Below are 144179 nucleotides of genomic sequence, written 5' to 3' on the forward strand. Positions count from 1 at the left end.
TCGGTCCCGGGGCCCGGCCGCGCTCCGGGGATAGGAGCCGCGAGGCTGGGGCTCAGGCTGCGGGGGCCCTGGGGCCGGGGACGCGCCAGGTGGGAACCGGGGCGCAGACACAAGCCTCCAGACCGCGCCCGCCCGCTGCTCCTCGACTGGCCGCCCCGCTCTCCGCGAGCCCGGCCTCTGCTTTGCGGGGAAGCGGGCAGGTGCGGGGTCGGTTGTGTGTTTGAACCGTTCCGCAGAAATTGTGGTTCGGTTCGAGGTTTAATAAACTTCGTGGGCGCTCGCGTTTCCAACAACACGGGGCAAACTTTCTTGCTGTCCCCGATGCGGGTGGAGCCCGGGTGAAGCTCAAGCAGCCTTCTTAAAAAAAAAAAAAAAAAAAGCTCCTGGGACTCTGGGGCGTAAAACGCGACGGTTAATTTCTAAGTAACTGTTCGGGGATCAGGGAGCGAGCTTTCGTTCCGCCACCAAGTTCGGCTCCCCTTCCACCCTCTCCAAGAAAAGTGACTTGATCACGCTCTCCCGTCCCTTAGGCTCCTCCTTATGTCGCCTGCGCGGGCCCTGCCGCGGAAAGGGGTGCGTCTCCCAGACCCGGAACACGCAGCAGCGAGACCTTCCTTTGTGCCTACACTTGGCTGTGAACTTTCCCGCGCGGTGGGTTCTCCTTTAAGAAAGTAGCGATCTCTATGAATATTTAATGCCAGGCACGGGCCGGCGGGGCGGACGCGAGCCCCGCGCCCGGGTCCCCGCAGCCGCGACGGGGACCGGGGGCCGGTGGGCCGGGGGCGAGAGACGGGCTGGGGCGCGCGGCCCGTCGCGTTCATTTCCTTAAGAAAGCGGGCGGCGCGGTCGGAAGGACGATTTTGGCCCCGGCCGCCTTCCCCCCCCCCCCACCCCGCCCCGTACCCGGTTTTCTGCTAGAAGCGGGCTCGGGAGCTCTGAGCCCCAAGTGTACGCTCTTGTCTTTGATGGTATCGACCAAGTGCGGTTTCAAATTCAGTTGCCCCGACTGAGGCCGGTTTCCTGTCTGTGTGCGCGGTGGATGGAAGGATCGCGCCGGGTGAGTCCAGAGCGCGGGGAGCGGGCAGCCGGCCCGGCGGCGGAGGGGGAGGGCCGCCTGGCAGAGGCAGGCCTCCGGCTGGCTGGGTTCTGAACTGGGGAGCCAGGTGGAAACGGAGACCCCGGCAGAGAGGAGCGTGGGTGGGTGGGGGGATGGGGAGGTGATAAGGGACGAGGGGTCGCGAAGCCTGGAGCCCAGGCGGCAGCTGGTGGGAAGGTCTGGCGCGCCTCGCAGCCGTGTCCCTCTGCAAAGACCCGGGGCAACTTTCCCTCGCCGCCGCTGACCCTCTTCCTGCGAAGGAATAAAGTGAACTTGCTCAGCTACTCGATTCCGCTGGCGGTTCAGTTCTTTCTGCTTTGGTATTGAGTTTCTTTTCCACCTTTCAGTGTGAACAGCCTTTGTGTCCTTAACTCTAAGGTGTGCGTTTATGTATACATATATTCTGTAGTGTGTATATATATGAAATATATATGAAATAGTGTGTATATATATTCTATAGTGTGAGTGTGTGTATATATACATATATATATACACACATATCTATGAAATCTCCTAGGTACTTTATGATCCCATCTGGATAAATTAAAACCCAGATCTGTAATGTTTATTCTTAGTTTACAAAAGGCAGGGAAAAAAATGTGTGAGACACATGTCTGCAAGTATATCAAAAGTACTTTCCCTTCTGCTGGAAAAAGTTGCCTGCAAATGGCTTCCCTTCACTGATCCTGGACCACCTCTACTTCTCCAGGAAACTAAATCGGGTCATAACTAAAGCACCCATCAGACCAAGCAATTAAGTGCCAATAATGACTATTAATGACTATTAATGACTGTATTACTAATGATTGGAGTTGAGGACTCCAAACCACGCTGTTTCAAATTTCTGCCACCCCAGATTTTTATAGCATTCCACCCCCGTAAAGGAGGTAAGAAGACGGATGAAGTTCTCAAAGAGCTCTCCAGTAGGTATCCCATGGTCAAGGTTGAATTTCTTTCTTTCAGTAAAGTTGATTTCTACTTCTGGTAAATAACGGAGTCTTCACTTCTGGCTGCGTCAAGTTATGCGAAGTGTAATTGATGGTGGTGGTTATTTGGTTTGGATACAGAATTTGGTCGTGGGGGGATTGGAAGGGAGGGTGCGTTCTCTCTCCAGTTACTCTGGTAATACTGAGAGCCCTGGAAGATTTTAAGAAACAAGTGTTTTAAATCTTCAGCTGGACTCATGGATATCGGGAAGGCTGGGAACTGGGGAAGTGAGGGCTGGTGAACTCAGGGAGCAAAGGAGAAATAAGGAACTTGGTCTGAAAAAAGATTTTCTTTTTGCTCATGGGTTCACATGGTTTTAGCCTGTCACAGGCTGAGTGACTGTTCAAAAGAAAAGGTTAGTGAGACTCATCTGTTGGTGTAAAGGCTACTGAGGCTGAAGATGGTTCACCAGCCCCCCTTGCCTCTTTCTTGACACCGCTTCTCACCCCAAACGGAAATCCAGGCTCAGTTCTGGGATGGGAGGAGGTGGCAGGGAGGGAGGGAGGGAATACATCGCCACTGGGAGTCCACAGTGAGAAGGGAGGGCAGCTTGCAGGGGCCCTGGCCAGCCACCATGACGCAGGCAGGCTCAGCCACGGGGCAGTCGGAGGTGTCGGGTCACCTCTGCTCGTTCCCCAGCGTTCAGCCCTTCCTGCCAGCCTGTCAGGACACTGGGTGAGCTGAGGCAGTGAATGTGTTCAGGACATCTCCCCAGCACCTCGCTGGCTCCTGGTGGAAGCCAGAGCAGCAGCGCACATCTGGTTCTGATGTATTTACCAGGCTGGTATGGAAATGCCCAGGCTGCACGGCAGAAACCTGAGCTGCTTCCGACCAGTAGAGTCCTCTGCTGAAGGAGCGTGAATGGTTGGATGGTTTCAGAGTGCTGGGTGGCCCCCCGCTCTCCAGGTGAAGCACTTGACCCTACCCCGTTCTGTTTTGTTAGAGTTAATTGCCCTGCAGTGAGGGTACCTCACACCTCAGCCCAGGAGGACAGCAGGGAAGGGGTCCTCCACAGGTAACTGGATGGTGCGGGCTCCTCTTGGACACCTGACAAGTCCCCAAACCTCACCTGAATGAAGTGGGCCTGGGGTGTGCTCTTGCCAGTGGCTCCTTTTGCCTGGCTCAGGCTGTCAGCAGTCCACATAAGACCCTGTGGTCCTGAGAGTCCTGCTACAGCTCCTTGGAGAGGGCGGCCGACCCCAGAGGCTTAACACGACGGCTCCATACTCAACAGCAAATTCCCTGCTGACCCTGAGAATCCCAGGGAAGAGGGGGCTAGAGGCCGGCACGCAGCTCCCGTAACGCGGGGCAGTCTGGGCCCTGCCCACCACTGAGTCTGGTGGCAGGGAGAGGGCCAGGGCTCTGAAATTCTGCTGTTCCGCTTCCTTGGGTCAGCTGCAGACCAGCCTGAGACTGCAAATACCTGTGAACAGGGGAAGGCGTGGAGGCTGGAGCTGGCCCTGTGTCCTACCAGGGTTCTAGGGCCCTGGGAGCCCTCCGAGGTGGCTGGGGGCAGAATACCAGAGGCCATTTGGTCCCTCGCCTTACCTTACAGAAGGCCCACATCATCAAGGTCTGAGAGGACTTGCTTTCCCAGGAAACGCGGGGTGGGGCGGATCTGGTGAGAATTGGAGGCGTTTCCTCAATTTACTTACACCTGGTTTGGAAATTGACATACAGAGGACAGCAAACGCTTTACCCAGATAGGACCTCTGTGGTGTCAGCAAACTTCTCCCCACCTCCCCTGTAGATCCCACTCACCCCCATTAAGTAGCCCAGACGCACTGTTCAAGATGTCAGGTTAGCTGGGGGAAGGAGTTTGATCCGTCCCCTCCACCCAAGTAAGTACAAATGAATTTTGTTCTCAAAAAGAAAACTTAGAGCTTGACACTTTCCCCAGCCAGATGCACCTAAGTTTCACCCAGGTCTCTAGTCAGCGACCGCAACACACCCCCACCTCTTTTTCCTTTCTTTGTGCCTTAAAGTTGCACTTCAGGAGGGTTTATATCATGTTGTTCATGTCAGCAAGCCTCCTTGTCTCCACTCCCACCCATCTCCCTGGATGGAATTGTAGCTGGAAACCACACACACACAAGAAATTCTCTTTAAAAATTTCTGCTATTCTTCCCAACTAGAGGAGTTGACAAGACGCAGACACGTTAAGTTGCAGAAAATACAGTGGACTGATCAGCCGAAATGCATCTCATTTGCACTTGTATGTAGCCGGGGGTAGGAGCCAGTGTCACTCAGGCTGGGCTGACTGGGTGGAATTTCCGAGCAGGCCCCTCCGCAGGGGCCATTTGTGGGGTCGAAGCCCCGGCCCAGCCCAGGCCAGGAGGAGGGCGTAGTGGGAGGCGTCCGGAGGCCTGGCCCGAGGGCTGGAGCCACCTTCGGCAGACCTCCTGCTCTGGGCAGCTCGGGGGGCTGGGAGGCCTGGAGGGGTGGGTGCTGGCAGCTGGATGCCCAGGTCGTCAGCCATTCCCAGGGCCTCCCCCTGGGTTGAATTAAAAAAGGAAACACCTCCGAGGAGAGTCACTGACCACATATTATACCCGCTTCTACCTCTCTCCCAAGGTTTTGTCCCCGTCACCCACTTTGTCCTCATCCACCCACGGGTGGAGGGACACCTCTGCCTGATGCGTTCCTCCACCTACTTCGGGCCTTGAACTCGGACCCTGAGCTTCTCGCTTCCCGCCTGTCTCACTGAACCCCACTCCTGGGCCCCCGAGTTCCCAGGGAAACGTGGGTAGTGCCCTGGGAGCCTTGGAACCCAGCGGGGGCAGTTAGGGGGAAGGCACGGCTCTTTGAGGTGTTCCCACTCTCCAGGCACCCACTCCCCTGCGCTGGTCGCAACTTTGCCCGATCCCGGGGCTAGGGCGCAACTCCTACCCACGTATTCCCACCCGGCAGCTGGCGGCCCAGGCTGCGCTGGGGCGCAGGGTCACCGCTAGGGCTCGGTGGCGGCGGCGTGCGGGGCGCGGGCTGCAGGGGCCGAGGAACTGGGCGCAGGGCCCAGGCCGAGGCCTTGGGAAAGGCCCACCTGCCTCCGTGAGCGCCCCAGCAGCGCGTCCTGGGGGCGTCCTCGCCACCGCGTACCGCTTGCTTTCCTTGCCAAGGCCCTGGTGACTCAGACGCCGCCAACCCCACGAGCTCCCTTCTCCAGCCCTCGGCTCTGGCCGGGCGGGGAGACAGGGAGGCGTGCGCAGTGCTCTAGGCCTCACCGCCGGGCACCCAGGCACCGCCGGGCACCCAGGCACCGCCGGGCACCCTGGCACCGCCGGGCTGGACCGCAGCCCACCACCTTGCCGGGGCCAACCGGGGGCGACGCGTGTTGCCCAACGGGACCAGCGCCTCACCGGGCCGCCGGGGGACCAGCCACGCGCCCTCGCTCGCGGCGGAGCGCGGGGCCGAGGCTGCGACGCCCGGCAGCCAGCCCCGCACCATTGGCAGCCCGGGCACGTCCGCGGAGCCCGGGGGGACGATCAACGGACTCTCCGTCCCGGGAGCTGGGGACACGCCTGTAAGGTGTGTGATGATTTAAAGATCCTTGGTACTACTTTTGCGCGAAGCCTTTGTTCCAGCTTTGTCAGCTTGCGCGCCTTCGGCAGCTCCCCCTCCCGGGCCCTTCCACCCCCATCACCCCCCGCCCCCCCCCCAACCCCTGCAGAGAGGGCCTGGCGCAGGGAACCTGCCCGGATCAACTGCCCCGCTCCAGATCCCCTCCTGCAAAATGCTCGTCCCTCGGTTACATCTCCCCTTCGCGCTTGGGGCAAATGAACACGGTTTGCACCGCCTTCGCCTTTGGGGCGAGGTTCTCCCAGAACAGGGTTTCTGAATGTGACCTCGGACTGCGGCGGCGGCGGCGGCGGCCTCCTGCTGCCGGTGAGAGAGCAGCTTTCTAGCCACAGGCCGGGGCGACCGGGGTGCGCACAGCAGGGCCATGGGTAGGGGGTAACCTGCCCTCCCACGGTAAGAATTTGAGGATTCAGACGAAAAGAGCAGGTTAAGGATAACACGGCCGTGAACTAACTTGACTCCTACTGGCAACAGGGCCACCAGGGCCCGGTATTCCCGGGTAGGGTGGCCCTCTCCCAGCCCCCAAATTAGGTACAACTCCTCTTTTAGCCAAAGTACAGCTGGATGCAGGGTGTTTAAAGGCTACTCTGGCAAACAGGAGGTACAGAGAATGACTGTTCCCATACACACAGGCTTGCATGCGTCGTCGTATGTGGCTACACATCTCCCGTTTCTCCCTAGTGTTTTTAAATTAAAGCTATTTAATTTGTCTCCATTCCTTCCTTCTAGGCCTTTATGCCTGCACATAGACATTTGGAGAAAAATCAAGTGTGAGCACCTCTCCCCGCAGAAAGTTCTGTATGTTACGTAACACACTCACACGGGGATTCCTCGGGTTACCAGTTTGCTCCCATCAGCCAGCACTTGGCTTTTGGGCTGGGGTAGGGGTGTCAGGGTGATGCACACGGATGTGGCGGCTTCACTGGGGGGGAGGCGCTTTTCTTCCCCCTTCTTGAAGTCCCAGTTCAAGGCCCAGGAACAAAGGGAGAGGTAACTGATCTGTCCTCTGGTCTCTCTCCCTTCACTTCCACCCCCCTCACCTGCAGACCTGCAGGCCCTCCTCCTTGATAAACAGAGGAAAGCCTGTGAGTTCAGGTACACAAGTAAGTAGTGCTGACCTGCGAGGCTCCCCCACTGAAAATCAAAAACCCCATTTTAGGTGTGCCTTGAGTCCCCACCACCTCCTCTCCCCCAGATGTCACTGGACCCAAGGCTATCTGCTTAGCCTCTCTCTCTTGTGAAAAACATCCAGGACAACTATTAAATAGTTCCTGGAAGAGTTAAAGACATCTCTCAGGTTTGAAACAGTTTTTTAAAGCCCTGTTTGGAAGAAATCTTGGAGAAGTACAAAGCATAATCAGTGGGATGGCCCGAGCAAGTTTGAAAGATTTCTCCCCCAAAACGTTAACTAAAAAGAGTTTGTAGGTGTTGTTTTCTTTACTGATGGGTGTTTCCCTGTTGTAACCTACAGATTCTCAAGACCAAGCTAGTAAGACATTTAGTTTCATTTTGTTAGTTTCTGGGTGACACGATACTTTCCGATTAGACCTAATTTATTTATTTTTTAAAAACTCTGCTGGAGAGTTTTCAACCTTGGAAATATAAATGAAGCATAGACTCTCCCTCTGAGATTCTCACATGGGCAGAATGGAAGGACCCTGCCTGGCTCCCCTTCACACCTGGAAGTTGCCCTGCCTGAACCTAGGTGGACTGAGGGTGACAGGTTTGGGCATCTTTTATTTCAGTGCTGGCGCAAGGCGAGCTCTTTGAAATGAGTATCTATTCTATTTCAGAGTGCAGTGTCCCAGTCGGCTAAATGGGCTTGTCTTCTGCCAGGAGGGACACAGTCCTGCAGGACAGAACAAATATTGGATCTCCCAGGAAGCTCTTCGTCAAAACATCCCTTGCCCTTTTGTTTTTGTTTTTGAATTAAAAGATGTGTTTTCTTTCCTCTCAGTGTTCGTCCTGTTATTTTGTGGCTACAACAATGAAACGTGGAAAACAGTTATTCTTTTCTGTCCTCTGTAAATGTCTCATTTGGGGACCTCGGGAAGCTCCAAACCTACCTCAGGTGTGTCCTGTGCTTTTGATGTTGACTCCCTACTCACTGGGGTGCCCAGAGACTCACACTAGGTTCCCCCTTCCCCTGGGCATCCTTTCTCTCCCAAACAATGCCCCTCTCGCAACTCGAAACTCGCAGGGGAAAGGGACTTACTTAGAGAAAGCATCCCAAGTTAATAAAGACCAGACTCAAGTTCTCCAGGTAAGCGATGCTTATACTGGGGGCAAGAAAGCCAAGAACCAGCATCACCCCAGGGGCGACTCCTGTCAGGAGGGAGTGAGGGCAGCAGGCACATTGCCACAGAAATGGCTAAAACTATGGCAACTACGTGAGGTTTACGGTTAAATTCTGCTATATTCCCAGCCAGCTCAAGTTATTTAAATTTTAGTTTTGTTCACACACGTGCACACACACCCCAACTAGGGTTAAGTTACCAGCACAATTTCCCTGGGCAACTCTGGTGACAGGAACCACTGCCAACAAACTTATTTTCTGAAGAGTAAAAAGGAAAAAAAAAACACACACAAAACCTCTGCATGTCTTTTAAACGGTTATTTTATACTATTTAACATCCCCACAGACAGGAATTGGCCGGGACACCACTGCTTCTTTTTCTAGGAACAGGTAAACTAACCATTCTTCTTCCCCTCCCCCAAGACGCAGCTATTTTTAAAAGCTAAAATTTCTCTTTCCAAAGGGAGAAGGAACAAATTCCATTAATGAATTACGTACATGGAATGTGGCTTGTCTAGGGCAATTGTATTTGTAAATAAATGGCTTCCTGTTTATTATGTACATTTTCCTGAGAACTCTGATGCCTCTGAGCACTTAATATAACAAATATTCAACTTCTGGTTTAATTTCCACTGGGTTTCTTTCTTTTTCTTTTCTTTTCTTTCATTCTTTTTTTTTTTTTTTTTTTTTTTTGTATTCACTACAAAGAAATCAGGTTAAATTAAGTCAGTTGGGGGGCGGTGTTCAGGATCTTGAAGCGTCCAGGCTGACCGGGGGAAAAGTAACCTCTTAAGTTCTCACGTTTACCAAAGTGCGAGCGAAGGGGGCTGGCTCCCTGGAAATGCTGCTGTAATCAATCTGGGGAGTTTCACTTTTGCCCCCGGATCTTTCTAAAGCTGACCATGGCCTCCTGTGGCAGCTTGAGAGGCGAAGGCGGCGCGATCCTGCTGGCGGGCGGCTTGGGCACCGACCCGCCGCCTGGCAAACCCGCCTCCCCTGCGGCCGCATTCGCCCACCGCCCGCTCAGGGTCGCCGCGCAGGCCAGCGGCCCGCAGCCCCCGGACGGGGATCGCGATGCGGCCGGGCACACGCGGCCGACCCCAGCGTTCGTGGGGCGCCCGAGTTCCCCCCCCCACCCCCGGGGGCGACGGCTGGGCCTGGAGCCCCGAAGTCCACCAAGCGCCGGCCTCCCGCCGTCCGGCCTCCGCTCGAATCCCGAACAAAGCAGCGCCCCGTGCCCCAGGCCGGCCCCGCTGACCCCTGCTTCCCGGCCCCCCCCCCTCTTCGGACTGCAGCCCAGGGCTGGAGCCTGCTCCGAGCCGGTGCGTCCCCTCCCTGCGCTGCACCCTTCGGGAAGGGACACGCCGTGCCCCCGATGGAAGCCCCAGGCCCGGGTCTCTGGCCCCGACCCAGGTCCTCGGAGACCCGGGGCTCCAGCTCCGTCTTTACTTTTATTCCAGGGCCCTCGGGCGTGGGCCCCAGAGAGGGTCGGTCAGCAGGCCCTGAGCTCAGCTTTCTCAGCTCCACGGTCATCGAATTCCCGGCAGAGCAGGCCGGGCCCCAGGACGGAAAATCCGCAAACGTGGAGCAGAGGGCAACAGGCCTTTCTACCCTGGTGTTCCCAGAAGTGTCTCCAGACGCCCGGAGCCTGAGCCGCGCTGGGCTCAGCCGCCCCCCCAGCCCACCCGGGAAACTTCCACAAGTTCGCAGCCCGCTCCTCAGGTTCTTAGGTTTTCTCCAGCTACCGGCCTTGTCGATTGCTCTGCCAACTGTCCTTTAGTCTCTAGGGCTCCCGAGGCCTGAGTCGGTCCAGAATTATGATAATCATTGTTATTATCAGGCTGGGGACGGAGCGCAGAAGCAGAGGATGGGGGCTGAGGGACAGAGAAGAAATGCTGATGAAGGGGGATATTTCAACCTGTTTCAAAAAGTTTCAGTTGACAATTATCAGTAACCCCGATAGACAACTCCATTAAAAAAAAATTTACTACTGCTCTTGAAAAGCCGTTATTTTTTACATCGCTTTTAGGAAGATAGATGAACAAAACCTCGCGTTTCAAGCCGTTTTGATCTGTAATTAAACGGCAGGACCGGTTTGTATTCTCCTACGGCTTTTACAGAAGTTGCAGTGATCCAAAGTCGGGTTGCTGTGTCAGAGTGGCATTTTTATTAATGAGAATACAAAAAGCTTGCATATTCTTAGCCCTGCTTGAATTTAGTTGCTAAGCAACCGGTGTATGGTAATTCATCCGCGAAATTTAAATCTTTGAGAAAGGATCTTGCGTTTTGCTGAATGGTCGCCACGAGGAAAACAGCTTGTGGGACTGTCCGCAGCTGTTACGGCCGGGCCGCCGGGCAGAGCCGGGCCGGGCAGGGTCGGGCCACCCTCCCCCGCCCCGCGAGCGCCACCGCCCCACCTGGGCGCCGGGCCCCGCGCTGCATCCCCGAGGGAGGCGGGCGTCTGAAGCCTGCGGCCTGAGGCCGGCACCACCCTCCCCCTCTCCTCCGATCTCCCACTTCCACCTGCGGCAGACCTTGCACCTGAGCCAGCCGTCTGCACCCCAGGGTGGAGGGGCCAGGCCGCGACCCCGCGCCGCCCCCCTCCCAGCGCCCGCGCCCCCAGGCCCGCAGCGCGCGCACACCCGGCCGCCGCGAGCACGCCGGTTGCCCTCTTCCCAGACCCCTCTGAGGTCACTTCCAGGAGGACTCTTCCTCAAGGAAGATCCGACTCATACAGAACGCAGCCCACAGCCCTCCAGAAGGCCAGGCGGCCGCCACAGGCCGGCAGTGACATCATAGGCTCCTGCTTGCCACGCTCGCGCCCGCATTTTAGGAGACAGGAACAAACACGGATGTGAAATCAAGAATGAAAGAGACAGTAATCTAATTAATAGGCCATGAGCCAGGCTAACAGAATCAAAGAATCTGATTACACAAGTACCCCTCTTGCTATCTCCGCCGCCCCGCCCACACCCGTCTCCTCCAGCCTCCCCGCCGCTTCCTTTGCTAGGTTGGAAAGTCCAGGAGGCAAACCCAGAGCCCTCCGATTTCCTCACTGAAATCAAGATCAAGCCCACGGTGGGGCTCCATCAGCCGGGAGGTCACGTGGGTGACCTTCGGGCCCTCGGAACAGCCGCTCTGAGGAACTGAGATGACCAAGTGACCTACAGAATTTGCAAAGCTGGAGAGGTGACCCCTACACTTCCTACAAGTATCACTCTCAACCACAACCACGACCACGACCACGACCACCATCACTACACCTGCACTGATTGCTTCTGCTGTAACAGGACCAGGAGAGAGCCATTCTTCACTCAGAGCCATTTTAAGAGGGTCCACTTTTTCAAAAAACCATAGCACAACTCTTTTTCCACATCACCTTGCTTCTGGGTCACCGATAACCTCCAAGTTTTAACTCTCCTTCCACACCCTTCCCCACCACAGACATCTGAGCACAGCCAGGTACTAGGTTTTATCACTGCTACACAGCATCTGTTCTAATAGGTCCAGTCAGCCATGTGCAATTCATGAAAGAAGTGGATTCTCTCATTTCTATCCTTCTGCCTTGAAAAAAACCAGGTCCACCTCCTAAATAATTAATTTCAAGTCTGCATCCAGTGCCAATACTTGTTGCATCCATTTTAGAGTTTGATTAATTACCCTGGAACTTGGGCAAACCAAACTCAGTGTGGAGAGAATGTTTCTTCCTTCAATTTAGTTCTGAAAGCTACAAGTTAATGACGGATCTTTACTCTATTTACATACAAATTGGTGCAAATGTGGCCATCTCTTAAAATGCATTTGGTATAAATATATAAAAGTGTCATTTTTGATTTAGCTTGAAGAGGTTGATCATTTATTACAAAAATAAACGAATAAATACAACAATATATTGTTGCTTCCAACAGGATAAATACTTTACAAATATATAATTTAAAAAACAAATTTAATTGTTAAAATTATTTAAAATATTACACTTATCGATAAAACTATCAATAGCATAGACTGCATTTAATATTAGAACCGATTATTCTCTGAATGTTGAAAACCATTCATACAAAACAGATTATGAGCATGGTAATGAGCGTACACTGGGGGCTACAGGGAAGCAAAGGGAATCTTTAAGATCAATAATGAATAGTTCGGTTTTGGAACAAAGAAGTAGTCCTTGGCTAAGTACTTAAAGAAAAAAAAAAGAAAAAAAAAAAGGCAGAGCAACAACAACAAAGTGACTATTTTAAATACACCTTGAATGATTTATCGCCCAGACTTGCAGGGGAAGATGGTTGGGTGAATGAGATGGCTGTAGCTTGGACAACTGATCAGAAGCCACGGGAGACTGCAAACTATAAATGGGCCTAGCTTGGGATTAGCCAGATTGATGGAACAGAACTTTGTCACTTTCCTCTGAGTTGGAAGGGGAGGAGGGGGTGGGCTGAAATGGAGGAAACAAACGAACACTTGACGAAGCACAAGACACTTGCGCTACAAAGGAACACAATGACCAAATTCATTAAAAAGATCTGGTGATATATAACAATATTTTCATTATTTACATGTGTAACAATATAAGCCTTAGCACAAAACCTCTCAGTTGTATCTGCCCTCACTTGTTTTGCAACCATGAATTTCATTTTGTAAATACATTCAAAGGGTTGATTTTTTAAAAAAAATATGGAGTGCAAGCATGAGCTCACTTTAAAAAAATACAAAATAATGGAATAAAATGGGCCAGCTTTCCCAGCTGCTCTAAGTTACTCTGCTACCTCTAAATCAGAGCTTCTTCCAAAGTAAACAGCACAGGTTACTTTTTAATAGAAAACAGGGTGAAATCCAATGTTAGTTCTTTTGTTGTCAGCCAAATCATGTAAGCGAATGCCTCCTAACATTTGAAATAGACCCATTCTCTGTCTGATCAACCACTACCAGTCCTGCAGGGAACATAGGTTTTCATCTCACGCGCCAGTAGCATCCACCCTATAAAAACAACCACACCCGATCCTCAGCTTTCCAATAAGGCCTTCCGTGCTTGCCCCTGTGGACCCTCAAAAAATGATAAAGTTTGTCACCACCCCCCCACTCCAGGTTGTAAATTTGCTGGGCAAAGAGATTACAATAGCAAGACAAATAGGAAACGAGAAGGCAAAGAAAAGTAAATTGTGGTTTCTTGTTTCCATTTTTTCCCTGTTCTCTGTTTAATAAATATGGCCTTTTTCAGATTTCACAAATCAAAATGATTGTGATTTTTAGTACGATTTGGTGTTTAAAATAATGCAACCCAATACACGGCCATCTGGCTGGGCTTGATTTATGAAAGTGACACAGGGTCTGCCTGGAAGAAATAACTGCTCCTTGTTGCTCTCACAGTTTTCCGGGTTTTTTAACCCCTGCATTGATATCACAGGGAGAGGGAGTAAAGATGAGAGAAGAGGCAAAAAGTGAGTGACAGCTCAATGAGATTAGGGGGAAACTAATCTACAAAATCATTGCTTTATCACCCCCAAATACTTTTTTTTTTAAAGTACAATACGAAGGGACTCAAGGAAGCAGAGCCTTTTGCGTCTTGTTTCTTACAACCTGAGGCATTACACTTTCATTTTCCCACATTGTAAATATTGATACATTAACTTGATAAATGTGACCGCTCTGCAGGGTGTATCTAAAGAGTGATCAAAAAGTGAAAACCCCCAGCACCGGTGAAGAAAATACAGAATCATACTGGGGAAAGAGGGAAACACAGAAAAAATGTAGAAGCTTAAGTCTGAGCTGGTGATCACACTGAGGGTAATGCAGTGTGGTCCACAATGAGGGGTTTAGAACTACATTCTCCCATATGATAGAGAAAACAAACAAAACACCCCCCCAACCGGCTTAATAATTTAAACTTAATTACGTATAGTTATTAATGGGAAGTAATTGATATAAAAATATTTCATCGACTTGTAAGCTATTCTTTACCACTATTAGTCTTCAGAAAAAAGAGGAAAGAGATGTAGCAATATGATGGGGGAGGGGAGATGAGAGGGAAAAGAGAGGCTAAACTTTGGTGGTGGTGGTGAGCGACTCTGTGTTCACCATTAATAACGAGTTGGCACGTTTTTACTGGGGATGTAGTCCAACATTCTGATAAAGGTGATAAAGGACACAGGTATCTCTGAGAAAAGGACTAGCATTTAGACAATCTCACCTAAAAACACTAAAAACACCCACTAAAATTAAGGGAGGGACAAATTTTGTGAAATTAACAGACTAACAAGGAGTGACTACGTGGTCAGTTACTAGCGGTTTCTGTCATTGCCTTTTATTCTAGATTTGCAAATGTACCTTAGGTGGAGCAGACGGCTTCCTCAGCTCTATTCCTTCAGGATTTGCATTGTAAAAAAATATTTTCTAAAGGACTCTTTTCTTCCCACACAGTGTTTATGCATCAGACACAGACTATTTCATTCTAACAAATTTATTTTCTCGATCAGCTCTTATGGAATCACTACTCAAATTAAATTACAATCAAATGATCACATCAAAAGATACCCTTATTACCTAGCAACTGTCCATATTTTCATTTCATTTTGATTTGTGCTCGTCTGAAAAAAACACGTAATACAAGATCTGGGGAAAAATAAATTACCGTTTTGCAGCAGTTCATAAGTATTCTGAATAAAATATTAAAAGAAGTCATTTAATGAAAATATAAAGCAAATATTTTTAGATCAACAACGGATCTAACAATTCTATATTGCCGTCTTTTGAAAAGTCTGTTTATTAAAACCTACCAAAAACACTGCTTGGAAAGGGCAGTATTATATAATCACATCCACAGCACCCATTCAATCAAAGTTGGCAACGGATTGAGGAGAAGAGTCCGGAGAAGTGCTGTCTTTCTAAATCCCTTGATCTGAGTCAGTCCAGAAATAAAAAATAAAAAATATTAATAAAAAAAATATTAGCGGTGGCATCTTTAGGCGTCGTCCACCCATCGGAGCGGCAGCCGATAAGCCGGGGTTGGATGCCGGGCCTCGCTCCGCGCCCAGTCCGCCCGCCCGCTCCCGGATTCGCCGGGGCCTCTCCCACTGGCCGCTGGACATCCCCTGCTCCCTCGCCCATCCCTCTGCTCTTTCGAGATGCTTTTATTTCCAAGGTTACTTTGAGGATACGTATTCTTTTTCTTTTGGCTTTGCTATCAGTCTGTTAATTTCAGAAGCTGTGAATACATATATGTATATATATATATTTCTTGTTTTCCAGAGATTGTTCTTTTTTTTCTCCTTCCCGTTTCATAGTCAATTTGTTTGTCCCCAAATGACTTTGATATGGACAAGAATAACAGGGTCCGGGAGCACAGAGTCACCCCTGATTAAACCCGGTGCCTCTGCCTGCTTTCTGGTCGCTCCCAGGAAACAAAGTTTCGGTGGATCTCTCGAGGCGAGGGTGGGGGGGTGGCCCTTTGGAGGGAGGAGGTGGGAGGGAGGGGGGATGCTTTTTTTTAAACAAATGTTTGTTTGTTTGTTTTTAAGAGGATAGGACGAGGCAGGTGCTAAGTGCTCTCCACCGTCGCCCCGTAGGACTTCTCAGGGTGGGAAAAGCCTCGCGAGCGCAGTTTTGGGGCGCTAGGCATCTTCACCCTTCTTTAAAAAGAAGCCCCCAAACGAACCCCCACCAGAGTAGAAACGAGATCTTACGATCGCCCCCTTTTTTCTTCCGGTTTTGCCACGGTCGTGTATATAAAACAGTCTGGGCATTTCTAGGCTTTGTTTGTTTGTTTCGCCCCTCCTTCCTTGGACTTCAAACAACGTCTCCTCGGTGCGTCCCTCTCCTTTCCCCCCGAGGGCGGGCAGGCCTGTCTTTGGGAGGAGGGGAGGGCGGCCCGGCCCGCCCGACCGCGGCGGCGGCGGCGGCGGCGGCGGCGTGACAGCGGCGGCGACGGCGGCGGCGGCCCGCTCCGCGCTGCGCCCGGGCCTTCACTGCACGCTTGTCTGCAGCCCGTGGTGCGGCGGCGGCGTGTCGGCGCTCACGGTGCCCACCTGCGAGTAGACGTCGTCAGGCGTCTGCTGCTGGATCCCGGGCGGCGTCATGCGCTTCTCCTTCTGGCGCCGGTTGCAGAACCAGACCCGCACCACCTCCTTCTCGAGCTGCAGGCTGTCGGCCAGGTTGGTGATCTCCTGCGCAGAGGGCTTGGGGCACTTGAGGAAGTGGCTCTCGAGCGCGCCCTTGACGCTCACCTCGATGGAGGTCCGCTTCTTGCGCTTGCGGCCCTGCGCCGCGATCTTGTCGATGCTCGTGGGGCTGCCGGTGCTCGAGTCCGCCTCCTCCAGCCACTTGTTCAGCAGCGGCTTGAGCTTGCACATGTTCTTGAAGCTCAGCTGCAGGGCCTCGAAGCGGCAGATGGTGGTCTGCGAGAACACGTTGCCGTACAGGGTGCCCAGCGCCAGCCCCACGTCGGCCTGCGTGAAGCCCAACTTGATGCGCCGCTGCTTGAACTGCTTGGCGAACTGCTCCAGGTCGTCGGACGTCGGCGTGTCCTCGTCCGAGTGCGGGTCGTGGCTGTTGAGTCCGGGCCCCGCGCCGCCGCCGCCGCCGCCGCCGCCGCCGTGGTGCGGGGGTCCCTGCGCGTGGTGCGGGTGCGGCGGGTGCGCGTGCGCGTGGTGGTGGTGGTGATGGTGATGCTCGGCCAGGTCGGGAGTGTCCCCGCGCACCAGCCCCGGGTGCACCAGGCTCTGGGCGCCGCCGCCCGCGCCGCCGCCGCCGCCACCTCCCGGCCCCGGGGGCGCGCTCAGCATGCCGTTCACCGTGAAGCCCCCGGGCTGCGAGTAGAGCAGGCTCTGCGGCGGCGGCTGCTGGCCCCCGGCCATGGACGGGAGGTGCGCGGCGGCGGCGGCGGCGGCGGCAGCGGCGGCGGCGGCGGCGGCGGCCCCCCAGCCCCCGGGGTGGCCCTGGTGCGGCGGCGGCGGAGGCGGCGGCGGCCCGAGGTGCGGCGGCCCGCGGTGGTGCAGCGCGGTGCCCGCGTGCAGGTCGTCGCGCCCCGCGCCGCCCTTCACGTCGGGGCCCTGGGGCGGCGGTGGCGGCGGCGGCGGCGGCGGCTGCTGGGGGCTGCCGGCCATTCCCACGGCGCTGCCGGACCACGGCGAGCTCGCCTCCACGGCGGCGGCGGCGGCGGCCGCGGCGGCGGCGGCGGCGTGGGGCAGGGCCGTCACCCACTGGTGCGCGTGGCTCAGCATATGGCCGCCGTTGCTGGCGGCCATGGCCCCCTGCATGAAGTCGCTCTGCACCATCTGGACAGAGGCCGGGTCCCCCCGGTAGGCACCCGAGGTCACGGCGGCGCTGCCGGGCGGCATGCCACCGCCGCCGCCGCCCGCCCCGCCGCCGCCGCCGCCGCCCCCGCCGCCGCCGCCGCCGCCGCCGGCCCCCGCCGCGTCCGAGTGGACGATGGAGCCGGCCGCTAGCAGGCTGTTCCCCGGCAGGTAGGGGTTAGAGGCCGCCGTGGCCATCCCGCTCCGCTCCCGCCACCCTACCGCCGCCACCACCGCCGCCGCCGCCGCAGCAGCAGCCGCGGCCGCCGCCGCCGCCGCCGCCGCGCCCCCCCGCCTCCCCCCGCTCCGCCCCCGCCCCGGGCCCCCGCCGGCCCCGCCGCCGCCGCCGCCGCCGCCGCCGCCTCCGCCCCCGCCGCCGCAGCCGCGGCCGCCGGCTGCAGCTGCAAGGCCGCTGGGCAGGGCGCGGGGGTCGCCGGCCGGCCTTGGTCAGCAGCCGCCGCCGCCGCAGCCGCCGCCGCAGGAGCCGCGCTCCGGGGAGGGGGGCTCGCTTCTCGGCGGGGCGCGCTCCGTGGCCGCCCCCCTCAGGGGGGGTCGTGGCCGCCCCCCAGCCCCGGCGCGATCGGCTTGCTCCAGCGGGGCTCGCCGGGCGGGGCGCGGGCCTGCGCCGGGGCTCCTGGCCGGGCGCGCCGGCTCGCGCTCCTCCTCCTGTCCTCGGGCGAGCGCGGACTCTGCCGGGGCGCGGGGCTCGGTCCACCTGCTAAGTGGAGGTTTCGCTGGAGGCAACAAAGAAAGCAGCCGTTCCTTTCTTCTGGACCAAACCGTGGACGACCGGCGACCGGCCGCTCCTCGCCGCCTCCTCAGGAACGCAGCTCACTCGTCTCCCCTTGGAGTAGTAAAACTTTTTTTTGTCCTTGAAGGCGTGGTGATGCTGGCTGCTCGCGTGCGGAGAGGAGAGGCTGGCTCCTGCTCTCCCCCTCCGGTCCTCTCGTTTCAAGTTTTGTTCTGTCCTAGGAAAACTTCTGGCGCTGGTGCATTTCTCTTAAGTTGCTATTGCCGGAGCTCGTGGTTGCCTCTGAAACAACAGTCCTTTTTCATTCTCCTCGCAACAGTCACAGTCTGATGCGACATCTTTCCTTTTGGGTAGAAATTAGGAGACAAATATAACAAGGAAAAAAATTGAACAGGAGAAAAAGGAGGTCGAGTTTCTCGGTTACCTTGCTGCTGATGGTTGGGGTTGGTGTTTTATTTTTTTCCCAGCAGAGGTCTGCAGGAGGAGGAAGAAGAGTGCACTGGTGGAGGTGGAGATGTGTGTGTGCATATAGGGGATCCTTGATACACAACCAACTCCAGTGGCACGACGCACGGCTCGGAGGCTGCCCCGACGGCTCTGGCGCTGGCCGTGCCGGAGCGGAGTTGCCGCGGGAGCTCGCTCTGCGCCCTGGTTCGCGCGCTCTCCCTCTCTCTTCCCCTCTCCCTCCCTCCCTCGCTCTCGCTCTCTCGCCCTCTCGCCCGCCCGCTCGGATCTGACAGTTCGCTCTCTGTCCCTCCCTCTCCGAGCGGGGACTGTCGAATGTTTACCCTCCGCCGCGAGCGCGCACCCACCACTGCACTTTCCCAAATACAAGGAAGTCGAGCACCAGGGCCCCCGCTGATTGGCTACCCGCTGGGTGATTGGCAGGTCCGGAATGACTGGCTCAGGACGCGCGGCCCCCCTTCCGGCCGTTCCGATTGGTTGCTTTTTAATTTAGGCAGAGCGTCGTAGAAGCTGGAAATCTGTCGTCCCCCCCTCCCCCCGCCTCCTCCCTCCGGTTCGCCACTTTCTCCTCCCCGCCCCTCCTCCGCCACCCCCTCCGCCACATCTTAACTCTTAGTGTCCGGCCGAGACGTAGGCTTTCCCTCCGTGGCTCTGGGCATCTCAATAGGTCTGGGAGGGGGAGGGGGAGGGAAGAAAGGGAAAGGAGGCGGGGGGCGTGCGGGGGTCCGAAGGAGAACGTAGAGGGGAAAATCGTGAAAAATAGCAACCTACCCACTCCACCTGGTACCGCGTTGTGCTGCTGTCCTCCCCGCCCCCCACCCCATCCCAGAGATCGGTAACGCGCCCGGCACGGATGTGCCATTCACGCCAATACCTATAGGCAGATGTGTCCCCAGTGGTTTCAAAGTTTCCTTGCTCCTCCACCAGCCGGCCCCCGTCCCCGCCTCGGCGGGGGTGGGAAGGGGGAGCTGGCGGCGCCGAGAGCCCGGGTAGCGGCCGCGCTCCTTGGAAATCCGCCACCGCAACTTTCCGCAGCCGCTTCGCGCCGGCAGCCGCCCCCTTTGTTTAAGTTCTCGGATGCCATAGTCTGGGAAACCTGCAGCCCGGGACCAGCGCCGGGCCCGCGCGTGCGAGAAGGACCGCAGGCTGCAGCGCGCTCCCCACCCCCGCCTCTCCCTTCCCCCGCCCCCTCCGCCGGGATTCCGGCGAGGATCGCGCGTGCCCTTGCGAGTCCCGGGGTGCCAGGCGGCGGAGCGCTCGGCCGACCTTCCCCCTAGACACACCGTTAGTGTGTCTCCCCCCGACCCCCCCGATCCCCCCCCCCCGACCCCCAAAGGCGTCGGGAAGCCTGCAGCAGCGGGAGCGGCCTAAGGAAGCGGATCCGCCTGCCGCGCCCTCCACCGCTCACACTGTGTGCGGGTGCGTGTGTGTATTTCTTTATTTCGGTGCGGTCGTTATTAGCGGTGTTTCGCCTGCTCGGTATTCTTGGGCACGCTGGGGCTTTCTCTTTCTCTCCGGCCTCGGAGGGTCTGCGGCGGGCGGCGCTGAGCGCGTTCTCAGCCCAACCCGGCGGAAAGAGTTAAGGGGGCCGGGAGGGGGAGCGCGCGGGGTGGGCGGGAGAAGAGGGGGTGGGGGGAAGCGGCCGAGCGGAAACGCTGCACAGAGGAGCCTCAGCGAACCAAGAAAAAAGAGAAAGTGGCCACGAAAACAAGGGCAAATTGAACCCTCCTCGGGGATTTCCAATGAACTAACCCGACTCGGACATTCAGTAAATACATCGTCCCTAATGAGTGTGCGTGTGCTTGCACCCCGCACCCGGCCGCGCTGCGCCGGCCCTGCCCGCCGCCCCGGACGCAGACGGGGAGCCGCCGGGGTGCTCGGGGCTGCCCTTCTCCCGCGAATAATTCCTCTCCTGAGCGCAGTTAGGGGTACTCAGAGCCGGAGCTCTCCAGCCCAGTCGCAGACACGCAGCCCTTGCGAGATCTCGAGATGAACAGTGGGCGCGTAGCATTTGTGTAGGATCTGGTCCAGCTCCTGCGTGCCGGGCGGGGGGGAGAGATGCCCTCGTAGGTAGGTTTTAGAGATTCCATTATTGCGAAGGTATAGACCTGAACGGCGGCGGTAACCAAACCCCAGACAGAACGGATTTTTCCCTGTGCGTCCCCCTAAGGTTCCTTTTTATATTTATGTATGCGTACATGTCTATATGAAAGATGGAACACAGATTTCATTGAATAAATCTGAGATCTCCAGGTGCAGACGTTTGAATAGTCGGTGCCAGCACCCCATGTTTTCCTTTCCTGCCGATTTTGCTTGGATTCGGCTCAAAAACCGAGAGAGTCTCGTGGTTTTGTTTACACTGAATGGGGAGGTTAGGAACAGAGCCATGGGGCCCCTTTCATTAATATACAGTGAGGATTTTGTCTAAATTACTGCTATGAATTTCACAGTACACGCTTTCAAAAGCAGTCTCAGGTGGCCTGATGAAACGTGATAACGCTTCTGCTATCCACTTTACACACATCCACTTTCTTTCTTTTCAAGGAGGGTGTGTGTGCGCGTACGGGAAGCCCCCCAAAACGCCTTGCTCCTCGAAATCAGAAATACGCTTCTGTTCCGAGCTCTGTCCCCTTCGTCCTCCCCCTTCGCGTACTTAGTTCTCCAGTCGCTCCCCAGCCCCACCCATCCGTCCCCTCCCTTTGCCGAGTGTGATTGTTTTGTCTGGAAAAAAAAAAATCCAAAGTATATAACAAGGGGAGAACAGTTAGTGCTGATTTTCATTTGCATACATTTTCATATATTTTGGTGAAAATAATAGACTAGTGGAGAGCTGGGCTTAGAGGAGTCGCTGGAAAGGCAAGACTAAGGAAGCACCGCTTCTGGGGAGTTGAGAATATGCCTCCCCCCACCCCAGTCACCTTATTATTATTTTTTAAAATGAAACATCTTCATTTATTTTAAAATCTAACCTTGGAAGTTTGCTCGGTAAGTGTTTTTCATTTTCTTTCCTTGCTTTCTCTTCTCTGCCCCTCCTTTCCGGTTTATTTATGCTCTTGTAGGTTTGGGAGCTTGTTTCCAGTGCTTGGGACAAGAGAGGGCAACTGTTTTGAAGGAAGGAAGGGAAAGAGTGTTGGGGGGAGAGTTAAAAAAACCCAACCCTGCTAAAATATTACATAAAACGATGGCCTCATTCCAAAGCTCCCCACGGCAAGACACTTCACTTTTTTTTTTTTTTCTGGGAGGAGGAGAGTGCTATTAATTTTAATTGTTGATTGTCAGGGAAATATAAAGGCCCTAGAAAAAGAAGTGATGATGAAGCACGCAGTATTATAAATATTTCTTGCTTTGGGGTTTCTTTTTTCTAGAGAATCAGGACTAGAGGGAAAGAAACCCCTTTTCTGTAGCCAATGCTGATGTGTTGAACTACGTGTGCCTGCCTGGGATTGGGGTGAGGGATTCCTGCTGGGAGCAGGGGGATGGAGTGAGGGAGGGGGGCTTGGCAAAGGGAGGGCAGAGAGCTGGAGAAGAAGGAGGCAGGGGATGAAGAAGTGGCAGGAAGTCGGGGCCCCCCTGGTTAAGGCCGCGTCTGGGGAGCTGGCCGCAAGCTGCAGTCTCCCAGCTCGGTAGTGAAAGGCCATCAGAAAGAGGGTGATCAATCAAAACTAACCAGGACACCTTACACTTCATTCCCAAAGGAGGCTGGAGCTTTAGCGTGGCATAGTGTTTTACTTTGTTTTCTATTTTTGACGGCCGGCCTTGCCCCCCTCACCCCCGCACCCCCCCCCCCCCCGACTCTCGCCACTGTCCCTGGGTTTTGTAAAAATTAAGAGTGCCTTGCTTGCTAGGTGCAGTTAATTCGAGAAATACGGCTGGAGGAAATAGCTAGGCCAAGTCCAAGCCCATGTGAGAACCTTACTTACTGTAGTGAAATGGGCTGGAGAGGATCCTAAAAGGTTCTTGGTTTTGTTCTTTTTAGAGGAAGTCATGTCTGGGGTGGTGAGGGGGTGAGAATCAAATAGCTGGAATATTATTGCACTTTTGTCTCTGGAACACCTTGCAATTTGAAATTTGTAATTTCTTTGGAAACGGTTGATGCCAAATCAATGAAATGGTTTCTCAGGAAGGAGGAACAGGTTTCACTTGGGGAGGGGGGACGAATCGCCAGTTTTCCGCTCCTTGTTTTGCGTGCCCGGCAGCGTCGCTTTTGACTGAGGTTAACTCTCTGTGCTCCATTGGACCAGATGCCATATAGAGCTGCTCCCTGAAGATCATTTGTTTCCTTGATGGGGAACATTTCTGAGCAGAGCATATTGGTTGCCATAGAGAGAAAAAGAAAAGGAAGAACACTGGTCACATTAAGCTATATGTTTGTGCACTGGGCTTTAGATAAAAGGACCTTGGCTCAGCCAGAGAAGAAGCCGAGATGGAGATTTCTAGCGCCACCAAAACTAGCTTTATTTTGTTTTGGACTTTTACAGTTGAAACATATAAGCTAATTTTATTTGTTGTTGTTAATTTTATATGACACGGTTTACTGAACAAAATAAACTTTGCAAGTGCTCGGGAGTCGCACTCTTGACTCGTCAGCAGGGGGCGCACTGACTCGTCTTAGCAGGTACCGTGTAAAATGCAGCTGTTTCAAAAGCAAATCTGCTCTTCCAAACTTGCCAAAGGAACAAACGCCCCTACCTTTCTATGCATATTCACAACGAGGAGTGAATTCACTGCGGAGCACAGCGCTTTAAAATAGAAGGACAGGCGCGCCCCCCCATCTCCCACCCAGCCCCTTCTGTGAAATGGCCCCGAAAGAAAAACAGTTCAAAAAACGATTCCTCCATTTCTTTCCGCAGAGTGGATGTAAGTCTGGAAAACAGAGTTGGGCTGTGAAAGCAAAAACACTTTACAGAATTATTAGGGGTATGTAGTAAGCTACCTCAGAAGCTGGCTTTCGGGTTGTATATTTTGGGAAACAGTCAAGAAGAGAAAAATACATTCTAAAGATATTATCTACTAAATAGTGAACATTCTTCAGCTTGATGCAGGCTTTGACTTCTAAATAACAATCCAGCTCCTGGAGACCTAGTCAAGGCATCCTGGATCTCTTTTACTCCATTTGATATTTAATGGCTCCTTTAATTCTCCATACCTCCTCTGGCTGTAGAAAGATTTTGGATTTATCCTTGAAAGGCTTGTTAGGGAAAAGGGAAAATACAAAATAGCCATCCCTGAGAGGTCACTGTGCGCTTGAAACTTTTTGGCACAGTATGACTTAACACAGTTGCAGAAAAGTTTTAAGAGAGCACAGGCTTTCCGCCTCAGAGACTTTTAGATACAGACAAGGAAGACTGAACTTTACTGTGGGGAAGGATGAAAAGATACGTGGAAAACTTCCTAAAATAGTGAAGGGCAAATCCTGCCCGGTTCTGAGGAATTAGTCAGTTTGTCACTGACAATTTTCCCAAGGAGATTTGGAGAGCCTAAGAAAGGGAAGCCATGAGTGGCTTGTGAGAAGCTGGCTTCCGTTGTTCAGCGGCTCCCCACACCTGTGAGTATGCCACCGAGCCTGCAGGAAGGGCCCCGGGCTGGAGGCTCTACCGTCCCTCTGGAGGAGCGGGAAAGACATCTTATCCTTTCGAACTCTACTCCAAGCCAGCCAGGTTCCAGCCAGAAGTTTTGCTTTGAAACTAACTTGAAAAAGTCAAGGTTTGGGTTTAAGTGGTATTGCATCTAGGAGGGCTGAAAGATTATGGGAATAACGTATGCAAAGGAGACACTTTAAAAAAACATTTTAATTCCATGATTTTTATCCAGGAGCTCTCACATTTAGAGTCAGGAAATGTACTATCAGGTCTGTGCGAATAACACAAAGTGGGAAATGGAAGAAACTGTGTAATTTGAACCCAAACATGGCTTTTTCTTCAGCTCTCCGGACATTTCAGACAAAAGACTTCTGGGGGAGATCCACACGCACTAGACCAATGCCTCAAAGCTCTAGGTTACTTTGCAGGCCCTGGGCTGCTAAATGCATTTTAAAATTATTCAGGAGAAAGGGCACTTTTCTGTTTAGCCAGGCATTTTGTAAAGCAATAGTTAAGCAATAACTGTACATATTGGGAACGTACTTTTTGGTACCACTTTTCACTAGCCATCACTGGGATGGTTACTATCTTGGCTGCTTTGTATGTTCCTTTCTATAAAGTTACTTAAAAAAAAAAACCTGGAAGAAAAAAAAAGCTTGCTACTCATGATATCTACAACCTTAGGTTACCTCGAGTAAAGGAAATAGAAAATAATAATTCTGGGTAAAGCAACAAGTTAATTCGAGAACTGGCATATTATAGAGACCGCGTTAGCATTCTGTAATGATTTGGAGGTGGGAACAATCAAGCTGGGTATGAATTAAGATCCAAAGAGCTGGACAAAGCTACACACTTTAAATTGTTGGGGATGGTGAAATTGCTTTTGCCAAAAGAGAGAATGAAGAACATTACCTGGGTCAGATGTACAGAATACAAACTGGGTATTTGCTTCCATGTGAGAATGATAAGGTGCTCCGTCCGGTGCCGTGGCAATGCAGAAGCACATTTGCCGTTTGCATTTACAAGTTAAAACGTGTAGCATACTCACCATCCACACTGTGTACTAGATCCAAAGAAAGGGCTCTTCAGTGGTAGCTTTTGGGTGGAAATGAGGATTTGCCATCTGGCTGGGCGGTGGGTGGGTTGTTTCTTGGTCTTGCTAAGTTTTGGGAAGTGTCCCGATGGTTCCTCCCGTGTGGTTCTTTGTATCACTTTGATAACTGATTTATCTGATCTGCAGGAAAGGAGCAAGCACTTAGTTCTCTTAGATGGGCTGAAAGGAGCAATGATCAATTCAGACACTTGTGATTTCTCACCCTCAAGTAAGAAGCTTTACTGCTGATGCTTATAAGACAGCTTTAAACTACAGACCACCTCAGATTGTGGAATCTAAATTAAGAAGGCACGATAAGTTGGTCATCGAGTGTATGCTTTTAAAACAACCCATTTCCAACAGTTTGCTCACTGTAGCTGCATTCGTGCACCTGACAAGTCTGGTAATGAAAGCTACCAATCGCTAGGGAAGCCGTGGCTGACACAATGTGATGGGCTATTCTTGCCTGTCCCCCCCCCCCCCACCTCCCCTCACCAACAGTGGTCTTCTTGGAATTTAAATTCACAGGGCTAGGTAACAGGGAACCCAGGTGATTGACCAGAGTGATGATGATGATTTATTAACAAAAACATGTGGGTATGTCTGGCTAGAAAAATATTCCAAGGTCAACTTGGTGTTTTTGTGTCTGTGTTTTTAAAAACAAAATATTAACTCAGCTTTGCCAGAGGGGTGGTTGGATTTTTTTGAGCTTGTGGCCCTAACAGAATGAACTCTCCTCTCTTCCTTGAGGACACGCCCTGCCCAGAACCCCCCAGCTTCCCTGTATAGCTTCTCCTTTCTGGGTTGGAACCAGGGAGTCTCCTGATGGATGTCTGTAGCACACCAGAAAAAGCAATTCTTGTACTTTAGTGCCTCTGTTTTTTTTTTTTTTTTAGATTTTTTTTTTAACACTTGAACTTAGCTATTGTCTGAGGAGCCGGGTGCAGACTGCAGCTCATCAGGCCGAACGCTGCTCTTTTGGGCATTTCCCCCAAATGATGCTTCTGTGGTGTCTTTTCTCCTGTGGACGCTGAAGCTCCCACTTCCCTGCCCTGCTCCCTCCCTAGGCTCACCCTGGACTGTCAGCCCTAGGGGGTCTTCAAGGCTGGCTATGCTGCTCACTTTTAAAATACAGTACCAATATTCACTGAGAACTGATACTTCGGATACTCTGTGGTTTGCAGCAATAAAATTCCAGCACTAAAATATCTGGCAAAGAGACTTTGGCGGTAGAACTAAATGACCTTGCTCATTGTAGCTTCATGCAACTGGGGCTCGTTAGTCCCCGGTTAAAAGTTCTGTGTCTGATTATAGCTTTGAAGGCCCACCTCCTCCCCCCAGATTTCAGGTAGGGAGGCTGGTTTCTCAACAAAGCCCAAGGGGAGGGTCCCAAGCTTACAGTGGTGTTGGACAGCCCTCAGCTCTTAATTTAATATTATATCAGGGTGCAAAAAACCTCCCGAAGTCAAGGCGTGTGTTGTCCAAATGGCTTAGGCTCTGTTCCCTTTATTTGAAATTCACATCGCAGAAACAAAACAAGTAAAACTTCACTTGGAAAAACATTGACTATTCAAGTCTCCAAAATTCGAAAACACTGGGGTGTCAGTGCTAGGGTCCAGCAAGCGATTCCCTTCCAGGGTTAGGAAGTCAGATTGGGACGTTCCCTAGAAAGGTTTGCTTTGGGCGCGGGGGGTGGTGGTGGTGGTGGTGTCTCTCTCCCGCAGCCGCAGGGTCCCCCTGCCCGCCCCCTGCTGTGATTTGCGGCCCTCCGAAGCGGCTTCTCTCGAATAGGCGGCGGCTTCTGGGGGTCCCAGGGCCGAGCTCTGCTTCCTTAGACTGCATTTTGTTTTACTGAGAGCACAATTTGCATAATAAAATGAAGAGGACCCATTCCTCCCCTTTTCTCCGTACACACTGCCCGGCAAGGACTTTGAGACTGTTATCTGAACACCCTGAGCGGCCTTCAGAAGTCGAATTAGCATTGCTTTTCTAGGGGAAAAAGAAAAACGGAAAGCGATTAAAAGCGAGAAGGCCAGGGGAGAGGGAGTAAAGGAGGAGGAGTGAGGTGGCGGAGAAAGCGGGGAGGGAGCGAGGAGCGCGGGGCCGGAGGCACAAAGGGGAGAGAGACCAGACGGGGTGCGGGCCAGCGACGAGGGAAACGCTGAGTCACCCTAACCGGTCACCGGGGACAAGGCGGCGAGATGCCGCAGCCCAGGAACAGCCGGTGCGCATCGCACCCCACCTTCTAGGCCTCCTTCCCGCCCGCCGCCGGCGGAGCGCGGCCGTGGAGCTCGGCGCCGCCCGCCCGCCTTTGTCACCGGCTCGGTGCGCGGCCGCGGGCTCCCTCGGCGGGCTTTGTTCTGGCGGAGCAGGGCAGGACCCCTCGCCCCGCCGCCCTCGCCCCCCCCGCCCCCCCGAGCTGGGGAAGCTGGGGGTGGGGACGGGGCGAAGGGGACGGGGACTAGAGGAGCGTCGGCGGGCGCCTTGGAGCCTGGGATTTCCTGCCTTCGCTCTTTTCGTAATTGAGCTGTTCTCCTTCGGGGCGGGGGCCGGGCGGCGCGGGAGGTGCAGGACGAGCGGGAAAGGGGCGCCCGCTCTCCGCCTGCCGCGGGGGCGAGCGCGGCTAGCGGCGGATCCGCATTGTGTCCGAGTGTGCACGGCTGGAGGGGCGCAGGCATCGGTGCGGGAGGAGAGCCGCTGAATCTGGCCCCGCGTTCCAGGTTTCTGGCCAAGGTTTTGGCGGCTGCGGGGCGCCTCGGGTCAGTGCCCGGTTCTCCCCCAAGATCTGCTCTCGAGATGCTTTGGGACCGCGCGTGGGCGCTGTGGACGCGCCCTGGGTCCGGGGGCTGCCCACGGGGAGCGCGCAGATCCCCGTCGCCGAGGCCTGTGGCTGGGGACAAAGAGGCAGACGGCCGGAGCGACCAGCGGGCGGGCGCGCACAGGCACCCAGGCGCGCACCCCACCGGGGCCCTCCCCTGGAGCCCCCGCGCCTCGGGGCCCGCGGCTCTGCGTCTGGAAAGTTCGTCCCTCGCACAGCCCGCTCCCTCCTCTCACCCTTGCCTTTAGCAAACGGCGTGGGATCGTGTGTCACCCTCTCCCTAGCCACCCCCAAAGGTGTGGGCAGATTGCAAGAGTTGCTGCTCTGTTATTGTTTGTCAAACAGGCCCTTTCTCTTGGGAGAGGGGCGAGGGGCATGTGGCGGATCCCGGGCCAGGATTACATTAATCAAAGCATTATTTCCCCAGAGAAGCCGAGCACAAATGAGAGTAAATCCTAATAAAATTGGATCGCGGAGAAATGGTACGCTTTAAGTAATCTGTGCTGCCTGGTAAAAAATCTCACGTTTATAAGATGTGGGTCTTAAAAAAAAGTCTGCACACCTTTGGCCTTGGTTGCTGGGTCCGTATCGATCGGGACGGGGGACAGTCACCACCCCAAGCTCAGGTGAACTTCTGAAGTGAGAAAGGGACGTGGACACCCCGGAGTCCGAGGTTCTATTCCAAGGGTACTCTTGGCCCGGGCGCCCCTCTGGAGTATTTGCAGAGGCCCTGGGCCTGATCGAGACCCCTCGGTGCCCTGCGAGGACACGGACTCTTCCTCTGGGATCGTGGCTCCACCGTCCTCCTCTAGCGAAGCTGCAGGGCGGGCAGTCCCCGTGGGTGGCGGCGCGAAGCCCACCGGGCGGGCGGCGGGACTGCCAGGTCTCCCCGGCCCCCGGCCCAGGGCCCGCCCGAACAGGAAAGGGGGTGACTGCTGGGGAAGCCGGGGGCGCGGCTGGCCGGCGGCACTTCTGGTACTTTCAGGTCGTCCCAGCCTGGAAGCAGGCTCGCACTTCGTCCGCCTCCGTCCCCCAGCTGGTAGGAAACTTTCCGATGCCCGGCGCGGCCGTGCGCTAGAGAAGAGCTCTGCTCCCCACCCAGAGCTCCGAGCAGGCAGGCAAAGCCCACCGGCCAGGAGACCTCCCCGGCCAGCTCCCGTCCCCCTCCGGCCGCGGGACACGAGAGCGGACTAGCTGGTGACAAGCGGGAAAGCGCCGTCCCCGTCCTGCGGGCGAGCACCAGCCTCCGGACTCCGCGCGATCTTCCAGAGACGCGCGGCCGAGACCGCTTCCGCGCCGGCCTCGCGGCCCCTCCTCCGCGCCAGAGGCCGCGGCCCCGCGAGGGCGGCGCCCCCTGCAGGCCGGCGCCGGAGGAGCCACCGCGCCGCCCGCGGGTGGCCGGGCCGCGTGGGTTTCCCGCGCTGCCCACGGCCGCGCCCGGCCCGCGCGCACGCGCACAGCCAGCGCCCCCTCCGCACGCGAGCTGCCGGCGGAGGGGCGGGGGGAGAGCCGGCTGGAGGAGGGCGCAGGAGGGCGGCAGGAGAGCCAGGGGTGGGGTGGGGATCGCGCCGGGTCACCCCTCCCTGGCCTTTCCTGCCCGCTCCCGACCCCTCTCGGGTCGGCGCCAGGCAACCCCGGCCGGAGTCGGCGGCCGCGCGCCTCGTTCCCGGCCCGCGGGCTCCGGAGTCCCGGGAGCCTCGCTGTCCGCTCGCCGGGCAGGGCCGGGCGCCCGGAGGGGCTCCCCTGCGGAGCGGCAAGGAGAGCGGCTTGGAGCAGTGTACCTGTGCGTGTGTGCAGGTGCGATGTGCGTGGTGCTGTGTGTGTGTGTGTGTGTGTGTGTGTGTGTGTGTGTGTGCGCGCGCGGGTGCGAGGGCTGCGTGCGTGGGCGGCGTGCGTGGGAGTGCGGTGCGCGCGCAGGGCAGGGCAGGAGGCGGTGAGGGATGCTCTGGTGCAGCTGTGAGATCTAAATCTGCCACCTAGAGCTCCTCCGCCCCCCCACGCGGGCGTCTCCTTTCTCCACCTTCCATCCCCTCTGAGCCCCAGAGAGATCCCTCTTGGGGTCCCGGCATGTTCATGGATCCCCCGGACTCACGTGAGCGAGGGTGAGCCGAAAGGGACCGTGTCCGCTGAGAAATGCGACCAAGAGCCTTTCCAGGCTCCTGCCTGCCCTTGAGACGGGATTTCACCCATTGGGAAGCCACGTTTCAGGGGCTTGTGTATCTGCTTCCTCTCGGTCTTGGCCTTCAAAGGGGCTTGCGTGGAGGTTGTTTTTATTATTTTGGGAGGCATAGGGTGGAGGTAGGAACCAGTTGAAAATCACTTTTGTGGGTCTCTTTAGCTGACCTGCCAGCCAGTTTGCGGGCTCCTTTCCAGTGATGGGAATTTTTTTTGGGGGGGGGGGCGGGGAGTGCAGACACCCACACCTTTTCAGTTCTGAAATAATGACTCTCCTTTCCTCCAATCTCTGATTTTCATAATTTCATACAGAACAGGGCTGTCAGTTATCTCTTATTAGACAAGAGGAAAGCAGCCTAATAGAAAACTTGGGCCCAGTGAAATCCCTCCTTCTTACAACATCAACTAGCCTATCCAAGTTGTTCAACTCTCAGGGGAAACACGGGGCAGAGGGAATTCAGAAAAGGCTAAATATTTCTCTCCATCACTGAAAATAGGAACCCAGTTGCCCACCTGTAGTTTTGATAACGTGACTTTCAGAGGATCCTAAAAATAAACTTTATAGATACTTTGTGTCCTCTTTTGTTCTAATGTTTGCATCTGGGGATTTTCACTAATTTGGAAACACCATTGGTATATATGTTTTTGCTTCTTGGATTTAAATGGACATTATGTGGTTTAACTCTTAGCCACAATTCACTATAAGACCTCCTGTTCTGGAGAAAGGCTCTGAGTGAAATTTACTCACACTCACCTCAAGAGACCCTCACCAGCTAGTATCTTGATACTATTTCCATCACTCCTTTTCATAAGATAATGTGTAGACAGCTAAATTTTGGTAAAGAAGGTTAATGGTAAAATGTCAATGTTTAACAGGATGAGCTTTTGTCTTTGGATTCAAAGTTCAGCTTTTCTTTGAATTATTTATCAAGCTGTTTGCCCATAGGCCTTCCTAAGAGAAGGGCAAGGTGAAGGGGGGGGGGGAACCACTCATTTATTTGAAGCATATGTTGACATAAGATTAAAAAACTAGCCTTTTGGAAAACAGTAATAAGTAAACCATGTCTATAAACACCCACCTTTGGGACTGTGAGAAAAAGCAAACCTAATTACTTTCGTAGAAAACAGCCTCAGTTAACAGTTAACTAAAATATTGTATGACAGTCCCTTGGAAGCTCCTCCTCCTTCAGTATAGGACCCTTTGGTAATATACACATATTTATACATGATGTAAATATACATATGCACGAGGGTAGATGTTTATGTACATAACATAACAAAATATATACATACCCCAACTGAATACATTTGCATATAACATGCCCATGTGTACTATACCAAACTTCAACGAGTAACAATACATTCTATAACAGATAGTCCTAAAATAAGAGGAAGAGTGAGTAAATCTTATGCCTATTGAAAAAAATTTCAGAATTTCTTTTGAAATCTGAATTGCGCCAGCTGTAGATGACACCACAGGAGTCAGTTAAAAAAAATCCACGCACAGTATTAATATTTGCAGCACGTTCCATTTAAAAATACTATAAACGACTCATTTTACATAAAATAAAAAAGGGCACCATACGTTAGAATTTAAAATATAAACATTCTGTCTAAATTCAGGTACTTTTCATCTTTTTTTCCCCTGCAAATTAAATACTGTTGTCTTCGAACAAAAATTCAATTCGGCACACAATGGAAAAGAGCATTAGTTTTATTTTCCATTCTGCTGTAAGGAAAACATTTTTTAAGTAGTTTAATTCTGTGGGCCTTTATGTCATTAAAAGACATTCAGTAGTCTAGTGATAATTCCAAATGGAAAAGCAAGTTGGAGGCATATGTTTATCCTTGAAATGATTTGTGTAATATGGGATGACATCTTACTTATTTGCCTCTTTTTACATAGTATTTTGAATCTCTGCATTTTCAAAGACTTTTTTTTTGGTTGAAATAAGAATTACAGTTAAAATGAATACATTGGCAAGAATCCAAATGCCTGTTCACGCTGAGCAAATGTAAAGAAATATTATACCTAAAGGTTATGCTTGAAAAGTTATTTGTCCTCATTGATAAAAAGAATCAAAATGATAAAGTTTTGAAATTTTCTTGAGGACCGTGATAGGAGCTCTCTCATGTAATGAGAGTTATTTTTACTGATATTACAAAATATTTTGTTGGCTTTCCTATGTTTATGTCAACGTACATTTCTTTGCTGAAAAACATACACGGTGTTTATGATGGTATTTATTCCCACATGTAATTTATTGCTTGTTTATTTCAGAGTATTTCAAAGACTGATGACTCATCGGTGGTGTCTAAATATTAGTGATGAGCTTGTGAAAATAAAAATCAGTTTAGCCGAAGTGCTTTTTGAGGTTTTTTAATTTCTTAAAAAAAATTAAAATGATGGAAATACCACAAATGAAAAAATTTTTAAAAAGAATAATCCTTGGAAAGAAGTAAAAACATTTTACTCTAGATGGGGTTTAAAATCAACTGTAAAAATAAGTTAGTCTTTTATTTTAGAACGTTTTCTATCTGATGGTGTGGTATGATAGGAGACATAGGCTATATAATGATCTAAAATTGCACAACGTGAATTAAAAAATTTGGATAAAGAGTCATTCACTCCAAAATGTAAAAGAATCTTTTCTGTCGATTTAATTAATGAAGTGAGTAAAGGACTGTTTTAGTAAGCTCAAGTTACGTATATAGAAAGAGTTGTAAGAATAAATACTTTGGTGTTCTGTGGCCGAAAAGCAGACAGAACTATAATATAGCAGATAAAACTCCCTAGAATGTAGACATCCAAGATCCAATTTTTAAAAAATTTGTCAGTTACAGAAAAGAAGGGAAAAAGCTTATTAACTCAGGGCAACTATAAGATGTTGACAGATATCAAGTTTCATAGCCAACCAGGCTGTTAGAAAACTGCTCAGATGTCGGTGGAGAGCAAGTTACTCTGTGAAACCAGTTTCACAGTGAATTATCTTCTTAATAAATTTAAACTCCAGCTTCATAGACTAACCATTTTCTTCCTCTCTCCTCTACTTCCTCCCTCCCTCCGTCTCTGCCTTTCCTCCCCCGCCTTTTTTTTAAGTCTGTAAGCAGTTGGGTGAGACTGCTTTAGTGAGGTTCTGAACGACACCCAGGGGGATTTCAGGTACTCAGCCTCACTGTTTAGACACTGTTAGTGACACACATCGAGGTGAGATGTATCTGTGCTCTCTCAAAACATTTATTTTCTTTCCTCATCCAACTACTAGCATCTTTTAAAGAGAAAACCAGGCAATGTCTACCAAAGGCAAAATAAATCAGAGAATTTAATTAATTATTTGAAGAATTCAGGCATTGCTCCTCTTCCTTCAGCCTAGCTATTAAGAAAAAAAAAAGAGAGAGAGAGTGAAATTTGAACAGTCTAGATTGGCTATCTATAGTGATTAAATTTGTAAGCTAGCAACAAGTTCTAGAAGATCTTGCTTGATTCCACATTGTACCGCTGGAACACACACCTGAATGGACCTCCAGGTGAGGCAGTTACTAGATTTAAATAAAGAGAGTGGAGGGGGCTGACTTTCCAGCTTCGTCTGAGTACATTGATTGAAGTTATTAGATAATTGTTCACCTTTCTACTTAGCCCCATGAGAGGAGACACACACATATTGTAAAATACTTTAAATTAATGTCAAATAGTCCAACTGGGATTGCTAAAATTATTTACATTTAGCAATGGATTAAAATGTTAGCATTATACATTTAATAAATTAGAATCTTGTACGCTCTGACTCGCAAACATCTGCTGAACACGTTTTCAAGGGTCTTTTAGGGAGGACAATTTTCTCTGTATAATTTGAATTCAAAGGTGCAGTCCCTTTACCTTCTCTGTGGGACAAAAATATGAGAGGAAAATGTTATGTATTGTAGGTGGTAATTAGTCCATAGACTATTTTAAAGTAGTCTTTGGTAGAGTAGGATAAGATTTGGGTTTAGTTTATAGAACATTAGTAAACCTTAATTACAGGAGATTTTTAAAAAGATATCTAGTTGCAAATATTATTTGAAAAATAGCACCTAGAATCTATATTAATGAGCTTTGCTTACTTTCTCAAAAATTTCTGGAAAATGATGTCACTACATTTTGCATTCATCTAATTAAACAACTGAAATATTGTTCTAACACATAAACTACTCCAAGAACAAATAAAATGTATGCCAGACAAAAAATATTGCTGATTTCATATTTGCTGTAATAACAAGAGGGAGTGGCCAGGTGAAAACCATAGGTGAGTAATGCTTTATATTTATTTATAAAGTTGTTTTCTTACACTAACAGAAATTATGAAAAAGTGTGATAATCTTTTGACATTTTTCATGATTCCTGCTTCTAGATGCGCCTAAAAATAGGGAAATACTTAGAGCTTTAATGTTTGCTTGCACAGAAAGTAAACATCTAGAAAAATGTAATGAATAAGTGAATGAAGGATATTTAACAACTGGGCAGTTAAACCTAAGGTTGTACTTTTGCTATTTACAGTTACTAGTCTAGTCATACTACCCTATTTTTCCCTTGAGCCTCCAAAAACTTACACAACGCGGAATTATTACAGAATCACTCATTATTTCTCACCCCAGACCCTTTTCAATGAAATAATGCCATCCGCTGAAGATTAATGGCAAAACAAGATAATAGACTTATTATTGGGAAGTTCTCCTGTCATAAGAATTTACAAGATTTTTTGGAAATAATACCTCTAGCGATATCTATTTTGCTTCCTTTTTTTCTCATTTTAGAGTTAAGGCCTAATTTTCCATGTTGGCCATTGATCATGGTGGAGGCTGTTCAGAGGTAGCCATGTAATTTCTTTATCTTTCACCTGCAAATTACACACATTATTTTGCAGCTCAAAATAAGCATTCCCAATGAGTTGCATTCAGTAAATGTCTTTCACAGCATTAGTACAGAACTGAGGTACAAAAGAATATTAATCTAATACATTCCAAAATTCAAATACTTGTGATTAATAAGCATTATTATCTATAAATAAGGCCCTAATGATACTTTGGCAGTGTTGTAAACACAAGAATCAGAGGCAATTACTGTCATTATTGTTCAGCAAGTACTTCCCATGAATACCAAATGGGTATTGCTGTCCAGCTACTTGGCAAGTAAGGTTCCCATAAAGAAACAGCTGTTGTCCAATCAGGACTGGCTACTGTTTACTGCCCTTAACCCCAAATGCAGCGTCCTTAAAGAAAGGAAAAAAAAAAAACCCAAACCCAAGCCATCAAAAGAGTTTTGATGCAATTAAAAAAAATATCGTTTCTAATAAATATAAAAGCATCTTGAAAATAGTGCTGTTGTGAAGTACTGACGTCGGTGAATTGGATACATTAGCAACCATTGTGTTCGCGAGAAGGAAAGGTCTCATTTGTGAGGCTCTAGGCCCAGTGTGATGAGCTGCCCTGGAAGTAAAATCAGTGGACAACGAAAAATCAACGGCAACAACATGAACTACCCTTCAAAGAGCATGGGCTTGAGCACGTCCTTACTTTTTTACCTTCCTCAGTCTACACAGAGCTCACCCCTCTCTATTAAACAGGACCAGCCCACCAGACCCAACTCTAAGTGGGGTGTGTGTGTGTGTGTGTGTGTGTGTGTGTGTGTGACCTGCTGCAGTACCAGTAAAGTAAGTTGCTCATGTTCATAGGAAACCGGACACAGTCACGCATGCGCTCTGCCCTCCGGCTCTTAGAAGTCAATGCCGGACCGGCTTTGGCTGTGTCCATGAGCTGATTTTAGCCTGCAGTCAATTCGGTGGCGCTGGTTAAAAGCTAAGTTGGTTTTTGTGGAGAGGGGAAAAGTTTCATATACATTTTCCTAAGGGATACATGCATTTAGCATCAAATGTAGAGCTGTCTATTTTTAAATTTTCTTGTGCCAAGCCTTATGCTTTAAAGATGTTATAGGTATACAGTGGGGGCAGGGTAGCATTGAATTGGTTTCCCAAGGCGTCGGAGAAACTTAGGAGGGCTTGGGTGGCAGCGGAGTAGGTGATGCGGAGGAAACCACCGTTGGCAGTCAATTTGCGCGAGGGTGTGGTCTTTATGGAGCATGCGCCGTGCACCCGCTGGAGGTACAGACTCTCCACGCCCAACCTCCGACAGACACCTGGGTACCAGCGCTTCAGGTTTGATAGGGTTTCCCCTCTTGCCCTCAGAAAACTGAAACAGCCGGGATTCCATTGTCCTCCCAGTAAACTGGGAGGGCGGCCAGGTAGAGTGTCAACCCATGAGGTCCTTCTGTCCTTCTGAAAATGTTCTTGCCACCGTCGCCTGGGCTTTGTCATGGGAGCGAGGTAGCCACGCTTGGGGATGCAGGTGGCTGGACTCCAAAGCTGTTGCTGATGGGAAACAGTGGATTCTAACCCGGGACCTGGCCACCCTCTTCTCTCTCCCCTCTTCTCTCTCTTCCGTTTTGAACTCCTCTGCATGGGCTGGAGGGTGAATGGTCCACCAGGACTCATCAGCTTGTGTTCATCTCTGATTTGGGGAAGATGAGAAAAGGTGAGCTCTTCCAAGCAAATCTTTTCTCGTTTTCAAGCATGTAAAGACTCAAAAGAGAATTTCTATGACAACAACAGTAATAATAAGAACCACATGTTACTAAGGACTTACCATGTACCAGGTATTGAAACATGGACCTTGTGTGCATTGTCCTAGTTAAGCCTCTAAACACCCCTTGAAATGCAGCCTGTATCCCAGTTGGACAAATGAGCCAACCGAGGCTTCCAGGGGCTAAGTTACCTGCCCAAGGTCCCGGAGTGGTGGTACCCAGTTCTGAACTTTGGTCACGTCTCTTGGAGACAAGGTGCTTTTACCAGTGATGCTTTACTGCTTTGCAAATTCTGGGACCCTGCTGCTTTCTCCCCTTCTTGGAGATCCCCAGATGTCCCCTCTTTGGGGCCACCTCTGTGCTGGCTTGCACAGCAGTCCTGTGACATTTGTGAGTGCAGCGTCCCCAGCAGTCTCACGTCAAAACCAGGATGGTGGGCTTCCCTGGTGGCGCAGTGGTTGAGAGTCCGCCTGCCGATGCAGGGGACGTGGGTTCGTGCCCCGGTCCTGGAAGATCCCACATGCCACGGAGCGGCTGGGCCCGTGAGCCATGGCCGCTGGGCCTGCGCGTCCGGAGCCTGTGCTCCGCAACGCGAGAGGCCACAACAGTGAGAGGCCTGCGTACCGCAAAAAAAAAAAAACAAAACCAAAAAAACCAAAACAGGATGGTAAAGGCTCTTGGGACCTCTGTGTACACTAGTACCATAGTGAGCCCCGTCTCCCAGGCCTCCGTGATCATGAGGGCAGAATAAGGCTCCGTAAGACTTCACGGATTCACCAGAAATGAGTATTACAATTCGGTTTGGATGCCCCATTAACACTGAGGCATGGCAGGTTAAGGGGCATGCGTGTGTATCTATAAACCTTGCACTAAATAGACAACAGTAGTGTGTCTGTTCCTCTGTATCCGAGCACCCTGGGGAAGAGGGTAACCTACTGATGGGAAGGGCCATCCCTAAACGTGATGTTGGCTCTGAGTCCGGAGATGTCTCTTCTTCCAGGCTGACGGAGGAGCTCGCGGGGCCGCTTCGCTGCTTCTGCTCCTCTCTCGGCTCAGCCCGTAAACACCTTCGCAGGGACCATGCGGATGCCTTGCAGCCACAGGCAGAGCCACTGTCTTTAACCTTCTCACCGATCCGGCATCATTCGGAGACAAAGGAGCTGTTTCAGGCGAGCCCGGACTCTGTGCCTCCCCGGGGAGCGCCTTGAATCTGGGCCACGGAGCAGAGTGTGCAAGCCTGGTTCCCGGCGAGAGGGAAAAGATGGGGTTTTGTTTGGGGTCCAAGAGGAGATAGAGTCGGCTGTGGAACCCTGAGAAACACAGGTGCTCCACTTGTGACCGTGACATCAAGGTTGAAAAAAGCTCTGCAATGATTTCATTCTAAAGGAAATCTTCCTTGCTGCCACGGGTCCCCAAAGGGCAAGATGTTATTTGTAAAGGTCAAAGTGAAAAGGTTACTTGGCTTTTAGAAAATGACTTTCACCAAGTTATTAATTAGTTATTAGTTAATTAATATGCTGCGTCATTCCAAGAAAGAATTTGCGGCAGTTCATAAAAATATGTGACAGGGGAAACTAATTTGGGGAAAATGAGGCAGGTGAGGTCAGCATATACTGGTACATACCCTCAAATGCTTACTCTGTTTAGTGATGTTAGGAAGTCATGACGTGAGATAGGGTTTGCTTTCTCCACAGCAAAAAAAAAGAGGAAAAGAATAAAAAAAGAGTTTTACAATAAGCTATCAATCTATGTTAACTTTTATTTTAAAAAGGCACTCTTTTCAAGATGAACTATCAACTACATCTGACTTGAATGTATTTCCTAAACATCTTTGATACAATATCTAACCTCCAAGAAAATGTTCTGAAAAGAATTCACTACGCTATCTTTTGTTTTAAAAATGAAAAAGCTAATCTTGAGTCCGTTAGGATTTTACATTGGTGAAAAAGTGTTATGATATTCTTTGACAATTTTTAATGCTAGCAATTGGCATTTTACTTCCTATGTTTACTTCCCAGAAGATAATTTGACACTTTGCAAAATATAGATCACGCCTGCTTCTTCTCAGTAAGTCGCAGGAAATCAATAAGTGATATATGTTTTGCTGTTCCTTCTATTTTTTGTTTAGGTAGTCAAGAGGCAGGTAGTATAGAGAACTCAGTAAGGTTCCGTATCTTCAGGGGTGTATAAATTCATGCACAAAGCCACAAGTAGCTTAGTGGCGTGGCTCCCTCGTGCCACCTTTCTGGTCTCAGTTTCTCGTCTATTAAATCAGGGCATGGGATTTACTTGATCTCTGAGTTGCCTTCTAGATATAAAATTCTGTGTTTTGAATTTTCTGTCGTCCTGAGGATCCATTAATGTAAGCATGATTTTTAAATGTCTAGTTATATTTCAATTGATACAGAACTTGCATGGAAAGGAGATTACAGGGCATGCTATTATGCAGTGTAAATCAATAAAATGAAAATGTATCCATTGACAACATTGTATTTTCACCTATTACGGAGCTGTGCCATCTCTTTGAATACAATACACTTTTATGCCCCATTAAAGCATGCTTGACATAGCTTTCAACTACTTGCAAATGCTGAGAAGTTGAAAAACATAACATTTACAAAAGATACATCTGGTGCATATTTACATGACTTGGAATAAGGAATCATTTAAATACTGCTGAGCCATCTCCATATTAGGAGAAACGATATTCCACGTCCATATGTGAAATCGGTAGTAAAATACATGTAGGTTTAAATTTCTCTTAGGCGTTTTTTTTTTACTTTACACATGTTAGAAATATGGAAATATTGATTAGGGCTCAATTCATCTATTTGAGTTGTTGGGATTGCTTTCTCCTTGAATTTTATAGATTACATCATGAACTCTAGTGTCTATTCTAGAGGAGATAAGTTTTGAAAGGGGTTGAAAGTAACACTTTCTACTTAGAAAACTTGCTTCTTCAGGTATAGGAGTTCGTAACCTGGGGACCATGGGCCGGGTAACATCCAGAGGCAGGCGTCAGAGGCTCTGTGACCCTCCTGAGTTTCTATGCAAACACTGGTGTGTGTAGATATGCAGATCATCTTTTTTTCCCCCCCTTTGGAAAAGACCTAACTTATATTTGTATCTCAAAGAGATATGGCCCTGGTGTAGTAGAAAACTTAGAATCATAAGAAATACTTGGTGTTACCCCTTACTAGCTGTTGGACCCACCTTCTGCAGTCATTACCTGTGAAGTAAAAGGATTGTACCAGATAATCTTAGATGCCCTTTCCAACACCAGCATTCTCCAGGCAGAAACTTACCTCCATCTGCCTAAATGCTTCAGCCACCAGTGCCCTCAGCATCTGTTCTATCCTCTACGTTCCTTTTTAGGTTGTAACTGTGGAGTTTCTGCATGAAGTCTAGGTGAGACTATGCTGAATAGTGTGCAGGGCTGCATACATAGCAAAGCTGGGAAAAAAAGCACACCTACAAATTGTACAGCTCTTCTAGAATGCCATGTGGTACAGCATATGAAATATAACTTGTACCCTGCAGCTCACACACACACTTTAATTAATGTTATGGGCTGTGCTTTAAACTGAGAGAAGTGAGAAAATCAAGGTTAAGGATGCTCTGTTCTTTACTCTGTAGAAGGAAAAAAGAGACAGCTATGTAAATGAAGGGTTTCTCATCTCCTTGTCAATTTCTTATCTGTTGTCAGTTTGAATGATTTCTAAATCAGAAGAATGCTGAAGATCTGTTTTCCCATCAGTTTTGAGCCTAAGGAATTTGGAGCTGGAGTTCTGAGCCAGGAAACAGTCCTGTTTTGAATTCAGAGGCTCTACTGCTGAGCACGGATGCCAGGCTGATGATAAATTCCAAGAGGTTCAGCTTGATATTTCAACCCCAAGGTCAGAGAGAATTCCTTGGAGTTGGGCAAATGAAGAAAGTGAGTGTGGCCGGGGCGTCTCCAGCGGTCGCCCTGGGAGAGGAGCGCCTCACCAGGTTGTGGCGATGTGGTCAGCTAGGAGAGGCGCACCTTTACCAAGTAGAATATTGCGGGAATGGGCACCGCTGGCCTCAGGCAATACGGTAACTCTCCATTTCTATATATTTCACATGGCGAAGCTCCGACATCAAGAAGGCTTCCTAAAATTTTCACTTTGTAGTTAGTGATTATGCTACCATGTAGACCCAACCTCCGAAGCTGATATGATCTATTGTGCAAAAATTCTTAATTTGAGAGGTATTTGTTGGACAGATTCTCTCAGGTGTATTTATTTATTTTTGAGCCCTTAAGATGGATTATGACAGTGTGGGCTAACTCCACACGCGTGCTGTACACCAGATTCCAACCTCAGAGGCTGGCACTCACCCCACCTTTCTTTCCTCTCGTTCCCCAGATATTTTTCTGTATTGCAGATTTATTAACAAATCATTCAATACAACAAGAGGTGATGACTTTTTCTGAGTTCAAACCCCCGAAAGAGACAATTTTTCCGGGGGGTGGTTTGAAAGGGTCCTCTAGCGAGATGTCTGTGGTCATTAACTTCATATGAAGTCTGAAATATCACATACATTGTGATGTATCCTAACGACACTAGGAAATCTGGGTGCCTTGGGATTTATTTACTATTAATTCGTCTTTCTAATGGTTGACAGAATTTTTCATGACCAATTGAAATGATAAAAAAAGGAGACATGATTAAGGATTGAAATATCACAGACCAAATTTCGATGAGGAAATAGACAAAAATGTATTTTTTCTAAAGGATCATAACTGTAATGTTCCAAAGCATTGTCAAAAGCAGAACTACACCCTGCACTGAATGTCTTCTGAAGCAATTGAGTTATGGCTCTGCCCCTTACCGTTGTTCACCTTGATGGAACGATGCTTTGATTCAGCCTGCGTCCCAGGCAACCCTAGGAGGTGGGAGGTCCGAGTCAATTTGGGTAGTGATGTCATGTTTTCATCTCCGGAAGGAAGGAAAATAAAAGACTGCCAACGTTCGACGGCATTTTGTCTACCTTGGAAGAGATCTGAGTGACCAAGTTTTGTCCCCTGGAGTTCCGTGTTTTGCCACAGGGAAGAGCAGCCACGCCGGGCTTTGCTAAATGACATTTGAGCTTTCTACCTTGGCATATTCTCATGGGAAAACCTCTGAGCGCACGGATAAAGCAACCACAGTAAAACTGAAGGGCGTGCTGTCGATGACGTTAGCTGGTTTAGGTTCAGTATAACCCCGTCCATCAACAGTGTATCTGTTTATTCGTAGGCGTTAACACTATTTGAATTCCAAGAAGAAGTGAAATAAAGTGTGTCTACAGCTCCTTAGAAGAAACTGCCTTACAGGTTGAAAGGATCGTTACCTCCTTTCAACGGGAGATCCTGAAATGGAAGGTGACAGAGAATAAACAAACGAAAAAAGATCTCTGACACTCCCTGTGATGCACCTTATTCAGACTTTCCCAAGTCCCTTCCCTAAGTCCTGGGCGATCCTGCTGCACTTAAGTACCTACCTTATTTTGATTTGGAAACCTCATTTGTTTACAATGGTAATTTGGGGGTTGGATAGCATGATTCAGACTGGGGATGGAATTCCACCTTGGGGAGGTTATGCATTTGCACAGGTGAGAACTGAGATCCTCTGCTGGGGTTTCTAGTCTGGGGTCTGCCTAGAGAATGTTTTCTTCTGTCTCTTGAACCTTATTTATGTCTGCCTGTGAATTCCAGAGCAGTATTGCTAAGTAAATATGAAACAGGCACCTGGATGGGGAAAAATATCGTTGTTCAGCCACCTCACTTCTCTCCAGTGAAGGCACTGAGGCCAGAAATCTCTCTGATTCTTCTCTAGGAGTTATTTACAAAACACCACCGTGAGATTACAAAAATGACCAGGACAGTTTCCTAAACTATATTTTGCATTCTAGGATGGAAAGCATTATCATTTTAAATATAAAAATATTTCCTTTACTTACTAGTTGTTCTAAGAATACTATACATGGTCTTAAGTTTCCGCTTTTCCTCATGTTATCAACCAGGAAGGTTTTTTCTGATGGAAAAGATGATTAAAAGAGATCAGGAAGTGTGCCTTTTCAAGGTATGATTCTTCATAAGAAAAGGCATGGGCTACTAAATTATCTAGATAAAGTGGCCTGGGCTATTAAGTTATCCCTTCAAATTTGGGAATTCGTGGATGAACGTTCACTATGCAATACTGAAGATTCGTGTTATAGGTCCAGAATTTAAGAAAAACCATTTTGCCACTGATCTGCAGTGAGGAAGCACTGCAAATTAATTACTATTGAGGAAAGCGCATCGTGTGTCTATATCCTTAAACAGCTGGCCTGTGTGGACTGAAATGAGTGATAATTCACCTATAAATTCCAGTTAAGTTGGTGAACCAGTTAACTCAGTAAACAAATTCATTAGAGCTAAGTTAAAAAAATAATTGGATGGTTCAAGTAGATCAAAATCAAAGAATGCTGTAAAGGAGTATGGCTGTGCCTCCCCAAATGATGACTATCTTGTGATGCCATTTGCAAAGAAGTGAAAAAAGAGATTGCAAACACTTTTGTCAATTATTTGAGATGAACGTGTCCACTTTTGGGTACATAAAGTAGGAAAGTAAGTGGAGAAAAAGACTAGCTAGAAACCTGGAGGTTTACACCAAAAATCTGTTTTAGAAACCTGCATGTGTTTTGAATATTAAAAGGCTTTCCTTTCTCTTCTTTCGGTTATGCTTTTTTAAGTAGCTAATGGTTTTATCGGCATTCTTAACCTGAGTCAGATGATTTGGCCCTTGATGATGTTTCTAGTGCCTCTGACGTCTGTTTCAACTTGTTTTCTAAGGAGGCAGTGTGTATATACTTTTATGCAGAAATAGTTTTGGCCATTTCAAACCCCTCAGTTTTAGGTTTATTTACTTTTTTCCATTTTGCTCCTTGGATTTTCTTCCCTTTTGTCCTCACCCTCTTTTTAATATTTAAAATCAATCTCCCATGCCCACATTCGCTGTTCTTTGCTTTGCTCCGTGGTTCCCTTCTTTCCCAGTGATATTGCTGGATTTCTTCTCTGCCCCACCATCAAGTTTCCCTCTCAATGTCCCATAGGCATCTGTTGACTGTCCTTTATCCCTGCATCCTTATCTTTTCCTGTTCTCTTTGCTTTTATGGATATGGTATGTTGTCTTCTTCACATAGATATTTTCCAAGCTATTAGAAATATCAAACCAATCTGTGTTGACAGACAACTAGTTTTTGTAGTTTTCATTTAGTTGGTAGGTGGACTTGCTCCCTAATTTCTTTTCCACCGTTGCTCAGTCCTTTCCTCTTTCTTATGTGCACAGATCCTGTCTTTCTTCCTCACTTGCCTTGGTGAGTCCTTGGTTGTCTGGTGGGCTTTGGTTCCATCGTGGAGATTTCAGCCAAGCCCACTTCACATGGGCAGTTTAGGACAGCCTCTCATCGGCTAAATAGATGGTGCCTCCACACCCATCCTTTTGGAACAGACTTGGCTGGTCCCAGGAAGACACCCTAGGTGGGACATCGCACCGTGTACACGTTGAGTCAACGTCAGACAGTCAGGGTTCTGTCCGTGGCTCTCCCCTTGCCACTGTTGGTGTCACCTTGGGTAAACACCGAATTCTCTGTGCCTCTCTGCATTTTTGAAGATAATAACACCCAACTCATAGGGTTTTTGTGTACTCGCAGCATTTCCAGTGTATGCTAATTCCCTCTGTACTTAGAGGTTGCAGAAAACTTAAAGCCTGTAAGTTCGACACAGCAGACACGCTAGATGTGATGGGAGAAATAATGCTGTGAATGTAGCACTTCTAGTGTTTCGAAGTATATTCATATCGTCCATTTCACTTCATCTTTACAATGACCCCGAGGGCTGCTGAGGACTCCAGTGCTCTCAACAGTGGCCCTCGTGGGGCCACTGTTGCCATATGATTCACTTGGGAGGAAAGAAATGCCCACTAAAAAGCCACGTGGATATTATGAAGGTAATGGGGACAAAAAGGTCGTCCTGAGTGTAGAAAATTGGAGCCATTCAGCCTCATAGAAAAGAGGAGTTTTATGTTTCATTCCCAAGTTCAGAGAAAAGAAAACCTTTCCTTTTCTTTCCTCTTTGCTGTTGTTGGCAAGACTCTGTAAGACGGCAACTCACATAGAAGGCACACACTGGGCCAGATTTTCAAAGAGCCTCTATGCTTTGCATGTGTTAGATTTTTTCATGCAGAGCTGCAGCTCTGGGTGGTGGGGAAGTTTGTGGGGTGGAGGGGAGGGTGGGCACAGATGGCTTTTCACATGTGCCACCTCACTTTGAATGAGGAAATGTACTAATTTTGTGAGACTTAGTTTTCTTAAAAGTAGAGTTCCTTAAGAAGGCTTATATCCTGAGCAGTGCAGTCTTTAAATGAACAGTTCTGCAGATGAGACGCAGTCTGGGTCTGTCTGGTGGACAGTGGTGCAAAGGTGCTTTATTGTTGGAAACAGAGCTCAGCTAAAGAGACTCCAAATTACCTTGCGGTCCGTGTGGATTACGGTGACTTCCAATTGCTTGCAGGTCATGTTATACCTTTTTCCTGGGCACTTTTTGCTAGGATAGACCTTTTCTAGGGAACGATTAAATGCCTCAGAGTTAGTGATTTGATAACAGAGCCTTGAGGATTTGGTTTAGTCTCAGAAACATGTAGGTTCCTTCTTTCCCACGTGACCACCAGTGACTTTAAACTCTCTTCCTTTGGCTCTTTGCTAGTTGTATCTGTTCAGATAGAGAAGGTTATGCTGTGGTAGAAAAAAACCATCAAAATCTCAGTGGCTTTACAGCAAAAAGTCTGTTTCTTTTATTAATTAAAAATTTTTTTAATTGAAATATAGTACAATATTGTGTTAGTTTTAGGTGTATAGCAAAGCGATTCAGTTATTTAAATATATATATATATATATGTATGTATGTATGTGTGTGTGTGTATTGCAGGTCTGTTTCTTGATTCCATTTCTTGTCCATTGTGGGCTGGAAGAGGTATCCGCCAGCTGTAGATATTTAGGGACTCAGGGTGCTGGGGCCCTTCTCTGTACCTGGTCCCCCACGTGCCACAGCAGTGGGAAGGGAACCCGGTGAAGCTTGCCCTGGCTTCTACAGCTTCTGCCCAGAAGAGCCACCTGGCACTCCTCACATCTCATTGGTCAAAAAAGTCATGTGACCATGCCTGACTTCAAAGTAGTTGGGGCCATTCAATCCTACTCTGAGCGTAGAAGGAGGGGAGGAGAAATGTAAATAAACCGCCTCTGACGACCTCCTCCTCGATTACACAAATCTACACAGGGGAGGGATTGCTCTATATTTACTATAATCAGCACTGTCAGTGTGCATTTCTCTGCCCCAGACATTTTCGAGCCTTGCTAAAAAAGTGTCACGTGTCTCCACAACAGTCTCTATGCATTGACTGTTCTGCATCCTTGGACTCTTACGATACTTTGGAATGCTTTCAGTAACAATGATTAGAATGAAAATAATAGTGAAGAATAGAAAGTCACCCACAGAGAGAAATACACCTCTTAATCAGTTGCTTAAACTCCACTTCTTTTCTTTCTTTTGAAAGTGCCTTTCAAGTCTTTATCAAAGAACATCTTTGTGATCAGATTAATCAACAATTGATGGGTGAGGAAGCTAAGACTCAGAGAAGATAGGTAGAGACCTTTCAAATTTCTGATATGTGAGTTCAAGTGTTTAATTCATTTTCTGGGATTTGACTAATCACCACCCCCCTACCACCACCACCATCCTTACCACCATCTCCATCACCACCACCACCCTCATCACCATCTCCATCACCACCATCACCCTCACCACCATCTCCATCCCCACCATCACCATCACCACCATCTCCATCACCACCACCCCCCTCACCACCATCTCCATCACCACCACCCCCCTCACCACCATCTCCATCACCACCATCACCCTCACCACCATCTCCATCACCACCATCACCCTCACCACCATCTCCATCACCACCATCACCATCACCATCACCACCACCTCCGTCACCACCATCTCCATCACTGCCATCACCATCACCACCACCACCCTGACTACCATCACCCTCACCACCATCACCATCACCACCACCACCATCACTAGTACCACCATCTATCATTATAAACACAAATTTGTGTGACCCATATAATGTTTCTCTTCACACCATTATGGGAGCCATAACATTGGTAAGATTTTTAGTAATTTTGTTTTTTTTTTCTACATATTGCCTAATCTAGGAATTAAAAGGTCATGGAAGAAAGTGACAACTCAGAACTGTCTTCAGGACTGAGTTTGGATTAAGCCTATCTGTTACCCTCTTCAATTTGCATTTTTTTTCTTTTCATTTTCTTCCTGTGGTACTTTCCTCCTTGAAACTTGAAAGAGAACCAGAGCTAAAAAATGACATGCTCCATGGCCTCCAGGTCCCAGGAAAGGGCTGTATTACTGCAGCACTGACTTTAAGTCCTTTACCACAGACATCACTCAGAGATTAACAGAGTGCACAGGTGTGGGGAATTCCCTGGAGGTCCAGTGGTTAGGACTCTGCCCTTCGATTGCCAGAGGACCTGGGTTTGATCCCTGGTCAAGGAACTAAGATCCCACAAGCCACATGGGGTGCCGCCAAAAATAAATAAATAAGTAAAGTGCACAGGTGTGGCTCGGATTTCCAAAGATGAGGCTGTTTTTCCCCCCATACTCTGCTCAGCAGCCAGCAGGGGAAGCTAGAAGGACCAGTCCAAAGCAAAGTGGCACAGTTACCCAGTGAATCAGAATGATTTAGCAGAATCATTGCAGTTGGAAGGTTTTACTTCATGAGTTTGCCTGTCTGCTCTGATTTGGGTGTGATGCTCTGGGCCTCTGGGAATAGTGTTCAGAGTGGGCTTTCTTTGGAGGTGATTCCATTGCCCACTGAGCCGAGGAGATGAACGTTCTGTCGTAGCCTCTGGCTTATGTGGGAAAGATGGCATCTTTGACCCTTGCCCGTGGCCTATGCTTTGTGTCTTTAAACACCGTTGCTGGCTGAGGTAATGGTGGAGAGTAGAAGGAATCTGGCCCAAAGCTCAAGCCCTAGAGCTTTACCCGCCCCCGCCTCCCACCCCCCAAATATTGACAAAACAAGGATGTTATTAAATTACCAATCCTGGCTCCAATTGAACATATGCCAAGAATTCCATGCTTCCACCTCACATAATACATTTTATTTTTCTTTTGGGGATTTGTTTTCTGAATCGGTTTACTTCTTTGTGGCCCAATAATCACCACATGGAATTCTCTCCATCTTTCATCCTTCATCATTAGGAAAAAAACACAGTATCATTTTCTGGCAAGAAATAAATATCTCAAAATGAAAGACAATATTTAGTGACCAAAAAAAAAAAAAAAGAATCCCTCAAGAGTACTATTTTTTCTGATGAATCAGAACTGGAAGTGATTAAGGGCGCAGTACATTAAAACAATGAACACTCGTGTTCATTCCTCCATTTTCATAAGAAAATCAAACATCTTCTTTTATGTAAGTGGGGGGCTACTTAACAAATCTTTTAAGTGAGCCATAGACAAGTGCATTGGCATGGTTTGAGGAAATGCATAGAGGAAATTAAAAATGTTTATTTTATTGAACTAATATTCCCTGCTGGAGATTAAAGTAGCAAATCGAGCCCACAACTGTGAGACAGATACTATTCAGCAACTGAGTGTCTATTTATTTGGTCCCTAACTGTCAACTTGAACTTGAGTAGAAGTTTTAAATTGTAACTTACTAAATGCTTACGAGAGTGTTCCTTGAATATAAAATTGGGTTGTTTCAGATTGTATTTTCATAAAAATATACCTCGTCTGATTTTATTTGGATTGGTGGATTTTTTTTTTATTTATTTATTTTTTTGTGGTACACGGGCCTCTCATTGTTGTGGCCTCTCCCGTTGCGGAGCACAGGCTCCGGACGCGCAGGCTCAGCGGCCATGACTCACGGGCCCAGCCGCTCCGCGGCATGTGGGACCTTCCCGGACCGGGGCACGAACCCACGTCCCCTGCATCGGCAGGCGGACTCTCAACCACTGCGCCACCAGGGAAGCCCGGATTGGTGGATTTTTAAAAAATGTGTTCGGAATTGAAATTCCTGAGAACCTTTAGGGTGACTAAAATTTTGGTATGGTATAGAGAATTATGACTTTAAGATCATGTATTTTGATCATGCCAGTTTGGAAAGTTCCTTATGTCATTTTATAACGTATTTCATAAGGAAATATTTTTAAAGGCATTATTTAGAAATCAGGACTAGCTACTTTCATTTCAGGCTGCTACCTCTTAGCTGTTTGAATCAGAGCATACTAGTTAAACTCGGCTGTGGCCAGTTGGATCATCAGTATCTTTTGCATGGATGTACAACTCTAGTTGTAGTACAACTTAATTTTTATTTTAGATTTATAAAGGAAAGGATATCTGGAATGAAGATGTAAGCACTGAGGCAGTCAGGAGGCAGATAGTAGCTACCATATTTAAGTTCCAATGAGCAGTTACTATGTTCCAATTGACTAAAGAATTTTGTGTCCATTTTCCCGTGGAGACACTTACTATTTTGAAGTAACTATAATTATCATCATTTTACAGGTGAGGAAACTGACAACTCAAAGAAGATACTAACTTTCCCACCCACCGCCACTCCTCCCAGCTGGCAGGTGGCGGAGCTGGGCTGCTCTCGAGAGGCCAGGTTGGTTTTCTCCCCTGGAGGCTGGGATGCTGTGGGGTTTCCCTTGCAGTGGGCAGAGACCTGGGTAAAGATGGTCTTCAAGCTCCTGGGGCAAAAGGTGATAAGTGCAAAATGCAAGGCTGGCTTCCCATCCTCTCTCCCTTCATAGAAATTCTCCTGTACAACGTCCATGCATCTTCAAGCAGGCTTTTCCATGGAAGAGCTCACGTGGGCACGCGTTCAATTCAAGTCCCAGTGTGCTTTCCCCCAGGGGCTCTTTCACAAGGTTACAAAGACTGGGAAACTTGCCCATGATTATTAATATTTAAAAAAAGTTATTCTGGCTTCTTTCAGGGCCATATCAGTTTCAAAGATCGCTGTCAGGGTGCGAGCAACTGAAGTTGAAATGGCCGGAAAGCGGAAACTTTTCTTCAGAGTTGTACAGTTGGTGGAATATTCATAGAAGTGTAATGTGACACAGGATGCCGAGTCGGTGTCGAAACTTTGTTCCAAACCATATTTGCTATTTGTAAAACTGGTCCCTCAGGGACCAGCTACGGATAAGGTAAGGGGTGGGGGTGGGGGCTGGCTGCCGAGTGACTGAGACAGGGCTGCAGGAGGGGCTTCTGGCCACAGGAATTAGGGTTCTCGGGAGCCGGGAGAGATCTGGGGTCCAGCCTTTCCCACCCTGGGAGGACCACCTCTGCCTCAGGTAGGGACACCTTTCCTTCATGTTGCCACGTAAGTTTTGTGCCTGAGTTTGAAACGTGAACTTTGGAGGAATTGATACAGTATCATTGTGCAGTTTTGCTCGTGGGGAAGTGACACCATTCGCTTTTTCCTTGAAAGTCTCCTGGTCAGGATGTTGATAAAAAAAATCTGGCGCCATGGACCCTGACCAGTGTCATCTCCTGATGCTGAAAGTATATTTTAAAACGAACCAAAGGTATCATCTACTGATGACCCAAATTTCCTTTCAAGAATTAACAAATCTCTCTCGTTTCTTTTTTTTCCCCCCTAGGAACTCTATGCATCTGTAGTTAATCTAAGAATTAACATTTAGCAAATTACTGCCTCAGTGCCTTAAATGAAGTATGTGTCTGGTGGCTCTGTTGATTAGAGCCCCGTGCTAATGAGGTCACGAGTTCAGTCCCCAGGAGGGCTGGTTCACTTCTCCGTGGTCCCCCTCCGGACCCTGGCCACACCTCCAGAGGAACACTGGTCACAAGTGGCCTTCTGGGGAAGAATCAACACAAATTCTTCACGATTTGTGGGAAAAGACAACTCAAAGCAGATGCCTTGAGTTAACCTGGAATATGGCAGTGATCCCATGGGGTGACTAAATGGTACCCTAGGAGGCTGCAAAGACGTCCTACAGACTGTGCCAGTGCTATGCTTCCTGGGGTGGCTTCCGTGCTGGGAAAGCTGGCTTTGATGTGTGTGTGGGACTCTGTCCTGCAAGGAAAGGGGAGTGTTTTCTAGAAACAGTGAGAGGTGGGATGCCTCTTCAAGAGGCAGCGTCGGGGGGATGCTTTAGGGGAATTTGGTTGCCTTTTCATTGATCACTTATTCAAAAGAGGGATCATTTGGGGACTGCCAATTAGTGTCTGTCCTCATGCACCCCCTGGGACCACTTTTCCTGTGGTCAGGCCACGCCATCGACTTGTCTCAAGCTGGCAGTAGACCCAGGAGTGAAGAGCTTTCAAGGCATGGGGGATTCTCACACTCATGCATTCTCTCCATTTTTCACTCCCAGAAACCACTTTTTCAGGTCCAGGTTCAGTTCTGAAGCTAAATCTCGGCCAGGCATGACTGGATGCACTGGTATCCTCTGAGGTCGTTTCTTGGTTTTAGGGAAGGCTAATGCCTAGCGACCTCCAGCTCTGCCTGGTGACATTCCTGGTTGGAACCAGCACCCTCGCTGGCTTCCTCCTATTTACCAAAAATACATTCTCCACCTCTCTTTTAAAACAATTTTTTAAAATAATTTTAATTACTAGCAGGATGCTTTGTATATAGTAGGAGTTCAGTAAATATTTGTCAGATGAATGAGTGAGTGGATGAAAGAATCAAATGTAGAATTGATTCCATTTAGAAAAAGGCAGTGTTTTTAATTTTATCATTTTCTTGCTTGTCTCTTTACAAAATTCTATGTTTATTAAAAATAATTCAGAAACTAGAGATGAGCAGAACTTAAGAAAATAAGAATCATCATCGGTAATGCCATCACTTGGAGAGAGCCTTTCTTGACATTTTGGGGTGTGTTATATTTCTATCTATATGCATATCTATTATATGTATGGGACTCAGACAATGTGTATTATTGTGTAATTTTTTTAAACTTATATCGAGAATCTTTGCAAGATATTAAATATTCTTCTGTGTTATTATTTTAATTTTTTCAGACCATTTTATTCTATGACTTGACTTCAACTTAGCCGCCTATTAAAACATCCCTGGAGCTTAAACTTTCTACATAGCTTTATTTCCTTGGGATAAATTCCTACAAGAGGAATTGCATGGTTCCATGGTTTTCTAATTCACTATATGTTGGCAAGTTATCGGTTAGAGCAGTGCCACCAATACGTACTCCTACCTGCGATCAGTTAGTGTCCGGCCACACTCCTCCTTGGTTGAACGGTGTGTTGTCATTCTTATATTTGCTAATCCTTAGGCAAAAAGTATATCCAAGTTCTTCTACTTTGCATTTCTTTCTTTAAAATTTGTTTTTTTTACTCTATTGCACTCTTATATTTTAAAAATTAATTAACAATTAAAAAAATTTTTTTGGCTGCATCGGGTCTTCATTGCTACACGTCGGCTTTCTCTAGTTGCGGCAAGCGGGGGCTACTCTTTGTTGCGGTGCACGGGCTTCTCATTGTGGTGGCTTCTCTTGCTGTGGAGCACAGGCTTTAGGTGCGTGGGCTTCAGTAGTTGCAGCACACGGGCCCTAGAGCATGTGGGCTTCAGTAGTTGTGGTGCACTGGCTCAGTAGTTGTGGCTCGTGGGCTCTAGAGCGCAGGCTCAGTAGTTGTGGTGCACAGGCTTAGTTGCTCCGCGGCATGTGGGATCTTTCAGGACCAGGGATCAAACCTGTGTCCCCTGCATTGGAAGGCAGATTCTTAACCACTGTGCCACCAGGGAAGTCTCGAATTTTTCCAGTAGGTCATTGTTGGTTATGTATTTTAAATATAGCAGTGTGTACATGTCAATCCCAACTCCCATAGTGAAACTGAATACTTTTTCATGTGGCCATTTTAACATCTTCTTTGCAAATTGCCTGTTAATGTTTTTGAAAACCCACATATTTGGGGGGCCAATATACGTACCCCTCTCTACTTCATGGACTATTGTAAGAATTAGTTGAAATAACCTATTTGAATATGTTTGAAACCGACACAGCAATACACAAATGTGTTGACCACGTTTATGACCTGTAGGGTGAGGGTCAGAAGGAATGGCCATCTGGAGACAAACAGGCTGAGTCAGTGGTACCCATGGAAGGCTTGGGCAGCTCTGCCTGCTGACGTATGGGGAGAGGCACCTGTGAGAAAGGGAAAGGGGCCTTGACCCTTTGTTACTGAGAGAAGGCCACCGGAAATAGACAAGGTCAGTGGCAATACAGGGGCTGGCAGCTCAAAATGTTGTTTCAGTTGTTACAACTAGTATAGGGTACTTCTCTAATTTGAAAATGATCAGATAAAGAAAAAAACAATTAAGACACTCCACCCTGCAGCAGGGTCGGCAATTCATGAGGCGACAGGAGCTGAGTTCTGGGCTGTCATGGGTGCCCGTGCTGACTTGGACAGAGCAGCCCCAGGGAGCCCTTGAGAGTCATACCTGGACCCTGCAGGACGCCGAGCTCACGGCCATCTCACACTCAGATGACGGGGAAGCCGTGCCTCCTTGGCGAGCAGGACCCTGTGAACAGGTAAGACATTTCCCTGGCTGGAAGTAAACACAGGCCGTCCTTCCAGATCCAGTGTGCATCACTGGCTGGCGGGGAGAAGGCAGGGCTTAAGGGCAGTGGGAAGAACTTGAGTTTGTGCAGGAGGAGAAATGAGAGCTTTTCTTCTTCAGTCCAGCGTTGCCACTGCAGCTGATGATACAAAGTATCAGACTGGGGTTTTATGTTATTTTACACCAGGTAAAGCTTCTCTGAGGCAACACTGTTTCCTAGGACAGGGACTGTGCTAGGGCCTGGGGACAAAGCTGGGGACAGACTGTGATAGTCTCTGGCTTTCCGGAGTCTCAGCTGGGTTGGGGACGTGGACAGTACACGAGGGACCAAGCAAACAGGGAGAGTGTGGTCCATGGCAATGATGCCCCAAAGGAAATGGAAATGGGCAAGGATCAGGGCTGGGCCATTTTGGATTTGGAGGCAATGCAAGGTCTTTCTGGGGAGAGCACATTTAAACTAAATTAAGAATGAGGAGATGGGCCAGCAGGTGAAGAAAGGCAGACCCAGGAGGGAGGAGGCGTCTCAGCCGTTCCATAGAGTGACAGCAGAGCAGTGAGCTGGTCAGGATGAGGTCTGAGAGGCCAGCAGGCATCAGATCACACCTGGCTTCATTCGTGCTTCATGTTTAGAAGTTTGATTTTACCCTAAGTGCAAAGGCAAGGTAAAGAGTGCTTAGAAATCCAACATCCTAACGCCTTGCTGAAGCCTCAACTCAGCGTGTGTAAAGATTTGTTGAGTGAGCTCAAAATAAATAAACAAATTGATGTTCTGTGCTTGGAAAACATCCTGTTTTATTTTATTCTATTTTTAAGCTTTGGTTTTGGCTTCTATTACATGAAAAATCACTCCCATTTCGATTTATTTTTGTTAAAAGGCCAAGCTTACAGGGATGAGAATAAAACGTCTGATGCTGAGAAACGTGCCTGAAATGAGAGGAAAGGTTGATGAGGCAGGTCTCCACAGCCTGGATCGTGTGGAGTGCTTTCAGAAACCATCACCCATTGTGCAGGTGAGAAGGCAGCTCAGAGACGTGGAGAAAGGTTTGGCAAGGCCACATCCTTGTGTGAGGTCCCGGGAATGCGTGTCTCTGCTCTGGTGAACTTTCCGTGAGCCCAGGGCAAATGGTGGCCACCACGGCCTCATGGAGTTGCTTGGGCTCCTTTCTGTGGCCTCTGGGACTCCTGCTGTAGGAGTTTGTGGAAACAGGAAGGATATAGGATGGTCATGGGGGTTCTCGTTACTCGGTGGGGCACTGGGGGCCCGTGTCTGCTCATCAGGTAGACTAGAGACTTGGCCCCCTAACCTCCCTTTCTGACCACCGAGTGTCCACCTCTGAGACCTAATCAGGGCTCCCACATCTTGAGGTTGGCGAGGCGCCCAAGGAGATCAGTGGAATTCCACCTTTCTCCTCCCATCCCAACACTTAAAAATATGGGCTGTGATGATTTTGGACGTGCCCCCTCTACACGTTGGCATCTGGGTCCCCTGTCCTCCTGGAGCCCTTGCCGGTCCTCCTCGTCTTCCTTGAACTTGTCTCCAAGGGAGTCTGCTGTGATCACTAACATCACCCCTATTATCTGAGGTCCACTGAGGTGTGTCAGGGCTTTGGGACAAACACGTGGTACTCAGCCCAGCTACTGTAGATCTGCAGCCACCTTGGGTTTCGCCTTTCCTGGCAGGACCCCGCTGGGAACTCTTTGGGGCAAAACATTTCTTTTGCAATTTAATTGTCAGCGGGTGGGATACAGTATTCCCTGCCTGAGCTTGAACTGAAGGAACCCCTCATCTTCGAGTTCCAGCTCTTGAGAAGAATGGCAGCTGCTGGAAGATGTGAACTTGACATTTGAAATTGGCCGACACCTGGGAGTTAGTGTGAGGTAGAAAAACAAACAAGGGCTGTGGCGTTGGGTAGATGTAGGTTCCAGACCAGCTCTGCGCTTCCTGTTGTGCGGCTCTGGAGTAACAACTTGTATGATCTCTGTGAGGCCCATTTTTCCATCTTTAGAATGGGGGTAGTATAGTCTACCGCATAATATTTCGGTGAGGATGAAAAGAAGAGAATGAAAATATCTGTCACACAAGACATGCTTAAGAGACATTAGCTCTTATGTTCCTTTGCCCTCAATAATGTCATGAGTCCTTCCAAAAACAGAACATCCTTCAGGATAGAATCCTACCCATTTTTTGGCTGGCGGGACATCCGAAAGGACATAGGTGTCTTTGTTTGGTTTGTGGTAAGTTGACTTTGCACTTTAAAAGGGAAAAAAGGGAAACGTGTAGTCCCTCAAACAATGACCCCTTTTAAAGCCTATGTTGGACTCCAATTTCAAAGAATATTCTTATTAACATAGTTCCTTACAAATGGAGTGCCACTCATCAAATATTTATAAAGAGTAGCCTGAGAAGCCAGTGTAGCGCTTGGCAAGCCTGGGGACATTTCCCACATGCTCTGTGGGACGGCGTAGGTAGGGGACACCCTTTAATTTTGTGACATGATTTGGGGGCTCCAGCGCAAGCTGGTCTTGGCATGGATTCGCCCAGTTCAGGGCCCGTTCAGGCCTCGCAGGCAACTCCCTTTGAAGTCCATGGGAGCTCTTTGAATGGAAAACATACACAACGGGGTGCTGATGCAAATAGGAATCAGGCCTGATGTACGTGGGGAATAAAGGGGCTTCTCCACCCAAATATTAGCTCTTTAGCTAGGAAACTATGGTTTGATCATTAAATAAAAGAGCCCCTCCCTGCCTCCAAAACCTCACAGTCTACCACCAGAGCTCCGCCATCCATTTGCTCAGGAAATGATAAACCTGCTGGTTACCTGAGAGTTTTAATTAAGCAACAGATACAGACAGTGCAGGGCTCGTTTTGCTTTGAACATATCAATAAAATAAGCATTCTCAATTCCAGGACAACTTGCTCAATGATAAAAAAAAACTAAGCATCACTATCTTTTGAAATATCACTCATCAAGTGTGATCATTTAGAAAAATATCTCTATTAGAGACAGTTAGAGTTGTTTTTTAGTTGAAAATGCTGTCGCCGATGGAGTGCAAAGCTGCAATTTGTAGACAGGTTAAGTAAATTAAATCACTCACTGTCTTTTTTTTTTTCTTTTCTTTTTCCTTTTCCAATGGCTTTAAAAGTTAAAGGTAATTTGCAAAGAAAATGCTCGGTTGAATTGGTTTGTAATATCTGTTAATGATCTTTAAAAAAATCCACTTATTCACAATCCTGTCCCTGAGGGAATAGCAGTGTGCTATCAGAAAAATTTCTAAAGTCTGAAATGTCATTAGCTAGTGATTTCTTTGAAGTAAAAAGCCCTGAAAAAATAAATTATATAAGGTATACAAGTACGCAGGACAATCACTTTGATGAATAATATCTGTGTTTTTCATGCGGCAAAATACAACAATTGAGATCCAAGCTGCTAAATTACAGAGCCGTCTTTTGAGTTACGTCCACGTAGGCGTATCTGCTCTGTTTATTTCACATGTATACGGAGTTCTTCCATATATTTATAGATTGTCGATGTAAAAACAGTAGTGTTAGGAACAATTTTGCTTATATTCCTTGTGTTTACCTTTTGGAAATACAAGGTGTTGCCTAAATATAGGCCTACAGGTGTTCCATCCAGGAGGAAAAACAATGGCCTGTTTCAGTGCAGCAGCCTGGATCCCAGAGCCAGGTGCCGGGAACGGAGGTGCAAACACCAGGCAGCGCCTGGTTGGTTCACTATTAGATAACAGAGCTGTGAAATACTACACCAAAGGGAAAATTTCCTTCCTGACCCCAGCTGGCTATCGGTTTTTGCCTGGAAGCAGGGGAGTCTTTGTAATATAATATTAGTCGGTGTAACTGCTGATGCTGTTTCAGCTGCTATAAATAGCTCATCTTTTTTTTTTTTTTTTTGAGGGAGGAGTTGGATTTTACTAAACCATGGGCTAGAGGTTAATTATACATTTCATAAGAAAGTATTTCCTTGCAGCCAGCCTAAATTTGTTACCTTTTAATCCTGCTTTACATAAGAAGGCTGGAAATATAGGAGTCTCCCCAAGGTCCTTCATGATTGCCATTATTTTATACATTGGGTCTTTAATTTTTTTTTCCTCATACATTCCTTACCTCTTCGCTAAACTGCAGAGGGTCCCAGTTTATTCATTTTTCCTCCAGAAAAGACATTCTCTTCTTCCCAGCCCAGCTGACCTCTAATCAGATGTGTGGTTCTTCCCATTTTCTGCTCAGTAGCTGACGTCAAGAGAGCAAACCGAACCCAGGTGAGAGCAAACCACTGATTGATTTTAATAAAGAGATTCTATACGATTTTCTGTGTTAGTCCCTCCATTTGCTTCACCTAAGAAATAAACATTTGAAACTTTGATTTATTTATTTATTTTGCGGTACGCGGGCCTCTCACTGTTGTGGCCTCTCCCGTTGCGGAGCACAGGCTCCGGACGCGCAGGCTCAGCGGCCATGGCTCACGGGCCCAGCCGCTCCGCGGCATGTGAGATCTTCCCGGACCGGGGCACGAACCCGTGTCCTCTGCATCGGCGGGCGGACTCCCAACCACTGCGCCACCAGGGAAGCCCTGAAACTCTTTTGAAGCTTTATTAGGGTTCCACATATGGAAGCTTGCAAAGAGCAGAAGCACATGACTCAATGTGTTATCCTGCAGGGAACGAACCCCTGTAACCACCCTCGGGATAAGAAAGACAACACAGCCATCCCTGATTGCTCCTGTGATGGGACCCCTCCTTGCTCCTCATAGATTTTTTTCTTCTGTAGAGGGGACATCATATAAATGGAATCATATGGTAGCTGTTCTTTTGTGTCTGGCTTCATTCCTTCAACACTATGTTTGTGAGCTGTGTCTATGTTGTTGGGTGTAATTATCGTATTTCTTCCCTGTTGTATTTCCTTCCGTTGGATCAGTTACCCATTCCACTCCTGATGAATGTTAGAGTTGTTTCAGTTTTAGGCTATTTCAGAGAGGGTGGCTGTAAGCTTTCTTGTGCACATCTTTGGTGTGTGTGTGTGAGTGTGTGTGTGTGTGTGTGTGTGAGAGTGTATTTCTGTTGGGTGTGTAGACCAAAGGGGGACTTACTATGTTGTAGGGCACAGCTGTGATTGGCTTTAATGATGTCAGTTTTCCAGAGAGGTTGTGTCAGTTTCCACTCCCACCAGCAGCGGGAGAGACTTAGGCTGCTCTACCTTCTCGTTAACGTCTGGTTCTCTTAGTCTTTTTGATTTTCGTCGTTCTGGTGGTGTGTAATTGAATCTCATTGTGGTTTTAATTTGATTTCCTGGATTATTGATGAGTTGAGCATCTTTTCATGTACATTGGCTGTTCGGGTATTTTGTGAACGGGTTGTCAAGCATCCTGCTAGTTTTCCTATTGTATTGTTCACCTTTTTTACTGATTTGTAGGAGATATATATTCTGGATATGATCCTTTCTTGGTTATATATATTGCGAATATCATATACCACCACGAGCTTGACTCTTCATTCACCTTATGGTGTCTTTGGATGAGAGGAAGATTTTAATTTTAGTGTAGTCTAATTTACCAATACTTTCCTTTATAGTTAGTGCTTCCTATGTCCTACTTAAGAGAGCTTTGCTTACCCTGATGCCATGAAAGTATTCTTTTATATTATCTTCTGGAAGCTTTATTGTTTCCCCTTTCACATTTACATCTGTAATCCACATGGTGTTGACTTTTGTATAGGGTGTGAGGCTGGGATCAAGTTTGTTTTTCCTCCATCATATCTCCTTACCTTTCACCATTAATAAAAAAGATTTCCTTTCCCCAGTGCTCTGAAGTGACACTTTTGTCATAAATTAAGTACTCATTTATAGACTGATCATATGACTTTTTCCCCTTTATTTTGTTAAGGTGGTGAATTATCCAGTCGGTTTGTGAATGTCAAACCAACCTTGCATTTCTGGACTAAACTGAATTTGTTTACGATGTATTATTTATTTCATGTATTATTGCATGTTTTGATAATTTTTACAATATGTATGGATGCAATTTACCTGTAATTTTCCTTTAGTGTAATGTCCTTGCCAGGTGTGTTATCAAGGTTTAGCTGGCCCATAAAAGGAGTTGAGAAGTATCTTCTTTACATTCTTAAAAAAAATAAAACATAATGAGTCTGATCTAATATAGTGATTAAAAATATACATAGTTTGTCCTAAGTATATTAGTCAGGGTTCTCCAGAGAAACAGAACCAATAGGATATACATAGACATATATATGATCTACTCTATGAACTGGCTAGCACAATTATAGAGACCAGGAAGTCGCTTGATCTGCTGTCTGCAAACTGGGGACCAGGAAGGCTGGTGGTGTAACCCAGTCCAGGTCTGAAGGCCTGAGAATTGTGGGGTTGGGGGCTGAAGGGTGAGCAATGGTGTAAGTCCTGGTTGGATTCTTTTCTAATTGAAGCAGAGTTGATTTATGATATTATGTTAGTTTCAGGTGTATAGTATAGTGATTCAGTACTTTTACAGATTATATTTCATTAAGAGTTATTACAAGATAATGGAATACACCTGTGCTATACACCTGGCTGGATTCTGAAGGCCTGGGAACTGGGACCTCCTATGTCTAAGGCAGGAGAAGATGGGCATCCCAGCTCAAGCAGAGAGAAAATTCACCCTTCCTCTGCCTTTCTGTTCTATCCAGGCCTTCAGTGGATTGGATGGTGCCCACCGCAGTGGTGAGGGTGATCTTCTTTACTTCATCCACCCATCTAAATGCTGATATCCTCCAGAAATAATGTTTCACCAGCCACCTGGGCATTCCTTAGCCCAGTCGAGCTGACATGTAAAATCAACCATCACGGTTAAGTGTTTATTCATCATAATTATCTTTCATTCCAGGCTTCTGTATATTTTAAATTAGACTTTCGTCAGGAAACTGGTTTTGTGTGAGTTTTGCCTGGGAAGGTAAATAGAAGTTAGATGATCTAGGAGTTTTCATGTGTCTCTCGGCAGTAAGCTTGTGTGCCCAAGGCTGAACTGTGTCACTGTGTCTCAATCCCAAGACCCACGATCAAGGTCCATCCTGGGTTTAAAGGAGAACCTATAAGATGAGAACTTTCTGGACATATGATAAGCATTCAGATAAAACACCTGATCCCAGTGACAATATTCAAAGCCAATTTCATCTCCTCCTTTTGACCCTTCAGTCACTGTTCCACTGAGTTTTTTTTTATTAAATCTCCTTCAATACTGTGTATCTCATAGCTCACCCATCTTTCCATACCTTCTTGCTGTGGTCCTCCAGACTGGCATTTCCAGAACACCTAGTCTTCATTTCATCCTCTTCTCAGCCATCCAAGTGCTCGCTCCAAAATGGACAGCTGGCCACCTTAGCCCTTGCTGACAACTCCTTGATGGCTTTACCGGGTGAAGTGCAGGCTCATGAACACATACACGGTGCCCCCACTGGCTGGGCTCTTCCTTCCTCCTCAACCTGCCTCCCCCTCCAGCATCTCCAGGTGCCTGCGGGTCCTGGTGTGCACAGTGGGGTTTTGTGCACCAACTTTTGTGTGTGCTGCTCTTCCTCCCAGGCATAGGCTGTCCAGGGCTTTCTCCTGGATAATCCATTCTTTGATAATCAGCTCAGGCCAGAACCCTTGACTCCTCGCAGCTGGGGCTGCACGGTCAGCTTCTAATTTCTGTGGTTAGATGGTGAACTCTTTGCAGGCAGGGTCCAGGTCTCAGCCTGGTAGCCAACAGGTGCTCAGTAAACATTTGTAGATTCAAACAGAAGAGACAACACTGACTGGTTGACTAGCTTGCATTTCATTTCATCTCTTTTTGGAAGCCGGAGATGGACTAAAATGGCCCAAATACCAGGAGGTAGGGAGGTAGGAAGGCCAAGGCTATGGAAAGTCCACAGATACCATCTCCTCCTGTATGACTGAGTTCAGTTCAAATGGTTAAAACTCTCTTGCGTGGCATTCGCTTTCTGTAGAATGGATTAGCAGCAAGGATTTTCCATAAAGATAGATTTTTCCGGAGTGACAAATATGAACCATTTACTCTAAGAATTTAAATGAAAAAAAAATCCTACTTAAAAGGCAACTGACTGAGATCCTTCCCCTTTTCTCTTATTAATAAAAGAGTTTACACAGAAACTCTATAAGAAATTGTGTGAGAGACTCACAAGGATCATTAAAGTCCCTATTAGACATTTACTTTCACTTTGTAAACTTGGCTGTACTCTCCACACGGTATCACATAAAAATGGACTTTCTGGGGCTCTTCTATATGAATGGGTTTTAGCTGCACAGTGGTACCATTCATTTTATTTGGCCCATTTATTGCAAGTACATTCTAAATTTGGCCTTAATTATTTTTCCTTTCACAAAAATATTTTGTGGGATCTTTTTGAACCCTGACTACTTCCTTCTTGTCCCTTAAAACAGAATCCAGGAGTGTTATTTTTGTTCTCTTCTAATTAAAATAATTGCTTGGTTCCTTTTAACTAGATTCATGCAGTTATTAGCCTAATACATGGATGGGTGCCATGGGGTGCTTGAGAGACAGAATGAAAAGTGATCGTGTAGCTTCACATGAAAAAGCTTCTGTGGTGACAAGGAGCATTTTTCCCTTTCAGCCGGCATTTTATAAGGGCCTTTAGTAAACCTGGCCCCCCATCCCCTTACTAAAAGACGATTAAGCGAAAGAATAGTTCTATTTTCTTTATTAGGTATACAGCCAACCCGGTACAATTTGAAGAGCGGTACTTGATATTGCTGGGTACGGCACAAAGACCTGGGGTCTGGTTTTAATTTCTGCCCCTGCTTTGTCTTCCAGAATAACTGCATTGGAAGGGTAGAAGCCCCATGTCTCCTCGGCCAGCAGGTGTTTATCATAGGACAGTGGAAAAGAGGGACCAAAATGCCTGGATATGACATTAAGAGTTGGCAGGACCCGGCCTCTAAAAGGAAGTGTTAAAACAATGTTTTTGACATCAAGGCATTTCTCAAAGTTGATGTAAGTCCTGGGGTTTGTCAAAGGCCCGCGGGCTACATCTGACCTGTTGCCTCTCTTTGTAAGTTAAGATTTACGGGGCGATAGCCACACCCATTTCTGTACGCGCTGTCTACGGCTGCTTTTGGACCGAGATGTGGAGCAGTGGTGACAAAGTCCATATGGTCTACAGAACCTTAAAAGTTTACTGTATGGTTCTTTGCAGAAGAAGTTTGCTGACTCTTGATATAGTCTATCCAATCCACTGAGTATCTGCTAGATATCTACTCCGTGCTGAGAAATGTGTTTCTAGGAATTTTAATCGTGGCCCTCTTTTGATGAGATGCTGAGGGCCTTTGGTGATGTGCTTTTGTCATGGGTGATCAGTATAGGTGTATAGGTAGCAGGAAGTGAGAAGGATATGGCCCAAGAAGTCATGGTTTGAGAGAAGGTTCTGCCATGATTGTCTCGGGGGCAGGTCATGGATCACGGCTGGGCTCTTCCTTTGTCTGCTTCCTGGAGGAGAAGGTGTTGATGGCTTGGAGTGCACCTTTACTAGTGACGTAAAGACCTACGGTCACCTTTAACAAGAAAAGCATCTATGGTCACTATGTGGACTCCTGCTGCCAGGCCAAAAGATGGGACCCCTCTGCACCAGTTGGTTGGGAGGGTCAAGTACAGAGAGTCCAAGTGTTTTCTAAGCCATGAGGTGCTGTATTTGTGGCATAGATATTATCCATAAAACATTGGATAAGTGTTACTTCTCTTTGGCATGTGAGAAAATGAGACTTAGCCTGTCAGAGATTTAATAAGCCAGTAGAAGCACTGGAGGCTGGGTCTCCTGGCTCTAATCACTGTGCTTTTCAGTGCACCATACGCTTCTGTACATCATGTTTGTTTCCACGGTTTCAGAAATACTCAGTTCTTTAGTTCCTTCTCCTCCCTCCCTCCCTCCCTCCCTTCCTTCCTTCCTTCCTTCACTGTTCAACAATATTTATGAGTCTGCTATGAACTGGAAAACGAGCTGAATTTTTCAGGGAGAGTGATGACTACTTAAAGAACAGTTGGAAGACTCTTAGAATAATTTTGTTCTTGGACCCCTATGGCTGGAGTCCAGAAGTATATAGATTTCCTCATGGTTTCTCCTGAGCTGCCCAAGGAGCTGGCCCTTATTTTTGATATGAAGAAAGGGGGTAGATGGGATGGGAAAGGGAGAGTAATCCTGTCGCTCAACAAAATGTTGCCAGAGACATTGTTTTGGATAGTGTGTGTGTGTGTGTGTGTGTGTGTGTGTGTGTGTGAACGTGTGTATGTATTTGTGTGTATGTGTGTGTGTGTCTGTGTGTATGTACGTGTGTATGTGTGTATGTACGTGTATATGTGTATGTGTGTGTGTATTTGTGTGTGTATGTGTGTATATATGAGTGTATGTGTGTGTTTGTGTGTGTATATGTGTGTATGTGTGTGTGTGAATGTATGTATGTGTGTGTATGTATATATGTGTGTGTGTTTGTATATGTGTGTGTGTATGTGTATTTATGTGTGTATGTGTGTGTGTGTGTAACAAGATAGGAAAGAGAAAGATTATACCAGCAACCAAAAGATGGAGAGAGTCTAGGTTTAGAAGATTTGAAAGTTAGAATTGTTTTGTGTGTGTGTGGTACGTGGGTCTCTCACTGTTGTGGCCTCTCCCATTGTGGAGCACAGGCTCCGGACGCGCAGGCTCAGCGGCCATGGCTCACGGGCCCAGCCGCTCCGCGGCATGTGGGATCTTCCCAGACCGGGACATGAACCCGTGTCCCCTGCATCGGCAGGCGGACTCTCAACCACTGCGCCACCAGGGAAGCCCTGAAAGTTAGAATTTTTTACCTAAAGTCCAAGAGAATCCCTATCAGAGACATTTTCAACTATGAATTGTCCAATTAGGCAACATATATGAAACATGCCAGTATGTTGACCATACTGTCCAATACAGTCTTCAATCAGATTGTATTCCTTCAGTGATGTGTCTTGTAATTTTTGAAATGATGATTATCAAATGTGCCTGGAGGAAGCAGCTTTAACCAAAATATTGAATTTGTTGTGTCCTGGTAGGTGAAGTGAAGTTCTTGAAAGTTCTGTTTTTGATACTTGTCCTTTTAACAGGGACGTTTGCCGGTACTTCCCTTATAGTCAAATAGTCAATGTCGTTGGCTACTTAACGCTCTTCAGGTAACCTTGAACCTAAGAGTCATATGATTCTCTGAAACAAAGGTACCAATGAAGTTGCCTCATCAAAACAAAACAAAATAAAACCTTCCAGAATCTTCCATGGTATGGTTGTCACTGCAAAGACCTCTGGGAAGTACAGTAGAAAATTATGCCTTTTTCTCCTTTTTCTCCCACATCAGTGAGTCACAGCCCTGCTGACTGAATTTGGAGGTGGGTGTATCTGACCCTGCAAGTCATCCTTGAAGCTGTGCTACTTCTCTGATATTCCCTGGACCCAGGACGCTCTTGTTTTCAGAACCGCAATTTGTTTCAGCACAGAAGGCATATGCATTGCAGGACCTAACCCTGATACAGATAACACTTTTCCTCTCTAAGAAATTTGTAAGCATTAACCAATTTATTTAACTTTCCTGCCGTGAAGTGCATTTTCTTCTGTTTGCTGTGGGAAAACCCTTCTTTTTCTAATTCTAATCTTTTAGCAGGTATTCTACTGAGAAATTGTCCCCACGCTGGAAATGTTTTGTAGAAACATTGAGAGAAATAAATCTCTCAACACAGTGTAAAATTCTACTGAAATAGATGACCTCAATTTCCTCAGTGTCTAAGCCTCTTTTTAAGCGATTTAGCAATGCTCCAGAAAAACAAGTAAAATCTCATTGAAAACTGTGGGAACTATTATTGTATTACTACTACTGTTACTACCATTACTGTGTGCCAAGTTCTTAATGATTTATGTGTATCATTTTGTGTTCCCCAGAAAGGAGAGCTTGTGGAAAAGCTCATGTGCTGTCTCTTCAGTGGAGAGTTCAATCCAGGAACAGGATGTGATTAAGGATCTTGAGATGGAGACTTACCTTGGATTATCTGGGTAGGTCATACGTCCAGTTGTAACTGTCTTTATGATAAGGAGGCAGAGACAGAGGCAGATTTGACACACAGAGGAGGAGAAGGCAGTGTGACCACGAGGCAGAGGCTGGAGTGATGCGGCCACAAGCCAAGGAATGCGGGCATCACCAGGAGCTGCAGGAGGTGAGAGAGGGACCCTCCCCTCCAGCCTCTGGAGGGGGCACAGCCCCTGCTGACAGCTCCGTGTGGGCGGGCGACACTGATTGCAGAGTGCTGGCCTCCAGAACTGTGAGAGAATACTTTCCTGTTGCTTAAGCCACCAAATTTGTGGTAATTTGTTACAGCAGCTGCAGGGCGATAATGCAGGGACCATCCTCCCAAAGCACGAACTGTTAGGTCTCAGGAGAATCTGACCCAGTGGATGAAGGGGAGGAAGAAACAGGAGAGAACGTATCTGCCAGTTCCAACCTCTGATTGTTCAACGGCTTTCCTCAGGGGACGTTAATACCTCTTTATTTCCCCCCTTACCTCCGGGTCAAGCATGGCTGGAGACTGAGTTTTGCTGGAGGGTCTCAGGCTTCAGGGTCACAGGGGAGCCCCAGGGTGGGAGGGCAGAGGCCAGTAATGGGGAGACAAGAAGAGCCTTCATTGGTTGCAGCCTCTGAAGTCTGTTGCTTAGAAGGTGAACTTTCAGGTAGGGGCAGCCCAGAGCAGGGTGTCCAAGTCACCAAGGCATAGCGGGGGTCTGAAGCTGTGACCTCTTGGCCCTCATCACAGCCCTGTAAGCCAGGTGAGATGGGCCTCCTCCAACGAAGCCCGTTCCCCAAGCTCGAACGCCTTCGGCTTATGGAGCTCACTGTCACTCAGGGCTGTGCATCTCGCCTTCCAATGCAGTAGCTGAAATCTCCTTCAGTTGAGTCAAAACCTGCCTTCATGTAGGTGCCACGACTGGTTCTAGTTTTTCTTCCTGATGCACATGAAGTAGGGCGCACTCTTATACACAAAAGTTCTCACCAAATATCTGAAGACAGTTTTTCTCCGTTTTCTTTTACCAGGCAAAGCACTCCCCGTTCCTTCGACTCTGGAGCTGTGGAGGAGTATTTTTTGGGGGACTGGAGGTCACACCCATCCCTCCTGTGGGCGTGTCATCTCCCTCTGTCTCATGGGGAAACTCACACCGTGCACTGGAGCTTCAGGTACAGTCTGCTCAAGCACACGGGTGTCTTGTCTCCTTGGTTCTCACATCACTGAGCAGCTAGAGATTGTTTCTACTTTAGGTTTTGACAAACACATCATTTTTAGTTGTACTAAACACAGCATTGATGAAAATGCCCTTTTGGTAGCCTTGAGTACGGGTGACTACATGGAAGTTATGTTAGTACCAAAGGAGCCGTAAGAGCCCCAAGGCATTAATCAACACACTAGGGGTGCTACTGTGTGAGATCTGTAGAGGTCAAATGCCACCCCACGTCACGACATGTAAATATCCACAGTTTTATGCAGAATTGAGGCCCGTCGGTGACGCCGAAAGGTCAGTGCCAGTCAGCCACGCCAGCCTGGGGAACATTCTCAGCCAACCTGTCCTCCCACCAACCTTCCTCCTCAAAACAACCAACCAGCCAAACCCACTTCCGGAGCATCTTCTGGCCTGCAGGTGGGCATGTTCCCTCTTCTTGTCTCTCAGCGGGAAGCCCTGATTTGGCTTCTGTTCCCGGTCCAATCCAAGTCCCAGCATCATCGGCGAGAGGAAGAGCCATTGCCATGGACTAAAAGGCCAGTGTGCACGGGCATCCCCCCTCCACCTCTCACAGATGGAGCGGCCCCGCAAGGCAGACATCACAGCCTTCAGTTTACAGGTAACGACATTAAGCTCCGTTCAAGGTAACACTCCCAAGGTCAGAGAGGAGCACAGCCAAGGTTCAGACTCTGCTCGCCCATGCGGTGGCCCAAATGATCTGAAGTGTAGAAGAGACGGGCGCCTGGACCACGGCAGGCGGACCCAGCCTGGAGCGGACCCTTCCGAGCCCCCGCAGGAGCTGGGGAGCCCGCACTTGGCACTAGATGGCTCGGCCTCTGTAGGTCTCCCCTCGGTGACTGCGTCTTCTCATGTCACATACGTGAGAACACAAGGCCCAGCTGGCCCAGCTGCCGAGGTTCGCAGACATGGGTGTTTCTGTGGCCCGACGACTATTTACTAAGTGCCTTCTGGGTCTCCTGGGCCAAACCGGGGCAGGATGGGAGAACAGAGGCGCTAGTACAGGTCCCATGTAGCTGGAATGAACCTTCCAAAGCGCATCATTTATAATTACACCCCATTTCTTCTGCTCAGTTCTAACAGTTAACCTGTTGATAACGGTGAGTATCACCTTCTCCCTCACGGTTGTCACACCAGCAGATCCCCTCACAACCTCCCCAGGAAAGGGTTCTCACGACAGTTGCTTTCACTCTGCTGCTCAGAAGGCATGCGTTTCCGTGAGCTCCCCCCGCCCCCAGGCGTTATGCCAAAGTCATATTTCCAGGGGGCAGAGGTGAGTGCTGTGCGTCTATCTGATTAAACTGCCTGTTGTTTTAAATCTATTTTCACAGAGACTTACGTCCTCCAGGACACAGCCAGTGACACAGCACATTACAAATTATATCTGTATCAGCGGTTGCCTCTGTTTATGCAGCACGTGCACGTGTGCGGGCATGTGCTAACCCAGGGGTCTCTCGTTATGAAGGATATGCATTCAATGATTGGGAAACAATCGCAGCTTAAAAGAAAGGCTGCATACATACTTGATTGACCAGTGAAAAAATGAGGGAATTCTGTGAAGCACTAAATACGTAGATAACATTAAAAGGAAACAAGGACGTGCTCTTCACCCAGACTTTTCTGCATGAATGGTGGACCCGCCTCTGTCAGGGGCAGGGCAGCAGCAGGCCTCTCTTCCAGGCCGTTTTCCTAATATTTCTGCTTTTCATCAGGGCCTGGGGACCAGGACGGTGGGGATCTCAGCCCTTGCCCACTGCCCACGTTAGAACCTTCATTAATCTGTGAGTTCCTTGCCCCCTCACCTTTACCCAAAGAATAATGCCTCCCCCAGAATTACACAAAAATCAATGGCAAAGTTAATTGAAATCTGGACCTCTTAATGTTTTTCTCTTTCTTAAGTGATTGCTTGGTTTCCAAAGAGTGAGGTTGAACTCAAAGGATGGCTTTAATCGAGGAAGAGTGAATTGGTAAGAGAGAGAAAGCAGAGGTAGATAATTTTCCAAGTGACTGAAAGATAGGGTTTTTTTCTTTTTTTTGAAAAAGAATGTATTTTGAACTTAAGGAAAATAATATTGTTTCAGTGATTTAAAAGATGTATTAATGGAAGTTTAAGTTGGAGTTTAATAAAAGCTAAAATTTGCAGTAATTCCCTTCTGAACAAATTTTCCTACTATACTTGTCTCCCCAGGGCATCCACATTTTGCCCTTCCTTATACAATTGGCATATTTATCTATACGAACTGTAAGATCATCTTATACTTGACCTTTGAGTTTTTGGCTCTTTTTAAAATTAATTTTTATTGGAGTACAGTTGCTTTACAATGTTGTGTCAGTTTCTACTGTACAGCAAAGTGAAGCAGCCATACATATACAAATATCCCCTCCCTTCTGGATTCCCTTTCCATTCGGGTCACCACAGAGCACTGAGCAGAGTTCCCTGTGCTCTACAGTAGGTTCTCATTAGTTATCTATTTTATATAGAGTGTTTCCCTTTAAGATTTCATTTCCTTTCAAGTTTTATGTTGGGGCTTCAGGAATGTTACTGGATGGGAAGAGTGACCAGGGCGTTTTCCACGGCCTGGCTCACAGCTCTGCTGGCTCCTTAAAGGGCTGGAGACGCTTTGAAGGAGGTTGACGCCTCTTCTCTTTCCTCCCAGGGGACCAGGGAGGGGAAGAGGGAAGCGGGAAAGTGATGGAGGTCACTAACCACTAGAAAGAAGGTGTCCAGCTTCTTTATTTTAAGGATTCTTACCTTCCTGATAATTGTAGTGTTTGTATCATAGGTACTTGGTCTGTAATTTGGCTTCATCCTGCAATACTGTTTATATTTATAGCAGTCTATAACACACAGAGTAAGTGCTATTTCACTGGATTCTCACATCAATTTGCTGAGGCAAAAGGGACCAATATTTTGATCTCTGCTTTGTAGAAGAAGAAACGAAGTCTCCAGTGGATTGGAATTTGTCTAAGATGACCCAGCCAGTGATGGGGGTTGGGAGGTACAGGTCTTCAGGCTTTTAGGGGAAGAGAAAGGGGGTGGGGGGCCGAGCACTTACCCTGATGGAGCTCTGGATAACGGGGGGTGGGCAAGGCTCGTCTTCAGTCAGTTGGGACCCACACAGCATCCCCGTGGTGCCCTTGCTTGGTGCCAATCCAACCACTGGAAGATGCAGTTCAGAACGCTGGTTCCCACTCTCGTTGGTGTCTGTAGCTTCCAAAATATTCAGACAAAGGGCTCCGAAAGGCATCTGGTCAAGCTTTGCAAAGGGAGAAAACTTATCCTCTGATTCCCGAAGCCCTGAAGTCAGGGATTTGATTATGCTTATCACGATCTCAGCTTCCACCGCTCCAAATGTGGTTAGTTTTGTAATTAGTTAATGTCATTACCTGTCATCAAATCCAGACAACGCTGGTCTCCAAAACTTCCCATGGCAGAGAAACCCACAACCTGACATCTTTCCACCATTTTACACAGAGTTTCTTTAATAATCCTGGCAACTATCCCCTCCTTCCTAGACCACAGGTCTGAAAGTTAGGAGAAAGATTATTTCTCGTATTTTTTTTAAAGGCCATTTAAAATTCTTCAGTACCTTTTCCCCAAACCTTTCTTCACTCCAAGCAAAGCATAAATATAATCTTTTCAGCAACTCTTCTACTCTTCTCTCTTTTCCTTCTTATATATGTCGGTTGTTTTTTGCTTTGGGCAGAATGGCCAAAATAAGAACGTGTTTACCATAGGGAAACACCCTGGTAAGGACTATTTTTACCTTTCATAAAATGCTGCTTGTCTTGTTACCTCCTTGCTGGTAAATCCTGGGTGAGCGGTTTTCTTCTGTGCTCCTATGCAGCCATTGGACAAATATTCCCTGCGTGCCGACTGTGTGTGGCTACTTGTGGGTACTTGGGACACAGCAGGGAACACACTGTTTGCATCCTGGTCCTGCGGGAGCTTACGGTCTGATGGGAAAGGAAGATGATAGGAAAGTCAACAGTCTGTGGGCTGGACATCTTCCGTGTGCCCCTCCAGAACCCCCTCTTTACCTCGCTGTGGTGTGGGGAGCCCTGGGGAGGGAGGTCGGCAAAGGTGCATCATCAGTGGCCTCTTTGCCCTCAGGGTCTGTCTGGGTCAGGACCCTAAATGGGGGAGCAGGACGGTGGGCTCCGGGTGCTTATGGCCCCATCCCCTGTGCCGGCCCAGGGGTGACACAATTGCTTTTCTGTTGGTTAGGAATCAGTCCTGCCCACGGCTGCTTCAAGCCCGGGACGGGAACTGCTCTTCCTGGGTTTGGTTTTCCTAATCTTAAGGACCCTTCCATAAACAGACCACCCATTAGCTTCTTCCCAGTCACCCACTTGAAGGCGCCTCCTTCCACCACCAGACCCTGACTGCCACCGTGGTCAGAAGGCAGTGCCGTGGGACCTGCCGTCTTTTCCACGCTTAGAGCATCAGCAGTGGTGCCTTGTCACCTGCGCACTTTTGGAGTAAATGTCCTGGGGTTTCAGGCTGTGTCGCTCCCTGTGACTCAGTTACTCATTGATAAGGCACGTGATGTATGCACCCTCACCATACGTGCATCGCTATACGTGATAAAACAAGTGCACCTCCGCTGCATGCCCTCTGACCCTGCCATCCTGCTTGGCCAGCCCTCAGTGCCTCCCGGATTCCGGGGGCCACAAGGACCTGCCCGTCCACAGGCCAGTTCAGCAAGCTCCCCACAGCCTGCCCGGAAGGGTCCAGCATCTTACTGCGGCCACGGAGACGCTTCTCCCTGTCGATGCCTTCTGCTCTGCCAGCGCTACCCTTGCTCCGTGCTCAGGGGCCCACTGGTCCGTTCCCGGCCCCCCACTCAGTTTTATTCCTCTGTGGTGAAGGCCCATTCAACAGCTCTTGGGAGCCTTTGCTGGTTTCATCATTTTGAGGAAGGGGTAGGGTTTTATCTTTTTTTTAAAGGTTGTAATTTTAATTTTTTCTTGTCCTGATTATGAAAACAGTGCATCTCCATGAAAAAACCATAGAGAACATAAAATATAGAAGTTAAAAAATATGTCTCACTGTCATGTATAAGTTCCAGGAACAGCTGGGACGTACTGGGGGGCTTTGTCTTCAGCTTGGGAGGCAGAGCACATTTATACGTTGCCTGGCCACCTCTGTTGACCAGAGTCTGTCTTTTCTAAAGAACTTTTATAGATTCTCGGGCTCTTCTGCTTGCCCGGCTCACACTGGCCTGAACTGTCCCCTGAAGCCAAACCGAGTATTTTCCTTGTCTGCATTTAAGCTTATTATTGCTTGTATTTTGGGGAGTGAATCTGGGCTCCAAGCTCTGAAGTTCATGGCTTCGCCTCTTCTTGGAAACAAGGTCCAAGGATTCAGATGGCCTGGAGCGCGCTCATCTCGGTGGGTGGTTTATATACTCATTGCTCTCCTTCTGGAAGCCCCTGATGGATGCCATCCGGGTGAGCTTTGCTGCTCTGCCCAAGGTTTTCAGGGTTACTCTGTACTTCCCCCCAAGAGACGTCAGTGTGTGTTAAAGCCACACCAGGATTTCCTGTGCAAAAAGCCCTTGAAATATGAAGTTCCCCTATCTCCCGATGATAAAAGCGATGCAGAAAGAAAAAAAACCAACATAACAGCTTTGTTACCTGATGGTACTTATTAGTAAGCTTCCCTCAGAAAGAGCGCTGAGAGATTTCATGCGGATTTGGGCTATACTCTGGGGAATTTGTCTGCAAAAAGCTACCGAGTGGCCACCGTTCCTGTGTATGTGTTTTTCGTCTGTGATAGATGAAATAAGGATAATATTCTTCATTGGGTGATGCACTCATTCAGTATAAGTTTAAGTTTAAAGCTCTTAGTTTCCAGCAGCTTATTAAAAAACACACACCAGTCTGGCTAAAATATATCCTCAGGAAACCAGGCTGGAAGAAGAGGCGGTGAGACAGGAATGAGCTATTTAGCTTTTCTTGGAAAATGGCATAATTCTCAGAGGAATGAAAGGCCAAGCATTCCCCGGATTTTTCTGTCACACGTGCCAGTCCACAAAGTGCTGAAACCCCAGACACAGAATCTGGATTGATTTCAACTTCAGTCATTCAGGTGTTTGTGGCACAGAATAAACACCACCCAGAAGGTAGCATCCTGAGTTCCCAGAAGTCCCAAGGCCCAATATAATTTTAGGCAACACTTTCGGCTTCTACACAGGGATAGTAAGGTAGTCATTCAGTCCACATAAGCAGAATATTTTGCTCTTTAAAAAGAGAAATCCTAAATCAACTGACGTTTGGCATGAACCTGCTGAAAGAATTTATTTTTCTAGGTCATGCAGACCTCACATTAATCTGTTCACATTTCCGTAACTCAATGGCATGTTTGTTGAGTGAATATTGTACAGTCCCATTGTGTCAGATGTTACGAGCTACCGAAATCAACATGGTATCTGCTGCTTTCAGGGAGCTTGCCGTCTATCCAGTGATGCTGGACGCAAACGTAGGAAACAATCAATCAGTGGATAGCACAAGGCATTCCATAAATAAGGCTGGGGCAGGAGTTGGGAAGAGAGAGAAAGACAAAGCTACTGGACTCTTCCAGAGAAGACTTGAGGCTATAGGGTGCCATCTGGGGGAATTTGAACAGGTTGAGGAAGAGAAATGGTTTATTAGGCTGGGATTTAGCAAGAGAAAAGCCACCAACTAGAAGAAAATGAATTGAGTATCTATACGCCAGGTGTTTCTTAAAAAACGAAAATCTTTACCTGCATGAGCTAAATGAATTCGAATAAGAACCATGTGACAAGGTATTTTAGCTCCCATTTTAGAGGTGAGCAAAGTGAGTCTTAAGGGTATAAGTAATTTGCTCAAGATCCCATGGAAGGAAGCTGCTAAACTGGGATTGTCTTGGGGACATGGAAGCAGTCTGTCTGTCCATTTCCCTTCCTTCAAGTTAGAGCAGTGGGATCCCTGGCCACCTGCTGCTTGCATGTTCTTGCGTGGTGAGCAAAGAGCTGAATGGGAAAATTTAGGTGTGAAAACAAAAATGCATCTGGACGTTTTCTGAGCTGCAGGGCCGACGAGGAAGGGGAGGGTTGGGCATGTTGACGTCCCATGCAGTGACTGCCACCCCTGAGGTCCCGCTGCCGCTCGAGCTCCCCAGACCTCCGCCGCGTGGCCGGGGATCCTGGGTAGGGGGTCTTCTTCCTCTAATCAAAGACAGTCTGCACACAGGCTCTGCTCCCCCTGGACAGGCCCCAGGATGTTTTCTATTCAGAGAGGAGTCTAGGAACCCGCGGCAGATGGCCAGTGTTCTCCAAAGCTGTCTTCTTTTCTCCCTGGATGTAAAGTCACTCATCTAGAGTCTTTACTTCCCAGCTTCCCTGGCTGGACATAAGATTACAATTTTGCCCATAAATTGTGAGCAGAACTGATGTGAGCAGCTCCTGTTTCCTGTCTTCACTGGGCATCACTCTTCCTGGTCTCTCTCTCTTTCTCCCCGTGGGCTGGAACCTGGATGTGCTGGCGACCCTCCTTAAACCGAGCAGATGCGCGGTACCCTGCAGGACAGCGGGACGATGATAGGGAGATAATCTGGATCTCTTCATCACCGTGTGAAATGGAGCATCCTGCCAGCCTGGACCGTCCACTCCAGAGAGTTATGTGAAAGAGAAAGCAATTCGATCTTGTAAGCCACTGTATTTTGGGGTCTGTTTAATCTAAGAGCTGAGGTTTTTACCCTGAGTAATACAAGACATTTCTGGGTGGGGACGTAGAGCATTGATTTCAAGTCAATATCTTGTCTTCCTTCAGTTTTTTCCTTCTTTCCTTCCTTCTATAAGTATTTATTGAACACCAACTGTGTACCAGCAATGGGTACATTACCGGTGATGGTAAACAGGAGGACCGTGTCTCTATCTTCCTGGAACTGTGTCCCTACCTCCTAGTAGGGGAGATGGACCAAAACAAGTAGACGGACATTAAATTAAGACATTCCACCCACAGACTGGACTCTGTTGTTGTGAAGCATGTAGCTTTGGGGCTGGGGAGAGAGAAGTGGGCGAGACAAAGCTACTTTAGCAAGCGTGCTCAGGGAAGCCTACGTGCTGAGCCCTAAAGGAGACATGAAGGCAGGCAGGCAAGCTGAGAGGAGCATGTGCTAAGGCCCTAGGACGAGGAAGAATCTGAGGGACTGAAGACGGGGTGGAGGAGGGGAGAATGCACTGGAAGGTGGGCGGTACCAGTGGGACTGGATCTGGGTTTTACTCTCTGTGCCCTAGAAGCTGTTGAGTTCACAAGGAGTATCTGTGTGTGGAGCGGGGAAGACAAGTCACCTGATTACTGTATAAGGTCACCTCTACTGCTTTATGGAGAAAGGACCCTGAGAAGGTAAGGCTTCCCACAGCTGCCGCAGGCTATCTTGGTCCTGACAGTGGTGATTACGAAAATTTATTTTAAAAAATCATTGAAGAACTTCTCTAATCACACAGTATTTGAATTCATTAAAAAAATAAGTCCAGGGAGGGAGGGAGACACAAGAGGGAAGAGATATGGGAACATATGTATAACTGATCCACTTTGTTATAAAGCAGAAACTAACACACCATTGTAAAGCAATAATACCCCAATAAAGATGTAAAAAAAAGAATAAAAAAACAAAAAGAAGAACTATTTCCTCCAGTTTAAAAAAAAAAAAAAAAGTCCAAGCCAGTAGTTTGAAGAATTAAGTTGCCAGAAGGTTTCTTAGACCATATGCCGTCTAAGTTGCAAGCAGGCTGGGAAAGGCTGGTGAGGGTTCGGTGATGCCACACCCTCTAGTCCACTTTCGTGGTTTGCGGTTGTGGACGAGACTGGGGAAAGGGGTTGGAGTAGTTGCAGTGGGGCTTTCAAAAGCTTCGAAGGGGCCTGGACTTTGGAATTTCTACCTCTGGTGCAGAGGCAGCAAAGGAGGAAATGGAAATGGTAATTTGTAAAACCTACCCAGCCCTTTGAGCCGCCTACCTATTATTCTCAAGCAAGTGAAGTCCGTGTTTAAGGACCATCTTTTCCCGCGAATATCAATTTTTTAAGTGTGATTTTTACCTTCTGGAGAGCAGTATCCTGGCTCCTTCTGCAGTAACTTTGAACAAGTGAGTTACTTCAGGAAGGAAACAGCATAGGTCCCAGACTTTCTGATGTCCGTGCAGTTGTTATTGGGATTTTCTTTCGAAGGTTTTCTTTTCTTCCCCGATTCATGGAGATAAAAAGGACGTCACATTGTATAAGTTTAGGTTTACAATGTGTGGATTTGATTCACGTATATTGCAAATTTCTAAGGTTTTTTAACACTGTCCTCAGAAAGAGGAAATTGTTCGATTTCTCTCTTTATTTTATTTTATTTATTTATTTTTGATTTCTTTTTTTTCTTTAGAGGAGTGATATCAGGATCTGAAACAGTCCAAGTGAAGTATATTGCGAGACTCCTTTTGTTGGGTTCGTGTTTGCATATCTGAACAATCTAATGAGAAAGGAAGTCCAGGTTTTAGCTTCTGCACATCAGGAAATGGTTACGTGCCCCAGCCTGGCCTTGCAGACGGGCTGAGGGGGGAACCCTCCTTTCTCCCCTCCCCCTTTCCATCTCTCACCCTGAAGTCATCTCCGAGGACTTGGGGTACGCTTGACCACCCTGGAGAATGGCCAGCGGTCACCACAGCTGCTCCCGGGCATCGGCCTTGGAGCCAGGCTCTCCTGGGGACAGGAGAGGGAAGAGGGAAGCAGGGGTCAAACACGGCTGGATTTCCTGGGGCAAGGTTTCCCTGTGTGAGCTCTGGGAGAGGCCTGGAGAGCCATGTCACATGTGCCGGCTCAGAGCCCAAGCTGGGCTGAGCTGAGTCCCAGGCTGGGAATTCTCAGTTTACAAGTCTTCCTTTCTGTCCTGTGGAAACAGATAGGGAAGGTTAATGAGATGAACATGGCCAAATACTGCTGGCTTCTGAGAAGGAAAAGAGCCTGTTACGTGCTCCTGCAAACACAAGCCCTCTAGATGGGGACAGCTTCTTACTGAGCTCTCCTCCAGGAAGACTTGATTGTTTTCATCAGACAGTTCAAAAGTAGCACGTATGCAGGGCTAGTCACTCAGCCGTACATGCCTGCTGAGTCAGGAATCAAGAAAACATCCTATTTTGCTTCTGACCTTTGCAGCAGCTTTGCCCAACACCTGCCCCCTTTCCAAATACGCAGGGATTAATATCTGGAAAGGATAGATCTTTTTATTCAAAAAAGAAGTTGGGTCTGTGATGAACTGTGATAAAATGAAGAACTAGTTAAGCACCAAAGCCACACAGTGTATGGAACGGAAAGATGAGATACCTCTTTGGTTGGAGATTTTCTGAACAAAATATTCCAGAGAAAAGGGCAGATGGAAATGTATGTGTGTGTGTGTGTGTGTGTGTGTGTGTGTGTGTGTGTTTAATGAGTAGTTAAAAAAAATAAACTCTAAGTGGGAAGAAGAGAAGAAAGAAGAAATTTGGGCGCATCTATAAAATCGCCACAATTTATGAGAGTTTAAAAAGGCAATTCCTTTTTAAGGAGCCAATTCCTAATTTCCCACATAAAAGTATGGGAATTGAATGGTAAATCCTTCTCGGCCGACAAGACCCCTGAAAAGGGTTGGGAGAAAGAGTTACTGTTCCGTTTCCATTCATGTGTCTTGAAAGCCCGTGGCTGCAAAACTGCCCGGGACCGCAGAGGCCTGGGTTTCAAAGCTGCCCGATGACTTTTCAGAGCTGATCTATTGTGGGGCTTTGTTTCGTCTGGGTCGCCCTCGTTTTGTTCTGCTCGGGCTGTATCACTCTTCTGCCGCTGCTATTAATCCACCCTGTCTACTCCTCTCCATTCAGAGGCACATTTTAACCCTGCCCCGCACAGGGCGCAGCATGAAAGGCTGAAAGGCTGAGCGTCACCGCGGGGAGACTGAGAGGGAGGGGAGGGGAGGGGAGTGTGGGGTCCTGGGTGCACAGGCTCACCTGGGTGGCTGGGTGTCCAGGAAGCAAAGAGCAAGGGAGCAAGTGGTGTGAACCAGCTCTGTCCATCTGCTGGGAGTCGGGCAAGCTGGAACAAACCCTTTTTCTCCACGGTCACCGCCTGGCTAAGCTGCCTGCTCCGGCACCGCGAACTCAGGCTCCTGGAGCCACACATGAGCCGGCCCTTGTTTTCCAGTTTTGATTCAATTTCCTTGCTTGTGCCTAATAGGCTCCTTATAGCTCAAGTGTTGTCAGACTGGGATAAAGTGGCAAAAGATACAGTGATTTGTGTAAAAAAAGAAAATTAAATCAGAAAACTGTTGTTTGGTTAGTAACTCAAATTCAGTTCCTGTCCTTATGCCTTCCCAGAAATCCTATTATATTCAACTATATTCCAAATAGAGAAGATGCTTCTCTGTCCTCCGCATCACTCACTTTTAATGGTGCAAGGGGACCATCCGGAAGGCCCAAAGGGTCCCGAGAGATGTTGGGTTATAAAGTGGTAACAAACGTTCCCCAAGTGCCTGTGGCTTCACGTCATCTGTAGTTCTCACGACACAGCCAGTGGGGGTCCCTCATGGTGGTTCAGGGACCCCTAATGATGGAGGGCTGTTGTCCACATGGGTACCCACGAGCCCCGTGGACGAAAGAAGGGACCTCTCACCTTGGCGATGAGATCTCCAGCTTGACGACACTTCCACAACAGCTAGCCCAGTGGTCACACCCGGCTGCCGGGCTGGGGGTCTCTATCTCCGGGTCCAGGAGGAGGGACCGGTGAAATAGGCATCCCTCCAGGCCACCGTGCACACGCTCTCAGGGACAAGCAGAGGGCTGCGTGGAAAGACAGGGCAGCAAAGTATTTTCAAAACTTTAACTGAACAGTGAAAGTCAAGGATTACATGGTTTGAACGTAACATGCTTAGTCGCACATTTGCCCTCCACGGCCATTTGGGCTGCGTGGCCTCAGGCAAATCATGAACCCACAGGACATCCACATCATCGCAGATACGGAGGCCCAGTGGGTCTGGATCAGTGGTTCCCAAACCTGAGTGGACTTTAGATCGGGGAGGACTTATTAAAGCTTTAGTTGTAGGACCTCAGCCCTAGTATCTCTGATTCAGCAGGTCTTGGGGGAGGCAGGGGGCAAGGCTCCGCATTTGTAAAATGTTTCCAGGTGATGCTGATCCTGCTGGTCCAGAGGACACACTTTGAGATGGTCTCTAGAACTGGAGAGTCCGATGTAGCTAGAACATCCAGTCTTTCCTAAATGTGACGGGGTAGCATCAGCTGAGGAGTTGACTACCGGCTACAGTAGAGTTTTCATGTGGAAATTTGACTGGAAAATGATTCACCAGCACATCACTAACCCCTAACCTTGTTTGAGAGCACATTTGCATGTTGGGTTGACACAGAGAGTTTAAAGACACATCTCAATTACAAGATGTGATCCAGACAGCTGCCCTTGTGGGGACAGAGGTGGCCACTAAACTCTGAGCAATTACTTAAAATTAGACTTGTCAGGTTTGTTTAGGGTGACCAGGCAAGTACATACATTGACCCAATGTCACTCTTTCTGGAAAGAAGTTGTAATGATTTTGTATATCAGTCAAACTGTTCAAATACTAATGCCGCCTTCATGCTTTAATCACCATTCTAGTCAGATGTCATTTTTAGAAGCCCTTGGGGATTTGCATCCCTTAATGATTCTTCAATACCCAAACCAAGCATTCTTTAATTGGTGTAAATTGAGCAGTGTTCCAGCGCAAACAAGGAGAGGGCAGACTGATCAATGATGCCGTGCATGTCTGGCTATTGGAAAGCCATCGTCATTAGATCAAGTAACAAATCCTCAACTCCATCTGCCTCTGAGGAAACACCAGCTCATGGACCCGGCAAATACTATTTCTACTTGTCATCACTATTGGGAAGCACAGAGCAAGTTGTGATCCCCAAATCTCATCTTTTGGGAAAAGGGTTAAAAACATCCATCATCAAAACACCCTCTGTTCCAATGTCAGAAACTGTATGCTGGAGCCTTCAATGAGAATTCAACTAGAAACGGTATTTCTATCCTCCGGAGACTTGGTGTCTGTCTCTCTTTCTCTATTTGTAGATTGCAAACAGTATACAATTTTTGTTAACTTGACAAGACACTTTTTCCCACGATTTTTTTTTGGTTCCTGATGGTGTGTTATCCATCTAACCATCTGAGCGTGCTTGGGAAACATGAAACAGGTGTTCATTCCCTCCTACTTTTCGTACGATTGAAAAAACTCCAGGCACTATACTTAAGAAGCCCAGGACAAATCCCTCTCATAAATGTGTCAAGCCCACTTTTCACTCCTGTCTCTTTCCATCAGCTCTCTCAAATTGAGTCCTTATGACTGGGGCGGTGGGGGGAAGAAAAGGCAGCAGCAGGCCCATCACAGGCCCCCGGCTCAGGCCTGCCAACCTCCTGCTCCTGGTCAGCAAACCGTGCTCAGATACTACGGGTCCGGCGGCGGCCTGTGTTCACTGTTACTTTATCTGGTTTTGGACAAAAGGTGCTGTCTCTTGCGGGGAATCCCTCAAGTTGATTTCAGTTTGAGTTTTACAGTGGTCCAGTGCTTCAAATGAGTGGAAAGGAGGAGTAAAAGGCTATCAGCATCCTTGACAGTCTTTGCTTGGAGCCTGGATTTAGAGAGGAGCTTTGGGTGGGTAATCACACTGGGACAGCCTGTCTGCATGCAGTGTGCTATAGTCCACACACATCCTCACAGAGGGTGTATTGCTTCCTTGAAGATGCTCTCGCCAAAGGTTTTGAGGACCTTGGGGTAAACCTTATGGGGGTGTCTTAGACTCCGGGATTCACTTTTGGAGCCCGGCTGGAGAAATGAGACAGAATGACACCTGAGCCATCTCCCTGTGCCGGTAGGTCTCGGGGACCAGAATATCACCCTTAGAATGAAAGCACATTCTTGCTGAGAAGCCAAAGGGGGTCAGTTGATCTCTGGATCAACTTTGACGGTGTCAAAGAGCAGACTTGAAAGGGGCTGCAGAAAGGATCTGGCCCCCGACATTTTTGAGAGACCCCTGAGTCTGCAGTGCTGTAGCCCCCTGTCCCAGCAGTCTTGTTTCTGTCACCTTTTCTCTTACAGACAGCTACCTGGCTTTCTTCAGCCCTGTGGGGGGTACAGTGAACTTGGAAGCAGAATGCTTGTTTCCAATTCTGGCTTCTTCCCTGCGCAATCACGTGACCTCTCTGGGTTTCCATGTCATCGTCCCTAAGTGAAGGAGTTGAATTAGATGAGCCCCTAAGACCCCTTTGAGATCTCACAGCTGAAGAGTTATTTTCTGCAGTGCCGGCTCTCATGAAAGTCAAGGGCAGGGAGCCCACCTTCCGTGTCTTTGGAGCCCCTGGTCTGACTCTCATTCATGGAAATGAGCATCTAAACCAGCATTTCCCAAACTTGAATGTGCCTGGCATCACGTAAAGAGAAGATTCTGGTTCAGTGGGTCTGGGGTGGAGGCTGGGATTCTGTTTCTCTGACGGCTCTCAGGTGATGGAGCCAGGCTGAGGCACAAGGCCTCAGACCAGAAGCTAAGTGAGACCCGAGGGCTGGTCCGCTCTGCTCAGCACTGGACCTCGGTGCAGCCTGTCTCAGAGCGCGCAGCGACACAGGGTTGCGGAAAGGGAATCCTGTGGGGTGTTCAGAGAGAAGGCTGAGCCATGGACGACGGGTGCCTTGGCCAGGTCTCATCCCCACCACCTCCCACGTTACTTCCGATGGGATTGGAAGGCTCTGGCTGCAGACCTGGCCCCTGGCCTCACCGGGCACTGTGTGCAGAGGGGGCAGGAGACAGGCAGAACCTGGGGAAGGGGCTGGCGGGGAGAAGCAGCTGCCTCTGCCCCCTGAGTCCTGGCTCCTGGCCCATTGCCCAGGGCCACAGCTCTCAAGCATATGCTCCTAGGTGCTCTCCTTTCCCCTTTGGTTGGTTCCTCTTTGATGTCCATTTCAACCAGCGCAAATTACTTAGAGGGAGTGGAGGGTTCCACACAGCGTCACTGTGGCTCCATTGCCGTTTTATGGAAGGAGCATTGGTCTGGGAGATCAAATATACAGGTGTAATTCCGGCTGGCCCACGAACCAGGGAGGGGCATGCCAGTCAAACGCCCGAGACCCTAGCCCTCTTCCCTCCCGTCCACACCCACACGCAGACCTAGGAAAGGGGCTTTCCTAGTGCACAGTGTTTTCTAATTGAGGTGAAATCATATAACATAAAATGAACCACGTTAAAGTGTGCACCTCAGCGGCGTTCAGTCCATTCACAATGATGTGCAACCACTCCTGGTCTCTAGTTTCGAAACTTTTTCATATCCCCAGAAGAACTTACCACGCCTGTGCTTTACTCCCATTTCCCCTCCCCCCAGCCCCTGAACCACTCATCTGATTTCTATATGTGTGGATCCCTATTCTGGGTATTTCATGCAAATAGAATCACACAGCCTGTGACATACCTTTAAAAATTTTACTTATTTATTTTTACTAGCTAGAGACATTACATTGAACATTACAACGATTAAGACTTGAAACATATAAATCCATGGTGTTTGGAACCACAGACTTCATGTGTGCATGTGGACACGTGTGTGGCCACATATACGTGTGCATGGGTGTATGTGTGCGTGTGTGCATGCATGCATGTGTGCCTGTGAGCTTAAGGTCCCTAGAGAACCTAATATCCAGCTGAGAGTGCTACCATGCCCCAGGTCCCCTTTAAGACAGATTCAGGGAATTAATAAACCAAGTACGGACATAAACTCTGTCTCCTGGAGGATAGACCCTTTCTATTCATAGTCTGCTTTGCCTTCTGAAGGGAAGAGCGTGGCATGTGGAGGTCAAGGGAAACCATAGATAAGTCTGATCAAAGTTGCCATTTGGCAACAAACTCTACAATCACCACTCAGCCCTTTGGAAATTCTCGCCTTCCTTTCCCTGTCCTTCCAGGTCTTGTCCGCCTCTTCTCCTCCTTTGCAGTTTATTCCACCCAGTAACTCTGGCCCTGCCTACCCAGCTCTCTCTCCATCTTATTTCTCCCCTCCTGCCATCCAGTTGGTTTGCTACCGAAGGCAATGGGTATCCCCAAAGGCATGGGGTTCTTGGTCCTACTTACAAGTGCAGGAGTTTATTAGAGGACGTATCGCCGGGCTTCTCTAGATTGCTAACTCTGACCACTAAAATATTTTGAGCATAAGCTCCCAATATATGCTTGCTAATCTATTATTTCTTATTTATTGTGCACCGCTACTATTGCTACTAGACGATATACATTGTAAAATACACATAAAGGTGAAAATTCAAAATAATGAGAATTTTACAGAGACGTAGAAGTTCTAATATTTTCTCCTCACAACCCATGGGGTCCCTTTGGTGACCCGTAGACCAGAGGTGGAAAAGGCTTCTCCGGTCTAACTTTAGGGGCCCCAGGGGCACTACAAATTCCTTGCCCCTCCTGAAGACAGGTCTTCCTTCCACAGATCATCTGCCGCCCCAGCGGCCCACTGGGCTCCTGGGAATCACAGAATGGAAGTCGCTGCTGCAAGTGACCTGAGCTTTTTTCCCAGTGCAACCATCCCTGCTTTGTAAAAGAAATTACAAATTAAACAATTTTTTAAATTGTATGATTCCTTTAATTAATTATTTAAAAATTGAATTATAGTTGATTTACAATGTTGTGTTAATTACTGCTGTGCAGGAAAGTGATTCAGTTATACACACACACACACACACACACACACACACACACACACACACACATACACATTCTTTTCTTTAATATTCTCTTCCATTATGGTTTATCATAGGATACTGAATACAGTTCTTTTTGCTATACAGTAGGGCCTTGTTGTTTAAGGATTTTTTTATCGTGGTAAAAAACATAACAAAAAATTTACCATCTTAACCATTTGTAATCATACAGCATTAATCAGCAGCATTAAGTATATTCACATTGTTATGAAAAAGAGCTTCAGAACTTAGAAATCTGAAACTTTATGCCCATTAAATGGCAACTCCGCTTTTCTCCCTCCCCCAAACGTCTGGTAGCCATCATTCTACTTTCTGTTTCTATGAGTGCGGTTATTCTAGATCCTCATATAAGTGGAATCATACAATATTTGTCTTTTTGTGACTGGCATATTTCACTTAGTGTAATGTCTTCAAGGTTCATCCATGTTGTATAGTATGTTCTAGGATTTACTTCCTTTTTAGGGTTGAATAATATATCATTGTATGTACACACCATATTTTCTTTATCCATTCATTTTTTTGTTTTGTTTTTGCGGTACGGGCTTCTCACCGCTGTGGCCTCTCCCGCTGCGGAGCACAGGCTCCAGATGCGCAGTCCCAGCGGCCATGGCTCACGGGCCCGGCCGCTCTGCAGAATGTGGGATCCTCCTGGACCGGAGCACGAACCCGTGTCCCTTGCATCGGTAGGCGGACCCTCAACCACTGCGCCACCAGGGAAGCCCCGGATTTTGTCTTCGTAATTCCCTTTTTGGATTGTTCATTGTTAGTGTATAAAAACACAAAGCATTTCTGTATGTTGATTTTGTATCCTGCCACTTTGGGGAATTCATTTATTAGTTCTAACAGTTTTTTTTTGCTGGGGGGGACGTGAATGGAGTCTTTAGGGTTTTCTACATATAAGATCATGTTATCTTTGAACAGAGATAATTTTCTTCTTCCTTTCTAATTTCTATGCTTTTAACTTCTTTTTCTTAGTACTGTGTGGAATACAAGGGGTGAAACCAGGCATCCTTCTTTTGTTCCTGATCTTAGAGAAAACACTTTCAGTCTTTAACTATTGAGTATGATGTTTGCTGTGGGCTTTTCATATATGGTCTTTATTATGTTGAGGTAGTTTCCTTATATTCCTAGTTTGTCGATTTTTTTTTTTTTATCGTGAAAGGATGTTAACTCTTTTCACATGCTTCTTCTGTGTCAGCTGAGAAAATCATGTAAATTTTGTCCTTCATTTTGTTAATGTGATATATTTCTGTCCTTCTTTGTTTGGTTCCTGGGTCCTGTTAAATATTTCTTCCCAACTTTCAGCTCTCTGACAATAACCTCAGTTTTCGGTAAAACTGTGGGTTGGGATTTTTGTCCATATGTTATATGTTGTGATTTCTTAATTTTATAGCACATTTGATTCTTCAAGCATGCACCATTCTGAGCTTTGTTTAGGAGAACACGACTCCATTCTTTTATAATCACCCAGCCCTCGCTTGTAAAACTTCTCTCCAAGTTTTCTTTGGACTCTTCCCTTTTTCAATCTCTTTTCAAATCCCTAAGTAACCTCCTATGTGTCCCCCCAAAATTCATTCTTATCCTTTTCTGTGAAATTGCTCTGTCTGGTGACTCAGCAGTGAGACAATACTAAAACAATAGTAGCTGGAACTCCACATTCCCCTGGGTGCCAATACCACCCCCTGATCTCAGAAAATACAACTTGGATGTACGTCTTAAGCATATTTCTGGTTACTGGTGCAAAAACAAAACGAAACAAAAACAACAACAACAAAACCCCCCAAAAAACAACCCAATAAACAAAACAGAATGATACCTATAGTTAGCAGGCAATTGGTAGAATATGAGTTTTATTTTTAAAGTCAACCATACTTTAAAACCTAAGGCCACTTTATCAATGCTTTATTATAGATGTAATCAATTCCGTTCAGAGATAAATGCCTAAAGAATTAGATCATAAATGAAGGAAAAACAATGTGGAACAAAACTGTAAGGATGTGAAGCCTGAGCGATGTCTCGTCCTTTCTGAAATTTGTGATACTCGAGCTCTGTTTTTTTTTTTTTTTTTGGAGAAGCCATGAACCAGCAGAGATGAAGATAAAACACAAGGGGAACAGCACAGAATCAATCACGAAATGCTGTCTTACCACAATTATTTTTCTAAATACTACCATAATTACACTTAACTCTTATTAGTTATATATCACAGTGATGTTAATGAAAATGACATATCAAAAGGGAAAATTTACATAAAGCTTTCTGTTGGAGGCCCATGAAAGCTAGCTGAAAAAAAAAATAAGTCAAAACTTCAGTTTGGGCATTTTCTAATTAGGTAATTGGCAATGGAATCTTACTTATCTTTTTATCTTGAGAGTTTTCTTTTTTCAGATCGAAAGATTTCCCCCTTATTAACGTTAAAGTAATAGGCAAGTGTCTGCCTAAAACTATTATTATATGGGTAAAATGGTTCCATCTTTGTACCAGTATTATAAAATTCGGGATTTAATAATTCAAAGTTATGGGGCTGACATAGAATTTCTTATGAGAAACGCACACAGAAATCCAGGATCTTACAAAATGATTTCTCTTTCATTCATGTTTTAATTCTATTTTTAGTAAAACTTGATTGTTAGTAGATACAAGCTACCGTGAAGCCTTGGTCATTTTGTAATAAATGATTTATCATTACCTATAGCACTGGAAACTCCTCACTTCTTAAAAATGAAAAATGCACGGCAGGCCCCAATTTTTGTCTTTTCTGAAATTGCTAAGCAAATCGGAACTGCCTGAATCCTCTGTGGGGTCACATTGAACCCATTCTAATCTCCTGCGTGAACTCAGGGCTTGTGCTTTCAGACCCTGGTCGTGGCCTTCTGAGACCTCTGAGGAGCTGCGAGCGGGACATGCTCTGTCAGAAGCTTACTGTACGTATTTTATGCAGCCAAGCTATAGGAGTATCAGATTTACCTCCAACATCTTGGCTTTGTGGTTTTAAAAACCCCAAACAGGAATTCTTCTGAAATAGCTGTTGCAAGAGTCTTAGCTTGGCTGGTCTGACTCCCAAGGGTTATTTGTGGCAGGATAATCTCGCGTAAGGGTGAGAGGTTCTGTCTTATTTCACTTTAGGTTCAAGCTCTTTTCTGGCAACAGATGGTGTGATCATAGCCACTGTGATCTCCTTAAAGGAATAGATGGGGTTTAAGACTAGTAGAAGGACAAACTAAAATATATAGGTGTGATCCAGAGGGGTAAGGACATGCCAGTATATGAAGAATAAGAGTAACATGAATTTAAAAAGTTACACCAACAGCTAGTAACACAGGCGTACGGGCTCCGTTGCTACTGATGAACATGGGCCCTGTTGCTCAGAAGGAGGGGCGCAGCAGGGCTGCATGAAGGACCCCCGAGGCCCTTGTCATGCTCTTTCCCAATATCTGTTCAATCAGCACCATCCTTTGAGGATTTCTGTCTGCATGGGGAAGTGAGGGTGGTCAGCTCCCTGCTGTTCTGGAACTCTCCATCTGCACGTTCCCTGACCATCACTGTCTGGAGCAGAGTATAAACCTAGCAGATGAAGGCTTGGTCCATCACTGATCCGCTCACCCAATTCAGGGAGTGGTTAGGTATCCTGACAGGGCTGGCAGGGCTGCCGAGGGATGTCCAGGCCTCTCCCTCAGCAGGTGTGAGTGACCCGTCCTTCATCTCTTCCCTGACAGCAGGGCTGCCCAAATACAGACGCTGGGCCACCTCCCTGCTGGAAGGGAGCATCTGGGGAGGCTGCTCGTGGCAGCCTCCAGAGGCTGGGCGAGACTCTGAGGCTTAGCAAACTGGGCTGGCGAGACGGTGAAATATTTATTGTGATGCCTCCTCTTTTTTTTTTTTTTTTGAAGTTCAGAAATCCTTGTCATCCTTGGGCTGAAGTCCGTGGACATGAGAGGAATTCATAATTAATCAGAGGTGGCCTGCTTCCACTTACTGATGACCTCAGCTTGCAGCAGCCAGAAGACAAGTGATGGTCTCTGCCTACTTGCTCTGTTGAGTGGTTTTTTCCTAATAAAACAGAAAAGTCCGTGAAACAAAAGAAAGCAATCCAAAACACTTGCCTGTTTGATGGTCTCTCACTAGTTCTTGGTGTGTGAAATATTTTCTCACATGGGTGAGAAAAGGGGCAAATAACTTTGCTATTTTAAAGTAGACATTTTATATGAATTATGTTTAGTCTTAGAGATACTTATTTCTTGGGACTTCCCTGGTGGTCCAGTGGCTAAGACTCTGTGCTCCCACTGCAGGGGGCCTGGGTTTGATCTCTGGTCAGGGAACTAGATCCCACAGGCCACAACTAAGCATTTGCATGCCACAACTAAAGATCCTGCAAAAAAAAAAAAAAAAAGAGAGAGAGAGAGAAAAGATACTTACTTCTTATTTCCCTTGAGTGTCTACAAAAAGCAAAGGAAGGATTGCGGGATTCTTCAGATAATTCAGACCAAAATGCTGATTTTCCTTTAAATATGTAGAGAATGGAAGAAAAATCTAGCTACATCTGACATGTGTTGTTTGAGTACTCTTTTGAGTTGGTGGATAAGGCCACGGCCTTACCCTTAAGCCAAGTCGCCTATCAGTGGAAAAATATTCAATATTTGTTATAAGAGAGAGCTTCAAGTGTCTGCCAAGAGTGGACAAATGTTTTCCTTCAGTGCACACACCAGCGAGTAATTTGGCATTTACCTGTTTCCCTCAGTCATACTCTGATTTGTGTATGGATGACGGAGAAAGATGTACTGATTACGGAGAAAGATGAAGGCTCCCCATCGGGGTATAAGGTGACTGCTGCTTTGGGTCTCCCTCCCTGTCTAGTCCCACAGCTCCTGCCATTCCCCAAGGGATCTCTTGCTCCAGGGAAGCTTCCTTGGAGTTCCCAAAGCCGTCCAGATCACCTCCTTCTCTGTGGCTCTACAACTGCTCTGCTCCTGACTCTGCTCTTTGTTTGTTTATTGATTGATTAGTTGATAGATTCATTCATTTATTTGGCTGCGTCAGGTCTTAGTTGCGGCATTCGGGCTCTCCGTTGCAGTGCGCGGGCTGCTCTCTAGTTGTGGTGCCTGGGCTCTGTAGTTTGTGGCGCACGGGCTTAGTTGCTCTGCAGCATGTGGGATCTTAGTTTCTCGACCAGGGATCTAATCCGCGTCCCCTGCATTAAAAGGTGGATTCTTAACCACTGGCCCACCAGGGAAGTCCCTGACTCTGCTCTTCAGGCAGCCTCCTCTTTGGTACCTTTCTGACCAATCCACCTTCCATCCCATCCTCTGCTGAGAAGGGCATCTCTCCTTTGGCCTCTCATTTTCTCCTCTTCACGTCTCTAAAATACCACATTTCTCCTTTCAGCAGCCACAGATATTTACTGAGGGCACCTCTCCTGCCATTGGCTCTGCTTGGATGGTGAGAAAACACAGTCCCTGCCCTTGTGGTACTCACACTCTAGTGGAGAAGAAAGATAATAAACATGCATATAAAATGACGCCAGGTAGTGTGATGACGAAAATATGGGGAGGTTTTCCTGTCTGACTTTCCCAGCACACTGTGAACCCTGAGAGCAGGTCCTGCGGGATCTAGCATGGAGTATTCACGTGGTGGTAGGTGGTGAATGAATGAACAGTTGAAAGGAGCATTCGTTGGACCTCTAACTATCTTCCCAGTCTTCCCAGCACTGGAGGATGTGAAAGAAATAAGAGCTAATTTTACTTGTTACAGGTGGAAAGTTTTCTCTTCTTGAAGAACATCTCTGTGGTATTTTCAGAGATAAAAAAGAATCTTCTCTCTGACTAGAAGATCGCTGTTGGTTCACACAGGCAGACACATCCTTATAAACATCTTCTGCCTGCCGTTAAGTCACCGTCAAGTAGATTACCCCCAGACACGTAAAAAATGATGGTTCTGTACTACAGGTTTTCATTCCTATTAAATTCTATGGCATGTGATCTTGAACAAACATTTGTAGTCAATATTTGATAAAAAGTCTGATTCCGTCAAGTAAACAAAGCATTAGAAAAAATAATTTCATTCCTTTGCTAAACTAAATCCATTAAGACTCTCACACAAGTAGAACTGGGGCCAAAGGATATTGGAAACAAAACAAAACAAGTGAGACTCATTGCACATTTGCATTTTGAAATTAGTTGCTGCCCTAATTATTTGTCAGTAGAAGCATAAATTAGGCAAATAAAACTTAGAGTAAGCTTTTAGGCACCCACAGGATCGTATCCTCAAGAGTAAATTGTCATAATGGTTCAGTGTGACGGTATACTTTTGCTGTCTTTCTGTGATGGAGGAAAGACAGGAAATTGAAATGGAGCCCATGGAAGTCAAACAGACTCCAGAGAAAGAGAGATGCAGGTGGGTACTTGTGGTTTCCCCTGTAAGGTGTGGGTAGATAACAACAAATAAACCAAGCATGTTGGGACCAGGAGCTGCTTTGGAAATATTACCTATTAAGTGTGACTTCATGACTCCAACGTGGAACCAAAAGATGAAAGATGCAGTTAGCTTGGAGCTGTTGTTCATCTTGCTGACATAAATAGGATTGAATAATTGGAGTATTTGCTCTATCTGCCTTCCCATACACCACACCATGTCCACGGAGGCTTCTACTACAAATTCTACTAGAATGTAAACATTCTACTACAGCTGGAATGTTTCTTTCTGTTGCATAATTAGGCATACATTGTTGGTGGTCTCTCTCAAAAGCTATGAAACAGCACAATGATGCTAAGTAACAAACAGCTCCAAATCTCAGTGACTTAAATCAACCCCTAGTTTTGCTTGTGCTCCAGGGCTTTGGGTCAACTGTGGCTCGGCTGATCCGGGCTGGGTTCTGTTGGGTGGCTCTCCTGCAGATACGTTCCACAGGTGTGCGGGCCAGTTGGGACAACCCTGCGTCAGGCTGCAGGTGGAGCTCGGGTCTGTTTCATCTGCCTCTCATTCTGCAAGGATCGTTGGAGGACTTAGAGCTATCTGGCCCATGATCTTTCCAAGGTGGAGGTGGGTGCTCTCAGAGGAGTGAGTGTAAACACGCATGCCTTAGACCTGGACTCCAAATTGGCACGTGACGTGTCTGCCCACGTTTTATTGGCTGAGGGAAGTCCTGTTGTCAAGCTCAACATCTGTGGGCTATGAAAGCAAATTCGTCCCATGGAAGTCAGTGTTGTATGTGTTTGGGGCGTGGAGTGAATATTTGCTAAACAATAATTTAATCTACCATGACTACCTATATGTAAAAAGAAGACCTTCATTTTCTGACTGGGGCCTTGACACATGAATTGTTTAAAGTCTGCTCTTTTTTCTTTTCTTTTTTTCCCTCTCATGAGTTTGTTAATTATAAATGTGTTAGATTAGCTAGAAAGACCTTCTTTCAATAAGAAAGAAAATTTAGAAAGAAACGTGGATTAACCTCCAGCAACAATGGCCTGGGGTGACACGGTGGAGACTTCATCCTGCTGTTGGAAGGAGGAGTCCGTGGGATGTGGGTCTGCAGGTCTTACTCGGCTTCGGGGCCGTGCATGGGGCTGCCGGGTACAGACCAGCCGGGCAGGAATCCCACCTCTGCAGATGCGTGCGTGACTCTCCTGCTCCGATGACAGCACCCCTCTTCCCTGTCACCAATCGGCAGCCCCCATGGCAGAGGATGTTTTTCTGATCATTTTGCACTCATTAAATGCAGCTGTCACAACACAGGATGCGAGGATGCATGCAAAACTTTTCTGCCACGTCAAAATAAAGCTGAAAAGCTTTTTAAAAAGGAGCTGAAACCTTTGAAGCTTATTCTCAAGGAGTATAGGAAATATCGCCTTTTGTTGTTGACAATTGAAAGTGTTCCCTGGCAGCACAAATTAAATCTTGGCCCAGGCGAAAGAAATATTGTGCATCAAAAATTTGCAGCAGAAACCATTTGGCTAACCAGTTGGGGTTTGATTGTGCTATTCCTGGGGCTGAATGACCTAGAGGCTCCAGACCCATTGGCCTGGCTGATCCCTGATAATGCTTCAATGGAGCAGAGTGGCTCCTTGACTCTCAAAGAAACGTTATGAGAATGAAATCATCGCACACCTATCGTATACCTCATTAGAGAAGCAAAACAAACGAATGGATTCTGGGGCCCTAACACACACCAACTGGACTGGACTCGCTGGGTAGAGGTGAGGGCCTTCCAGGATCTTGGCATGGTCATCAGAATCCCTTTCTACAATCCACGGACCTCCATGGGAACCAGCATAAAGGACTATATTTTCAGTAATGTGCTTACTGATGTAGCTAGTACCTCTTAATTCTTGCTATTTGCTAAGTGTCACTCTTAACTTTTGACCAACTCGAAAGTTGATCCTGGCTTTTGCTCCTCTGAGAAGCCTTTCCCCTTGAGAAAAGAGGAAGAAAGAGGTCTTGCAAGCTGAAACGGGCCAGACCTCTAACACCTGATGTGATGGGTCCTCTCTAGGCAGTTCTTCTCTCTCTACATCATGCTATGCACACAGAAAGGCCTGAAACGTATCCTTGAGGTACAGACTTTTATTTGTAATTTTGAAAGTCTATTTTACTATAAGCTTTCTTTGTGGTTAAAAATTAACACGGTCCTTTGGGAGATTGGGATTGATATATATATACACTAATATGTATAAAATAGGTAACTAATAAGAACCTGTTGTATAAAAACAAAAAAAATTAACACGGCTCTTTGTATTTTGAAGTATTCCCCAAAATATGAACATATTTACGCTGACTCTTAACTCCATCATGGCTGGTTCATTTTGTAGAGAAATGAAAATCTACAACCATCCACATGCTTTCAGTGCATTATACAGTGTGACACATATCTATCTTCTGTTTTTTATATGAAACTTTTATTAATAAAATATTTTGGAGCAAAAAAATAAACCAGGGCTGGGTAATGGGGCCACCGGCTGTGATCCCTCGTCCACCCTGATTATGACCACAGTTGCGATGACTGTGCTCAGGTGTGTCCATCTTGTGTCCACCTGGCGTCCCCACTAGACTGGCATTTGGGGAGGAAGGATAGGGTTTATCATCATATGGGTAGCCCTGATGGTGTAATGCAGGGCTGAGTCCAAAAAATGGTGAAGGGCAGAGGGGAGGAAGGAAGGAGGAAGGGGGTTCCTAGGGGTGGCCACACATCTACATCAGGGGACACAGATATGGATGTGTAGACCCCTCCCCCCGCCTCCCCCTCCTCTACCTCCAGGCACACATCACAGGTTCCTGGGCACATGGCAGGAATCATCAAATAACTGAGGAGCAATTATCTCCTGGGGAGGGTCGCAGTCAGGGTCCAGGTAAGAAAATCCACCTCCCTACACATTTCCTACCTCTGAGGCTCCACATAAGATCCCCTTTGGACAGATTCTAAAGGGAGTGGGAGGATGGATGTGGCTGGCTGAGTCCCAGTCTCACGGCCCTACAGCAGAGAGAGAAGGGCAGGGACACTGGCTTGGTGACCATGAGAGCCAGGGGGACACAAGATGGACCCACGTTTAAGTGACCCACAGCCAGATACACGAGCTGTGGGCCTGACGGCTGCGTCCGCCTCGCTCTGCACTCTCGTGCTTTGGGATGGTCCCACGGAGGACCTCGAGGAAGCAAATGCAAGAAATCGAGAGGCTGGCTTCCCCGTGATGCCACACTCGTGAGAAAACCCAAAACCTGGACAGAAAGGGAGAATGTCAAGGAAGTGTGGGTGAGAACCTAGAATCCTCTAGTGTTTTGGTTGCCATGCTGGGCACTGAGCAGAGATCGGAAAGCAGACGTACAGGAGGAGAGTGGGAGCGCAGAGCCTGGGGTGTGGTCCCCTGTCGCAGGTAAGCCTGGAAGGACCATCCTCCTGGAAAGTGAGGAATCCACCTACTGGATGCTTTGGTTTATACACAAGAATATTTGGGCTAGAATTTATTTGAATTTAGTAGAATCTATTAGATTTGAATTGATTAGATCTACTTTATCAACTCTTGGAGAGGCGTTGGTTGTGTCTCCTGCGTGTAGGAGACTCTGTGCCCCTTCCCCCCACCCCGGAAGACCCCCTCCTCAGGAGCTGTCCTTGGAGAACCAGTTTAAAGTTGGTCTCTTCCTCTCCATCAATTCATACCTTAGGCTCTTGTTATGTTCCCTGTTTGTAGTTTGTAGTTAGCTCCCTTCCCTGTTTCGTTATTTGCCTCTTCCAGGAGGACAGGGTGACGCTCTGAAGGTAGAACAGAGTCTGTCACATAACGGAAACGACACATGAGCGCGACCAAGTAAATATGCACAAGGCACCGTGTAAAGCTGAATGAGATCCACTCCTTTTCTCCAAGACTTCGGACTATTGGGAGGAGCCCTATATACAGTTGTGGATCAGGGCACGGCAGAACAATTCCTATGGTAGCGACACCACAGGGGCGCTAGTGGAAAGGGCTGCCGCCGCCGTGGGCAGGTGTGTGGGGAGGGACCACTCTTCCTCAGGTGAGAAGGGCGAGGAGAGAAGCAGAGCGCGTTCATGGTAGAAACAGGACCTTCCTCTACCGACACCTGAAAGATGCTCTTTCCATTCATGGTGATCTGACCCACAGTCAGGGTGTGTGCGTGTGTGTGTGTGTGTGTGTGTGTGTGTGTGGCCTCAGCCTGGAGCAGCGGGTAACGTTGGTGTTGTGAGCAGGTGCCAGCCTGTTAGCGGTGACTTGCCCCGAGTATCTTCTTGTCTGTCTCATCTTGTTTCTGTCCCATCTGCCGCTCTCTGAAGTCAAGCTGACTGTGCTGTGTCCTCTGTGATGGGGGCCCACATGCTTGTCATCCCCAGGGGCTGACAGTAGCTCACACCCATTCCAGAGGCGACACAGACAGTATTTAATTATACTATTCACACCTCTCTTAACAGGGCTGTGTATATACCTTTCATTTTAATAAAACAGTATTCACGATTCGGTATAATTGGGACCATTTTTGAGTATTCCTGAAAACTGTTGAGGATAATTCAGAGGGCCTTGGGGTTTGCTGAAACCAAGACTGGGTCTCTGAGGGTTAACAACGTTGTCCTGGAAGAGGACCCGAGCACCGCCGCTCCTGGGAAGGACCGGCCCGACCCCGAGAATTAGGGTCGGCCACCACCTAGCATGGGGAAGACCACCCCGGACTTGGGAAGCTTTCGCATTTAGTTTTTCATTAATGAATGCTTCAGAAAGTGCACTGTCCCTAATTCCCTTTTGAAAGATGGAAACTTTAATGTGCAGTTAATTAAATGTTGTGTTGATTTGCAAACGCTGAGCTCTCAGAGGCCTCAGGGAGGTGGAAGCAAGTTTAGAAATCAAACAACGGGAGGACTGGCTGTCCCCATCTGACCACAGAGCGGGCGGCACTGTTTGCTCCAGACGCCCGGGAGGCGATGCATGCGCCCGGTGGCTGGGACCCGCGGAGAGGAGCAGGCCAAGCCCTGGGGGGAAGGAGGCTGGCCCACCCCTGCCTTTCTCTCCGCTGCTTTGCTTTCAGAGGCATTCTTTCTTCCCCCCCTAGTGCTTCAGCACTTCTTTGTACTGAGCAGAGCTGTGTCACGCTGGAATTCTTTTCACACAAACTAAAGAACCCAGCTGGGGTGCTGGATGCGGCCCGCAGAGCTGCAGGCTTCCTGTGCGCCACCGTTGTTTCTGGGGGCAGGTCAGCCGCCCAGGTGGGCTCCCTGCGTCCAGTGCGGTGCCAGGGGGCCGGGGGCTGAGGACGCTGCACGCGCGTGGGTAGCGGTGGGCTTCTGGGGAAAGGGAGTGGGGAGAGGGCTTGCTGGAAATCCGAGCCCTCAGGATAGGAGGCTGCGTGGGGCAGGTCCCCAGAGCCCATCTTCCCTCAGTCCCATCTTATGGATGGGGACATGCAGGCAAGAAATTCAGTAGCTTGATTTCACAGGAGAAAGCACAGTTTGCTCTAAAGAACGAGCACCTGTTAGCAGTGACAAACTTATCATCCTTCTGGCCCTGGCGAAAGGCACAACTTATGTAGTCACCAAGTGACAACTTGCAGGGTTATCTGCTATCAGAGCACGCTTTCTTGCACCCCACGCCTGGCAAGAACCAAGCACCGGGACCCGATGCACAGATGCTTGCCTATCATCTGGGCGTCTGAACTCCTTACCTGCCACCCTCCTGCGTGGTCATCTTGTTTGTGATGCCCTGAAGAGCTGGCCCAGCTTCCGGGACTGACTTTGGAAAGTGTTGGCAATGCGACTATATTCTTATTATGAATAAAAATTTTAAACCCAAGCTGATAAACATATTTTTTTTCACACTGAATTCATCAGGAATACATTAACATTTTCTAAAAGGTAAAGACAGGAAAAAAAAGAAAAAAAAACGAAAGAATTGTAAGGAGAACATTAGGACGTATTTGGCCATTAGGATTCCCGTTGCCATCAGCTCCAGTGTACAAGCCAGACTGTCACCCTGTGGAGCTCAACGCCTGGGGAATTAGCCTGTGGAATAATTATCACCCCCGATGAAGAGAGTAAGAGCTTGTTCCCGTGTGCGCAGAGCCATTCATCCTAAGAAAGAAATCTGGAGTGAAAGCTCACAGCATATTTTGCACAGGTCCTGTAAAAGGATCCAGGCAAAACAGGCTTTGCAACATTAGTTATGATCATATATGGAAAAAGCAGTTACTTTCTGTGCTGACATATGGCTGAGTTGGTACCATGCCCAGGAATCTCAATGTCCCCCCCAGGAGGGTGAGCCCAGACTTCGTCCTTCGCCCCGTTGTCGTCAGGACCCACAGCAGAGGCAGCTTGCAGAGAGATCACCGGCGAAGTCAAATTGCCTCCACGTGTGCCAAGACCAGGCTGCTGTGGGCACTGGCAGTGCAGAGGTGCCGCTGTCCCCGACTGTGATGATGACTTTTCCCAAATCAGGGAAATTATGAATGGAGCCCAAACCCATCTGCTTAGCATTCAGGCACAGTGACGGGCCCTAATAAACAAGAACGGCAACAATGCAAAAGCACAAAAATGATTTTACCGTGAGGGTGCTTCCAACCTTAGAGGATGGAAATTCAATCTTGTTCTGAGAATATTCTATAACCCGTATTAACTCACTTCCAAAATGTCTAACGTGGCAAAGCAAACACTTCGAGTTTTGCTATGGACGAGACGGAGGTGTGTGACCACTCAAGGTGGGGGTGTCGTCCATCCGCGCACGCATCTACCTGACCCCCACTTAGTTCATTGAAGCCTCCCTGCACGCCGGCTCTGTCCTCAGCCTTGGGGACGCAAAACTGACATTTGTCTTTAAGGAATCAGTCTTGTGGGGAGGACAGACACAACAAGGCCACCGGGTGACACATGCTCTAGCGGTGGGGACTCCTCAGAGGGAGCGAGGAACATTTTGCAGTTGACCCTAGGAAGCTGGGGAGGACTTAAACCTCCTAAGTGACACTGAGTGGAAATGGAGAGGGCAGTGTCTTTGGGACAGAGCCCATTGTGCCGAGCCTGCTGGCTGGGCTGCTTCCTAGCTGCCTACAAATGAGGGACCCCTTATCGTCTCGACTTCCTCGCTGCTCGTAAATCCAAGATGGCAATGCTTCCTCCCAGTGGTGTTGCAGGGTTTCAGTGGGGGATTTTGTGCAGAGCTGAGCGGGGCCCTGGGTGACGGTGGATGCAGACGGTGGGAACTGGTGTTACTAGGGGAAAGGGAGCCCCCCGGGGCTTTGGGAGCCCGGATGGTCTTCAGCGTCGGGAAGACCCTCTGAGATCTGTGTTTCGTAAGGGACACTTGGGAGGCATTTTGGGATCTGGGTTAGGAGAGGGAAGCGTGGAAGATGGAAACTGCCGGTTGCAAGAGCAGGAAGGGGTGCTGAGGCCACTGCCCTGCTCATGAAGCCGCCCTGTGCCAGGGAGGGGGCAGGGAAGAGATGGATTGGAAACGCATTGGGGAAGTAAAACAGGCAGGGATGAGAAAAGAGAGGGAGAGAGAGACAGAGAGACAGAGACGGAGTAGAGGAGATGCGGGAATTTCCAAGATGAGGTTGATGGTGATGACTCAGACGAATAAAGCGAGAAACAGACGGGGTGGGAAGGGCATGAAGAGGGGCCCCCTCCCTTTGCCCCAGGCTGGCAACCACTGCCCTGACGGCTCCCGTTTGCTCCCCAGCCCTGCATCCCTCTCAGCTCCCACGCGTTCCTGAGTGTGGCCTCAAAGAAGAGATGAGCCTCTGGCATCTCCTGCACAGGCTGGTGCAGACCCTGTAAGAGTGGAAGCCAGGGACCTCTGGAGTCCGCAGTGTGACCTCAGCAGGTGCCCCTTCTGTCTTTGCAAGCAGCACCCACCGGGCTCTCTGGGCAGGCGTGTTGGAACCCCGATCTTCGGATTCTGAGAACACAACTCGTTATGCTATGGCCTGTTGCCTCTTCCAGGTTTCTTGATTTGCAGTGATTTTCTTTGCCACTCTTGTTGGGCACTTTGGCAAAGGAATAGGAGTTTGGGAGGAGCTCAGTGAAGACGTGCTAGGTGGAGGGCGGCTAGCGCTCAATTCACGGGCTCTTTGTAAATCAAACGAGCCCTCTTCTCACCATCAAGGAGCATCCTCTGTGCACCTGGGCCTCTTTCTTCTAAATAACGACGAGCATCACGTGGCCCTCGAGCCACAGCAAGATACTCTCCGTCTAGTCATTTCAGGAACAAAAACGTAGCTCAGGTTGTTGAACCCCAGGAACGTACACTCACTCTTTCCCTTTGGAGCAGTAGCTGGTCTTCCAGTGGTGCTGACCCCAGCAGCTCGGGGCACGGGAATCCACCACCAGCCCTGGGGGAGCTCTGGACGGGGGCCAACCCAGAGAGGTCACCACACCAAGGCCAGGTGCAGGCAGTGTGTGCCCTAGTTTGGGGTAAACAGTCAAAGAGACATAGACCTTTCTCCCTTCTATACACTTCCTCAAGGAAGATGTTCCCTTTTCACTCTTTTACAAGTAGTTGGTGAAGAAGGAAACCCCGTCTAGAGAGCATTTTGCGACCCTTCTGTCCCTGTGCTGTCACACTCCTTGGGATCTCCTAAATCCCCACCCCGATGATGGGGTCCCTCTGTCTCATCCACTTCCCCAGAAACTAGGAACCAGCCGTGGATCTGTCTTTCGCGTCCCTGTTCTGGAGTTGGGCTCTGGTGCTTATTTATCTCTAATTTGTTTCTTCTTTAATATTTATTGAGTGAGAGGCCATTCCTCTCTAAAATCCTTCCATCGATCCTCCTTCTTCACTAGTTCTTAGCGCACAAAAACATATTCAAAACATGGAATTTTTTGGGCTTCCCTGGTGGCGCAGTGGTTGGGAGTCCACCTGCCGATGCAGGGACGCGGGTTCGTGCCCCGGTCCGGGAAGATCCCACATGCCGCGGAGCGGCTGGGCCCGTGAGCCATGGCCGCTGAGCCTGCATGTCCGGAGCCTGTGCTCCGCAACGGGAGAGGCCACAACGGTGAGAGGCCCGCGTGCCGCAAAAAAACAAAACAAAACAAAGAAAATATGGAATTTTTCAGATTCTGTTTTTCATGCTACTTCTCGTCAAATTTCCCTTCTCCTCCACAAAAGCAGCCAACACGTCCTTCGTGAATGGGGCGAGAGTAAAAGAGGGTCTGAGGCTTGAGGACATTTGTAGATTCTGAAAAATGCTGTCTCTGTGTATGATATATGTAACTCATAAAATATGCAGACCACAGACATTTTTATTTTTCCTGAAGTGTATTTCATACAAAAGTACATTATACTTTAAGTTCTTAATGACAAGAGTAAGATGAGCTACTGGTGAAGAAAGGTCACTTCGCACGGCCTCCAGCTCTGGCCAGTTGTACTTGGATCCCAGACGCAACGGCTGGCCTGTGTCTGTGGATTAGAGGTAGTGAGAAGGCTGTCGCTCCCCCCTGCACTGGGGCTGTGTCCCATGCCTCCTCCAATGGGAGAAGCTTCTTTGCCATCTCAGGGTCCTGGGCCTCACGTGGCTGGAAGGCACCAGTGATTGTGACAGTGATGGTCAACAGAGGTACTGACTTAAAAAAGATGCACAACGTGAGAGCTGTGAGTTAAGTTTTATTTGGGGCAAAATGACGACTGTAGCCCGGGAGACAGCATTTCAGATAGGTCTGAGGAACTGCTACAAAGAGGTGGGGGGGAAGGTCAGGGTATGTGTGATTTTGGTGAAGGGGGAGTCCATGCAATCAAGCACATGTTTTTTGTAGAAGGTTTCTGCTAGTCTCAAGGAGCAGACGTCACCGTGAAGGATTTTAGTGCTTTTCTAGTTACGAGAATTGGGCTCGTAAAATCTTCCCCTGAAAATATCTAACTATCTGAAGGCCTGTTCTGCCAGTTTCCCCCAGAGCACGGAGCGCCTCATTCCTGCTCTCCACCCTGAAGTCCTTTCAGGGGTGTTGAAGGTCAGTGGCTGCAGCGGCTCATGATTCAATCCTTGTAGAGGCAGCTGGCGAGCGCCAGTTTGTACCTGACAGGGGACCTAGAACAGCTTCCTCCTTGGAGCCGTCCTCAAGAGGGCCACGGCTGGATTCTTCTCCCTTCCGCGTCTGCCTTCAGGGAGTTCTCCTCCCGATGCAAGCTTAGCTCTGAGGTCAGGTCTTTCAGCTGGTGATCAAAGGGGCTGTCGGGAAGAAATGCAGAAAGTGTTTGGAGGGAAGTTGGTGGTGGTCTCCAGGGCTGGTTTCTGCTCCAGGCTCTGCCGGGCCTCTCTGAAGAGAGGGCCCCCAGGTACTCGACCCATGGGGCCGGTGGGGGGGCCTCACTGATGCGGTTAGAGTGAAGGGCACGCGGGGGTCTTGGCTCTCAGTGGAGTGGAGGGACACTCAGTCCACGGCTACCTGGGACCACGGCTCTAGGACACTGTGGTCATTCTTAGAACCTTGGTCATTCAAGATGGGCGTGTGTTGCTTTGGCCTTTGAATTGCCTATTTGGACCAGTTAATGCCTTTCTCATATGTGGAAAAAACCTGCAATTTAGACCCAAAGACCTGGACGCTTTATGAGCTCTTCTGCAGGTTTTTAATCCCCTGGGGTCAGGGATTGTGACCTCCAATCTGGGTGTTTCACACAGCATCCGAGAAGGACCAACACCTACAGGCGGCCCACACTCACGGGCCTATTTTTCCCTTCACCGTAAGCTTAGGCGGGATGTACGCTCTTATCATGTTTATTGTGAGGCTGAAAAATTGGGACAGAGGGCAGTTAAGTGACTCTCCCAAGATTTCACAATGGGCAAAACTGGCAAGAGGATGAGCTGACCGTGGGCCCTCGAGGGTCCTCCCTTGGGGGCATCTTCCTCCTGGGAAGATGTGGGATGCAGGGACTGGAGGAATTGTCTCCTTGCTTTCCTCTTAAGTGGACTCCTGGGAGAGGATGGCAAGCGTCAGCCCGTCCAGAGAGACGAGGATCTGCAGGAATGGTGACACCCTCCCAGGAAGGACAATCTGCCCGCTTTGGCAACCTCCACCAATGTCCTAACAATTGTCATTGTCGGCCCGCCTTTCTTCCTATTAAACTTAAATCCTTCTCACTCAAGTTAAAGCCACCGGCTTCTCTCTCCCTGCTAGATGCTGGTGAAGAACAGCTGGCTGCAATATTCTGTGTGTAAATCCTCAGTTCTTTAAGAGATGAAAACACACACACACACACACACACACACACACACACACACACACATACCCCAAACAATACAATTCCTCTCCGTGCCTTCACTGCAACAGTTAAAAGCTCAGGGTTCTGTCTTTAGGATTGCTTTTTTTCCTTTGGAAAACATTCCAAAGAATGTAAAAAATTAACCTTCAATTTCTCAGAACTAATATTTCCTAATAGAGACAATTTCCATATGTATATTTACAGTGAAATAGTGGATACTTAAATTATGGAGTTTCAGAGTCTAGCCAACAAACTTCTGAGATTATGAACTAGAACATCTTCCTATAGAAACACATGCCATAGATAATACGCTTTTGGAAAGAAACATCCATGAACTTAAGAGTTGTGTGATATCGTCTCCCTGAATCTAAAGGCATCAAGACCTAGGTGGTGGTGGTTGTTTTTTTAACATCTTTATTGTAGTATAATTGCTTTACAATGGTGTGTTAGTTTCTGCTGTATAACAAAGTGAATCAGTTATACGTATACATATATCCCCATATCCCCTCCCTCTTGCATCTCCCTCCCACCTTCCCTATCCCACCCCTCTAGGTGGTCACAAAGCACTGAGCTGATCTCCCTGTGCTATGCGGCTGCTTCCCACTAGCCATCTATTTTACATTTGGTAGTGTATATATGTCCATGCCACTCTCTCACTTCGTCCCAGCTTACCCTAAGACCTAGGTTTTTAAATTTGGGAAAATGTAGGCCACATTGCAGCTTCTACCACCTAAGAGAATAGGTTTCCATGTTTGTTCTATTTTTATTTCCATTGTGGATTACTTTCGTGCATTTTTATGAGAGCCTATTCAGAAAGAAAACAGGATTCAGCAATAAACAGTTGCTTTGCAGCAGGACGACACCCGAAGCAATGGGTCTGGGGTAGGTGGGGCCAAGGAGCGGTAGCAAGGCAGGGGCATCACTGGGAATGAAGCAAAACACCCCTGATCCTCCCGGCCGCCCCGGGTCCCTTCCGCTCTGGGCACTGACCTCGGCCGTCACGACTACCAGCAAAACGTAGGAGCCTGAGGGGGGCGGGAAGACCTCAGAGGGGCTTCTAAGGAGGGCACAGGTTTCTGGGGGCAGGAAATCATTTCTGATTTTGCTCCAGAAGAGAGAGGGTAAGAATGAGAAAGACAAGGAGAGAGGAGGGGTGGAGAGCAGAGGAGAGGCCGGGGAGGGGCAGAGAGAAAGGGACGGGGCAGAGGAAAGGGAGACAGAGGCCGGGCCACAGCTCTCAGTTTCTGGGAGAAGCGGCAGAGAATAACAGTGACATCTCGGGGCGGAGAAGCCCCAGGGCGGCTAAAACCCTGCTGGGTGGACTCAGCCCCTGAGCCGGCTGCCCATCCACCCTGCGCTCCTACCTTGCTGTCCCCAGGCCCCGAGGGTGGCGTTCGCAGTGTCACACAGGACACTGCACTCATCGGGGTCCTTCACGTTTCCATTTTCTCCCTCTGTTCCCACCCTGATGGACTAGATCCGGATCTCCTCAGCCCTCCCCCATCTGGCTCCATCTCAATGTGGCCCTGGAGCCCCTGGGCCCCGGAAGAACCCGACCCCCTGAAACACACAACAGGTGCCCCTGGCCGCCTCCCAGCCGCCTCTCCTGCCACGCTGACCCTGAACCCAGTGCTCTTGCCACCCAGGAGCAGCTGTGATCTCCCCGAACAAATCAAACTTTCTCACCGAGTTGCACATGCTGCTTCTTCAATCTAGAATAAGACAAACAAGGCCGCAGGTCTCACAGGAGCGCCAGGCACGGTCATGCCTTCGACCCTTGGAGGTGGGCTCCGGGACTGCTTCCACTTTCCAGAGAGGACTGAAGGGACATCTTGCCCATGTGGAAAAGTGTATTTGATAAGGAAAGAGAGAGAGAAAAAAAAAGAAGCACACACATTTGGCACCTACTGTATACCAGGCTGCACCAGGCACAGGTACGTGTTCCAGATCTAAGATGCTGTGATGTGAATGCCAAGCTGTCATATTTTCTAGAACAGACATTAAAAAAAAATTGATTTATTTTATTTTTTAATTATTTTTTAATGAACAGACATTTTTGATCAGTGTTTAGTTGGATGAGAAGCATCCTGTCTCCCGCAGACTGTATTTATTATATTTGTGGTTTTGGCTGCGGCGTTTCTGGTGTGATAAGGTAAAGGGGGGTCCCCTTACCTGTCTCCCCACCTGTGCTGTCCGTTGTTTTTGCTCCTTTGCAGGTGGCTCTTGCCTGTCTTTGAGTCACGCAGATCCACCTGCAGGAAGAGCTCCAGAAAATTTGGGAAGAAAGGAGAGAGGAGACATGAAAGGTACATTTTTTTCCCCAAGAAGGAGGAAAACAGAAGGCAAATAAAGGTCTTCTCAGGTGTGTCCCCTGCAGCCCCGTCAGGTGAGTTATGTTTCCTTGGATGCTTCGTTCCCTCGCGCCTCGCCGGTGCCTCCTCATTTTTTAGCATCTCTTGGGGAGAAGGTCATGAACGTGAACCGCAGGTCAGAGTCAGGAATAGGGTTCTGGGTCCTTTGTCTGGTGGCCTCACTCCGCCTTTGTGTCTGAGCCTTTTCTGGGGGCAGGTGAGGCAGACTCATCATTGCAGTCACATCCTCTGCTCCTGGATGAGACAGTGTTGCCTCTTCCTCCATCCATTTACATTTCAAACTGACGCCTGCCTGCTCTGGATTTATTATTCAGGAATGCTGGTCACTTGCTCCTATCTCACGTAAAAAGTCCAATCCTTTTTTATCCGAATCTTCTCTCCCCGAGTCCTTGTGTAGTTTTCTAAGTGAAATCCCTTTGAGCCCCTGGAAGCGCTGCATCACTTCCTCGTTTGCAGAACATGCCAGCCTGGGTGATCCATTCCCAGGAGTGGAAGCCACCTGCCTCTGACCTTGGCCGGCTCCCCTTGTGGGAACTCCACTTAGAGAATGGACTTGAGGATATGGGGAGGGGGAAGGGTAAGCTGTGACAAAGTGAGAGAGGGGCATGGACATATATACACTACCAAATGTAAAATAGACAGCTAGTGGGAAGCAGCTGCATAGCACAGGGAGATCAGCTCGGTGCTTTGTGACCACCTAGAGGGGTGGGATAGGGAGGGTGGGAGGGAGGGAGACGCAAGAGGGAAGAGATATGAGAACATATGTATAAGTATAACTGATTCACTTTGTTATAAAGCAGAAACTAACACACCATTGTAAAGCAATTATACTCCAATAAAGATGTTAAAAAAAAAGTAAATAAAGGGGCTTGGAAGACTGCAGGGTCTCTTCTCCCTTTATGGATGGAATCGTGAGACATAGTAGAAGAACATGGGCTTTGGAATTTAAGAGAATTTGGGGCACCTCCCCTGGCTCCGGCACTTATTTGCTGATTTGTGTGAGACACTGCATGAGTTATGGACTCTGTGAGCTTGACTTTCCTCGTCTCTGCAATGGGCATGAATGTGGACGGGCGACAGGACGTTGGGGGGATGCATGAGTAAGACGTCCACTGACACGATCTGAGTGTGGACGGTGAGGTCCCAGGTGCACCAAGGATTTAGTCTGGACCCTCAGTGCAAATAAGGCAGCTGGCACCGAATCAACCCTCAAGAACAGTTAGAAGGTTTTTTATGCTGTTACCTTTACCCTGCATAAGATTCTTCCCAATACTGACATGCGCCGTAGCAGGACTAAAAAAAGCCCCAGCTCTCGGAGATGCTGACCTTGGCTTTGTCCTTCCAACTTTTAAATTCCAGATCTAACGCTTATGAGTTGTGTGATTTTAGAAAAATTATTTCATTTTTCTGGGCCTTAGTTTTCTCATCTGCAAAACGGTCCCAATTAAACCTACCTCAGGGGGAGTTCATCAAAAAACTTAAATGCTAACTTCGTAAACTCCCGGCACATGGTGGGCATCCAACAAACAATTCTGCTTTCTTAACGTCATGATATGAATGTCTGTTCATAAATAAGCTCTGATCAATTCTCTCTAAAAAATAAAAAACAAGGAAGATTCAGATTTTTCTATTTTGTTACCCGAAGTATTATTAGATTTTAAAGAAAACAGGGCATAGCCTTCATCCCGTAAGTCTGAATTGACTGTTTTTTTGGCAAGAAAAAAGGCATAAACACAACTGACATCAATTTTCTGTGCATATTGCATCGCGTCTCCTTGTTTTACAGTTTTCGAAAACCGGAAGTCCATCTGTCTCTAAAGACCTTTCTAGTTTCTAGAAGGGAAAACACTGCCTAGATGCGGCCGTGCGGCTTAATCTGGCTCGCTTAAAGGCGCCTCACGCGTTCTCCTCCTGCTGGCACGTGCAGCCGGGATGCCGACTTATGGATGCCTCTGCCCTGGCAGGTTAACCCCAACATGGGTCCCCTGCTCTGTTCATTTTATCACGATCTGTCCCCTGGCTCCTCAGCGCTGAAATCGCAGCAGAGGCGAGCCCGCAGCTTGGTGCACGTTGCTTGTTTATGCCCACGTGGAAAGAACAGCCAGGATGTCCTGGACACCAGGGCACTTCCCTCTGCATACAGTCCTGCATCAGTCCGAGAGCTACCCATCCACTGAGTCCGTTACCTGGACAGCACACTGTATTCCCTGATGGAGAGGCTCGTGTTTGAAAACAGTAAAATCTTGACTTATTTTTCCAGTCCTGGCTTTCTTGGTCCCCCTTTTCTCTTCAGTTCTAAACAATACACTTCCTATTTCAGTGTAAATGTCCCCTTATTCTGGAAGAGGCAGACTCCCATACTTTTTGGCCATTTGTAACATCTACCACTTGGACCGTAGAAAAAGAACAGAAGAAGAAATTGCATCTATTTTCCATCTTTAATGAACAAGCCATCAAATTACTAAAGTAAGACAGATCTAATTTGAATTTCGAGGAATTTCTGGGTCCACAGAAGGGCAGGAAGGTGATGTGTCAGCCAGGGGTCTGTCTTGGGTGGGATTAGCTCTTCCTGTGGGAGCTTGGCCTTCAGCCCTGAGCCTGTACCCTGAGGTCAGCAGGCTTGAGGCAGGAGGCAGGTAGAGTGGAGGGGGCACCCTGGGAAACCCCTGCAGGCCTCTTGCCCCCGGGGGTGCATTGCATCTCCCCAAGCCCACCCGTACGGCTGCCCCTGGGCCGGGTCTCAGGTGCAGCCCCAATCTCCGCACACACGTCGGGTGATTCCCTTTATAGAAGTGTGGTTGGCAGCTTTCCCTCAATTGAAACACCAAGAACAATATCTTCCATGGCTACTTTCTACAAGGTGTTATGAAGAGTAAAATGCAATAGTACCTGTTAGGCCTGGTGAAAGAAGAAAACGGCATAAAGGTATAGGTGTTAAAAAGTTCCTGCCAACGAAATAATAGATGAGCTGGAATCCCTGGGCCAAACTCTGTGGGCCGGGCAGCGGTAGTCACGGGGTAGGGGGCTGACCCCTGTCAGGTGACCTCCCATCAGTCACGGAGGATAACGGCCTCTGGACCAGCTGTGTGCTGAGTGCCACCTAGCTGGAGCTGTCCCCTGCCCTCCCCCCCCCACCCCATTCTCCTTTCCTAGCCCAGGTGGCAGCATCCTTTGTGTCAGCTGTCCTACCTCCCAGCCCCGGTGTCTGGAGCGGAGCAGCATGTGAATGTGCAGGCTGGGTCCTTCCCCCTCCCAACCCCCGGCCCGCATCTCTCTGGATGGCTACAGAGAAGTGGATCTGTACCTTCAGGTGAGAGACAGGGTGCGATGCCCCTGGAGGCTGGTGATGAGAAAGGCCTGCCTCCCACCCACACTGTGGGCCTCGGTGTCTTGGTGAGCACAGTGTCCCCAAAGCAGTGGGACACACATCTTCAGTTGTGGCTATTGCTAACAATTTTGAAGATGGTTGTAATGAAAACACCTCTCCACACTGTACACCTCTGGTGTACACTTCCACCATTGGTGGAAGCTGAAGAGATGCTCAGTCAGTGCTTTCCACATCTGGTCTTCCCTCCTTCCTGAGCACAGGGCAAGACTCAAGCAGTCCTGAAAGTAGTTGGTGGCCGTATGACTGGCACTGCCCAGTGGGCTCTGTGTGAAGAGACAGGACATTTTTGGTCAGAGTCAGTTAAGAGCTTTCCGTGCTCTCTCTTCCCTGGGAGCCATGTCTTGACATCATAGCATCGAACGATGGGCGGAGCCTGGATCCCAGGGACACCAGGTGGGTGAGCACCATGCTGACCTGCATCGGACTTTGCAGACACAAGATATAAAATTCTGTTAGGTGGCAGGTACTGAATAGAATAGAAACACCAACAGACAGAACAGCCCCTGCTAAGTTGGCCTTTCTTTGTTACAGTAGCAGAAAATAGTATGTCCCAACAAATACAGATAATATGGAATTTATAGAGATTTTGCTCAGCTCTGCCACTGAGATGCTCCTGGGTGTCAAATAGATTCCAAGAGTTTGATAGTCAGGAATTAGAAGAAAGCAAGGCTTTTCTGTATCCTTTATGTATTTCTGTTTTTTTTTTTTCTTAAGTGGCCATCATTTCAAAGAGACTAGGTGATCAGGTGACAGTACTGAATAGAAACACAAACAGACAGAATTGGAGAGAAGAGCTTGGAAGGATGGTTTCCAAACCCCATTCTCCCGCCAAGACTCCGCTTGCCTCATTGATACGCTGTTCTGGAACAATTCTGTCCACCTGAAACAGGTGTCCTGGAGGTTAGTGGAAAGGAGAGTGTGATGCTGAATCCATGTGCTACCACCCACCTTTCTCAGCAGCCAGGAGTCCAGGCTCTGCTTCCAGCCGTAATCACCAAACAAGCCAATTAAACACATACTGCAGCAACAAGGAGACCCCCGGTCACCGCGTGTCCATTCTGGTCAGGTCTTCGATCTGCTCTGAATGTTGGCAAAGCAGGACTGCTGGTTGCAGAGGCAGGAGAGGGCAAGGCAGTCCCAAGGGTGTCAGGGTAGCAGAGAATTCATGTATTTGCTCTTGGAGGCTTAAAGAGTGCCTAATACAGCACCTGATAAAGCGCTAAGTGAATATTTATTGATTAAACTGTGACTATGAGTTAAGAATGGACATGCCGATTGGTAGTGGATATTTCTCTTTAGAAGCTCCTGCTGGCTATGGAGGAAAAGCATGTGCATCCTTGTCAACACTGTCTTCTCAGCACACCTCACGCCCTGGCACCAAGAACACCAAGGTCTGGGACGGCTCAACCTGCATACCTTGCGTGGGACTCCCCAGGGTGACCCACATTTAATTCTCTGTCCTATATTCTCTGATGCTATTCCTGTGGACAGGGACTTTCTAGCCACAGAGGAGCAGCTGGCTGTATCTGAAGGCCTTCACTCTAGTGATGAATCTAAACTGCTGGTGAAAATGCACATGGGCATCCTACTCACGTGTACCATCTGTGCTGTTTCTAGAAAACCCCTTGGGTAGAGACTGAGGCACCAAAGGAACGGCGGGATAGAAGAGGATGTACTTCGTTAACAAGGAAACCGCTTTCTAACTGCTGGACAAAGAGCTGGGGGTTCTAACTAAATGCCATCTTTCTAAGCTGACTTTTGGAATTTCATCTTCAAAGAAGGAGAGGACCGTCCAGAGCTGACACCTCTCAGGGAGGGAAAGGCTTGCTTTGACCCCTCGACCAGGAGCTGCAGGCTCTGTCTGTGGGTTCGGTGACCTCGTCTTTAGCAGAAGAACGCTCACGGGACCTTGGGGCTATGACACCAGTTTTCCAGGGGGGTGGGCTGGAGATAAGACATTTACTTGTCTTATTGAGAAAGGAGAGCGCAAATAAAGTCATTCCCGTTTTTCCTTCCTGGGAAGATCCCCAGTAGCTTGATTCTGTAGAGCAGCAGCCTGTGGGTGAGCCTGTGACCCCTTGAGAATTTCCTCTTCCTCTGTCATATCTTGCAACGGCCATATTTGCCGCTTGTGTGACTTCCTATCAGCTTTTGAAATGGTTGACTAGAAACTAAAGTTATTCTGGCATTGACTGTGTGGTCTCAGGAGTCCCACAGTGTGTTTTCTCTAGATGTATATTGGGAGGACATTGGCAGCAAGCTCTATGGTGAGGAAGGAGCCCTGGAGTCCAAAGATGTCGTAGGCTGGGGCGAGCCCTTCACCTCTCTGAACCTCATTCTCATCAACCACAGAGAAAATGCTTCTAACTGCTGGGTCCGATAAGTCCTAAGAGACGGTGTTCTAGAAGAGAAAAACGTGTATTTGTCCACTCTTCCGCCATGATTTTGTAGACTAGTTTGAGAGAGTTCTGAATTCACCCAGTAATTGCACTATCCTCATTTCACATGAAGATGCAGCTTCAATAACTTAACTGTAAGACCTGCACACTGGCTGGCTTCCAGCCTTCTCCTAACAAAGTAGATGAATTAATCCAGAAAATTACTGTCAAGACTCCGTATCACAAAGCAAAGGAGCAAGGTTGGAAATTCTCTGCGAAATCCGGTTTTTGTACAACAGATATGGTTAATTTGAGAGATCTCAGTGGAATATTTTCATTAAGGATTTCAGTAACTATTATATTTAGATAGTGCTGGTTGGGTAGAAATCTATTAAAATTATAAAGTGTTTGTCAATTTACCCATGGGAAGGACAAGCATTATTCTAGGCTTTTTTTTTCTTTCTAGACCCATAGCAATTAGAGGAATCATATCAGGACGCTGGGCCTATAAAATCAGCCAATTTCAGCCCCAAAGTAGTTGAGAATCAAACCATTAAAACCGTCCCCAAATCAAACAGAGGCTTACTGGAACGTAATCTGTTAATACAGCACATTTATGAAATAAAATAGACAGGATATAAAATTTCCGTGTACAAAATCCCTCAGCAAGGACTTTTTTCTGTGTATGTCTCCATTACCTTAATAAAACTGAGAGGTGACCAGCAGCTTGCTGAATGTAGAACTAATAGGGACAATTAGGTCCCAAGGGTACATTCTCATAACTCCTTTACTCAGTTTAGATTCACAATTTTAGATTTTTCTTTTAGATTTTCATGTGTATGGTCCTTAGGGGAGGCTGAGTACTGCCTTTTGACAGAGGAATCTGAAGGAACTACAATTCCAGACTCTACAAAATTTTCTTGACCAGACACGTGTCTTAGTTTTACTTTTGATCATTGTTTCACTGGTCAACCTCTTTTGATGGAATACACATTTTATTGAAAGGTTAATCCCCCAAATTTGTGTTATTGAGGTATTTTTCATATGTTCAAATTATGGATGGCTTAGTTTATATACTTTATCCCCCAATGAAAATTCTGGCATTCTCATTATCCTGCTTACAAAGCAAGCCTTTATAGCTTCTCCAGCACATGTGAAAACCAAATTTTAGGGGGATCCAAGACCAGCCAGGAAACTTTAACAAAGACTAGATTTTAGAACAGCAAACTTTAGTTGTGCAAAGGACATTGGGTTGGAAGGTATCCTGATCTACCTAATTCTATTTATGAAACTGCATATGTGCTTTGAAACTCCATTTAGATCCAGCTCCTTCAGCTGGAGATGGAAACCATATGTGTGTCTAAGGCCCGTATGTTTGGGCTTGGAGAGCCTTAGATTTTGTTTGGATTTCCAGCTCAGCATCATTTGCAGATTCGGAGGCATCCTGGGTACATCCTCGACCCTCTGTGTCATGCAGCAATATTTTTATTCTCCAATATTCTTCCTCTGAGATGAATTCCATTTCCATATGTTTAGAATGGCACGGTCTTTTGTTCTTGAAAGGTTGTTCTAAGTAAAACAAAGATTTGCGGTACATAGGTGGAAAATTCAGGCTCACAATGTTACACTTGGGCAAAATAGCATGTTGTTTATTGTTTATTTGAATTCATGAGGTCCTCTTTCCTTGATTTCTTGTTTCTTTTGTGTAGGGCGGACTTCTGCTTCACGTTCTTATACCCAAGAATTGTGGGTGTTCCCCGGTGTGAAGCTGATTGGCCGCCCACTAAATCTATTTTCCCATTCTTTCATGGTGATAATCTAGTTGTAGGCGCTTGTGTGGTCTCTCGGCGCAGGGCTGTTTTTCAAGCCTTAGGCCTGTGTTTAAGTTCTTGCCAATGAAACGTGAGCAGAAGTGACAGGAGACATTTCTAGGTCGGTGTCCTAACACATAGCCTTTCTCTTTGGTTAATACTAAAACAAAGAATAGCCTACAATCCGCTCTGAATGCGCAGGTGATGGCAATGTCCCAGGGGATGGGGAAGGAACCGAAGTCCCCTAATATCTGCAAGGAGCAGAGACGCCTGCCAGATCACCCCAGACTGCTGGATTGGGAAAAGACTATTAAAACAAAGACTGTATATGTATGTATAACCGAGTCACTTTGCTGTACAGCAGAGATTGGCCCAACATTGTAAATCAACTATACTTCAGGTAAAACAAATATATCTGGGACTTCCCCGGTGGTCCAGTGGTAAAGAACCCATCTTCCAATGCAAAGGGAAATGGGTTTGATTCCTGGCTGGGGGAATAAGATCCCACATGCCATGGGGCAACTAAGCCCACGTGCCACAATTACTGAGCCCGTGCGCCTCAACTAGAGAGAGAGAAAACCCACATGCCACAACTAGAGAGAAGCCTGCGCACCGTATCTAGACAGAGAACGAAAAATCCCACATGCCGCAACAAAGATCCCACATGCTGGGACGAAGTGAGAGAGTAGCATTGACATATAGACAGTATCAAATGTAAAATGGATGGCTAATGGGAAGCTGCTGCACAGCACAGGGAGATCAGCTCAGTGCTTTGTGACCACCTAGAGGGGTGGGATAGGGAGGGTGGGAGGGAGACGCAAGAGGGAGCTGATATGGGGACATATGTGTGCATATAGCTGATTCACTTTGTTGTACAGCAGAAACTAAAATAACATGGTAAAGCAATTATACTCCAATAAAGTTGTAAAAAAAAAAAAGCATCCTAAAGAGATATGAGAAATGCAAGAAAGAAAAAAGAAAAGTCCCGCATGCCACAACGAAGATCCGACATGCTGCAACTAAGACCCAATGCAGCCAAAAAAAACCAAAAAAAAACCACCCAAAACACACACACACACACACACACACATATATATATATATATGAAAAAAAGCTTCTTTGTCCTTAAAATTAAGTTTTTACCCTAAAATAATGTGTAGGTGTCAGGGCTTGTTCATCCTAATGAAAGGAAAAGAAATCCCTCCCTGCATAGAACCAAGAGAGACTCGTGGGCTGTGCTGACACAGATGCAACAGGAAATCAAATCTATTGATTCATTCAGGAAAAAATGTCCACTCTGGTTATTTGGCTTCACTGTATTAGAGTCAGAAGGAATGTTTATTCAAAACAGGAAGTCTTTTTTCTTCTCCGTGTTGGTGGTCGTTTAAAACTTTACTCAAGGAAAGTAAAAAATGTGAGATGGAGGTCATATTTGTTTAAAAGCACCTTTTTAGTGAAAGTGTGAATAGGTACTAAGGAAAAGCGAAGCGCGTCAGATTTTCCTGCGAGAAGACGGTCAGGAGCTGCTCTCTCTGGACGCCTCTCTGGGGGGACAGGCACTGGGGGGCAGCCCCTGGGCTCTGGCAGGGGAAATCTCAGGGGGCCTGGGTCTGTGCTTTCACCTGGCCCAGCCTCAGTTCCCTAAACTGTAAAATGGCGATACCTCATTCATTTTCGTGCTTGACGGCTCAAGTGAGATAGCATCTGTGTGTTATCTGACACAGCACTTGCTCCAGAAACAGGACTACGTTCTGGGGTCGATGGCGCCTTCTCATAGGTTCCCTCTGGAGATCGAGGTTCCCTGGTGAGGGCTGTGGAAGCAGCGTCAACATCACGACTCCGAGGATGAAGGAGATGCAACTGGACTTTGAGGTTATCCCTCTGATTTTTTTTTTTTTTTTTTTTTTGCGGTACGCGGGCCTTGCACTGCTGCGGCCTCTCCCGTTGCGGAGCACAGGCTCCGGACGCGCAGGCTCAGCGGCCATGGCTCACGGGCCCAGCCGCTTCCTCGGCACGTGGCATCCTCCCGGACAGGGGCACGAACCCGCGTCCCTTGCATCGGCAGGCGGACTCTCAACCACTGCGCCACCAGGGAAGCCCCTATCCCTCTGATTTATCCAAGATTGGGGAGAACCAAGATGTGCTAAAGCTCTGAAAGATCTCCGAAAGTTAAGTTGTCTTTAAGCATAAAAGAAAAAAAATATGCTATCTATTCCGGCATTTTTCACCTTATTATTTCAGGATTTTTATTTGACTCTGTGCATCATATTTGACTGACACAATGTAGTCCAAGGAAACATTTGAATAAACAATTGTTTATACATTGTTCAGTGGGACTGTCCGTAGTGTCTGTATGCTATATCCATATGGTATTGAATATTGAAAAGAAAACGCACTGTTTGGGCGTTTTACAGACAGATTCCAGATGTCTTTTTTTCGCACTGTGGAGTTTAATAAAATGGAGCAGTGGAGGACGTTATGCAAAGCCTGGGAAGTGGTTAGAAACAATAAATCATGTAAACTATGATGGTCAAGGCAGTGATGGCTGTGATGAAATTTCTAGTTTCTAGTCCACGTACTTTGATTTTGAAGACAAATGATCACGACTAGACTTATAGCTGTCTTAGAGCTGCCTTAGGTGTGGTTTTCAATCACAGACTCTAGTCCATTTGAAAATTCGGGAATCACACATCTGGCCTGAATGATGTCAGGTGTGGTTTTAGGAAATCAGCTGATCAAGAAGATTTGGCAGTAGTTGAAATGAGCGTCCTCAGAACATAGTGGGCTCAATAATTGATTCTGGCAGTTAAATGATCAAGGTGGAAAAGTACATGATTGACTTACTACAGTGATCAGACTCAATTAAAAACTCAAACAAAATGAATGGATGGCAGCAGGGCCCAGGGTGTTGGTTGTAGGTAGGTATTTTTACTTCTGTGGCTTGTTGAATATATGTGTGAAATGGTTGTGTTTGTGTACAAAAATAAATAGCTGAAGCAATTATTCATAGAAGCCAAATTCCCACTCTTTACCTATCACTTGAGTAATTTATATTAATATTCAGATTATTAAATAAACATTGAACCGAATTATCTGAGTACAGAAATGAGTATATGAATTTGCAAATCTGTAAGTATGTACAGTCTAGCCTGAGATGGGTTTATTCATTCGATAGGACTAAATTAAGCTTTGTAGATTTACCATCCACGGAGCAATTTGTTTCTGCGGCTCTGTGGCCACCAACTGTATCCAAAACTTGACCAACCATCTATGTACACGTCATTTGGCTGCAAGGAAGAACGGGAGAGAGGGAGAGAGAAAGGTGACATCAGCGATAAGAGCTCTGTTATCATTCTGGTGAAGACCACCCAAGTTATATGCCCTTCTGATGCAGATCAAGATGCCGTGATCGTATTTGAAGGATACACCTCTCAGGTTTTCTCCTACGTTTCAGGCTGCCTCTTCTGAGTCTCTTAGTCTCTGAAATGTGGGATTTCCTCATGATATCTTTGGGGCCATGACAATTTTTCCACTAGACTCCTGTCCTAGGAAATCTCACCCATTCCTGTGGTTTTTGTTTCACTTATATTCCAGATCTGCTCCTTTCAGGCAAAATTCAGACGCATCTTCAGATTCCTTTATTTATTAAGATCTCCACTGGAATGTCTCATGTCCCCTCGAATCCAGAATCTCTAAATCTGTCTTTATCACTTCATCTTCTCCTCTCTCTTCTAAATCCACACTTTCGACAGTGATGCCTCTCTGTCCTTTTTCTCAACTCCCCACACTAACTCACTCACTCACTCAGTCACGTGTCTGTCAGATCCCCATCTCCCCTGAGATCACTTTATTTCAGGCCACCGTCATTTCCCACTTGGCCTTTCCTTCAGATTTCCCACGTCTCCTCTTGCGGGAGGATTCATGCAGTTCCCCTACCCATACTTTTCCTCCATGGTATTTATCTTGGTTTGTAATCGTAAACTTGCATGACTGAGTGGTGCTTATCTCTTTCTGTAAATGTGAGCTCCCCGAGAGCAGTCACCGGGCTCATTTTGGTTTTCATCATCTGGTTATCTGGTGTAGAATAGAAGGTAAGTTCATATTGGTTGAAGGAATAATGGAATCAATCTGGCTTCTTGCTGCAGCTTAATCACCACCTCTCTCTTGGGTCTTGCTTTTCTTGACCCCATTTGGCATTTTGCAAAACAGAATGAACTTTGAAAGCGCATCTAAGCTTGCCCTGTCCCTACGAATCATCCTTCAGTGAATGATAGAGTCTGAACCTCTCCTGGTTTGGTCCCCACCAGTGTCTCCAGTTTCACTTCTATTTTTGCTGCTTGCCTCTTTCCCATGTAACCCTCCTAGTTTTGCTAACTTCTCTGCATCCTCCAGATCTCAACTGAAGTGTCACCTGCCAGGAATCTTTTTGTGAATTTCCAAATGCTTCACGACCTGTTTTGTGCCTCTACCGTAATTTGCATGTATCCCAGCACATTGAAGGATAACCCTGATTTGTTACGTGTCTTTCTCCCCACTGGATGCTTGAGGGTAGAGTCCAGTGCCCGGGAAAAAGTAGATGGATGTCTGCCTCACGGCGACAGGATGCACAGTGCTTGGGTGGCCCAGGGCTCTGTCTCAGAGGGATGCTGAGTTAGGCTAGTGTAGACTTGTGATTGCCTTGGGTCAGTGGGTCCTGGAAAGGTTCTCTCAACCTAACTGGATTCTCCTTATCCTGCTAGGACCCCCACTTAATAAGACAGGGTGAGGAGTGAGGGAAAGTAATCAGTGCACAAAGAGGAAAGCGAGTGAGGGTGGAGCCCAGATAAAAATACACAGCAACAGCGCAGGAGACTCTGATAAAGAGGCAGGTGAGTTATCACCTATTAGAGTCTGGGTGATTTGTGACCCAAACTGTCTCACAGTGAGAGCACTGCTGTGTGACAGAGCTCCCCAACTTTGTGTTACGGGGATGTGATTGAGATATGGAAGTGGCAAAATTCTTTGGTACATTTGGGAATATGGGTCTTGATTCCATTATTTTAATTCTTAATTCTAATTCTGGCAAATCACAGAATGGCCCATTGCCTCTGTTCCTTCTTTTTCTCAGATGGGCTTAATTAGACTTGGGTTTGCGGCAATAACTAGCCTTTTTGGTTCTCAGGTTAATTTTCAGAAAAGCTCAAGCTTGGTTAATGTTTAAAAATTTAAAGTTACAGGCAGCAGAACTCCTGTTTTCATTTCTTCGTAACTTACGGAAAATTGTGCCACTTAAATGACACTTCCATGCTTAGCCACAGACCGAACTAAAACAGTTTTTAGGAAATTAAGAATTCGCTCATTTCAGAGACTTCTCAGTTACATTGAAGAGAGATAGTGTGTGATTTACAAATAACATTTCAGGGTTTATCTGGTTATTAGTGAATCAAAACACCAAAATCTAAAAGCCCAGAAGGGACTTCCCTGGTGGTCCAGTGGGTAAGACTCTGTTCTCCCAATTAAGGGGGACTGGGTTCGATCCCTGGTCAGAGAACTAGATCTCATATGCATGCTGCAACTAAGAAACCCACATGCTGCAACTAAGAAACCTGCATGCCACAACTAAGACCTGGTGCAGCCTAAATAAATAAATATATTTTTTAAAAGCCTGGAAATATGTAGTTATAAAGGTAAGAGGTTTTAAAGACAAAGACAAATAAAAAAGAAGAAAATGGTGTTAATCTACCACTTGATAATTACTGAGTAAATCTTAATTTCCTATGTACTATAGACCCATATTCCTCCCCAGTGAGGCTAGATCAATATTTAATTGTAAGGAGTACACTGAAACCAATAAAAGATAGTGTAAAATTATGTTCACTTGTTCAAGTCAACAGACAGTTCTTTTAAAAATAAGTATATTATTTTTTAAAATAAATATGGTATACATTTAAGGTAGACAACATGGTGATTTGGTTTACGTAGTGAAATGATTACTGCAGTCAAGTATCAGCTTACATCGCTACCATTTTTTGTGGATGTATGTGACGGAAACCCTGAAATCTACTCTGTTAGCAAATTTCCAGCATTTAATACAGTATTGACTGTAGTCACCATGCTGCACGTCAGATCTCTAGCCTTCCTCATCCTACATACACTGCCGCTTTATACCCTTTGACCAGCATCTCCCCTCACCTCTCCCCACCCCGGTAACCATGGTTCTACTTTCCACCCCTATGTATTTGACTTTTTAAGATTTCACATACAAATGAGATTGTGAAGTTCTTTTCTTTCTGCGTCTGGCTTATTTCAATCAGCATTATGTCTTTTGGGTGCATTCAGGTTGGTGCAAATGACAGAATCTTCTTTTTCAAGGCTGAATAATATTCCATTGTATAGCTATTCCACAATTTCTTAATCCATTCATCTGTCAATGGACGTTTGGGTTGTTTCCATGTCTTGGCTATGGTGAATAATGCTGCCATGAACATGGGGGTGCAGATCTCTCTTTGGGGTACTGATTTCATTTCCTTTGGGTTTATTCCCAGAAGAGGGATTTCTGGATCATCTGGCAGTTCTGTTTCTAGTTTCTGGAGGAACTTCCCCCTGTTTTCCATAGTGGCTGTGCCAAATTACATTCCCACTCACAACATACAAGGATTCCTTGTGTTTTGTATCTTCCTCTACAGCCTCACGAACACTTTATCTTTTTTTTTTTTATAATAGCCATACTAATATGTGTGAGGTGATCTCTCATTATGGTTTTGATTTGGTTCAGCAGACATTTCTGGAGCTCCTGCTCTCTGCCAGGTACTGAGATAGTTACCAGGGATGAAAAGGTGGCTGTAATTTATCTTTGCTTTTGAGAATCTCTGGGTCTCCCGGGTGAGAGACTGTGACTTGCTTTCCTTTGGCTGCTGTAACAAATTTCCATAAACTTAGTTGTTTTCTTAAAACAGCACACGTTTTTTATCTTATAGCTCTGACAGTGTGTCTGACGTGGGTCTCACAGGCTTAACCGCAGGAGCCAGAGGGCCGTGTTCCTTCTGGATGCTCCGAGGGAGACCCCATTCCTTGCCTTTCCAGCTCCTAGAGATGCCTGCAGCCCTTGGCTCCTGGCTGCAACACTCTGGCCTCCGTTTCTGGCCTCTCATCTCCTTTTCTGACTCTGATCCTTCCGTTTCCCTCTTATAAGGACCCTGGTGATGACATTGGGCCCACTTGAAACTCCAGGGTGATCTCCGCATCTGAAGATCCTTAACTTATTCACATATGTGATGTCCCTTCTACCAAAGAAGGGAACATATATAGAGGTTCCAGGGACTAGGATGTGACATCTTTGGGGGCCATGATTCATTCCACCACAGCATATAAGCCACGGAACCATCACAGTCTACTTATATTCACATCGTCCTAGCCTCCCTGTTGCTAGATAGTGTGCAGCAGCTCCTCCAGTTCTATAAGCCACACCCAGGCGGCACAAAGTAAAGCACGAGGGGATCAGCAATGTAAGACAAGCTGCGCAAAGCGTTGCTGTGGAGAAAACAGCGCAGGTAAAGGCTTTGGGATTGTAGGTGATCTTGAAACTTGGCCTGGAGGTATGAGTTCATCAGCTAGAGAGCTGGGCGTGCAAAGGCACCGAAGCCTGAAGGCGGCTGGTGTTTCTGGGAGTGGAAAGTAGTTGGGTTTGTTGGGCATAAAGTGCGTGCGTGTGTGTGTGTGTGTGTATATGTATGTGTGGTGTGTGTTTGTATATGTGTGTATGTGCGTGGTGTGTGTGTGTGTGGTGTGTGTATGTATGTGTATATATGTGTGTGGTATATATATGTGTGTGTATACGTGTGTTGTGTATGTGTGTGGGGTGTGTGTGTTTATATGTGTATATATGTGTGTATGTGTGTGTATGTGTGGGGGGTGTGTGTGTGTGTGTGTGTGTGTGGTGGGGGTAGTTCCAGAGGGATCTACCCTCTCTTCCAACCACAGTGGTCCTAAGTCCACACTAACTCACCCAGGATTGTCAGCTGTAAAGTTCTGATGTCCCAGTGACACCCTCGTGGTCCAGGGAAGCGATGGCAGGTGGGCTGTCCTGCTATTGCCTTTGGTCTCCGTCCGGATCATCACTGTACGAGGAACACGGCCTGGATGAAGGTGCTCTGGTCTGTGGGCAGGGCAAGCTTCTGCCAGTGCAGGGGGTTCTAGGAGACCTGCAGCTCACCAGGCTCAGTGGCTGACACCCATCCTCCCCTGCGCTCCCGCGGGAGACTCGCCCAGCCATGCACTGGCCTTCCTCAAGGCCGCAGCCCTTTCTGAGCCATGGGTATGGGTGTCAGCTCCCTCCCTGCAGCTTTTTCTTCTGACTCACTACCACAGAAAGGCTCTTGTCTTGAATGAGACCTGACTGAGCTGAGCCTCCTGTTTTCCTTCTTTTGAACTTCATATATTCATTAAAAAAATCAATAGACTTAATTTTTTTAGGGTGGTCTTAAGTTTACAGAAAAACTGAGCAGAAACTACAGAGAGCACTCGTGTACCCCCTCTGCACCCCGCCCAGTCCCCCCATAGAGTTTCCCCATTAGTAACATCTTGTGTTAATGTGGTACATTTGTTACAATTGACGAGCCAATCTTGATTGGCTCAATACTATTGAGGATGTCAATGATGTTATTAACTAAAGTCCACGGTTTACATCAGGGTTCACTCTTTGGGTTGTACATTCTGTGGATTTTGACAAATGCATAATGACATGTTTTCCTTTTTTGAGATTTTCAAAGCAATGAACAGAACATCCTCCATGATATTTACAGTGACGACTGCCTGTGCCACATAAGCGCCACGGCCATTACTAAGTATGCTTCACCCCCCACCTGCCTGCCCCTCAGCCCGCTGCATCGCAGGTCAGAGTCCTAGGGCCTGTGACCAGCGATGGCGTCCTTACCCAGTTCCAATGTCTTCTTCTGAGCATTGCTTTGCAGGGCTGCCCTAACACCGGCCGTCCCAGCTCAGTCAGAGACAAAGGCTAACGTGTGGGTAGTGTACGGGGACAGGAGTGGGAGCTGGGGGGAGACACCTGGAGGGAGGGCGAGTCCACATGAGCAGCTCGGTCCCAGGGACCTCAGGAGACACAGAGTCACAGAACCGGACGCCTCTGACTGGGCGTGGCCAGCGCTCTTGGCTTCTTGGTTCCACAAGGGGAGTGCTGAGTGGGGTTCTCTGAACGCACCTGCGACCTCAGGGGAGCCTGGGGCCAGAGGTCAGAGGCGTGAGCAGCAGGTATGAAGTACCGCGACCACGTGGGACAGACCCCACCACAGTGCAGGGCTGGACTGGGGGTGCAGCGGGAAGGTTTCAGGAGTACCACTCACAGGGGTGGCACCCACTCAGAACGTAAGTGTGCAAAGTGCTTGGAACACTGACCTCTAAAGAAGTGTTAGCTGTGATGGTGATGATGGTGTCATCACTATTATTACCTGCAGCAAAAAGAGCCAAGCATCGCTGGACAGATTGAACATGTTTTTCCCTCTCCTGGGAAGCTGTCATACACACTACAGGGTCCTTGGTGCCGTTCCCCTATGTCAGGCAGTTTTGGCCGCCCCCCGTCTGAATCTGGTCCCCCGCACTGTTCAGATTCGTAAAATGCGTGGCTTTGAATCTGCACGGTCCTGTCTGGCTACAGCGCCCACTAGACTCTCTGGCCTTACAGCTACTTCGCGGGTTTGCCCTGAAAGGTCACATCCACGCATCGGTCCTGGACATTTGGTGTCTGCAGTAGTTGCTGGTTATGTAGAGGGGTTAAAAGTTCCAATGCCCGGGGGTTGCCCAGACACCACTTGATTCTGTGTACGGCCGCGGTGAACTGAGATGGTCACGACAATGCCCTCCCCCCTGGCCTGTGTGTAGACCAGAGTCTTGTGAGCTGAATCTGAAGGGAGGAGAGCATAGTGGGGGCCTGGCCCACCTGGAGGGGTGTGGGTCACCTGGGGGGGGGAGCTGTCCCTGACCTGCACTCTAGGAGTCGCCGTGCATGCCGGTCTCGTGGCTCCGCCCCTGGGCCAGGTTCTGGGGAGACATGAGCTCTCCTGGGCCCCTGGACCTTGCCCAGGGGACTCAGCAGTACCCTCTGTCCTCTGTTTTCATTCTTTCAAGATCTTCACTTTGAAGGCCAAGCGGCTACTTCCAACCCCTAATTATAGACGGTATTTTGTTCCTTTTGGGTGTGTGAATTCTGGTATTCTGTGCTCCAGCATGCTTGCTCGCATCAGATAGAGACCAAGATTGGAAAAATACCTTGCCATTGGGTCTCTATTTTGACTTAAGGACGTGTAAGAGATAACTTATTGGTAAAAATTTTTTTAAAAGAATATTTCCAAATATTTCAAATATTTTCTAATATTCCTATTATTAACTTAGTCTCGTTGTTTGCTTTTTTGTTAAGTTTATGAAGACATAAAAATACATCATGGTTCACCACTGTAGACATTAGAACCAGGTCGAGTACAAATGATAGGCGTTTAAAGATTAAATACAAATTGTAGGGATTTAAGATGTATGTGCTCACAAAATATTTTTAGATACAAGACAATTTGACTCTAGATCATACTAAGCCTAGATCAGTTAGACAGGAATCTTCTTTGCAATAAGCTTGTGATACAAGTGTTGCCAGGAAAATAGATATTTTCTGACTATTTCACAAAAATATTGTTATTTTTTTCTGTTAAAGAAAAGAAGGAAATACATTTGTCAGCCATGATGAGTTTTTTTTTTTCTTTTTTTCTTTTTTTGTGGTACGCGGGCCTCTCACTGTTGTGGCTTCTCCCGTTGCGGAGCACAGGCTCTGGACGCGCAGGCTCAGCGGCCATGGCTCACGGGCCCAGCCGCTCCGTGGCACGTGGGATCCTCCCGGACCGGGGCACAAACCCGCGTCCGCTGTCTCGGCAGGCGGACTCCTAACCGCTGCGCCACGAGGGAGCCCCCAGGGAGCCCCCAGGGAAGCCCCCATGATGAGTTTTAAAGAGGTTCTATAAATGCGGGTGTGCCTCGAATTAAGAAAGCCAGACATTGAAAGAGTTGACCTCACAGAGCACGTAAATTAGAGGGTAATTACATAAATGTTCTTCAGTTTGTGAAAGGATTTACAACAGGGTTTCTCTAAAGAGCTAACTCTCTAGTGAATTTAAATGACTGGTGTGTGTGTGTTTTAAAATTAACCCCTTTTTCTTTTTGTAAAGAAACACACGTGTTGCGTCGGACAAGGTGTGTCAGAATTAAGAAAAGCTGAAGGGTTTGTCACGCACATTTGTAGGCTGAGCTATAACTCGTATGTACTAGGCTTCCTCTGGGGGAGGAGGGATTTTTCAGCAATAAATTGTGAAGGTGAGGCTGAGCTCACTTTGACTTTGACTTCTTGGAATCAGGGGTGCGGGGCCTCTAGGTACCTATGGGTTGGGGCACTGCCCTGGCTTCCAGCTGGGGACTGGGGTGAGGGGAGGGTGAATGTCTGTGGAGCCCAGGGCTGCCGTGGCTTAGCCCTTCTGTCCTGGGGTGGGAGTGGGGGTGGGGGTGGGCATGATCCCGGACGGTGAAGACCAAGAGGAGGAGAAACCATTGACCTTGGCTGGATCTGGCTCTGTGACCCGGAGCAGAAGTAGAACCTCTGCTGGCCTTAGTTACACCACCCTTCAAAAGGATATGGAAATTCAGCCAAGATGAGGAATTCTTCCCTTTAAGACTGGGTTTCTCAATGTCTGCACTTATAACAGATGTGTGTTCCATCTAAAGACCAAATCTCATGAACGTTCGTCCTCAGTCTTGGCACATTCCCGCCCTTGCTACCTTCCAGATGGCTCCTGGTTGTGCCTGAACTGACATGTGTCTCTAACTTGAGGTGCTGCAAGACCCTGGATTTGGTCCACCGTGTGTGCATTCAGCTGGACAAGGGCTGCTCTTTTGGGTGGAAAGAATGACTTCAGGTTGAGGCCCAAGGTCATTGTTTTGAGCTTGGTCTGTTGCTAATTACCGACCCAAGGTAAATTGTTCATCATTCATTAATCCAAGGAATGTTTCTATGTCTCCTAGTTTATGTTCGTGGCGGTAGTTGCCACTGGCTATCTGGCAGTCAGTGGGACACGGAAGGCCTGTCCTACCTGGGGGAGTAGGCAATGGTAAATAAAGCAAGCGGACATAGAGTTGTTCTTGGCAAAATTAAAAAGGGAAGGAGAATGTAGTATGTTTTTCATACAGTTGTATGCATTTAAGGTGAAATACTGCTTACATATTGTATTACATTTCTCTTAATATTTTAGAATTAGAGTTCCATCTGTATTTATGAAACAATCGTGATATCAGATAGTGATAAAACATTTAGCAAATGAAAATTTGGTGTGCTTGCCAGGTCCCAGGGTTGCCCCTGATGCTTCTCACCTTGTGGTGTCCCCAGGCTTGTAGGAGGTTTGTGTCAGGGTGGGTCCGTGTGAACAATAGACCCCCACAGAGTGATGGTGGCCAATTCTGAGACTAGGTTCTAAGACATTTCGGTTTCCATCACGGTCACCGGCTCTTTCTCGGATCTTTGGGTGGGGTGAAATCAGCTGCCCTGTTGCCACCAGTCTCGTAGGGAAGGCCAGGCAGTGCAGCACTGAGGCCTCTGTGAACAGCCAGGGGACGACTCAGGCCCACAGCCAACAGCACCCGGCTGAACATGGGAGCAGGTTCTCTGCCCATTGGAGCCTCCAGTGGACTGCAGCCCCCGCAGACACAGCAACTGTGTCCTCATGAGACACCAGGAGCCAGAACCATGCAGCTGACTCACTCCCGGACCCCTGAGCCTCAGAAACTGTGAGATGCTTAATATTTGTGGGACAAACCATAATTCAAAAAGATACATGCACTCTTATGTTCATAGCAGCACTGTTCGCAGTAGCTACAGGAGGGAAGCAGCCTGAATGTCCATCGACAGAAGGATGGATACAGAAGATGTGGTGTATTTATACAATGAAATACTGCTCAGCCATTAAAAAGAATGAAATAATGCCATTTGCAGCAACATGGATGGACATAGAGATTGTCATAGTGAAGTAAGTCAGACAGAGAAAGACAAATATCATGTGATATTGCTTATATGTGGTATCTAAAATATGACACAAATGAACTTATCTATGAAACAGAAACAGACACACAGACATAGAGAACAGACTTGTGGTTGCCAAGGGAGAGAGGGTGGGGGAGGGATGGAGTGGGAGTTTGGGATTAGTAGATGCAAACTCTTATGTAAAAAATGGATAAACAACAAGGTCCTACTGTATAGCACAGGAAACTACATTCAGTATCTTGTGATAAACCATAATGGAAAAGAACATAAAAAAGAATGTATATGTATGTATAACTAAATCACTTTATTGTACAGCAGAAATTAACACCACATTGTAAATCAACTATACTTCAATAAAAAAAAATACCGTTTGTGTTTTAAGCCACTACATTTTGGGGCAGTTTGTTATGCACCCATAGCTGACAGATACAATTGGAACCTAACTGCTGAATTGTTTTCAAATAATGAAAATGCAAAAGTGTAGCAACTGCCGTTCCTTATGAAAATAGTCTCTTTGCAAAGAAATGTGGGCAAAATTATACTTCTTTGTATGGTACTGTTGATTATTCTGTGTTTACAAGTGTCCCTAGCACATGGTAGGGTTACTGCTGTTCCAACACATTGTACATAATTATCCATTGGCTATAACTTCAGTGTGGTTGCATCTCTTGCCTGAAATATCATCCCATCTCCCTTTCCTTTATCCAGATCCTTTTGGGTCACAAATAGTGCATTTAACAGCTGTTACTAGGTGGATGAATAACAGAATGGATTGGGAGTTTGGGATTAGCAAATGTAAGCTATTATATACAGAACGGATAAACAACAAGGTCCTAATGTAGAGCACAGGGAACTATATTCAGTATCCTGTAATAAACCATAATGGAAAAGAATATAAAAAAAGTATATGTATGTCTAACTGAATCACTTTGCTGTACAGCAGAAATGAACACAACGTTGTAAATCAACTATACGTCAGTAAAAAATAAAAGAAGAGAAGGAGATTTGCTGAGAGGGTCTTAGAATAATCAAGGTAAGGAAGGTGGAAGCAAGGGGCTTGAGGAGGGGCAGACGGGGCATGTGAACAGGTTAGTATCCTCAACTCCTGCTCTTGAGGTTGAGCTAACAAACCCACAGAACACAGACAAGGTGTGGTCTGCACACCTGCAGTCTCACACAGTGAAGAGGACAAAAAGCACGAGATTTATTACTATTATTACGATTTGGCTGTGAGGCACTGATGCGTACGGTGTGGGTTGGGCAGCCAGGTTTCCATGTCTGGCCCCACTCCTTCCTTGGACAAGTTACTGAACCTTTCTGTCCCTCGGTTTTCTCATCTGTGCAATGGGATGGTGAAATCAGGTCTGTAACGTGGATTACGGCACTGAGCCCATACAACTCTTTATATTATTATTCTGTAGTGTGTGGGGCTAAGGAGAAGGTGCATCGTAATTTCCATCAGTTTTGTGCCCCCGCCCGGCTCCACTCCTTGTGTATCAGGGTTACATAGGGCTCTTGACATACCAGAAGAAGTGACACTGAATTCTTTTAAAATGTTTTGAGAAATTTCGTAACTTGAGATCTAAGTTTTGCTAGTGTTCAGATGCTGAGTATATGAATTTTGTGATGAAGTAGCAGGTGATTTTATTCATTTAATTTTTAAAATGTTATCATAGATGTCTTTTTATACTTGTACAGCTTTCATTCAACACGTGTTCCTTGGGTGCCAATTATGTGTCAGGCCCTGTTCTAGATGCTTGGGAGACAAAGGTTCCTGCCCTCCTAAAAGATTTCTGACAACCAAACAAAAAACTGGCCCTTTACACTTTTTATAAGCAATTTATCAGATGTTGGGGTTTAGACTGTAAGGAAAGATTCTGGGGAAACAAAGGATTGACACATTTACACTCTTGATACTATGTATAAAATAGATAACTAATGAGAACCTGCTGTATAGCACAGGGAACTCTACTCTGTGCTCTGTGGTGACCTACATGGGAAGGAAATCCAAAGAAAGAGGGGATATATGTATACATAGAGAGGATTCACTTTGCTGTACAGCAGAAACTAACACAACATTGTAAAGCAACGATATTCCAATAAAAATTATTTAAAAAATCATCATAAAATAAAAGATATGACGCAAACCCCAAAACTTGCTCTCCTAAATAACATGACGGTATATAATGAACAAAAACAAATCTTCACAGGGTACTCTGTGTCATAAAAGTTATCCTGTTTTATAGATTATTACCAGATGCTCAGATTTGGGGTCTATCACTGTGGAAAGGAAAGCACAGTAAAGGAGGGGAATGAAAATAAATAAGGCAAAATAATAATCCTGAAAGAATTAGTCCTGAAGGAATAATTCAACCCAATAGTTGAAAACTGCAACAGACTTACCATTTACGACAAATAAAAATAAAACATTTTAATGAAGTCCCACGTTCCTGATTTCTCAATATCAAAATCAGAGATTATCATCACTATAAATCAGCAGAAAAGAAAAAAAAATTAGACCACGTGTAGAGTTTATAATCTTCCAAGCACTGTCCATGTTCAATCTCATTTAATCTTTACTTTCAATTCTAGGGTGAATTTTATTATTTTTATTATTTTTTTATTATTATCTTCACTTAAGAGGAGAGAACAGAGGACTTGGGAAGGTGAGAAACTTTTCCTGGATGATGGAGTTAGAATGTGCTGGAAAGGGCACTTGAATTTTCCCTATTTGCTTCCAAAGGCTAAACATGTTTTTAACAAATGACATTCATTCCCATGGGGCTGTCCCAAAATCATATTTGGCTCTTAAAATGATTCATTCTCGATTGATCATAGTTTTGTCTTCGTGGTGCAGTGGTCTAGCAAAATGGAAATTTCCCCTGAACTTATCAAAGGTGGACATGCTCAGGTTCAGCGATCCACAGAGCTACTGCCAATTAGGACAGAAACACAACTGGTTCGACTCAACCCCAAATTGTTAGAACGTTATAAGTCAAAGCCATCAACTTAGACTACTGGGGCACCCAATTTTTTTGGCATATGCTGCTCTAACAACAAAGCTTGTCTAAAGGTATTGAAACAATATTTAGTTATGAATTGATATATTTCTATGTAATTAGGACACCAAGTAATATCTAGAACGGTTCAATTAGATAATTAAGTGTAGCTACTATTAGATTATTGTTCTAAGATCATGTTTTTTCTGGAAGATTAGTCCTTTGCACCTGCCATTCTGTTTTTCTTTTTAGTTTAATTTTTAATTATGTTAACCTCTATATTAAGCATTTAAGAACATCCATAGAATTCCAAGTCACACGTCACTGTGTGCTAGTCAAAATAAACATTACAGGATATGTTCTATCTATGTAAAATATATTTAGAAATGTCCATGTGCTTTAAGTAAAGCTATATGCTCCGAACACTTTCTATAGGGTGTAAAGATTTTATTATAAGAAACTTTGGAAGCACAGAAAACTCAGTTGCGTCAATTTCTGAGATCTTAAATTTCATTGAAATCAACTCTGACACAATTTGTTCAGGTCAGGCTTGTTATCAACATCATCTCGTGCCCTGGGACAGTCTGTCTAGTTAAGGGGCTTTCTTTATTAGTTACCCGGCATTCAGAGAATCAAATCCATATCTGTGGACTAAAAGTAATTAGATATTTTAAGCAGTGATAAGAACATCACAAATAATCAATTTCTATGGCATTACTAGGTACTTCGTCAAGAAAAAGTCCATAAACACAAGAATTTATTACTGATTATCAGCCAGTCTATTGGGCATTGACTCCTCAGTATGCATAGACTGCTGGGTGTAAAGGGAGGTCTGTAATGATACTCACCTTTCATTTTCCCCCTCGGATACAAAGAAAGCAAGTTGCCCATAAAGCCCTCAGTATAAGCAAATGAGTGTCTTTATGGTTGTAAAGATGTATTGTGAGACTTTTCACAAAAATAGGAAACCAGCAAACTGCTTGGGAGTAATTAGACGTAATCTGATGTGTGCCACCTCCTGAAGAGGCAGAGCTAATTACAATTACAATACACCAGGCTTAGAGACATAGTTATTATGCTCATTGCGCAGATGTTTATCTCACCTGAAAGGAAAGGAGTACAAAGGCGTTTCCGCGTAATCAAAACAGCGATCATCTTCTTTGACTGACCATACTTATTTCAATTTCTCAATCTCAAGCATTTTTATCCACTTTAACCTTTGGGCTTCTTACATGTTTAAAACGAACATAGCTTAAGAAAAAGTTCACATATTCACCCTCAGTTCCCTCCTCCCCCGCACTGGAGACAGAATGAAAGACAATAATTTGACGCAATAACTTAGCCAGAGTTTCCTTGGGAAAGGAATTCAACACTTATATATTCATTAAAAGATGAAACACGCAGTTAATCCTCAGAACTGAAATGAACCGCAAAGATCCGATAGAACTTCCCCAGCACACTTTCATACATGCTGCCCTCATAATGAAACATGGAATATTCATTACTGTTATTAAAATAACACCAATTGGAACCAAAATGTAAGTTGTGACTTAAAGTAGGAAAGTGGAGATGGATTAATAATATTCCCATTATTCAGGTTGACTTTGACCTATTAAGATGCAACATAAAGCAAAAACCTTCCATCCTATACCTCAAGTTAATTTTCTTTTCATTCTATCTGGAACGTGACTTCTGTGTTATATAGGAGATACCTGAAATTAAAGTTTAAGTAGAAGAAGAAGGAAATTAAAAGAATTAAGGGGATAATTGCAACTTTATAAGAATTCGGTGGTGATGCATTTCTTTTCAGGGCATGGTGTGCTGAGGCTGGAAGCTGGGTGGGAGCTGAGTGGTAGTGGTTACCATTCTTCCCAGGGAAGAAGGGACGTGTGCTCACAGGCAGGCACATGTAGGTAGGTCTCCCGTGGTCCCTGGTGGTCCCTGGTACTCTCATCCCAGGATGTGTGGGGTTCTTTGTAGAGTTAGGAGGAGAGCTCTGTAGCAAAATACTCTGGGACCGTCTTCTGATCCCATGTGGCCTTTTCTGTGGTGTAGCCTCTGTACTAGCAGTGTCCTGAATTAAAATCTGCTCCCTGGAAAGGGCAAATCAGTGAAGATATATTTAGTCTACAAATGCAGCTTTTAAAAAATGTAGTTTTGGAATATGCTAAGCTATTTCCTTACACTGGAACCTCTCCTTTGCCCCAGAGATTTGTCAAACAGAATTGAGTGCATACACGTGAGCACGCACATTATTGCCAGAGTATGGTAATTCCACGTGTCCTGTATTTTGGAGAAAATACCAGCCATGGCGAAAGATGCCGACCAAGAGTTCTGACTACATTACTACTCCAGGGTTTTTCCCATGGAAGGTTTAAATTTAGAACTCATTGAATTAACATTTTTAGTTTAAGGCATGATTGAAAGGCAAACAGTGTCTCATTGGTAGCTGGGATGTGATTGGATAATATCTCTCAAGTTTATCAATTACTGAACAAAAGGATGCATACAATTTCTCCAAGTTTTGATTCTTAAAGATTTAAGCTGACAGACATATTTTCATAACAAAGAGCTACAATAAAGCTTTGGTTGAGTTTACAGCAATGTCAAGACATGCAACAAAGACCCTTTGCAAAATATCACAAGCCTTGTTAAAATCTCAGCCAAATATTTTTTGGGTGATTCTTTGGTTTTCTTCAACATTTACATTCTAAAAATGGGGAAATCGTAGAAGCCACTTTGACAGTAGCACTGACTAGTGAGAAAAAGGGAGATTTCTATAAAGCACCGGCACCATCTAAATCTGCTTTAGGTCAACACCGAAGACTTTGCAATGAATCGGAATTCAAAGAGCCAGGCTGCACCAGGGAAGGTCCAGGCTGGCTGGGAAGATCATGCTCCCTGCCTGGCGAAGCAGAGCTGCTGTGAGCACATCAGACAGAGAGTCAGATGTGACCACTGACACCAAAAGCCACGTAAATGGGAGGCACTCTAATGACACACACATGGTTCCGGCCCCTCTCTGCATGTTCTCACGGGGAAAATAGCACACATACAACACGACAACCTGAAGAGAGCATAAACTACTGGGAAACAAGACCTTCTGCGCTACGCAGGAGTCGTGAGTTTCCACTAGCTGCCTGGATCTGTCCAGGCTTGTCCCATTGCTCATCCCATTATGACTGGCAATTAAACAGAGGGTTCCGGCTAGGAGATGCTAGATTTGATTCCATAATCTCCTCATCTTTGCATTACCCAATTTGACTTTTTCTACTAAAAACCTTCACGCGTCCATATAGCTGTCTACGTGTGTGTAGGTGTATTGCTAATGCACCTGAATGAATGTGACATCCCTGTGATAATAGAATATGGATTCTCTACCATGAAAGAAAAGGAATTTTACAGAAGTACAAAGTCTCCCTGGTTATTTTAAACACCCATGTGTTTAAAAATACACCCACTTTGATACTGTCTTTGAACTCTGTCCTGTCTACCTATGTTGGCACGAGAAGTTCCAAGTTGGTTAACCCTTGAATGTACAGAGAGGTGGAATGGGAGCTTTAAAATGCTCAAAAGAATAATAATCCAAACACAACTTGGTAAACATGGAAGTCTTGGGAAGCTACAATATGTTACAAAGAGGAAATATACGAAAGATCTGTGAAGTGTGACCAAAGTATGAAGAGAATCTTGGGAAGGAGCACATTGTGCGTTTATTTAAGACAACTCTGTTTGCTGGAATGAAAAATGCATTTTAGCGAGGGTCTAGTGGGATCCGCAGATTGTCAGGGGAGCGAGAATACCCACCGTTAAGAGACCTGGTGACGCGTGACATCTTCCCTTAAAAACAAACCCTCGAATGGGAAAAAAGAACAATACCTTAAAAAAAATTACTCACCGACTGGCAACTCAGATTTTGCTTTATTAGTATGGACAAACCAATGTTATGTGATAGTTTGTTGTATTTAAAGACAGTGTAAAACTCTCATTGCAAACAGTTGTTTACAGTGCGTTTTCCAGCGCTGAGCTGTCTTAAAGCTCAATTGTGCATTTTGCAGATAAAGTGGGAAAACTAACTGAAGGCTGTATTGTAAGCAGTGGTTGCCGTGGAAACCCCAGTTTCAAGAGCTGGTTCTCCATTACCACTTAATTTAGGCTTCCTAATTGCATTCCACTAAATCGGTAGCGACAATATCTGCAGAGCAAAACTGCATGCCCAGTCTAGCGCAAACCTCTTTGAAACAGGCTTTTTGAAAGCCAGGAGCTATAAAAACTCAGCAGGACGCGGACCATATGAGAAACCTGCAGTTCAAATGTACTCCTGTCTGCTTTCTCATCCTTGGTAACTTCAACGCGTTCCACACCAATCTATTAGTTCAGTCTACCTTAAAGATCATAAAGCTCTACCATGTGGAAAGTCATCTGTCCAGCCACACATTGGTGCCAAATAGATTTAATTGTCCTCCCAACCCGGTATCACGTCCATCTTATTTTACTCCACACCAGCAGGTAGCCACGCACAGGCTCACTTTCCTTGAACTGCCCTTGTTCCACAATGCAAGGAGAACCATCCTTTCTCAGTTGAAATGATTGGCCGCTGTTGGGCTGAGCGGAGAGCCAGACCGCCCATATGCGACTGTGAGAGAGGCTTGTCAGAACCGCAGAACATAAAAGCATCCCAATTATCGACCGCACCACTTTAAGAGAGGAGGGAACTAATATGATTGTGTAAGTGATGCTCCGGCGAGGAGCTCTCCGTCACTGTCAGATTAACACTTGAGTTAAACTCTTGTAAATCAGTCACATTATGCTGCCGCAGGAGAAATGCACATGGACCTATTAGGCTTCGGATTCCGGAGGGCTCTCTGCGCCCGAGGAGGGATGCCGGATGCCCTAATAATCTGAATTTTGTCATGTTTATTATTTTGCAATTACTAATGTGGGCAACGGCGGAAAGATGGAAGTTGCCTGTGATGAGATTCTAAAACGGAGGCGTGTGCCTTGGGTGGCAGAGGGGGAGGCCAGCCTGCCTGGGAGCGCGCGGTGGGCACCCCGGGTAACGCCCAGTGGGAGAGGCAGCCGGCTCACCCTTGACCGACAACCGAATCCCACAATCCCCGTCTTCTCTCTAAACAGCAAATGCTTTCAGGCAGCATGCCTTGCTGTCTCGCAGTACACGGCTTTGTGCCCACCCTCGGCAAAGCTCATCATTTCCTAGCGCGGGTCGCGAGGATTTGGCATCTCTATTCTAGGCGAAGAGATGCTTTTGCTCCAGAGAGACCAGTAAACAACCGCAGCGTTTAACCTCTCCCTGGCGTTGGCACACGTTGCTAAAGCAGCCCGGGGGCGGCTGCCAAGACTGCGCTATTGTCCCCCATCTCCCAAGGTTTTTAATGCCCTTGCTCACCCAGCTGCGGGGCTTCGGCGGGAATGAATGAGGCATTTCCCAGGACAAGACGTTATGAATGAGACAGACTGTTGTATTACAAGGCAAGAGGCTCCGTGCAGTCCCCAGATTAAGAAAGGGAATATTAAGGCAGTTTTGCCTTTCTGTTCTAGTAAGACTGTGGAGGGGAGGGAAATAACTTCCCTGATGCGACTTTGCCAGGAAGTCTCTCCACTGAGTCACGCTAGACAAAGGGCAGGCATCTGAGAGCCCTGGTCCTGGTGGATTCTGATATGTGAACACGTGCTGGTCCAAGGTAGCTGGGAGGTATCACGCTGTTGGGCCATTTCAAGCTGCAGGAGAACAAGGCCATTGTGTGAGTGTGGCCGACGGCTCGGTGGTGCAGACTTGCAAGTTACCTTTGCGTTGAATACACTGACAGGCTTCTGTGAACCTGTTATCGTGGAGACTAAGTTCCTGCAAAATTATGAGTTACAGTCCTGGCGTTTCAGTTATCCTCAGTCGTGCAGACCTAATCAGTGCGTTCATGTCCGATGCCCTAGAACTTCCTGAAGCTTCTTAGGCATGCGCTTTGAGCGGTGAACACACCTCTCTAATTCTGCTGCACCCCGACGCTGGGTGCTTCAGTATCCATCCACGTCCATTTCTGTTCGTTTGTTTCCTCTCCGTAGATGGAGAAAAGTAAATGAGCATGTTTTGTGTCATCACCTTGATGTTGCCATCCTTCAACTAAGCAAGGAAAGCCAACCCTCTCCCCCAACCTTGCTCCCGGCCCCCAGCCCCGTGTCCTTGCCTGCAAAGCACTCAGCAGCAGCTCCCAGAGGAGCCAGCAGCCTAGAAGTCAAGGAAAAGTAGAGGCAACTTTGTTCAAGCATCAGGCTCCTGCTAATTTCCTCTCATGCTACCGTCATGGAAACGCCTCTGATTTTATCTGCGTTCTCCCACTTTGCCACTGCTTATCTCTGATCCATCTCTTGAAACTCATAAAATAAAAGGCTAATGTTTCCTTCTCATCCTTAACAATGACTTCTAATTCTAAAACTTTTTTGATCGCTTCTCTATTTTCCTAAAATGAAACCCCAAATCTTTGGATGTAAAAATCAAGCCTTGTTTCGGGATACAGCCTGGGTACTCCACGGAAAGAAAATCACAGGAGCCACAGAGAAGATAACTGTTGAATTACAAATCATGGAGAGTTGCGTAAATAGTTACGAGGGAAAGCTGTGAGCTGATGCTGCTGATAGACTCAATAGCATCCTTGATAGTAATATACCCAGGGGTTCTATATATTATCTATCCACCGAAATGTCAATATAATAAAACTTAGAGGAATTTATATCAAGATCCATTCTCTGTTAATTCCCAAGTGAATAATAACTCAAATTGGATATCTTAAAGATCTTCTCTAATCGACTTAAGAAACTGGTCGAATTGGTCATCACACTGTTTCAACTAATGGCTGTTAGGAAGCCTTTCTCTCTCTTTTAAAATTTATACACCATTTTAGCATATTGCCCAGGATAGCAATGAAAAAAAAATGGACCCTTTATATATTCTGTAAGTCATTAGGACCCACGCAATTATATTTACTAGAAAATATTTTATATTTATATTATTTCTTTCTGAATCCCAGTTCTTAGTCAGGGGCCCAGAACATATAAAATGCTTTTGGAATAAGCAAATATGCATCGACTGGGGTTTTTAAAATCTTTAGCTGGCATTGCTCATTTTCTCTTTTTTTCTTGCTATCTTTAAATTAATTACTCTGTGAATTTTCAAATGTTAGATAGCAACCTATATACATTTTTGGAGAAAAATTAAAAATGCATTAAGAGGAAGCCTTTCATGGTCCTAGGATGACACCAGTCAGACTTCTATAGGTCTCCCTGTCATATCAGGCAGCTTTGAAAGTGGCAAGGATGCGTCCAGCTCACTGGGGGGTGGCTGATTAAATCTTATTAACACAAACATGGCTTTCATATATATCTCTCTAAAAAAAAAAAAGTTTTAGAGCTCCATATCATGGTCTACATATTAATTAATATTCAGTTTAATAAAATTCCAGGAAAACAAACATCTTCCTTTTTTCTTTTCTTTTTTTTTGTGTTTTTAAACAAACCCTGTATTAGGTTTGTTTGTTTTTAAAAGGTATTTGCCCTGATTCAAATGACAAAGCAGCTATTTCCTACATGTTTTAGACACTAAAGAATGTTATCAAAGGGGGTCACCAGGTACCCATCTGCACATGGCCCAGTGCTGGGGGCTAAATCTGGTGAAGCAGCCAGAGCTCCCTGGGGCAGGTGTCATGGTTTTCAGTAAATCTGGCCATTGTCTTTATTTTTATTTATTTTTGGCTGCGTTGGGTCTTCGTTGCTGCGCACGGGCTTTCTCCAGTTGTGGTGATCGGGGGGCTACTCTTCGTTGTGGTGCGCGGGCTTCTCATTGCGGTGGCTTCTCTTTGTTGTGGAGCACGGGCTCTAGGCGCGTGGGCTTCAGTAGATGCGGTGCACAGGCTCAGTGGTTGTGGCGCACGGGCTCAGTAGTTGTGGCGCACGGGCTTAGTCGCTCCCTGGCATGTGGGATCTTTCCGGTCCAGGGCTTGAACCCGTGCCCCTGCATTGGCAGGCGGATTCTAAACCACTGTGCCACCAGGGAAGTCCCCATTGTCTTTACATAGAACCTAGATTATCCATTCCATTTGAAACAAAAGATGTTCAAGAAATTTTGCTTCCAAACATCTTGATTTGCTACTTTAATTCTTAGGAGAGAAAACATATAGTGTGGATGGTCTGGTTCTGCGGTTGGCGTTGGTTCAAAATGAAATGTGGCGCCTTGTTTTCAAAAGTGAAGTATCTCAAAAGGGAAACAGCAGAGCACTGAACCAAGTGTGGGCCCTTCTAAGTGCAGGTCCGTGTGTCTGCAGGCGTGGCTGCCCGTGGGCAGCCTGGGTCTGGATTCCAGGTGGCTCTGTGCTCCCAAGCAAGTTATACTCTCTTAGCCTCGGTTTTTGGTCTTTCCCGTGTGTCCTTTACATACGCCTTCCCTCACACTTCTCTGGTTGGTGTGAGCAAAAATGTGAAAGTGCTTCGTGAATTTTAAAACATAGTGTGAAACTGTGTCTTGTGATTTCATTATTATTTTTAAGTTGTGGGATCGTGTATCGGGCTGGGAACGGAAAAGACTGACAGTCGTATCCACGCTGTTCCCTTCTCTGACCTTAGAGTGATGCCTTGATGTTCCTCTCAGTCTCCCTGGGCTCCAGGTCACATGACTACGACATCCTATTTTTCTGTGAAACAGAAAGGACAACCCACCTTCTGTCCATTGTCTTAGCGCTCTTTTCCCACTAGTCACTGGTCACCAAGAATTTATCGTACGGAACTGAACTGTGCGCCTGGGAATATAAAATAACAAAGTCCCCGTGAGCCACTTTTCTGAGCCCTGATAGCATAAACATAAACACTCCGGTGAGCCTGCATGATGTCAGAATGTAACAGGGAAGACCCAAATCTAGACTACACATTGGATCTGTTTCTTTTATAGCATGGGGAGGGGGAGGAGATGAGGAAGTAAAGTAAAAAGGCCATAAGTTTTGCAAATACCCCCTGGAATGGCCAGCCTCGGGGAGGGCATGGGTTCATTTCTTCTTTCTTGCAGCCATGCCATTCGCAGGTGGACAGGGTCCGGATGCTTCCCTGAACAAAGGCACTTTGGTTTAACCTTCAGGCAGAGGGGCAGGGTTCCCCGAGGCAGGCCATTGTGTACAGACAGTGTCCTTTTAGTGAACAAAAGCAGCAGAAAGCAAAGGTTAAAGTAGAAGAAACAGAGCCAACATGGAGTCAGGATGTGGCTTTTCCCTGTTACAGAAAGAGCATCGTTCTCACTCAGACCCCGGCAGGGAAAAGACCAGGGGACATGAAGATATTTCTCCTCTTGGAAACCACAGCCGACTCTCCCATTTGAGAGGAGTAGCTCCTAGTAGGAAGCAGCCCCCCAGCTGGAGGGCTCCCTGAGAATAGAAGTTTCCATTGCATCTAAGGCAGAGGTGTTACCAAACCAGATTCGTTTTGCCAGATGCTCAACAAGACAAAAGGATGAGGTGCAGAGGTTTGCAGCGTAATTCAGCGTAATGGAAAAGAAATGCAAGTATAAAATCAAAGAAGACAAGCAAAATCCTTGCGGTGTGAATTGAAAATTTCAGTATTAGCTGATGTTTCAAAAAATTACAAGCAGGGCGATGGGGAGATGAAAGTGATGATGTTTAAAGGTACAAACCTGCCTGAGTAGTTAATAAGCCATAGTGCTCTAATGTACAGTAGAATAACTAGAGACAACAGTATTGTACTATGATTATGTTATGTGATAAATACTGATACAATGGCAATCACGTTACAATATATAAATGTAAATATCAAAGTAACATGGTGTGCATCTTAAAGTTATACAATGTTATAGGTCAAATATATGCAATTAGAAAAAAGAAAAGAAGAAGACTAACCCTGCCCAGAAGCAGAGGCATCTCTAAATAGTGGTCTCTAAGTGCGATTTCCCATTGAAAGGAACCAGTTCTGGGACAGAAAATACACCAATGAACCAGGACATTTTGGTGTGTCAGAAAGGAAGGCAGCTTTCAAAGACTAGTGGACTCATGTCAAAACGACACACTGGACAATGTGAAGGGCACCACTGACCCAAGATAGAGCAATTGGAGCATCAAAAATGATGACTAATTAATCTAAATACAGGAAATATGAAAATACATAAACTGTCAGTGATACTAAAGATGGGGGGGTGAAAAGAAAAACAAAACAAAAGAAAGCACACAGGTGCAGACAAAACAAAACATTACAGGTAAGCAGGACGTCAAGCCCTGTGTCTGAGCACTGACAACTAAAGAAAAAGAATCGGGCATGTATCCACTTTTTATGTACAAAAGTAGTAGCTTTCGTTGATGAAGGAAAATTCTTTACGAAAAGAGTGGAAAATTTGGCTGAATTAGAAGGTCGCCATTTTACAGCGTATAATGAATGATGTGACTCAAGCCCAGGTCATCCATGGAGGAAACCATTAGGTCAAAGTGTGATGGGAACTTTATGGGGGAAAGATTAGGCTGTCACCACTTAATCCACCCACACAAAACTGTAATTGATTGTGCTTCCAAGGGTGGCCCCGATGACATCTCCCAGCCTCTTCTGCAGTGTGGCCTTGTGGGAGAATCTCTTTCCGATCCTTTCGATCTAGGCTGGCCTTGTGACTGGTTCTGACCAATGGATGGGGTGGCAGTCCTGCTATGTGTCTCCTAGGGCTGCCCCTTTAGAGACCTGCAGCTCCTGTCTGTCACTTGGAACCCTCCCTCTCTAAAACCAGTTGTCTCATAAGACTCCCCAGAGACCAGGGTGCTATAAGGAAGACTGAGCCAAGCACATGGAAGGAGAGACCACGTGGATGAGAGCTGGGACCTGCCACTGTGGTGAACTCCCCAGCCCAGCCCAGCTGAACCCAGTAGGATGAATGATCCCACCTAATGCCACACGGATGATCAGGAAAAACCGGCAGACTGAGCTCGCCCAAGCTGTCAACTCCTGAAGTGTGAGCAAATTAAATGGTTACGGCTGTTAAGCCATTACGTTTGGGGTAGTTTGTTATGTAGTAGCAATAACACAATTAGAAAGTCACTGTTTTGTGGTCTATCATGAAGTATCCAATTCAGGCACAGATTATCAAGGAGGAAATCAATACATGAAAGTTGGGCAGAGATTTTTACTCTGGAAAGGGCAGACTGTCGCCATCTGGGCATCACTGAGTGGGGGACAGCCAGGTGTGAGGCAACCAGGAGTAAACAATCCGTAAAATGTTCTCGTGAAAAATGAAAAACGCAAAAGATTCGGAGTTGAACCTGATGGATTCTTTGCAGCGAAATTCCGACTTAGGGAAAATACAGCCCTGGAATCGCGAGTTCAAAGATGCAGAGAAGAAGCAAAGAGATGAATTCGGGGACATAGGTTTCTACAGCACACAGACCTGACTGATCTTCATAGAGCCAACCACAGAGAAAGAGGGGGGGCAGCTCTAGATTAAAAGAGACTGGAAGGATTCTCAGCCACGCTGTGTACCGATCTTCTGGGAAGCCCGATTCCCACAGGCCACGTGGTAAACGACACGCTGAGACTCTCAGGGAAATCGGAATATAGGTTGTTCCATGACACCAAGAAATGACTTTTAATTTTTGAGGCTGTGATAATAGCATGGTAGTTACGTAAGATGTGCCTGGTTTTCTTGTTTGAAATGAGATATGTGCTAACTATGTAGAAGTGAAATGACATGAGGGTTGAAATTTATTTTGAAATTCTCTACCAATTAAAAAAAAGAAGAAAAGGAGTCAGGAAAGGAGGAAGAGAGAGAGAAAGGAATAAATGATAAAAACGTCTTGATAATAGTTGAATCTGGTGAGGAGATACAGGGAATTAGGATATTAAAAGTCTCTCTACTTTTGCTTATGTTTGAAATTTTTCACAGTATAATTTATGCAATGAATATTTACAAAATATGAAATCTGTGTAACTTTTTCTGGCTTGAATCATGTCAGTACACTTTCTAATCTAGAAGTGTGACTTTGCCAGTGAAATAACCTAGAGTTTCTTCCCGAATATTCGAGTAAGATTGAGCTTCCAGAAAGACCTGCCGCCATTTACATTCAGGATGAGAAGCCGAGGCTCTACTTCTCAGCACAGTCTTCTCTTCGTTCCTTGTTGCTCATTCTTGTTTTAATAGTTTTCAGTGTTACGTGTTAGCCATTTAATTCGTTAATTGTAAATGACTGTTGGCTATTGTTAGGGTATGAAGAAAGAAATTTAATGTCACCCTGACAGTGTTTGACAACCTTGCTTTTATTAACTGGATTCAGGCACAAACTGAGGCCTGATGTGAGCTCTGGATTCCATCAATGCTGGAATCTTTCTTCTTTTTTTTTCACTGCGGTAAAATATACACAACATAAAGTTGACCATCTTAACCATTTTTAAGTGTACCATTCAATAGAATTAAGTATATTCACATTGTTGTGCAATCATCGTCACCATCCCCCTCCAGAATGTTTGCATCTCCCCAGACTGAAGCTCTGTCCCCATTAAACACCCACTCCCCCGTCCCCCGCCCCATTTCCTGATAACCACCCTTAAACTTTCTGTCTCTACGGATCTGACCCCTCTAGGGACCTCCTTTAAGTAGAATTCTACAGCGTTTGTCTTTTTCTGACTGGCTTATTTCACGGAGCAGAATGTCTTCAAGGTTCATTTGTGTTGCAGCATGTGTCGGAATTGAATTCTTTTTTAAGACTGAGTGATATTCCAAATGATGAAATCTTGATCTGATGGCAAGTCTGAGGGGTGAGTGTGGGTTGGTATCTCTTTGGGGAAAGTATCCTTTCTTGGAGGTTCACAAACCACACTGTGGAATTAGTTGCCTATTTTGCTGCTCTCTGAAGCCAATGCAGGCTTGGTTTTCAGAATAAAGAGTTCGTAGAATTTATGAGCTATGGAGAATGGAAGAATTTACAAGGGGTCATTGAAACAAGGATAGATGGAGAACCACTGTGCCCAGAGTTCATTCCAGGCTGCTTAAGGGCTGCAGAGAGTGAAGCCAGCTTCCTGATGTCACACTTGCCTCTGACATCATGGCTTCTCAGAGTAAGCCCATGCTTTTTGGCACTCAATGTGCTTACATAAATTTCAAGACAACTTTTGGTCATGAGAGCAAATATTTGCTGGGTTATTAGCCAAATGAAAGGCAAACAAAACATGGCCTTCTAGGGCTCAGCCCATATCTAGGATGTGAATTTAAAGGAACATCAGTTCCTCCACATTTAAGTCTGAGTCATTTGGGTACAGGCTCGAATTGATCAATTCTGTGGGGAATTTTGCCATCCCTCCCTGCCTTGTTAATATTCAAGAAAAACAATGATGAGTGTGGAAACCAAATGAGATTAAACTAAAACCCAGAATAAATAAGGATTTTGATATCATCCTTTCCTGACTCATGTCTTGCATGTTTTAAATTCTCCTGGTCCAATAAACACATTACAACTAATTATGACTGAAGCTCAGAAGGCTTGGGGGTTGAGTACATAGTGGATTCCAAGGCATGAAAACCCAGCTCAATTTCTCCATGTTGGCAAAAGGGCCAAAAACACTGGGGAGGTAGTGAAATAGTTTGCTGCCAAAGGGAGGAGGGAAGAGAAATAGAAATCAATCATCCCTCACCGCTTGGGGTTTTGGTTTTCCTCTAGTTTGTCCATTTATTGTAACAGCTGGAAGGGTGAGCTCAGCTGACTTAAAGATATTTTGTGGTACTAACATATTTGGTGACAACTCAGCCTTTGGACCTTTGACAAAAGCAGGGAGATTCAAATCATAGCTAGAGGTTTGAGAATTCTCTGACATCATAGAGAAGAAATAGAAGTTTTTCTTCTTTGAGCTTATATATGGCACGAGTGTGATCAGTTATCGGTCTTGAGGACTAAAAGGCAACAGCAGAGCGCAGCAGGGAACGGGGTTAGAGCAGGTGGCTTGTGGAGGCGAGGCCCTGTTGCCGCACCAGGCAAGCGGTGATGGGAAGTCGGGGAAGGGAGCAGAGCCTATGGCCCACGAGGTCTTCAGGGGCTCACAGAAATGGTTTCGAGTTCAGAAGAAAAAATAAACTTTCGAGTCAAGTCAAGTGTTTTAATATATAATATTAACATATTTATTTTTATATTAACACGGTTGGAAACGAACAGTTTTTAATCTCATTTTCATGGAGGAAAGGTCCCATGAAAGCAAAGTGTCTGGGTCCCATGAAGGCCATGATGAGGTTCCGTGGGGTGCTATGGGTATCCCCTGCTCCCTGCCCCAAGCCTCTGTTGACATCTCTGTCTTGGAAGCAGCCCCGGTGGGTTGGTCAGTCTCCCCTGGCCGTATGGCTGTCTGCATGTACCTACCGAGTCCATGTGGGAGATTTATATGGAACAAAAGGGATTTGGATTTCGACCATTTCCCTCTGAGATTCAGGTGTTACGAACCTAGGTGGGGCTTCTTTCCTGTCTGAAGCCAGCGTCCTTCTTTTCACCTGTTTGGCTGGGTGGGGATAGCAGACCCTCTTTCCCGAGAGAGAGGTCATGGGATTCCTAGTCCCTGGGAACCTGACAGCGAATTTCCCCAGGGGCCTGAGGCGGTGACTAGGCTGTGACTCCTGGGCTGCATCCGGTCATGCAGGAGCCGGGAGGGGACAGGGGCACTAAAGGACAAACCCGGCCACATGCGCTCTGAGCCTAAACCCACCCGCTGAGCACAAGTGGGCCTTCTGAGCTCTGTACAATGACAAGTCAGGTCCGTCCAGGTCACCTTCTGGGGTTGTTACTGAAATCAGATAAAGTAACAATTGTGAACGTGTTTTGTGAACTTGGAGAATTTTCTCCAATGTCAGGATCTCTGTCATTTCACACATTATGCCTCAGTTTCTTTACGGGTAAAATGGAGAGGATGATCCTGGTGTCCAGGTGTCCCCACGTTGGGTGTCATTCCTAAGCTGGTTAATCTGACCTGCATGTCATCATACAGACTCTCACTGGGACCCCGGAAATGTTGTATGCTGTGTCTAGGAAAACCTATTCCAGAGCAGAACCTTCGCGCTCAGCCCGGCGGAGGCGCGGTTCTCAGTTCCCTCAGTGGCGATGCTTCCACACACCTGCTTCCACACGCCGGGCCCTGCTGGCTCCCTGTGCGCTGTGCCCATGCCCGACCCTTCCTCACTATAGCTCTCCCCCACTGCGGGCAGGTGCGGATTGGGAAAGGGCCTGAACTGGGTCCTGGCAGTTCCCTTCCTCTCTGGCCCAGCCTTTGATGTGTTGCCCAGGAACCACTGGAGGGAAAGCAACTCCCGCCTGTCGCAGGGGCTCGGCCTCCCCAGGAGAAGACACCAGCCTTCTGCACCCGAGGGAGGGAGCGGTCCACAGGGATTGCTCCCAGCTCCAGAGGGAGGGGCGAGAAGGGAAGAGCATCAAGTGAAAGGCACGTGGGGTCTACCCCGGCGGGGTCTTGTGTAACACACACACACCTGTTCCCAGAGCGCAAGCTGTGCCCTGATTGCTTGGCCACGTGCGTGGTCTTTCCGGGAGACGCAGGTCCCCGAGCAGCGATCACACTGGACGTCAGACCTGAGCCTTCACTCCTGTTCCCAACAGCTATTTACTGAGTTCCAGCTGAGCCCGGCTGGGCGCCTGGGGGGCCGAGGGCGGGACTCTGGAAAGGCAGTGTGGCTCCTCGGCTAACATCCTCACGGGGCCGGAGACAGAACATACATCCACAGAGGGACGAACAGAACTCACATCCACAGAGCAACATCCCAACCCCTGCGAACCGTGGGGAGAAGAGGAGGACGCCGTCCTTCCTCTGGACCCCAGCCCACCTGCTTGCGCCCCGTTCCCCGCCCCCTTCACACTAACTGATGGTCTCATCCATGGCTCTCTGGAAGCCAGCGGACTCTACCTGCAGCCTCGTCCACCACCCTGACACACCTGCTGCGTTTGTGTCTCCTTCCTTTTTCCTCCCGTTTTGACAGCCAAGCTCCCCCAGGCGCCAGCTGCAGACGGCCCTGTTTCTAAGGGGCTCCGTCCACAGCTGCAGTGGCCCTCACCCCCCCCCCCCCCGCCCCAGCCTATCACTTCCATAGCCATACAGACACACTACCTGCCTCACCCTTAAAAAGGACCAACTCCGACCTTACACCTCGCGCCAGTTTCGGTCCCACTTCTGTTCTCCTTCTAGGTTAAACTTCATAAAGGTCTCGCGTTCACGCGGGCTGGCTGCCTACGACGGCAGGACCCAGCGTAAAGTGAAAGCCAGGGGGTGGGGAAGCCCCTGTCCTCAGCGCTGGGGGAAGAGACCCGCGGGGTCGCAGCCCGGAGGCTGGCATGCGCTGCACGGCCCGGATGCAGGTGGGCGAATGCGGCCACTGAGCTCCCACACCGAATGCTCCCTGGGGTTGACGGCCGTCACCAGCCCTGTCCCGAGAAGCTGCAGGGCATGTGACTGACGCCCCAGCCACACGCCCTCGCCCAGGTCCCTCCGGTGGGATGGAGGCTGGCAGCCATGGGGCGAAGGGTGGGTGGGGGAGGGGTGCGGTGGGTGGTGTGCGTGGAGGTCCGGACCTTGACCCCAGACCCCGGCCCCCACCCCAGGGGAGGCTGGAGGAGGCCGGACTGCGCGGAGCCGGGCGCCAAGCCTCTAGTGATGCTGGATGCTCGACTGTCTGTGTGACCCAGCAGATACCACTTACCAAACCAAATTCAAAAATGAAGTTAATAATTTCAAGACGGTGACCACGGGGCATTAATTCCCGGCGCGACTGCGCGGGCCGCTTGCTGTGCTGCCTCACTTCCTCCTGCGGGGTCCTCTGCCCTCGCGGGGGCTCCTGTTCCCCGCGTTCTTGTCAAGCTGCCAGATGCAGGGGTTGCTCGCCCTCAGCCCCACCTCACTCAGCCTGGCAGCCCCAGACGCTCCCCCCTGGACGGAGGTTTTGAGCCCCCCTGGCTCGTACCTTGCTCACCCTGGCTGCTCTGGGCAA

The 144179-nt window shown here is 47.2% G+C and overlaps 1 protein-coding gene and 1 long non-coding RNA gene across 2 annotated transcripts; one reads left to right on the top strand and one right to left on the bottom strand.

Annotated features, from left to right (window-relative positions):
* Window positions 1-11769: 11769 nt before the first annotated feature.
* Window positions 11770-17500, bottom strand: POU3F3 (POU class 3 homeobox 3). Its single transcript, XM_073790960.1, has one exon. The coding sequence runs from the start codon at window positions 17438-17440 to the stop codon at window positions 15914-15916; it is 1527 nt and encodes a 508-aa protein (XP_073647061.1). The 5' UTR covers window positions 17441-17500; the 3' UTR covers window positions 11770-15913.
* Window positions 17501-21209: 3709 nt separating this feature from the next.
* LOC141276297 (uncharacterized) lies at window positions 21210-83319 on the top strand. The gene is made up of 12 exons (XR_012325572.1): window positions 21210-21443; window positions 49383-49482; window positions 49816-53392; window positions 54297-54431; window positions 62253-62432; window positions 64799-65000; window positions 65377-65487; window positions 66521-66661; window positions 66959-67321; window positions 74253-74392; window positions 74985-75093; window positions 76115-83319. It is a non-coding gene; the product is annotated as an uncharacterized lncRNA (long non-coding RNA).
* Window positions 83320-144179: the final 60860 nt, after the last annotated feature.

This window comes from Tursiops truncatus, chromosome 14 (assembly GCF_011762595.2).
Source record: "Tursiops truncatus isolate mTurTru1 chromosome 14, mTurTru1.mat.Y, whole genome shotgun sequence".
Taxonomy (NCBI): domain Eukaryota; kingdom Metazoa; phylum Chordata; class Mammalia; order Artiodactyla; family Delphinidae; genus Tursiops; species Tursiops truncatus.

Excerpts from the sequence above, each read along its gene's own strand:
- POU3F3 (XM_073790960.1), bottom strand. The coding sequence starts at position 17,440 with ATGGCCACGGCGGCCTCTAACCCCTACCTGCCGGGGAACAGCCTGCTA.